This window comes from Tenrec ecaudatus, chromosome 7 (genome assembly GCF_050624435.1).
Source record: "Tenrec ecaudatus isolate mTenEca1 chromosome 7, mTenEca1.hap1, whole genome shotgun sequence".
Lineage (NCBI taxonomy): Eukaryota > Metazoa > Chordata > Mammalia > Afrosoricida > Tenrecidae > Tenrec > Tenrec ecaudatus.
Window position 1 is genome coordinate 203,333 of NC_134536.1, and position 142,423 is coordinate 345,755.

General features: G+C 50.9%; 3 protein-coding genes and 2 pseudogenes across 15 annotated transcripts; 4 read left to right on the plus strand and 1 right to left on the minus strand.

Annotated features, from left to right (window-relative positions):
* Window positions 1–12,651: 12,651 nt before the first annotated feature.
* On the plus strand, window positions 12,652–14,541 carry LOC142452609 (E3 ubiquitin-protein ligase RNFT1 pseudogene; annotated as a pseudogene).
* Window positions 14,542–38,349: 23,808 nt separating this feature from the next.
* Window positions 38,350–73,758, minus strand: FAM120B (family with sequence similarity 120 member B). Of its 12 annotated transcripts, none has more exons than XM_075554237.1 (13): window positions 73,677–73,758; window positions 70,531–70,705; window positions 67,574–67,725; window positions 65,021–66,085; window positions 63,571–63,751; window positions 59,802–59,924; window positions 58,842–59,014; window positions 56,782–56,874; window positions 48,425–48,631; window positions 47,469–47,577; window positions 47,038–47,109; window positions 40,476–40,526; window positions 38,350–38,569 (listed from the first exon to the last, which is right to left on the minus strand). In XM_075554237.1, the coding sequence occupies exons 4-13, from the start codon at window positions 66,071–66,073 to the stop codon at window positions 38,547–38,549; spliced, it is 2,085 nt and encodes a 694-aa protein (XP_075410352.1). In that variant the 5' UTR covers window positions 66,074–66,085; window positions 67,574–67,725; window positions 70,531–70,705; window positions 73,677–73,758; the 3' UTR covers window positions 38,350–38,546. The 12 variants fall into 12 exon arrangements, with proteins under 12 accessions (XP_075410352.1, XP_075410350.1, XP_075410353.1 ...); XM_075554235.1 differs by having other exon boundaries at window positions 70,531–70,771; window positions 73,677–73,737; XM_075554238.1 differs by lacking the exon at window positions 70,531–70,705 and having other exon boundaries at window positions 73,677–73,747.
* Window positions 73,759–88,087: 14,329 nt separating this feature from the next.
* LOC142452610 (histone H2A.Z-like) lies at window positions 88,088–88,554 on the plus strand. Of its 2 annotated transcripts, XM_075553852.1 has the most exons (2): window positions 88,088–88,242; window positions 88,351–88,554. In XM_075553852.1, exons 1-2 carry the CDS (start codon window positions 88,156–88,158, stop codon window positions 88,540–88,542), a joined length of 279 nt encoding a protein of 92 aa, XP_075409967.1. In that variant the 5' UTR covers window positions 88,088–88,155; the 3' UTR covers window positions 88,543–88,554. The 2 variants fall into 2 exon arrangements, with proteins under 2 accessions (XP_075409967.1, XP_075409966.1); XM_075553851.1 differs by having other exon boundaries at window positions 88,088–88,554.
* A 1,108-nt stretch (window positions 88,555–89,662) lies between these two features.
* On the plus strand, window positions 89,663–91,231 carry LOC142452611 (tubulin alpha-1A chain-like; annotated as a pseudogene).
* A 17,064-nt stretch (window positions 91,232–108,295) lies between these two features.
* Window positions 108,296–116,671, plus strand: DLL1 (delta like canonical Notch ligand 1). Its single transcript, XM_075553853.1, has 11 exons — window positions 108,296–109,051; window positions 109,359–109,664; window positions 110,150–110,210; window positions 110,305–110,562; window positions 111,954–112,014; window positions 112,322–112,452; window positions 112,563–112,732; window positions 112,846–113,062; window positions 114,337–115,120; window positions 115,336–115,453; window positions 116,138–116,671. The coding sequence occupies exons 1-11, from the start codon at window positions 108,998–109,000 to the stop codon at window positions 116,141–116,143; spliced, it is 2,166 nt and encodes a 721-aa protein (XP_075409968.1). The 5' UTR covers window positions 108,296–108,997; the 3' UTR covers window positions 116,144–116,671.
* The last annotated feature ends 25,752 nt before the right edge of the window (window positions 116,672–142,423 follow it).

Consider the following 142,423-nt stretch of genomic DNA (forward strand, 5'->3'; position numbering starts at 1 on the left):
ATAAACAAAAAGATGCACTGACAATTATCAGTGATTGGGACGCAAACTATGGAGACAAAGAGGAAGAAAAAGTAGTTGGAAAATATAATCTTGGTGATAGAAATGAAGCTGGAGATCATATGATAGAATTTTGCAAGACCAAAGATTTCTTTATCACAAATACTTTTTTTTCACCAACACAAAGCATGACTATACACATGGACTTCCCCAGTTGGAATACATGGAAATCAAAGTGACTACAGTTGCGGGAAGATGCAATGTAGAAGCTCAACATGAGCAGTTCAAACCAGGCCAGGGACCCACTGTGGAATAGACTATCAATTGTTCAGGATAAAGCTGACGAAAATTAAAGCAAGTCCATGAGAGTCAAATTACAGCTCTGCGTTGATCCCACCTCAACTCCAAGAGCATCTCCAGGACAGGTTTGACTCATTGAACGTTCTTGACAGAGGATCAGTGGGGAGGGTATCAAAAATATAACTCATGAAGAAAACAAAGGGTCATTTAAAAAAAGGGCAGGAAAGAAAGAAAGGATCCAAGTGGATGTCAGAAGAGACTCTAACATTTGTTCTTATGCGTAGAGTAGCTGGAGGAAACGAAAGAAATGAAGACATCAAAGAAGTGAATAGGGAAATTCAAAGGGCAGCTGGAGAAGACAAAATAAAAAACATTATAATGAAATGTGGAAAGACCTAGAATTTAAAAAACAAACGGGAAGGACATGCTCGGTACATATGAGCCTGAAAGAACTCAAGAAAAAATTCAAGCATTGAGTTGAAATCTTGAATGATTCTATGAGCGAAATGTTGAATGATGCAGGAAGCATCTAAAGATAGAAAGAATACAGAGCCATTATCTAAAAAGTGCTGTCAACATCCCACCATTTCAGGAGGTCGCTTATAAGCAAGAACCAATCATGCAGAAGGAAGAAGTTCAGGCTGCACTGAAAGCATTGACCACAAACAAGTGTCCGGCAGTTGATGGAATTCCGTCTGAATTGTTTCAATGCTGAGGAAGCACTGACAGCACTTACTCTTAGAAATTTGGCAGACAGTTGCTTGGCCAAGTGACTGGAAGAGATCCATGTTTGTGCCCATTCCAAAAAAAGGTGCCCTAGCAGAATGATCAAATTATATAATCATATAATTGATATCACATGCAAGTACATTTTTGCTGACGACCATCCAACAACGATTGCAGCAGTACATTGACAGGGAGTTGCTAGAGGTTCAGGACGGATTCAGAAGATGATGTGGAGGAAGGAATATCATTGCTGATGTCAGGTAGAGTTTGGCTGAAAGCAGAAAATACTAGAAATATGTTTACTTATATTTTATTGATTATACCAAGGCATTTGACTGTGTGCATCATTAAAATAAAAACAACTATGGAGAGCCTTGAAAAATGGAAATTCCAGAAGACCTCCCTGTGCTCCTGTGGAATTTGTACATGGGTCAAGAGACAGTTGTGTGAACAGAACAAGTGCATTCTGCATAGTTTACAATCAGGAAGGGTTGCATCAGGATTTGGTCTTCTCACCATACTTATTCCATTTGTATGCTGAGCAAATCATCAGAGAAGTGGAATTATATGTGAAAGAATGCGGCATCAGGACTGGAATATGCAAGCTGTGATATGCAGATGACACAACCTTGCTTACTAAAAGTGAGGAAGACTTGAGGCATTTACTGAGAAAGATCAAGGATTGTAGCCTTCAGTATCAAGTACAACTCATTGTAAAGATCAAAATTCTCACAACTGAGCCAACAGATAACATCATAGTAAAGGTTGAAGTTGTCAAAGATTTTGTTTTCCTTGGATCCACAATCAGTGCTCATGGAAGCAGTAGTCAAGAGATCAAGATGCATTGCATTAGGTAAATCTACTGCACAAGCTCTCGTTAGAGTGTTGGATAGCAAGGATACTACCTTGGGCACTAAGGTGCATCTGGCCCAAGCCATTGTGTTCTTTATTGCCTCCTATGCATGTAACAGTTGGACATTGAACAAGGAAGACCGAAGAAGAACCAATGCATTTGAATAGTGGTGCTGGAGAAGAATATTATGGACTGCTAAAGGTAAAAACAGGTCTGCCCTGGAAGAAGTGTGACCAGGATGTTCCTTAGAGACGAGGATGGTGAAACTTCATCTCATGTCCTTATCAGGCAGCAACAGCAAGCAAGCCCCTGACAGATGGGTTAACACACTGGCTGCAGTGTTTTGTTTTGTGAGATTAGGGTCCCTATGGGTCAGGACCAACTTGATGGTATTTAACAACAACCCTAGTAAAAAGCTCTGTCGCAGTCTTGCAAACCCCCAGGAGCAGTTCTACTCTGTCCTGCAGGGTTGTTGTGAGTTGGACTTGACTTGGGTGAGGGTCTACAGATCCCAACAGACTGCCAAATGTGGCAGGGCAAAATACCAGGAACCTCTGAGTTAGTGGTTTATGGAGACAAAAGAGGAGCCTGGTGGCACCATGGATTAAGCACTGGTGGCTTGTGACCCCCCTTGTTGCTGTCCCTTGGGCAGGAGTCTTGAGGCTGTAGCAGTCTTATTTTAAAACAAAGCCAGGCAGAGGTCTTGTTTGGAGTCTTTTTGGAAGTTTCCAGAAAGGTCCGACCTGGCCACACCTAGCCTTTCCACCTGCGCACAGCCCCAAGGCATGGCTGCCTTCTTCAATCACTGTACAGGCCAGGAGGCCCAGAAATGGGGTGAGAAAGTCCACAGACTCAACTGGACACACGATCTAGTTAAGTGGAGGGGGCCATCATGCAGGTGGAACTCCAGTGTGGTGGGGCTTTGTGGGTGGAAAGGGTTGTTGTGGGAGGAGTGCCACATGGGGTGGGGGTCACCAAGGTGGGGATAGGCCATGGTGGGAGGGGCGCAGGGGAAGTGTCTGGCACTGGGGGGCCCTAAGGGGAGTCAGCAGCTCCGCCTGCATCCAATGGTCTGGGGAGGATGGTGTGAGTTTAGTGCCCAGGCACCACGCCTGATGACAGATAGTGTTGTGACCAGGCATCCCATGCTCACTGTAGCACTGGCCACAATGATAAGGGATGAGAATTGTCCCATGCTCAGGGACAGATGGTGGGTCACAAATGTCCTTCCATACACAGGAGCACCCCCAGGCCTGAAGTACTGATACAGGCTATGGTACAGATGATCCTTGAAAACACCATGCTGCGTGAAATAAGACAGGCGGAACGCTGTGGGGTCTGTTGTTCTTAGCTGCTGCTGAGGCAGCAGCCCAGGCTCACATCATCCTCTCAGTTGCTTCTGTTTGTGTCCCTTGTTGCAGTCATCGTGTTTCTCTATCTTGTCCAGGGCCGCCTTCTGTATCACTGCCCGTCCACTCGATAATAAAGTATGATAGTCTACTCCAGAGCCCGGTCTCTCCTGACAATATGTCCAAAGTCCCTAAGAGGAAGTCTCACCGTGCTTACTTGTAAGAAGCCTTCCGGCCACACTTCTACCCAGGACACATTTGTTCTTTCTTCCGTGTTGTTCTTTGTTCAACATTCTCTGTTCACACCCTAATCCAAAGACATCAACTACTCTCCAGTCTTCCTTAGTCAGTGCTGAACTTTTGTTTGCTTTAGAGATGATTGGAAATACCGTGGTTTGGGGGCCAGGCATAGTTAGTCCCCAACGTGACATCTTTGGGTTTTAAAAATATTATATATCTATATAAAACTTAAAGAGGTATTTTGCAACCGATTTGCTCAATGCAATACATTGTTTGATTTCTTGACTTCTTGGCTGCTGTTTCCATATGTGTTGATTGTGGATCCAAGTAAAACGAAATCCTTGATGTCAAATTTTTCTCTATTTATCCCGATGTTGGGCAATTGGTCTAGTAGTGAGCACTCTTGTTTTCTTTATGTTGAGTCATAAGTCATGCTGAAGACTCCAGTCTGGTGCCCATCAGCAAATGCTTCAAGTCCTCACCACTTTCAGCAAGCAAGGTTGTTTTTCGCATAGTGCAGGGTGTTCATAAGCCCTTCTCCACTTCTGATGTCGTTTCTCTTCAGATCACCCAGCTTCCCTGATTATGTCCTCAGCATGCCGACTGAATAAACACGGCGAGAGAATGCAGTTATGATGCACACATTTCTTGATTTTAAACCACGCGGTGTTCTCTTATTCTGTTTGAGCAGCTGCCTCTTGGTTTACTTACTGGTTCTTCATGAGTACAATTAAGTGTTCTGGAATTCTCATTCTTCCCAATGTTATTCATAATTTGTTATGATCCACATAATCAAGCTAAAGGCATTCAGTGTACATGGATCATAACAAATTAAGGATATTTATTATGATCCACAGAGTCAATCAAATGCCTTTATACCCAAACCAAACCAGCTGCCATTGAGTTGGCTCTGAGCATAGCCACCCTGCAGGATGATTTCTGAGGCTGTAAAGATTTATGGGAGCAGACAGCCTCATCTTTCTTCCAAGAGAAGGCTGGAGGGTTTGAACCACCAACCTTGCAGTTAACACCCCAACACAGCACCATCAGATCTAATTTACATAGTTCCTAAAACGCAGGTAAATATCCTTCTGGGATTCTCTGATTGATCAAATATCAGCAATGAGATCTCTCGTTCTACGTCATTGTCTTTATCCAGCTTCAGTTTCTGGTGGCCCCCTTCAATGCGCTGTTGCTGTCATTTTGGAGTTATCTTAAGCAAAATTTTACTTGCATGTGATATGAATGATACTTTTCAACAATTTCCACATTCTGGGGAAGTCACCTTTCTTTGGCACAGTGCTCTGGTGATGTACTGGTTATGCATTGGGCTGCTAACTGCAAGGTCAGCAGTTCAAAACCACTAGCCACTCCTTGGGAGGAAGACAGGCTTCCTAGTTTTTCAAGGAGTCAGAAACTCACAGGGGCAGTTCTAACCTGTCCTGTAGTATCACTGCACATGGGCACGGAGTAGATGACAGGGAGTCTGGCTCTGGTTTTTCTTTGGTAGGGACACACATATGCATCTTCTCCAGTTGGTTGGCCAGGTAGCTGTCTGCCACATTTCTTGCCATAGATGAGTAAGTGCTTCCAGTGCTCTATCAGCTTGTTGAAACATCTTAGCTGGCATTCATTCCATCAATTCCTAAAAGCTGTTTTTTTCTCTAACACCTTCAGTGCAGTTTGGACTTCTTTCATCAACACCATTGGCTCTTGATACCGTGTTATTTCCCCAAATGAATGGACATTGACCAATTCTTTTTACTATGGCGATTCTGTGTATTACTTCCATTTTCTTTAGATGCTTCCTGCATTGTTTATTTACTTATTTATTTTTGCCCATAGAATCCTTCAATGTTTCAGCTTGAGGCTTGAATTGTTTTCTCCATTCTTTCAGCTTGAGATATACTCAGCATGTCCTTTCCCCTTGGCTTTCTTAAAAAAAAAAAATCCCCCCCCCTTGGGGGAATCGTACAACTCTTGCCACAATCCATCCATCGAGCCATTGTGTCAAGCACATTTTACATTTGTTGCCATCATCATTCTCAAAACATTTTCTTCCTACTTGAGCCCTTGGTATCAGCTCCTCATTTTCTCCCCTCCCTCTCCCACCCAACCTCCCTCATGAACACGTGATAATTTATAAATTATTATTGTTTTTTCATGTCTTACACTGACCGATATTTCTCTTCACCCACTTTTCTGTTGTCCATCCTCCTGGGAGGGGGTTATATGCCAGTCCTTGTGATCGGTCCCCCCATCTCCCCCCACCTTCCCCTTCCCCTCCTGGTATGGCTACTCTCAATATTGGTACTGAGGGATTTATCTGTGCTGGTTTCCCTGTGTTTCCAGCTCTTATCTGTACTCATGTACATGCTCTGGTCTAACCAAATTTGTAAGGTAGAATTGGGGTCATGATAGTGGGGAGGGGGAAGCATTAAAGAACTAGAAGAAAGTTGTATGTTTCATCGGTGCTATACTGCACGCTGACTGGCTCATCTCTTCCCCACCACCCTTCTGTATTGGGATGTCCACTTGCCTTCAGATGGGTTTGGGGGTCTCCACTCTGCACACCCCCTCATTCACAATGATATGATTGTTTGTTCAGAGTCTTTGATACCTGATACCTGATCCTAATGACACCTCGTGATCTTACAGGCTGGTGTGCTTCTTCCATGTGGGCTTTGTTGCTTCTCAGCTAGATGGCCTCTTGTTTATTTTCAAGCCATTAAGACCCCAGACGCTATATCTTTTGATAGCTGGGCACCATCAGATTTCTTCATCACATTTGCTTATGTACCCACTTTGTCTTTAGCAATCATGTCAGGAAGGTGAGCCTCATGGAATGTCAGGTTAATAGAACAAAGAGCTCTTGTGTAGAGACCCAATGTCCATCTGCTACCTTAATACTAAATCTATTAATGTATGTGCATAGGTATATTTCCCCATTGTCATATATAAATATATTTACATAAGTACATGCCTGTATTTAGACTTCTATACATGTCCTCTGCCTCCCAGTTCCTTCCTCTATTCCCTTTTACTTTCCTCTTGCCCCATGCTCATGTTCAGCCTTCATTTGGGTTTCAGTAATTCCTCTTGGTTACATTGGTCTTGATCAAACCCTACCAGGCTTCCTACAACCTCCTTGTCATGATTTTAGATCACGTGTTGCCTTGTCCCTGGGTTTGTTAACACCCACTTCTTTCCCCCACCTCCTCCTCCCATGTCCCCCGCTGAAAGGTCAGTCCTGTTGTTTTCTCCTCCAGATTGTTTATCCTACCTATCTTATCTAGATACACCTGCAGAGATAATGATATGCACAAAGACAAGACAGAGAAAAACAAAGCAACAAAAGAAAAGAAAACAACAACAAAAGAAGACAAGACACAAAAAAAGCCTGTAAATAGTTAAAGGTCTGTTTGTTGACCTTTAGGAGTCTGATGGGGTTCCAGGCCCTGACCCCACAGTTTATGTTTGGTATTCCCTGGGGACTTCCTTGCTCTGCTCCCCTTGCTGTTCTGTTGCACACCCTTAGTGTTTCACCTCAGTGTGATGGGGTCAGATCAGGCACAATTCCCACACTGTGTCTCCAGTGTTGTCCCCTGTAGTGCTATGGGTCAGTGAGGACATCATGTTTCATAGTGAGCTGGCCCTATGGTTCTCTCTGTGGACTGGCTGCTCTCAGAAGGGTTATCGTCCTTGGGACTCGGTGGGCCAGGATGTGCTCCACTCTCCCTTCCTCCCACTTCGTTTGCTCCCGTGGGCTCTGATCAGACACGTCCCTCTCCCTGGGCTGTAGCTCGGCGATGTCTCTGTGCTGACCCCACGTGGCATCACACTGCTTTTCTTGGCCGTTCCGAGCTGCCCTTGGGACTCCCAGTCAGCCTTTCATTCCTCTCACCTTAGCTCTCTTATCTACAAGAAGAAATCCCATGGCCTCTTCTGATTGGTCACTTTGATTTTTCCCATGAGAGCCAAAATACAACCTGGAGTCTCTCCCACCTGAATCCAGAGAAGGTCTCAAGAACAGACTTGATTCATTGAACAATAAAGACAGGCGACCTGACAAGCTGTGGGATGACGTCAACAACACGATACACGAAGAAAACCAAAGGTCAGTAAGGGACAGGAGAAGATCCACATGGATGTTGGCAGGCAGTTTGAAACTTGCTCTTGAATGTTGGAAAGCTAAAGTAAATGGAAGAAATGATGGATTAAAGTTGTTGAACAAAAAGTATTATGGACTGACAGAAGAATAAATACATCTGTCTTGGAAGAAGTACAACCAGAATGTTGCGTAAAGATGAAGATGGTGAGACTTTGGAAATGCTATCAGAAAGGACTAGTCCTTGGGAAAAAGCATCATGATTGATGTCAGAGAATGCCTTCTGCACCATCCCTACTGTGGCAGTTACATAATCTCCTGTCAACTTGAGTGAAGGGGAGGAGTCTAGCCTGTCAATCAGGTTTCAGCTTGATGACCTCATTTGGAGGCGCAATGGAGATAAATAGCTCACTGGAGGCCAGACCATCTCTCTATGCCTTCCCTTTCCTGCTGTGAAGACACTCAGAGAGCTGGAGGATCCATGTGGAGACCTGCTCCAGCTTTGAAATGCTTCTACCACGACTGGACCCACAAGACTTTCGATCCACTGGTCTGTGATCTTCCTGCCTTCAGCATCATTGCATGTGCTGTGCACGTCTAAAGAGGAATTTATAGACTGGCAGTGGACATCTGGGCTAATATCGGACTTACGAACTTGATCTGGACTGGGCTAGGTTGTTTTCTCAATATACAATTGCTCTAGTATATAGAGCTTTTTCTTATACACAGATGAGTAGCTATGAATTTGTTTCTCTAGTCTACCCAGACTAACACACCCATAGTTGTTGCAGTTACTGTGCTAACTCATTCATTGCCGATTATTATTGTAGTTCCCAGCATACTGTTGCAAACACTCCCCCATTGCTTTGTGTGTGCTGAGACACACACTATAAAATTCACAATTTTAATCAGTGCCATTAGTCCCGCTCACTTTGTTGTGAAATAATCACCACTATTTGCTTGCTTCCAGAATTTTCATCACTTCAAGCAGAAACTTATCACCCATTAATCAGTAACTCCTCAAATTGAACAATTGTCCTATTAAATGGGTCTTCCTTGTAGGCATGAGGAGATCACCATCAATGACAGTGTTGTGCTTCAGGATAGATCTTTTTATTTTTTTAAAAATCATTTTATTGGGGACTTGTACAACTCTTATCACAACCCATCTATCCATCCATTGTGTAAAGCGCATTTGTACCTTTGTTGCCATTGTCATTCTCAAAAAATTTTCTTTCTACTTGAGCCCTTCGTATCAGCTCCTCATTTTTTCATCCTCCTTCCCTGCCCCCCTGCCTCACGAACCCTTGATAATTTATAAATTATTATTATTTTGTCATGTCTTACATTGACTGATGTTTCCCTTCACCCACTTTTCTGTTGTTCATCCGCCTGGGAGGGGGTTATATGTAGATCCTTGTGATTGGTTCCCCCTTAGTACCCCACCTTCTCCTTACCTTCCTGGTATCTTGTTATTGGTCCTGAGGGGCTTATCTGTCCTGGATTCCCTGCCAGTTCTTATCTGTACCAGTTTACATCCTCTGGTCTAGTTGGATTTGTAAGGTAGAATTGGGGTTATGATAGTGGTGGTGGTGGTGGGGAGCATTAAAGAGCTACAGGAAAGTTGTATGTTCACCGGTGCTATACTACACCTGACTGGCTCATCTCCTTCCCAGGACCCTTCTGTTAGGGAATGTCCACTTGCCTACAGATGGGCTTTGGGTCTCCACTCCGCACTCCCCCTCATTCACAATGATATGATTGTTTGTTCTTTGACGCCTGCTACCTGATCCCATTGACACCTCATGGTCAGGACAGATCTTGAAATGCTCTTTTGGATGGCAAATGAGACAATTAATCTTCAGTTTGTCATTCCTTGAATAACAGATGGCATGGTTGTCCCAATTCAATGGCCAATAAGAGTCCATTTCAGCTCACTAATGTCTTGGATATCAATCATTTTGTATTCCATTCCATTTTCCACAACTTTTACTTTTCCTAGTTTATATATCACACACCCTACATTCTGATTACTAATGGATATGTGAGTCATGCCACATCAGCAAAGGGAGATTCTGTCTTAACCATGCCGATAAGGAGGAGGCAGCCCTTCTTTCATCATATTTTGAGTATCTTCTGACCTGGGGGGCTTGTCTCCTGGCACTGCCTGAGACAAGGTTCACTTGCTGTTCATGGGACAGGTGTGTGTCAGTGTTGTATCTTCTTACCATACTTAGTCAACCTATTTGCTGAGCAAATAAACAGAGAAGTTGGTTTATATGAAGAACACAGCATCATAATTGAAAGAAGACTTGTTAACCACCTGCAGTGTGCACAGGACATGACCTTGCTTGTTTAAAGTGAGAACTTGAAGCAACTGCTGATGAAGAGCAGGGCTTGCAGCTTCTGTATGTATCACAACTCAATGTACAGAAAACCAAAATCCTCCCAGCAGGACCCTTAGGTAACATCATGATGAGTGGAGAAAAGGCTGGAGTTTCCAAGGGGCTCATTTTACTTGGTACCACAATTAATGCTCATGGAAGCATCAGGGAAGAAATTAAACTATGTTATTATTGAAGTTTTTATCTGCATTAGTTATTTTTTTTAGCTTTTTCTCTTTTACTGTTGTTTGTTTTTAAAATGTTTTTCTGTATATGAAATCCAGGAAAGGTCAATCTATAGCGACAGTAACTGGATGAGTGGTCCCTTGCTGGCATGGCAGGGGAAGTTGGTGGGAAAGGGGGAGCTGATAATGATGAACACAAGATTGAAAAAAATGTTCTAAAACTGATGGTGGTGTTGACTGTACAACTCTTCTTGATGTGACTGAACTATTGAGCTATATGATATGTGAAATATATGCCAGTAAACTGGTGGGAAAAAATAAAATTCACAACCACAAAAAAAGAAAAAGAAATCAAACTATACATTGCATTGCATAAACCCATTGCACAAGAATTCTTAAAGTGTTGAAGAGCAAGGATGTCACTTTGGAAAGTAAGGTCTGCTCAATTCATGCCACGGTATTTCCAATGGCGTCTTGTCATTGAAAGTTGGACTTGAGGATTTCCGGGAAGATGACGACGGAGTGACACATACCAGGGGGGCTCCGCAGAATCCAGCCCAGGAGAGTTGCTTAGAGGGAAATTCAACGCTGCTGGATCGCAGGAGGTGCATCATAAAGATAAGTAGGCACAGATCCACAGGGTTTTGATGGGCTAGGGGATTTTGGCTTACCTCAGTGGAAGCTGGCTGGGGCTTGACCTTAGCACAGCCACTGTATCTACCAGAGTCGGGACAATTTGGAGCCCAGTCACTGTATCTACCGGAGCCGGGACCATTTGGAGCCTGTAGCGGGGCTTGGTCTCAACACAGCCACAGTTTACCCCTGCCTGCCTCAGGGCAGGGACAGGACCCTTACAGCTTCACCGGCAGGGATCAAGGTTCAGCTACATTGTTGCTTCTGTTTACATCTCTGCTCTCTATTCCCACACAACCTTGGAAGGCTGCGCCAGAGGCTTTTTCACGGCACAGACACAGCTTGCTGCGCCGTGTTGTCTAAGCAGGGACTAAACCCAAACTCCCACAGCTCCACAGGCAGGGATCAGGGTTCAGCTACAATGCTGCTTCTGTTAACATTTCTGCTCTCTGTCCCTCCACTTCTCTAAGGGCTGCTCAGCGGCTTTCTTGCGACTCTTCTTGCGGTTCAGCTGCAGCCTGCCCCTGGGGCTTGGGGCAAGGAATAAACCCTTGCAGCTCCACAGGCAGGGAGGGAGACTCAGCTACATAGTTGCTTTTGCTTCCCTCTCTTCCCTATACCCCTGCACAGTCTAAACGGTCTTACTTTTTAATTTTTCTCCTCTTTTTCTCTGCCCAGTTCTCACACTCCACTACTGACCTACAGAACACTCCCTTTGCCAGCTAGGTGAGCTCCACCCTGCATAGCTAGCCTAAGGCTAGGGAAAGGCCCACTTTCTCTCCAGGGGATACTCCATCCAACTTCTCACCAGGGAATTCCTGCCTGTGTACCTGGGGGCATAAGGCAGCTCAGCCAACACTTATCAACATTCCAAGCAATTTCAGGAACTTCAGTTCAACCTCTGCAACACTGAGGCAGGCAACCGACCAGCCTTCTGGGGAGCTCCCCTGATAGGGAAGCCTCAGGAGGATAAAGTGGTAGGTTAATCCCATAGTAAAATCAGCTGTAGGCAGTTCAAAGAAGCATTCCTATAAGTCTCCCAGAGAGAGCCTGAAAAATGGCACTTGGTCCCTCTAAAACAACTCAACGCAAACAGCCATCAGCCCCAACGACCTCAACGAAAAAATAGGAGAAGGCAAAGGCAGAATATGTCCTGAACATAACAACATACATAGAAGAAGCAGACATTGAGATGCCACACAAAGAAATTCTCAGAATGCTGCTTAGAGCCATACAGGATATGAGGGAAACAATACAGAAAAAGGATGAAACGACAGAGGAGATAAAAGCCATACACCAAAGGGAAATACAGGAGCTTAGGGGGGAGATAACAAAAAACAGTAGCAGAATCACGATCCTTGAGAATTGATTGGAGGAATCAGAGAACCGCATCAGTGACTTGGAGGACAGCCAAGCAGACTTTAATAAACGTGAACAAAAATCTAATAAGATCATCAGAGAAGCTGAAGAAAACCCAAGAGCTATGTCTGATGCTATGAAGCAGAACAACATTAGAATTATTGGCTTACCGGAGGAAGACACAACAAAGAAGTCATCTGCAACAACAGTGAGAGAATTCTTGGAGGAAAACTTTCCCAGCTTAATGAATGAAAACCAGGCAACCATTCAGGAGGCTGAAAGAACACCAGCAAGATTGAACCCCAAGAAGAAGTAACCAAGGCACATAATAGTTAAACTATCCAACTTTGAGGAAAAGGAGAAAATCATGAGAGCAGCTAGGGAAAAACAAGCAATCACATATAAAGGTTCCCACATAAGAATATGCTCAGACCTATCAGCAGAAACTATGAAAAAGAGGAGAGAGTGGAGTAACATATTCCAAACATTGAAGGAAACAACGCAAAATCCGGAGCTCGATGGCCCGGACGGAGGGGGCTTGGGCGGTGTCGCATCCTGCGCTGGCGGTCGCTGCCCAGGCTTCGGGGCGCTCTTCGTCATGAAAGGAAACAGATTCCTAAAAGAAAGAAATTTGGATCAGAGAAGTGTTCAAGGACCATGCAAGCCAACTGTAGCCAACTGCATAGTCCTCCAGGGACTGCAGGCAACGAGGGTGTCTCAGCCTCCCAATGTGCTCACACAGCAAGAATGACTGGAGAAGGACCATGCCTCCATACCGGAGATGTTCACATCCAGATAAACTCCATACCTAAAGAATATGCTGAAAATTCAAGCTCCAGGAACATAAGGCCAGGTGTCCACAGCTGCACCCATGGATGTGTGCACAGTCACTTACACAGTCACCCACACAATGAAGCAAGGCAACCAGAGGATACTGCTGCCACAGAGTCTGGGGAACATGGTAGCAACTCCTTCTCAGAGTTCTGTTATCTCTTCAGGTGGCTGCAAAAAAGTCTTCCATATATTTTGATTCTGAGTGTCAAACTTGTTATGCAACATATTACAGGAATTTCTCTTGGAATTGGGCTGATAACAACTTTTATGTATGCAAACAAAAGCATTGTAAATCAGGTTTTCCTAAGAGAAAGGTGCTCAAAGATTCGATGTGCTTGGTTATTGGTATTCTTAGCAGGATCGTCTCTTCTTTTGTATTACACCTTTCATTCTCAGTCACTTTATTACAGCTTAATTTTTTAAAAACCTACTTTGGACCATTTGAGCTTCTGGGAAATACTTTGGATTGTTGGGATTACAGATTTCATTCTGAAATTCATGTTCATGGGTTTAAAATGCCTCCTTTTACTAGTGCCTTCTTTCATCATGTCTTTTAAATCCAAGGGATTTTGGTATATGCTTCTGGAAGAATTATGTCAGTATTACCGAACCTTTGTTCCCATACCAGTTTGGTTTCGATACCTTGTAAGCTATGGGGAGTTTAGTAATTTAACTAGATGGAGTCTTGGAATATTGCTGGCTTTGCTCTACCTCATTCTGAAACTTTTGGATTTTTTTAGACACCTGAGAACTTTCAGACAGGTTTTACGAATATTTTTTACACGACCAAGTTATGGTGTGGCTGCCAGCAAGAGACAGTGTTCAGATGTGGATGACATTTGCTCAGTCTGCCAGGCTGAGTTTCAGAAACCGGTTCTTCTCATTTGTCAGCATATATTTTGTGAAGACTGCATTACCTTATGGTTTAACAGAGAAAAAACATGTCCATTGTGCAGAACTGTAATTTCCGACCATATCAACAAATGGAAAGATGGAGCTACTTCTTCACACCTTCAAATATATTAAGTCTTATAAACTCTCAAGGCCACAAAATAGTTTCATCTGGATACAGTAACTATTGGTAAAGGCATGAGAATGGGTTTTCACTACTAAAAGAAAATATTTCCAAATGTTTTTGGACTGTATGATTCAAATGCATAGTATATTTTAGCAGAATGAGTGAATGCACCTTGTGCTCTTAAAAACATACAAGTAACATTCAATCTAACATATATTGAGATATTTAGTTTATTTTGTCTAGCATTTCTTTTAGCCTAATTATCGGACAGGTGATTGCAGTGTTAAAATGTAAATATACTTTCTTGTTAATTTAATCAAAACAGCAATAGACTAACTAGAATTTTGGTTTAGATGAACTCAGGTATTCTTTCCTGACATTATTTTCAAAATAATGACTATTTTTTTATACTATTTTTTAGATGAACCTTACCTGAAACTAGAATTTTCTTTAACATTGACTTTTATAATTCTCATTCTCAAAACTGCTTAAGATTTTCATAAAATTGTTCATTTAAATGGAAGTTCTAAGGGCTGTATTTTACCGGTAACAATCAGATTTTCTAAATGAAGATTGATTAGATTGATTTACTGAGGATGATATATTTTTTAATAGTGTATTTTCTCTATTGTATAAGCAATCAGTGACAATAAAAGATTTAAATGTATACATGCAAAAAAAAAAAACAAACAAAAAAACGCAAAATCCAAGAATACTCTACCCAGTCAAATTATGGATCAAGATCAATGGAGAAGTAAAATTCTTCCCAGACAAGGAAAGACTAAAAAAAATACTTTAGAACAAACCCAGCCTTACAAAATATCCTCGCCGACTCAGTATGGACAGAAGAACAACACTCACCAAGCATAAATAAGAGACCATCTAGGACAACCTCTCCCAGAGGGCAACAAAGAGAAAACAGACCCCAAGACAGCAATGGCTTAAGGATGGAAAGAACTCAAGAATGACACACACACACACACACACACACACACACACACACACACACACACACACACACAACACACACTAATGAGAAAGGAAAGTAGGAAAACTCCCAACACAAAAGGTATAAGATGACATCATAGAGTTCGCAGATGGAGATAATAACCCTGAATATCAATGGCCTGAACTCAGGCATTAAAAGACTGAGACTAGCAGACTGGCTTAGAAAACACAACCCATCAATCTGCTGCCTATAGGAGACACATCTCAGGGCTACAGACAAAAATACGCTGAGAATCAAAGGCTGGAGAAGGATCTACCAAGCAAACAGCAATACAAAAAAAGCAGGGGTTGCAATCCTAATCTCGGATAAAATTGACCTCAAAGTGCAAACCATAAAAAGAGATAAGGAGAGACACTATATAATGCTCAAGGGAATCGTAGACAATGAACCACTAAGCATTGTAAACATATATTCCCCAAATGAGAGACCAGCTCAATACTTCAACCAAACACTCCAAAAGATTAAGAAAGAAATCACAGACTCGACAATTAGAGTGGGTGACTTCAACACACCACTCTCTGAGAAAGATAGATCACAGGGAAAGAAACTCAATAAGGAGACTATAGAGCTAAACTCCATAATTAGACAATTTGACCTGATAGATATTTACAGAGCTTTTCATTCAAATACAAAAAATTTCACATTCTTTTCAAGTCCCCATGGCACATATTCGAAGATAGACCACATGCTGGGGCATAAGGCAAATCTACATAAATTTAAGCACATTGAAATAATACAGACCTCTCTCTCTGACCACTGTTCCATAAGACTGGAAATCAACAAAAGGAAGACAAAGAAAATAAGAGCAAATAACTGGAGGATGAATAACTCTCTACTGCAAAAGTAGTGCGTACTGGCGCAGATCAGAGATGAAATTAGGAAATTTCTAGAAACCAATGAAAATGAGCACACGATGTATCAAAACTTATAGGACACAGCAAAGGAAGTCATCAGAGGAAGTTTCATAGCAGTACATGCACACCTGAGAAAGGAAGAGAGACTCATGATTGTTATGCTGGCACAAAATTTACAAAAACTAGAGCAGAGTCAGCAGGACAATCCTACTAATAGAAAAAGAAAAGAAATAATAAAAATCAGGGTTGAGATCCAAGAGAGGGAAAATAAGAAAACCATGGAAAAAATTAATATAGCTAAAAGTTGGTTCTTTGAAAGGATAAACAGGATTGATAGACCACTGGCAAACCTAACCAAAGAAAGGAGGGAACAAATCTCAATAGCAAGAATAAGGGATGAAAGAGGGGTCATTACAACAGATCCCAATGCAATCAAAAGGATAGTTACACAGTACTATGAAGGATTGTAACCCAATGAATTCAACAATTTGGAAGACATGGACAAATTCCTGGAAAAACAATCCCTCCCTAGACTATCCTCGGTGGACATCAACAGACCATAGCAATAGAAGAAATAGAAAATGGAAGCAATAGAAGAAATAGAAAATGGAAGCAATAGAAGAAATAGAAAATGGAACAGATGGCTACACTGGAGAATTCTACCAAGCATTCAGGGAAGAACTAATACCAATCCTACACAAACTCTTCCAGAACATAGAAAAAGATGGCAAACTCCTGAACTCCTTCTATGAAGCTAGTATAACTCTGATACCCAAACCGGGCAAGGATCCCACAAGAATCAAGAACTAAAGACCAATATGAACATTGATGCAAAAATCCTTAACAAAATACTAGCCAACAGAATACAAAAGTATATAAAACAAATAATTCACCATGACCAAGTGGGATTCATACCAGGGATGCAGGGATGGTTCAATATATGAAAGATCATTAGTATTATTCGTCACATTGACATGAAAAACTATAAGAACCACATGATAATATCAATAGATGCAGAAAAGCTTTTGACAACATCTAACACCAATTCCTGTTTAAGACACTTGCAAAGACAGGAATGGAAGGAAAGTTTCTAAAGACAATACAAGCTATATATGAAAAACCAACAGCCAACATGGTAGTCAATGGAGAAAAGACTAACACAATCCCACTGAAAAAGGGGACCAGACAAGGATACCCCTTATCCCCACTCTTATTTAATATTGTGCTGGAGGTTTTAGCTAACAGCATAAGGCAAAGAAGAGACATCAAAGGTATTTGTCTGGGGAAGGAAGAGGTGAAATTATCGTTATTTGTAGATGATATGATTTTATACATGGAAAATCCCAAAAGTTCCACAAGGGGAGTACTGGAAGCAATAGAGGAGTTTGGCAGAGTGGCAGGATACAAGATCAACAAACAGAAGTCCATCGGAATGTTATACACATCACATAAGACCACAGAAGAAGAGATCAAAAAGGTGGTACCCATCACCAGAGCCAAATACAAATTGAAATATCTAAGGATATACCTGACTGTAAAAACAAAAGATCTATACAGGGAAAACTATAGAACACTATTACAAGAAACCAAGAGCAACCTCAACAAATGGAAGAATATCCCATGCTCTTGGATTGGAAGATTCAATACAGTTAAGATGTCAGTTCTGCCAAAAGCACTATATAAGTTTAATGCCATCCCGATATAATTACCCTCATCTTTCTTCAAAGAAATGGAAAAACTCATTACCAACTTCATATGGAGAGGGAAGAAGCCCAGAATTAGCAGAGAACTCCTCAAGAAGAAGGACACAGTGGGAGGGCTTGCTTTACCTGACTTTGGCACATACTATACAGCCACAGTTCTCAAAACTGCATGGTATTGGTACAATGACAGATGCTCAGACCAATGGAAAAGAACTGAAAACCCAGAAATAAAGTCATCAGCATACAGACAGCTGATCTTTGATAAGGGCTCCAAAAATATCAAATGGGAAACAGATGCCCTCTTTAATAAGTGGTGCTGGAAAAAACGGATATTTACATGCAGAAAAATGAAGCAAGACCCTTATCTTACTCCATGCACAAGAATAAACTCAAGGTGGATCACAGACCTTGAAGTTAAACCCCAAACTATTAGGGCCATCAATGAGGGAATTGGGACCAACTTGAGAACTTTGGCACAGGGAATGCACAGGCTGTCAGAAATAGGGAACGACACACACACACAGAGGAGGCACAAATTGAAAAATGGGATCTACTGAAGATAAAACACTTGTGTACATTGAGAGAATTCACTAAGAGAGTAATAAGAGAGTCCACAGACTGGGAAAACATCTTTAGCACTGACACATCAGACAAAGGCCTTATTACTAAAATCTACAGTACTCTGCTAACTTCCAAAAAGAAAATAAAAACCCTAATAGCCCACTTGAGAGGTGGGCAAAGGACTTGAACAGAAGTTTCACGGGGGCAGAAATCCGAATGGCCAACAAACATATGAGAAATTGCTCCCGATCTTTAGCTATAAGAGAAATGCGAATTAAAACAACAATGAAGTACCACCTGACACCCTCAAAGGTAGCCCAATTCAAAAAATCAGAAAGCAACAAGTGCTGGAGGGGCTGTGGAGAGACAGGAACTCTCATCCACTGCTGGTGGACCTGTAAGTATGTACAGCCACTATGGAAATCAATCTGGCGATACCTAAAACAGATGGAAATAGAGTTACCATATGACCCAGCAATCCCTCTACTGGGCATATACCCAGAAGAGATAAGAAGCAAACCAAGGCCAGACATCTGTGCTCCAATGTTCATTGCGGCACAGTTCACAATTGCAAGGAGCTGGAAGCAACCCAAATTTCCATCAACTGACGATAGGATTAAAAAACTGTGGTATATACGTACAGTGGAGTACTACGCATCACTAAAAAGCAGTGATGAACGTATGAAGCACATAGCGGCATGGGAAGAACTGGAGGAAATCATGCTAAGCGAAGTAAGTCAGGCACAAAAGGACAAGTACAATATAAGCCCGCTGAAGTAAGTATTAAAAAAATGCAAAAAGGGCATAGAGAAAAAGCTACTATATACAAACATTTTGGGGGTGAGGACTGTGTAGTATGGCAGAGACCAGATCAAATCCAGGGATGCACATGGTAGACAACTGGGGAGGAGGTGGGGAAAGGAAAATAAAAGGATGAATGTAAGGAAGAAAAGGGGAGCGGGGGCATGGGACACTAACCCACCCAAGGGGAGGGTATTGTTTATGTCTCCACAGGGAAAGAGGGACCAGACTTCAACCCAGTGCTGCAAGGTGTGAATGCAACATTCTGGCGTGGAGTAGGGAACCAGTGGAGAGGTCTTGGAGTACCAAAAATTAAGTGGATTCCTGCCCCTCCCCCCGGAAGAATTTGTTTCAAAAGACATTGATTCTGCAGCTCCAGGAGAGGGACATATTGGATCAGAGCACACGGGAGCAGATGAAGGGGGAGGAGGAGAGAGTGGAGCACAACCTGGCCCACCAGGCCGTGAGGATGATGTTCCTGATTAGAGAAGCCAGTCCACAGAGAGGACAACATGGCTGGCCCTACTATGAGACATGATGCCCCTCACTGACTCATGGCGCTACAGGGGACAGCACCGGAGACACTGTGGGAATTGTGCCTGACCTGATCCCACCACACCGAGGCAAAGCATGGGGGAGTGCAGCGGAACAGCAAGGGAATGGAGTGGCAAGGTCCCCAGGGAATGCTGAAAGTGGACTTTGGGGCCAGGGTCGGGTGTCCCAACAGACTGGACTGGAAAACACTCCTAAAGGCCAACAAATGATCCTTGAACTAACTACAAGCTTTTCTTTCTTGATGTGCTTTGTTTTGTTCCTGTCAGTGGTTTGTTGTTGTTGTTTTGTTATATACTGTTGCTTTGTTTTGTTTTTGTGCATGTTATTATCTCCACAGGTCTGTCTAAATAAGATAGGCTGGATGAACTATCTGGAGGAAAAACAACGGGACCTACAGTTCCGGGGGGACTTGGGATAGGGGGAGGTGGGGGGTAAGGAAGTGGTGGTAACTAACCCAGGGACAAGGGAACAACATGGGATCCAAATTGGTGGTGAGGGGGGAGTGGCAGGCCTGGTAGGGAATGATCAAGGGTAAGGTAACATAAAGAAGTGGTATGGCCATAACCCAGGTGGGGACGGAGCATGATAGCAGGGCAGAAGGAAAGTCAAGGGATATAGAGGAAAGAGCTTTGAGGTAAAGGGCATTTATAGAGGTCTAGACAAAGACATGTACATGGAAATATATATATGAGGATGGGAAGATAGATCTATGTGTCTATATTTATAGGTTTAGTATTAAGGTGGCGGAAGGACCTTGGGTCTCTACTCAAGCACTCCCTCAATGCATGAATACTTTCTTCTATTAAATTGGCATTCTATGATGCTCACTCTCCCGACACAACCGCTGAAGCCAAAGTGGGTGAACAAGTAAATGTGGTGAAGAAAGCTGATGGTGCCCGGCTATCAAAAGAGATAGCGTCTGGGGTCTTAAAGGATTGAAGATAAACAAGCAGCCATCTAGCTCAGAAGCAACAAAGCCCACATGGAAGAAGCACACCAGCCTGTGCGATCACAAGGTGTCAAAGGGATCCGGTATAAGGCATCATCAAAAAAAACAAAACAAAACCAAAACCCTTACCATAGTGAATGAAGGGGGAAGTGCAGAGTGGAGACCCAAAGCCCATTTGTTGGCCACTGGAGATCCCCTCATAGAGGGGTCTAGGGGAGGAGATGAGTCAGTCAGGGTGCGACACAGCACCGATGAAAAATACAGCTTTCCTCCAGTTCCTAAATGCTTACCCCCCTACCCCCCACTGCCCTGATCCAAATTCTACCTTGCAGGACTGGATAGAGCAGAGGTTGTACACTGGTGCATATGGGAGCTGGAGGCACAGGGAATCCAGGGTGGATGATACCTTCAGAACCAGGGGTGTGAGGGGCGATACTGGGAGAGTAGAGGGTGAGTGGGTTGGAAAGGGGGAACCGATTACAAGGATCCACATGTGACCTCCTCCCTGGGGGACGGACAACAGAAAAGGGGGTGAAGGGAGACGCTGGATAGGGAAACATAGGACAAAATAATAATTAATTAATTATCAAGGGCTCATGAGGAAGGGGATAGCGGGGAGGGAGGGGAAAAAAGAGGACCTGATGCAAAGGGCTTAAGTGGAGAGCGCATGCTTCGAAAATGATTAGATAAAGGGATTTTTAAATAAAGACTGAGAGTTGCCCTCACTGAAAGAAAAAAAGTTGGACTTGAATACGGAAGACTAAAGAAGCATAGATGCATTTGAATTCTACTGGTGAGAATTCTGAAAATACTGAGACCGCCAACAGAGCAGACAGCTCTGTCTTAGAAGGATAGTCAGATGCTCCTGCGACATGAGAATGGTGAGGCTTTGTCTCATGGACTTTGGACTTATTACCAGGAGAGACCAGCCCCTGGAGAGGGACACCATGCTTGGTAATGTAGAGGGGAAGCGAAAGAGATCAAGACCACTGATGAGATGATTGACTCAGTGGCTGATGCAATGATGGGCTTAAACTTTACAATGGTGAGGGTGGTACAGGACAGGTCGGAGCTTTGTGCTATTGCACATGGTGTCACTATGAGTTGGCAGAGATTCCACAGCACCTAACAACAGCAACTTCCCTCTGCACAATATCTTTCAGATTTGTCCACGCCACGAGGGGTTTGACAGTATGTGAGAGGAAGGGTCTCCATCATTGCCTCTAAGCAGCATTCTGACTATATTTCTCCCATGACAGCTTTATCTGCTGTTTTAGCAGTATGGGGTATCTTCAATATTCGTCACCAGCAGCACATTCTTCACCACATCACAATTCAAATGCATCAATTCTTCTTTGCTCTGCCTTGTTCAATGTCCAACTTTCTTTTTTTAAAAAAACATTTTATTAGGGGCTCATACAACTCTTATCACAATCCATGCATGTACATACATCAATTGTATAAAGCACATCTGTACATTCTTTGTCCTAATCATTTTCTTTTTTTTTTTTACATTTTATTAGGGGCTCATACAACTCTTATCACAATCGACACATATACATACATCAATTGTATAAAGCACATCCGTACATTCTTTGCCCTAATCACTCTCAAAGCATTTGCTCTCCACTTAAACCCTTTGCATCAGGTCCTCTTTTTTTTTACTCCTCCCTCCCCACTCCCCCCTCCCTCATGAGCCCTTGATAATCCACAGATTGTTATTTTGTCATATCTTGTCCTATCCAGTCTTCCTCCCCGCCTTCTCTGCCGTCCATCTCCCAGGGAGGAGGTCTCATGTGGATCCTTGTAATCAGTTCCCCTTTTCCAACCCCCTCACCCTCCACTCTCCCAGCATCGCCCCTCACACCCCTGGTTCTGAAGGTATCATCCACCCTGGATTCCCTGTGCCTCCAGCTCCCATATGCACCAGTGTACAACCTCTGCCCTATCCAGTCCTGCAAGGTAGAATTGCAATGTCTAACTTTCACATGCTTAAGAGGCCATTGAAATACCATGGCTTGGATCAGTGACATCCTCATTACAGGACTTTAAAGAAGTCTTGTGAATCATATTTACCAAATGCAATTCATTTTTTTATCTTAACTGATGTTTCCATTGTGGATCCAATAATTGGGCATTGATTGTGGATCCAAGCAAGAAAAAAAATCTCTTTGATATTTTCAATCCTTTCTCCATTTATCATGATGTTACCTATTGGTCCAGTTGTGAGGGTTTTAGTTTTCTTTACATTGAGTCATAATCCACACTGAAGGCTGCAATTCTTTTTTTAAATCATTTTATTAGGGGCTCATACAACTCTTATCACAATCCATACATACATCAATTGTGTAAAGCACATTTGTACGTTCATTGCCGTCATCATTCTCAAAACTTTGCTCTCCATTAAAACCCCTGGCATCAGGTCCTCATTTTCCCCCTCCCTCCCCACTTTCCCCTCCCTCATGAACCCTTGATAATTTATTATTTTGTCATATCTTTCCCTGTCCGACATCTCCATTCACCTACTTTTCTGTTGTCCATCCCCCAGGGAGGAGGTCACATGCAGATCCTTGTAATCGGTTCCCCCTTTCCAACCCACCCTCCCTCTACCTTCCCAGTATCGCCACTCACACCACTGGTCCTGAAGGGATCATCCGCCCTGGATTTTCTGTGCTTCTGGTTCCTATCTGCACCAGTGTAAATCCTCTGGTCTAGCCAGACTTGCAAGGTAAAACTGAGATCATGATAGCGGGGGTGGGGAGGGGGGGCGGGAAGAAGCATATAAGAACTAGGGGAAAGTTGTATTTTTCATCATTGCTACATCACACCCTGTCTGGCTCATCTCCTCTCTGAGACCCCTCTGCAAGGGGATCTCCAGTGGCCTACAAATGGGTTTTGGGTCTCCACTCTGCATTTCCCCCCCATTCACTATGGTAAAATTTTTTGTTCTGATGATGCCAGATGCCTGAGGTCCTTGACACGTCGTGATCATGCAGCCTGGTGTGCTTCTTCCATGTGGGCTTTGTTGCTTCTGAGCTAGATGGCCGTTTGTTTACCTTCAAGGCTTTAAGACCCCAGACACTATATCTTTTGATAGCCAGGCACCATCAGCTTTCTTCGCCACATTTTCTTATGCACCCATTTGTCTTCAGTGATAGTATCATGGAGGTGAGCACACAATGATATGATTTTTTGTTCTGATGATGCCTGATAACTGATCCCTTTGGCACCTCGTGATCACACAGGCTGGTGTGCTTCTTCCATGTGGGCTTTGTTGCTTCTGAGCTAGATGGCCGCTTGTTTACTTTCAAGCCTTTAAGACCCCAGACGCTCTCTCTTTTGATAACCGGACACCATCAGCTTTCTTCACCACATTTGCTTATGCACCTACTTTGTCTTCAGCGGCTGTGTCGGGAAGACACAAAGATTGCCAATTTAATAGAAGAAAGTATTCTTGCATTGAGGTGAAGACTGCAATTCTTGATCTTCATCAGCAAGTGATTCAAGTTCTCCTCATTTTCAGCAAGCAAGGTTGTGTTTTCTGCATATCACAGGTTGTTAATAAGACTTCCTCCAACCCTGATGCCTCACTCTTCTTCATATAATCCAGCTTCCCTGATGATTTACTCAGCATTGAGATGAACTAAGCATGGTGAGATGATACAACCCTGACGACGCACATCTTTCCCGATTTTAAACCTTTTTCTGTTCACACAACTGCCTCTTGAACCATGTACAAGTTCCACAGGAGCACAATAAAGTGTTCTGGAATTCCCATGCTTCTCAAAGTTATCCATAGTTTGCTTTGATTCATGCAGTCAAATGCCTTGGCATGGTCAATAAACCACAAGCAAGCATCTTTCTGGTATTCTCTGCTTTCAGTCAAGATCCACCTGACATCAGTAATGATATCCTTTGTTCCATGTCCTCTTTTGAATCTAGCCTGAACCTCTGGCAGCTCCCTGTCTTTGTGATGCTGCAACCATTGTTGGATGGTCTACAACAGAATTTGGCTTGCATGTTGTGTTAGTCTGGGTACACTAGAGAAACGAATCCACAGAAACTCATATGTATAAGAGAGAGTTTTATATAAAGGTTAAGTGTGCATCAAGAAAACATCCCAACTCAGTGCTGTCCAAGGCCACAAGTCCAATATTAGCCCATATGTCTGACATCAATCCACAAAGTTCTCCTGCATCTCACAAAACACATGCAATGATGCCGACTGCAGGAGGAAAGCTGAGTCAGTGAATGTATAAGCATCTTAGCACTTGCAGGGGTCTCTACAGGCTGCTCCAGCACCCAGGGCTACATCGGGGTAGGTCCGTGTGGCTTCTCCTTAGGGATGTCTTACAGGAAATGAGTCTTGCAAGCTGAAGCAGGAAACTGGCTAAGGCAGCTGCATCCTGGTCTGACCATCAGAAACAAGAGTCCAGAGAACTAGAACTATGAAGCTCACTGGGCAATTTTCCCTCTGCCCTTCAATTAACCCCACATGTGTTTATTGGCCAGGTTGGCACACTAAACTTTAACTACCTCACATGTGATAGCAGAATAAATATCTTTCTGCTATTCGCTGCTTTCAGCCAAGATCTGTGTGACATCAGCAATGATATTCCTCGTTCCATGTCTTCTTCTGTATACAGTCTGAACTTCTGGAAGCTCCCAGTCAATGTACTACTGCAACTGTTGTTGGATGACTTGTAAATATATATAACCCGTATGAAACCAATATGGCAATTTAAAAAGTAACTTGGAATTGAAATCCCACATGATCCAGGAATACCACTATTAGGCATATACCCCAAAGAAATAAGAGACACAATAGGAGTGGATGTATGCTCTCCCATGTTCATAGCAACACAGTTCACAACACCAAGAAGCTGGATTCAGCCCAAATGCCCAACAGTGGAAGAATGGATAAAGATACTATGGTACATACACACAATGGGATATTACACATCTCTAAAAACAGTCATGAAACACCACATGACAGGGAAGGACCTAGACTCCATTATGCTGCGTGATGTGAGTCAATCATAAAAGGACAAATATTGTATCAGTTCACTACTATAAGTAAATACACCAATTAAAGAAATCATAGGGAGTATTCCCCCTACGAGCCATACATCACCCCCTTATATTCACTGCATAGGAATCAGCTTGAAAAAAAAAAGAGCCTCACCTTGGTGGAGGTCCCTCCCTGAAGAAGGGAAACAGGGTGAAGCCCATCCACTGGATGCCACACAACCTTGAGGCAGGTTGTAGCAGACCAACCGGCCCTGCATGGACATCAGAGGAGAACCTATTGGAAAACGTGTGGAGGAAGCATTGCTCTCCTGCAGAAGTATGGTGGGCAAAAGGCGAGGGAGGCTGAGCACTCACTAGGGGACCTAAGGGGACAGCAAGCCTGACTTTATGTTCCTGGGTACACACTGCAAATACGTTTCTAGCCAACCTTCTGTGAACCATCCCATGGACGGAGCATGAAGATGACCTCAGATGCTGGTCTTACAGGGAACATCACGTCTCCCGAGGGCCACACCAGAAGGACTCAATGTGGAAGCCTGACTGAATGAACTGGGCTCTAACTCAAACGGCCTGCACCCTTGGACTTAGCACTGAAATACTCTGATGGGGGAGGGAACAAAGAACGGACACTCGAAAACTCTGGAAATGGCAGCCGTTGGACCTTGGGCTTGACCCCTGGCTTAGTGGGCGCCCAACGAAAGGGGGCCCAAAGCCACCACATATTTAGTGCCTCAGTGCCCCCCTTGCATTAATATGACAGATGTTAATCTGGTAGGCAAGGATCTGCACTTGCAAGAATTGATACAGGAAATAGTCTCCTAGCCCCAAGCCCCACACTCAGTGTAAACAAAGCTCAATCCATTAAGAACTCAGTCTATACAAAGTAGTAACTCATGGACTGCAGCTCCCAGCTGGACTGTACTCACATAAACTCCTCATATCAACACTATCTTAAGTTCTATGTCTTTGGAAAAATTATTGATGTTATCAATGCAATACCCCAGGGGGATGATTGACAATGTTTTCCCCTTTTGTTTGTTTCTCTGCCTTTTGTTTGTTTAGGTTATTTTGGTTGTTGTTATTGTTGTATGTTTTTGTTTGATCGCCAAAGTAAACCAGAGTTGTTCATAGTCTGTGGGAAGCAGATGGATTCTGGACTTCCACTTAACACTAGCTCCAATTGTTCTTATAACATTTCCGTGCTCCATCCTCACCTGCATGAAATGATCACCGAAGGGTGGTCCAGCAAACTGTGGTGAAAACAGCAGTTGGTGCCCGGCTATCAATCAGAACAGTGTCAGAGATCTTAAAGACTTGTATTCAAAGAAGCAGCCGTCTAAGTGAGGCCTCAACTAAGTCCACCGGGAAGAAGCTAACCAGCCTGTGTGATCCAGAGATGACAATCACAAACCCAAATATGACGAAGGGAGAAGTATCAGAGCTTAATTGTGAACGCCCGATTTGTAGAAGGCTAAGGAGGACAGTGGGAGCCCCAAATCCATCTGCAGAGCATCTAGTCAGCTGATCCCCTCTGGCCACAGGTGAGCCACGTAAACTGCCGTACTCTCAGGCAGATTCTTGTAAACGTGATTATTGTGGATGGAACATGGTAAAACATGATACTTGGTCAGTTGACCTCACTCTTGGCCCAGCCTGAATTTGCTCCAGGCTCAAGTATTTCTCGCTTGTTCCACAACAGAAATGTCTTCTCTGGCCTTTTAAATATTGATGGTGGTCTTTTCTTTCTTACTCTTTATTTGTATCTTTATCTTTATATTATTCTTATTTTCTTCTTGTGATTCTGTTTTTGTTTTTTAGTGTTTCTGTTGGGTCGCCCAATTTGTGAAGCACAGAAAGAATGGATGCACAGAGACAATAACTGATGCAATGGTTTATCAGGGACATAGATGGGGGTTGGAGGGTAGGGCGGATGAAGAGATTTGGGGATCAAACAATAAATGTGGGAAGGGGGAGGAAGCACTAGAACTGACTGTGATGATGTCTATACAACTCTTTTAAAAGCAGTTTAACCATGGAAGTGTATGATATGTGAATACTACATCAAGAAAACTACTGAAAAAGAAGCAAAACCTGACCAGTGGTTACCATGGGTGAAGGAGAGCGAGTTGTTGCTCAGGGGCATTGCGCTTATGCTCCTGGTGGTGGAGTGATCTTGAAGAGGACATCACTAATGGCTATGGGACAGGAAGAATACAATAATGGCACCAATTAGGCAGGTAGAAATTGTGGAATTGGCAAATGTTTTGTTGTGTTTATTTTTTGCCACAATTAGAAAAGTAATTACATGGATGAGTACAAGGAAGAAGAAAATGTTCTAGAATGGAATGTGGTGGCAGTGGCACAGCTCTCCTTGAGATGATTGAACTCTGAATTATATGACACGTGGATGAAGTGCTAATAAAACTTAAAACAAATGCTAAAAGAAGTGAAAAAGTAATTTAAAAAAAAGAGTGGTGATAGGGGGCTCCTTGTCTAGTTCCCATTCCGATTTCTCCAGGTTCCCCCTGTTGAATGTGATATTGGCCATTGGGTTTTCATGTATGGCCTGTGTTATGTGGAAGAATTTCCCTTCTATTCTAATTTTATGAATGTTTTATCAGAAATGGGTGTTGGATAGTGTGAAACCATTTTCTTAGTCTGTTGATAGGATCATATTGTTCTTATTCTTTGACCTGCTGATGCAGTGGGTATAGTGGTTGGTTTTCTAATGCTGACCCATCCTCACATCCTTGGTATGGATTCTATGTGGTCATGGTAAGTTATTTTTGTTTTGTTGTTGGGTTTTCTTGGCAATAATTTTGTTGAGAATTTTACATCTATATTCATGAGGGATATTGGTCTGTAACTTTCTGTCTTTGTGTGATCCTGGCCTGGCTTTGACCTCATAGAATGAGTTTGAGTTTATTGCCTCTTTCTATCTTCTGGAAGTGTCTGTGTAGAATTGGTGACAGCTTTTCCCGGACTACTGGGTACAAGTCCCCCTGTGAATCCCTCTGGTCCTGGGCTGTTCTTGATTACCTTCTTTATTTCTTCCCTTGTTAATGTGTATTTTTAGGTATTTTTTCATTTCTTCTGGATTATCAAATTCATTGGACTATAGTCTTTCACAGTAGTGTGTTATTATTTTTAAATTTTCATTTGGATCAATACTAATGTCACTCTTTTAATCTCTAATTCTAGAGATTTTCACCTTCTTTTTCTTTTTCTGTAAGTTTTCCAGTGGTTTACCAATTTTGTGAATCTTTGCAAAGAATCAACTTCTTGTGTAATTGGCTCCCCTCCCCATTATTTTTCTGTTTCCCAGTTCATGTAATTCGGCTCTGGTCTTTGTTTTTCAGTTTTATTGGCATTTCATCCACATATCATACAATTTGATAGTTCATTCACATCAAGAAGGGCTGTGGTCATCACTGCTCCCGAATTTAGGATCCCATTTCTTCTGTTGTTGGGAGGCATGTGCTGTCACCCTTGCTCCAGTTGTTGGGGGGCTTTGTTAGGGTGCTGATTTTGATGATTGGATTCAAAATGGCTGATACCATTCCATTCAGGGCACTGACACCTAGGACAGCAATGTTTGTTTCAATAAATCATTTTACTGGGGGCTCTTACAGCTCTATAGCAATCCCTACATCAATTGAATCAAGCACTTTTGTACATATGTTGCCATCATCGTCTTCCAACATTTTTGCTACTTGAGCCCTTGGTATCAACTCCTCTTTTTCTCCTACCTCTCCAACCTCCCACCTTTGTGACCCCTTGATATATCAAAAATTATTATTATTTTCATAGCTTACATTGTCCACTGTCTCCCTTCCGCCATGGTTCTGTTGTTTCTCCCCCTTGGTTGGGGTGTGTGTGTCATACATCAATCATTGTGATTGATTCCCCTTTTCTCTCCCTTCTCCCCCCACCTTCCCCTTGCCCTCATGGTATCGCTACTCTCATTATTGTTCCTGAGGGTTTTATCTGTCCTGGAATGAGTGGGTCCTGAGCTTTTCTCTGTACCCGTCCGTGTACATGCTCCTGTCTAGCTGGATTTGTAAGGCAGAACTGGGGCCATGATAATGGGGTGTGGGGAGCATTAAAGAACTAGAGGAATATTGTGTGATACATCGATGGTATACTGCACCATGGCTGGCTCCTCCCTTCCTTGTGACCCTTCTGTGAGGGGATATCCAATTGTCTACAGATGGGCTTTAGATCTCCACTCTGACCCTCCTTGTTTGCATCAATATGATTGTTTGTTTTGGGTCTTCTGATGCCTGATACCTGATCCTGTGGACACTTGGTTATCACATAGGCTGGAGTGCTTCTTCCATGTGGGTTTTGTTGCTACCCTATTAGATAGCCACTTCTTTAACTTCAAGCCTTTAAGATTCCAAATGCTATATCTTTAATAGTTGGGCACCATTAGCTTTCTTCAGCACATTTGTTTATGCACCATTTTGTCTTCAGAGATTGTGTCAGGAAGGTGAACAATCTAGGATAACAATCTGTATGTGTTTAACTTTTTTAAAACAATTTTATTGGCACATAATCTACATATCATACAATTCAATAGTTAAATCATATCAAAAAGAATTGTACAATCATTACTCCAATCAACATTAGAACTCGCCCCCCCCCACGGTTAAATCGCTTTTAAAATGAGTTGTGGAATCACCATCAGATCTAGTGCTCACTCCCCCCTCCCACATACATTGTTTGCTTCCCCACCCCAACCTCCCCTATAAATCCTTGCATCAGTTATCTCTATGCATCTTCTCCTCCGTGCTTCACAAACTGGAAAAAAAACATCATTTCATTTGTGAAGACTTGCAATTTTCTTAGATACACACTTTTGTACGTTCAAGTTCCAGTTCTTGATAGATGTCTGCAGCTAGTTCTCATTTGGAGGTGACCCATCTGCAAGTGGAGGTCCTGGAGGCTTTATTCCTAAGGCTCTGTCCCAGCCATGCCATCATGGTTGACTTTTTTGAGAAGGCGGCTCTTTCTCGGTCATATTTTGAGTGGCTGTGATCATATTTTGATCACAGTCATATTCTGAGCTGTGACCCCATGGTTGGTCGTTCAGAACTACCAGTGTCTTCTGAGGAAAAGAGACTGGGTTTTAGACTCCTGTAAACACTTCGTCTCTGGAACCCACAAAGGACTTGTTATGAGTCAGCATGACTTAATGGCAGTGAGCTTTTTCTGTGCTGTTATCGATGGCAGGGGCTCATCTTCTGGCACACTATATCTGACACTGTACCATGGTTATGCTGGAGGGTCTTGGTGGCTCTCTCCTCAGAAGGAGGCAGCCTGCTCCTTTATTGAGTCCGGAAGCTCTGCTGAAATCTGTTGACCTTTGGTGAACCTGCTGGTATTTGAAATGCCAACGACATAGCTTCCAGCATCACAGTAATAAACAAGTCAACAGAGCTCGGCAAACTGACAGACAAATGGTGGGAAATTAAAAAAAGTACTGTGAAAAAAAAAAAAAAATTAAAAAAAAAAAAAAAAGTACTGTATGAGATCACCATTATAAAAGAAATATGGAGGAAAAAATGAGCAGCTGATACCAAGGGCTCAAGCAGAAAGAAAATGTTTGAGAATGATGATGGCAACAAATGTACAAATATGCTTGACACAATGGATGTATATGTGGATTGTGAGAAGAGTTATATGTGCCCCAATAAAATGATTTTAAAAAGAACTATCAAGAAATACAGTTTTCACCCCCAAAGAAGCAGACCTTGATGGTTATGGAGTAAACAGGTGAAGGGAGAAGGGGAAGAAAATAAATAAATAAGATATATAAAATAAGAAAGATGATATGTAGATAATAACTTACATTGCTAGATAGGTACATAGCAGTATTGATAGCTACCTAGCTAAACACATCAGATCTGTGACTCCCTGGGTACCTGAAACCAAGGGGCAAAAAGAAACATTTTGCGGGAGAGTCCAGGTAAATCTGCTGTGGAAAGTGCTTTCCCAAGTCCCTCTGGCTGCCAGGTCGTTTGGCCACTGCTGTGCTGCCTCTGATGGCTCTGGTCCTGCACTCTCTTCAAGGGTCCAGCCCCACCGGCCTCTGGGCCCAACACAGCTCAGGGCTCAGCCCAGTTATCATGACTCTGAATGGAGCTTTTTGTACACGCTCTTCCCCACCTCCCTACCTCCATGGGGTCCACCCTGGACAGGGTTAGTGGAGGCTGGGGTCTGGGAGCCCAGGAAAGGCTGCTCGGGAAGAGGAGCAGGGGCTGGGACAGTGCCTGGATGTCAGGATGTCTGAGAGAATGCTCTGAGTGAGTGGGAAGGGTGGAGGCTCGGATAACTCCGGAGGGCAGAGTAGGTCTCTGGGGCGCCCCAGAGAACCCTCCCGAAAGGCAGTAAGACTTAGGAGGGCGGGCCACTTGGGTGTGAGTCCTTGCCATGGTGCTGTGGTGGCTGAAGAGCCACCTGTGGAGCTGGCATACAGTGTCTCGGTGGTCCTCCTTCCAAACTGAGGCCCTTCACTGACCTCCCCCTCCTATGGCCTGTGTCCACCCAAGGGAAAGGACAGACCACTGTACCGGTCAGCAATCCGAGTCCCTGCGGATGGGACCGGGTCTGGAGGGGGAGGACTGGGAAGGAAGGAAGGAAGGGGCCGAGCAGGGAGGGGGTCAGTCCCTGTGTCCTGGGCATCCCAGAACCCAGGTGAGAAAGACAGACATGTGTTTTGTCAGAGTGGATGGGGCCCAGTGTTGCTATTGAATGGTGATCTCTGCATCGTCCTTTCTCCCATGTGCATCTGTCTCATCTGCTCTTGTTATAACCAAGAAAGGATTAGATGTAGGGTCCAACCCTACTAGCCCATAACACAACAGGGACCTGTAGAAGGGCATTCTGGGCAAAGAAAGTGACCAGAGGCTCATGGACAGAAGAAGGAGTATGGGTCTAAATGAGAATGGGGCACGTGCTGGGCCCTTGTCAGGGGTGAAACCTGTGTGCCTGTCGGGCAGGATTGAGCAGGTCCATCAACCGTGCCTGGCCAAGCAAAGGAAAGGGCCCTGGGGCTCCTGAGCAGGGCCAAGGGTGAGGATGGGCTGCCTGCAAACAGGAAGGTAACTGGTAGATGCAGCGTGTCCCTTCTACGCATCCAGCAGTGGTGGGGACAGTGGCTGTGCACTGTGGTCCTCCGGAGAGACCCCTGCCCAGCCCCCATGACCGAGCAGGCTCTGGGGCCCTGTGTGGGACAGGCCCCTCATGCCCATGTGGAGGCACTGGGTGTACAATGAACATGCTGGTGTCCTAGGCTCCATCTGCTAGTCTCAGGCCTCACAACTTTCGGGGCCTCCTGCACAGCCCTTCCGGCTGGCACTGGCCACAGACAGTGGACATGTCCCCATGTCTCGTTGAGGAGCACAGCCCCCCCTCTTCCAAACTTAGAGGCAGCTTGTCCGGTCTGTGCTGCCCCTCTGCAGCCCGTTCAGCACTCCATCCGCCCACGGTCACCACTGCTTTGTCGGAGTGCCTGTCCCTACACACCTGGGATGAACACAGGCTGGCTTCCTTCTGGAACCTCCGGAACCCCTGCTCCCCCCACCCCACTCCATGATACCCCAGGTCCACCGAACTCATATGACTTAGAGCTGAGTCTCCTGGGCCACAGGGCCCTCTCTGGGGCCACCTGGACACTCAGGCTCCAGGACTTGTCCTCATCTCCTCTGGCATGCAGGGGGCGGGGGAGGTGTGTGCACAGGCACAGCGTCATCTTCACTTGTAGTCACATACTTGTGCACCCACAATAGGGCGTGCACACACACACACACACTCACATGTACTGGTGCACACACATGCCCACACTCCCAGGTGCATGGACATATTTGCACTTCCATACACTCAGCATACATGCACACACACATGCACGTGCACACGACAATCCCACCCCACCTGGCGCCGAACCTGGCTCACATTGGGGCTGTGGGTGAACTCACAGTGGCTGAGACAGACACTGTGCACGCTTGTGATCTGGGCAGGCTTGCCAGTCCTTTCCCTTGAGGTGGGGCCTCCCGACACTCTAAGACAGGCGAGCCCTGCCTCCCTCCCAGCCTGTCTGCTGGCCAGCCTGCCGGGGAGGGGTCCGTGCACCTGTCCTGTCCTGGGTGGAACTGAGCATCGGTGCGGTGCAGGCTCACCCCATCCCCTCCACTCACCGGCTGGGCCTCTGCGCCACAGAGCTGCTCTGCCCCAGAGCTCAGCTGCAAATGCTTCCCACAGACGTCCTGGTGCCTTCTACAAGGATGATGGGCTTGTGTTATATGGAAATCCCCTTGCTCAGTACAATGAAAATCCACTCCCATGGATTCTTCTCGCAGTGTGCTCTTTCCTCTACCGTAATGGCAAGCCCACAACTCCTCTGGGCTCCAATCTGGTGGAGGGCAGCGTCTGTGTCCTGGTTTTTCCAGCTGACCACTCCTTTATCTTACAGACACTGTAGAAAAACCATGCGTCTCCAGATGGTCTCCATGTTTCCCTTATAAAACTGTGAGCATGGATCTGGGGCCTGCTTCTGAAGTTTCCAGTTATTCACTTGCCAAGAGCCTGTAACCTTAAATACCAATTTATCGTACACTTGAATATCTTATGACATCCATTAGTGGTTTGATCAATAGGTGTGCCCTCCATGGCTTGTTCCATGCATAGTTAATGTCCCTTCCCTGCTTCGAAGCCGCCAGCGCTTCCACTGGGGGTGTGCTCTGTGCACAGATGCAACAGGTCGGAGCTGGCGCTTGAGGACGTGAGCCTGACCCCAGCACTCGGCAGGCTTGTCTTCTGCCATCTGAGTCTGTGTAGGCATACATGGGCATAGTGCACAGGCGTGTTTGCAGACAGACAGGGCACTGTGGCGTTCTCTCCACAGTTCTCCCAAGCGCTGTTCCTGCCTGTGTCCTCCCTCAGCCAACGCAGTCTGTCTCGTCAGCTTGCCTCGTGGCTGTCCTTCTTTCTCCATGATTCCTGTCTTCTATTTGTGCACCTGGACAAATTTCCTTAAGGTTGTGTGCATCCACCCCACCCCACCCCCAACCCCTGCCCCATCTCCCAGTTGCTTCTATGGGTTTTCCAAATGGACAATGTTAACCCCTAAGTGAGGGCCAGTTTGCCTTCTCCTCTCTCTCCTACGCTTGTGCTTCGATTTCTCTCTCTCTAAATCCAAGTGCCCGGGCCTTCAGTCCACAGTCCTCTGTGGAGCATCAGAAGGTCCCCAGGGGGCTAGTGTTGCATCAGAGGGTCCCTGGGGCTTGCAGGTGCCCCAGGGAGCTGGCATTTGGGTGTGAAGGAGACCATTTGTCACTGTAGAGCACTGTCCCCGGGTTTCATCTAGGAGCATTTTGAAAAAGTATAGCGTTGGTGTCCCTGTGTTCCGGCTTTGGCCCTCATTCCCAGCCAGCCTATACTGGGGACAGCACTGCACCCTGGCCACACGGAAGGCACTGATGGAGGGGTTCCCCGTGGATGGGCACGCATGAGGCAGACAGCCCTTCTGTTGCCTTCGGATGGCTCCGGTGGCACAGCTTGCCCTTGTGTCTGCAAGGCTGCCAGGCCAGATGTGGGGCCAGAGGGGACCCGCTGAGCAGAGGTGGGGTCCCCCACGCTCCCAAGGAACTTGGCAATAGGTGCGAAGTTGGCTAAGATGTTGGGGTGCTGCCTTGGGTAAACTGTCAAGTTCCCCAGGAACCATTCGCCCGGAACCCCCTTTGGTGCTGACATGCAGGCCGCTGCCTGTGACACTGGGCACAGCTGGGCCCGGATCCCCGATACCATTTTACAGCGCAGCGCAGTGGCAGCCAGGCGTTACACTTGGCAGCAGGAGGGCCCCACGGTGAAGGGGGCCCCTGAGGAACCTGAGGGGGGTAATGGTGGGGTGGAGTGGCTGGTCCATGTGGGCAGCACCGAGCAGCCGCATGGTGGGAGTGGCGCGGGGACTCAGCCGCTGTTAACCCGCGGAGTAGCCCTGCCTGGGATGACGCCTGCACGAGGTCCGCTCAGGAGCCATCCCAGGGGTCCTGTCAGAGGCCGAGTCTCGCCCCGCAGGGACCACGGTTTGTCCACCTGCGCGTCCTTTCGCCACGGCCCTCTGGCCCCTGAGGAAGCGCTCAGGGGGGCTGGCCCCGGGCCGTGGCACGCGGGCCTGGCGTGTGTGGACGCACCCCAGACCCTGCGCGGTGCGTGCCCCGTGCCTGAGCCCCGGCCCGCGTGGGTCCCTGCCCCAGGCCAGGATGGTGGAGGTGGGGACTGATGAGGTCACAGGAGCCAGACCTCGGGTCCCGCTCTCGGTCAGGGAGGCCCGGCCAAGAGCTCCCTACGCAGCCCGGTGCCCAGAGGCCGGCGGTCCAGCCTCCAGGCGGCGGTCTGGGTCCTGAGCACGTGTGAACGGGACCCGGAGCTGCTTCCGCGGCCTCTCGCCATCCCCCAGCCGCCGCGTCTTCATAATGGCCGCTTGTCTCCAGCCGGCCAGCTGTGCTGACAGCACGGGGCACAGATGTTCCCCGCGGAGCCGCCCGGCCAGCTGGCGATCCGCTGGCGCCCGCGCCCCTGGGGGGCCAGGCGGGGCGGCGCACGGAAGGCCGGGCGGAGGCTCGCGGCGTCCTGGGCCCGGCGCCGGGGTGCTGGGCCCCGGGTGGGGGACCGGCGCCCCTCCAGCGCAGGCAGCGGAAGCCCAGCCCCCGCGCGCCCGCCTCCCGTTGCCACGGCGACCGGGACCCCGGCCTGCCGGGAACAGATGGCGAATGAGCAACAGGCGGCACCTGTCCCCGCACCGACGCGAGCACAGATGGAGTGTGGGCCGCGGCTGGCGCGCCACACGCCCGCGTTTCCTTCCCGTCAGGGCGCGTCTCGCCGCAGAGATTAGGGCCCCGAGTGCCCACGAGGTGGCCGGCTTCCGACGTCCCCGCGCAGAACCCAGAACACCCTCCTCCCCTCCCCTCCCCGCTGAAGAGCCTCTGGGTATGAACACTGCAGCCCAGGGTTTGGGGACAAACCCGGACCTCTGCTGCAGCTAGAAGCCCCCGCCCCAGCTGTGGAGGAGCCTGTCCACATAGGAGGCTGCTCACTGGTGCCCCTCAGCCCCAAAGCTGTAAGGCTAGGGAGGCCCACTATGCCAGGGCTACTGGACGCCTCACGCCTGAAAGTCAGAACCCCAGGCAGCGGGAAACCTTCTGACTCCACAGGTGACACTTAGCGGCTGGCTCTGAGGTCAGTACTTCAAGCCCCCAGCCACTCAGTGGGAGGAACAAGGCTGCCGGCTGGCAGTCTGAGATGCCCACAGGGGTGAGTGATTCCACCTATTGGTGGCAAAAGGACGCAGAGTGAAGGGCAAGAGCCAGGTTTAGAGCACTCCATAGTGGGCAGGACCCCTGGGGTTCATGAGCCTGCAGGGCCTCATGACTTTGGGACGTCGGTGCCTACTGGCTGACCTGGGCCACTGTGGCAGGCTGACGGGAACCCTCAGCTTGGGCAAGGGCCACAGATGTGAGAAAGCCAGACGCTACCCTGTGGGCACCACTCACCTGGAGTGGACTAGCTGTGCTGGAGCAAGGCTGGCCACCTGCCAGCTTTTCAAGCTTCCCCATTGGAACCCCCTCCAGACCCTTCTCTCCTGTGACCTGTGTGCCCTCTGCTCCAGCTGGGACTCTAGGCTGTTCTTTTGAGCACCTGGGCTGAGGTGGGGTGCATGTGGTGAGGGTTCCCAGGGTGAGTGCCATAGGCCCTCCAGGATGCAGATCTCACCATCCCCTCAAGGTGGCCCCCTCCCCACCGAAGGTCAGAGTCTCTTGGGGGCCAAAGAGCACTCTTCCACTCAGGGAAGTTCTGGGTTAGCTTGTTAAAACAAATACAACCACCTGTAGTGTACCCTTGGGCCCCAGGCCTGGGCCCAGAAGGCAGTCCGGGCAGAAGGGGACCTGGGGGGCATCTGTCCTGCAAGTCTGATCCCTGCCCAGTATGTGTGTGTGTGGGCGGGCAGGCCCTCAATCCCAAAGCAGAGGCTGTTCACCCCAACTGGCCTCTGACTGCCCATAGCTTGAAAATTCACCAAGGACAGTAGCCAGCTTGCCTACAGAGGCAGTCTGTGGGGCAGGTGCAGGGCGGTCACACGAGGGACACTGCCCACACGAGGGACTCTTATGTATGTGGACTGATGCTGCCATGATCCCCACCATCCCATGACAGTCTCTCTCTTACACACACACTTCATCTACACCCCTTCTCTTTCCTCCCCTGGATACACACTCTCTTACACACATACACCACCTCTACCCCCATCCCTCTGGCCCCTGCTCTCCCCCTGGGGGCATCCCCTAGTCCTGGCTTTCTGGGGTTGGTGTGTATGTGTGCTCACAGCCCCCCCTCTCCACAGGGGGCTTAGTCTGGGAGCTTGCATGCATAGGTGGCTTCTGGTCAGTCTTATACACATGGTCAGGAAAAGCACCTGTCTGTCTATCCACCAGGACCTGTGGGGTCTGTGGGTGTAGGACCATCTCAGCTCTGTGCAAGCCCTGAGGTCACTCTGACCCCACCTGTGGGTGTTGTCCTCTTGGTCACCCATTCTGATGTTGGCCTACGGTTCCAGGCCAGTGTGAAGGGCAGCTGGATGGAGCACTGTACACATCTAGAGGCCTGGTCCCCAACACTGGCCGCACTACCACCCAGCGCCCCGAGGGAGGACAGAACGCCATCAGTGAAGAGCTTGCAGGGTGCTGCTCAGTCCAGCTGACCACTGGGTCCCACAACCTGCAGGCAATGGAATCGAGGAAGGGGGCGGGGGCAGGGCCAGGACTCGTGAACACGTGAACTCACATGCTGGAGACGCTGTGCATACACAGGACGTGCCCCAGGGCAGCAGTGGGGTTGCACACAGGACAACGGAGCTCTGCTTTATTACCACCCCAGCATCCTGCCGCAATTCGCACATGGTGGCCATCCAGGGACACAGCCCTGAGGCTACAGGGTGGGGCTACCCCTTGGTACAGTGGTGCTCAGAGACGCTGGGTGCTGGCTGCTGACACCACGGTGAGCAGGTGCTTTCTCTTCCGTAGAGGCTCTGTGAGTCCTGCTCACTGCGGATCACTTGGACGCCCTGGAACAGAACAAGCTCGTGACTCTCCTGAGCAGGGCTATCACCTCAGTCAGCTTCTCCCATCCCTCGGACAGGAGGCCCTGTGTAGAGGGCGCTGGAGTGCAGGATCAGGGTGTGGAGGTGTTGAAGTGACTGTTGGGGCAGGGCCTGGCCGCCCATGCTGCTTCCCTGCCTCTCCAGCCCTGGGTCTCAGCATCACCAATGACAGCATTGGTCGGGACAGCCGACACTTCAAGAGAGGGGTCTTGATTCTGACGAAGCGGGTGGGGGTGGACAGGAGGAATGCCAGGGGACTGAGACCGCAGATAGCCACAGCAGCACTTCCAGAACCTTTCCCCAGCAGGAAGTGCTCTTTCAGCGCCACCTGAGGGGGCCTCTGACCTGCAAGCAGCTCAGCTTCTGCTCAGCGAAGCCCCATCCGTGCCCACAGCAGGCCTGACATGGCTGTGTGCTTCTGCGCACGCTCACACGTGCAAACACTCACGATGGCACTAACACTTGTACACACACATTCTTATGCAAGCTCACACGTTACACTCATGCACATTTGCCTGAACATATATGTTCACTCAGACACGCACTCATGTGCACACGTGTTCAGTCATACAGGACACGTATGCTCACATATGCATGCCCACGCTCACACACATGGACACTTTTATGTATGCACACTCATAAGTATAAACACTCATGCAGACACGGTGTACAAACATACCCATACACACTAATATAAGTGTACCATGTGCTCATGCACACTTACACCCATGCCCACCCTCACACTTGTGTGCATGAACATACAAGTCACATACTCATGCACACACTCGTGCAGGCACCAGTACGCACTCACGTTTGCACCTGTGCTTATGCACATGTGCTCACACACATACACACGTGTTTAGCACATACACTCGTGTGCACACACGGCCCCTCCACATGGCTGCACTGGGTGGAGTATTCCTTACTGTGCTGGCTAACCCAGGAAGTTTGAAAAGGCTGTCTCTCCTGGAGTTATTCTGAACTCCTCTTCATTGTAACTGACTAGCATTTGGGGGTTTACTGTAATCATGTATGATAGTAAGAAACAATAGCAGAAAGACAATTATACAGATGTGATTTGTTTCTGTCTGCCGCTCCCAAGCTAAACAACAACAAAACCAACAACCACACACTTACCTCACTGCCTTCGAGTGGGTTCCGACTCACAGTGACCTTGCAGGACAAGGCACAACTGCCCCCTGGGTTTCTGAGACAATTCTTAGCCGAGCAGGCAGCCTCATTTTTCTCCTGACGAGTGGCTAGTGGATTTGAACATCTGGCCTTGTAGTGAGCAAGACCAGTGTGGACCCCACTTCACCACCAGGCCTCCCCTCCCACCTCTGCAGCGGCCAACACTGAAGCACTTCACTTCAAACAGCTGGAAATCATGATGGCCTGCCTATCCTGCAGATCAATTGAAGGCACCCAATGAGGCCAGCGAGGCCAAGGTGCCTGGAAGACCCCTCTCAGATGTGCCACTCCCCCTTTCCTGTTGGGCTGCCTTCCGGGGTGGGGGGTAGGGGTGGGGATGCTGGCAGGGAGTTTGGGTAATTAAAGCAACTTATGGTGCCAGGTTGATGCCAATTCCTTCAAAATCATTTCAGTTCAGTTACAACACAAGGCTTTAGGACAGCTGCACTGATATTCATTCCAGAGACAAAGCCTGAGCGTGTTCCTAAGGCACCCAAAGTAGGTGGGTGGTGGGGCACCGGGAGACCTGTGTCTGGGTTCCCAGAGGGCTGACTGCTTCCCCTTCTGCTTGGCTTGGCCCGGGCCCAGTGCCTGATACCAGGTGTCTCCAGGGTGACAACAGACACCAGGGTCCAGGGTGTCTCCTCTCTGGGGAGTAGACCCCGGAGGAGGCACTTACCCAGAGGCCGCGAGTACTTTCTCCGCTGCTCATGTGCGTACTGTCGGCTACCTGGTTAGACAAGAGAAACAAAGTAAGACCACGTTACACCTCGAGCCACTCAAGCCTGGCTCCAAGTGTGCTTCCCAGCAGCAGGCTCTGCTGTCCTCTGGGACAGGGCCTATTCTGCTTTTTATTCGGCCACCCAGCGCCGAGATAGTCATCTTAACTAGTCTATTCAAGTGGGAACCCTGATGCCTTCAGGACAGAGCTGCCCTCTCCACGCCCAGTGGTCTATGATGGATGGGTGTCCTCCCTCAACTGAGCCCAGAGTGCCTCGGCCGCTTGTGCGCAGTGGTGCCTCTGTGCCTTCCTGGGAGACAAAGGCATGGCAAGGCTCAGAGGAGGGTGCCTGGCCCACATCTGGACGGGAAAAGCTCGGAGAAGCTCTGCTGGCTCCCGTCTTCTGGGCCAGGCTGAAGCTTCCTGGCCCATCACCCACCTGCTCTCCCCAGTCCTCCTCCAGTCCCTCTGCCCCACTCTTTCCCTGGTCCTGCTGTGTCCACCCCCTCCGCCCCACCCCCTGCCCTCCCCTGGCCCTCACACTTCCACCAGAAAGAGTTCTGGTGATGGGGCCCCAGGTGCAGCACGGTCAGACTTGCTTTACAGCGCCCAGGGAGTGAGGACCCAGCAGCTCCAGCTGTGTGATTTCACAGGTCCTTCCTGTCCACCCCAGGAGGCAGAGGCCATTTCTCACCCAGCTGCCCTTTGTTCTCCATAGCATCTTGGGCATCTCACAAACTCCTGTGCTTTTAAGTTTGCCACCTTGGCCAGGGGAGGTTCACACCTCCACCTCAGACAAAGCTGGGGGTGAGGAAGGGAACTAAGAGGCCCGGGGTGTGTGTGTGTGGGGGGAGTGGTGGTTTGGGGGCTCTCCCTCTCTGGATAGGGAGCAGTTCCGGCTTCCAGCCTGTGGGCAATTGTGAGGTTTCTAGCAGTTTTATCAGCACAAAGAATTTGCCTGTGAATTCTGTTGCAAACCACTGGGACTTCCCACCTGGTCTGCGGCTACCTGCCTGGGGAATGAATGGCAGCAGGAGCTGCCACCCTAGAGACCCAGTCACAGCAGGAAGCCTACACACCAGGAAGCTTTGGACTCTTCCACTCTGTGCCCCTTTATCTGCCTGACTCTGGCTGTCACCTCCTAGCTGAAGGCCTCCTCCCGAAGCTTCCCCCCAGCAGGACAGCTCCTGGAGAACAGGAGCCGTGGGCGCACAGTTAGCTGCTGACCACGAGATCAGTGGTTCAAGCCAAGTGGCTACGACGAGGCTGTGTGCTCTGTGGAGTGACTGTCTCAGAAACCCTCTCTGTCCTGTAGTTCCCTATGATGTCAGAGTTCTCTGGGGGCAGCTCCCACCTGCCACTGACTCTCCAGTAAGAACGGCTCTTGCCTAGCAACGGCAACAACGAGAGCAAGCAGACACTTGCTTACTGGCCCGAGTGTTACTCATCTACGAAGCTTCTTCGTGCTGTTTCCCTGCGGCCTCGGAGGCCTGCTTACCCCTCTTACCCACGCGGCAGGGGTGTCCTACAGCAAGGCAGGTCGGTGGTCAGAGGTCCACAGAGCATCAGGGAGTCCCCAGACCGTGGTCAGTGTGCACACGCGCTGAGGAAAGCTGGTGCCCAGTCAGCCTGGCCACAGCGTCTATTGGGGTCTGCCCGATGGGAGCGGAGGACTGGCTGCGGCATCATCCTAGGTCCTGGGACCACCCTGAACCCTGGGGAACAGCGTGAGACCATCACGTCCCTGTGCTGGGTCAGCACTCAGCTGTGGGGGGTCTGACGGGGCCCCAAGCACAGGGGCGCACTCAGGCCTTGAGGGCTGCAGGACAAACCACCGAAGGGCTCGGGAAGCCCAGAGGAAGCCAACCTCGAAGAGCTACGAACTGTGTCCTTGATTCTTCACTGAGTCTTTCAAATACTCCCAAGAGGCCCACGGACCACTGCTGTAAGCAGGAGGAGCACACAGAAGCCCACAGACAGTCCAGGGACCCCAAGAAACCCTGCAGGTGCGTCCCCATGAGTAAGCAGAGCCCCTGCTGTGTCGACCTTCACCCCACCAAGCCCCCAAGCAACAACCTTCACCTCCACCAGCCAAGGGGAAGCTCCTCCCCTCCTAGCCCTGTACCTTTCACAGTTCTCAGAACAACAGCCTTCACCCCTCAGCCGTATCTCGGACCATTCCTGAGCACTGCTCCTATCTGATGCACCCAGGTCTATGGAGCTTCCATCCTGCCCTCCAGCTTCAGCCTGTCTGTACCTGGAGCCAGTGGGGCTGTGTCTGTTCCCCTTTCCCTCTGCTTTCGCTCTGTACCTGTGCCACCAGCCACTCTTCTCAGCCCCACCAGCTCCTGCTCTGAGACCACCTCCCTGGAGTGCCATCTACACCACTCCCTGCCCGATTTCCATGTGCCATGGCACCACACACCCACAGGACAGGACAAGGGCAGGGTCGCCTGGGCACTACTCGACAACTGAGACATTGGCATTGAGTTAGAAAGACTCCCCAAGTAAGACCGTGCCACCTCTGCAGGTGGGACAGGTGAGGGAGGAATGTCCGCTACCTGCCCCAAGGAAAAGACAGTCTGCTTTGAGACTTGCATTGTCATATGCCATCGAGGTCCTAATTCACCACAAGCCCAGGTGCAACCGAAGGAAACACTTCCTGGTCCTGGGTCGGCCTCACAATGGTGCTACTGGAGCCCACTGCTGCAGCCAGTGTCCATCCTCTTCCATTGCCTTTCTAATGGGCCGAGCCCAAAGCCCTTCCCAGGGACTGGCCTTTCCCGACCTGTGAGATGACGTCTTGCCACCCAACCTGCTCAGGAACACTCTGCTGATTGTTCCTCTGGCCTCTGCGGTGCGTCCTCCATCTTAGTCACCAGCACTGTCCTCCCAATGCATCGGCTCGCCTCCCAATGCGTCGGCTCCTTATCTAACGTCCACTTTTCACATGCATGGGAAGCAACTGGAAATAGCGTGGTTTACATGGGTCAGGACAACTTAGTCCTTGAAATGACATCTTTACGCTTCAACACTTTAAAGAGGCCCATGCAGCGGACTGACCTGAGGCGATGCTCTGTGGGAGTTGGCTGCTGTGTTCATGAGCATTAATGGATTATGGATTCAAGCAATATGAAGCTTTGGCCCCTTCAGTCCTTTCTCCATCTACTAGATGGCCCAGCTGTGAGGACTGGGGTCTTCTTGACATGAGCTGTCATCCACATGAAGGCTGCAGTCCTTGATCTTCATCAGCAAGTGCTTCAGGTCCTCCTCACTGTCAGCAAGCAAGGTTGTATCACCTGCAGATCTGAGGTTGTTAAACCTTTCTCCAATCCTGATGCCACATTCTGTTTTATATAATGTAGCTTCTCTGATGATGTGTTCAGCATGCTGATAAAGTATAGTGAGAGGCTGCAACTCTGACACACACCTTTCCTGCTTTGTAACCATGCAGTATTCCCTTGTTCTATTTGCACAACCACTGCTTCCGCATGAACATACTGAAGCATTCTGGGATTCCCAGTCTATTCAAGGTTATCCAGTTTGTTAAGATCCATACAGTAAAATGCCTTTGTGTAGTCAATAAAATACAGGTAATTCCCCCCGCCCCCCTGGTATTCTCTGTATTCAGCAAAAACCTATCTGACGTCAGCAATGTTATCCCTCGTTCTATGTCCTCTTCTGAGTCTGGCTTGAGTTTCTGGCAGCTCCGTTGATGCACTGCTGCAACCACTTTCTGAATAATCCTCATCTAGATTTTACTTCCATGCGATATGAATGATGTTCTATAATTTGCTCCTTCTGTTGGGTCACCCTTCTTTGGAATGGATACAAATATGCATTTTTCAGGTGGTTGGCCAGGTAGCTGTCTTCCACATTTCTTCACATAGAGTGCTTCCAGTGCCTCAACTTGCTAAACCTCTTCATTGGCATTCCGTCAATTCCTGAAGCCTGTATTTTGCGAGCTCCTACAATGCAGTTTGGACTTCTTTTCCTTCGACCGCTTCTTGATCATCTGCTACACCTCTTGATGTGGTGGCTGTCTATTAGATGCTTTTGGGATCCTTCAGTATTCTATCTCCTTGGCGCCTTCTGTCTTGCCCAGGCCGCTGCAGCTGGGCACCATCAGGTTGGTCCTGGCTCAGAGAGACCCTCTGTACAACAAGACAGTCCCTGGCCTGACGCACCCTCACAGTGGATACACCTGACCACCGTGGCAGCCCCCGTGCCATCTCATGGAGGGCTTTCTTCTCAATGACCTCCCACTCTACCCAGCATGGTGTCCACAGAAACTTCCTGTAGTCCAACTCAAGGCTTGGATTTTTTTTTTTTTAGTTCTTTCAGCTTAAGATAAGTTGAGCGTGGCCTTCCCTCTTGGGCACATTTTGTTATAATACTTTGTCTTTTTGAGCTGCCCTTTGACATCTTCTGTTTAGCTCATTGGCTTCCATCATTTCTTGTACTTGCTTTAACTATGCTAAGGTCAAGAGCAAGTTTAAGAGTCCCTTGTGACATCTACTTTGATCCTCTCTTTCCTTGTGTCTGATGTTCTTAATGTTATCCCATAGCTCATCAGGTCTGCTGTCATTGGTGTTGATGCTTCAAATCTACTTGAGATGCTCTCGAAATTCAGGGGGATACACTCAAGGTTGTGTTTTGTCTCCTGTGGATTTGTTTCAATTTTCTTCAATTCCAGTTGAATGAGCAACTGAAGGTCTGTTCCACAGAACGCACTTGGCCTGTGCGGGTTGCGAAATGGAGCTTCTCCACTCTCTGCCTGCAGCTACAGTCTTTGATTCCTGTGTGTCCCACGGGGCGAGGCCTGTGTGCAGTCACCGCTGGTGGTGCTGGAAACTGTTACTTGTGCTTAGGAAGTTACTGGTCCTGCAAAATTCCTTCAGGCAGTCTCCAGCCTGGCTGTTATCACCAAGGCCGTGTGTGTTTCCAACTGCTGTTTGGAAGTTGTTTTGGACTTTTGCATTCCAGTCGTCCACGATCTTCAGTGCATCTTCATTATGTGTTTGATCCACTGCAGACAGAAGGAGTTGGCAGAGTTCTTCACTGCCTCCATCGCTAGTTCTAGAGGTGGTGCGCAACTCTGAGCTGCAGTAGTGTTAAACAGACCGCCTTCTGTGCTATAGCCACTGCCTGGCACAGATAGTACTGTACTCAGAGACGATCTTGAGATGTTCTTTCTGATGATGAATGCGAGTATGTGGGCATGACAGCATTCCGTCCCCACCCACTGCAGGGCGTCTACACAGGAGACTGTGTGTGTGCACAGAGCTGGAACCATGCTCCAGGGCTTCTCAGCCAGTCACTGCACGATTTTAGCTCCTGAACCTAGGGGGAGGGCAGGGCCATGGGTGTGGCTGGGAGGGGTCGAGTTAGAGGACACAGGAGCCTGGACAGAAGCTGGAAGTGAGTGGCAATGGTATGCACACCTGCCATCCCTCTAAGGGTGGGAGAGGCCTTGGAGGGTTGGGAGACGACAAGAAATGGCACCTGATTTGGAGAATGTACTCAAGTCAAGTGAAGAGCTGGTAAAAGGGTATGACTTGGCAAAGGGCCTTTTGGATTCGAGAGCTTGACACCAAACCCATATGCTCACACTTCATGACCTCCTTCCTCATGTACGGCCACTCACTTATCCATTAAGCAAGCATTTACCGTGTTCCAGAAAGCCTGCCGGCTTTCTCAACAGCTCTCTGTGCTCTTGCTGCACTAGGAGGGCCACTCTGCCCTTCTCTCCCTCACAAAACCTCAAACTTACTGACAGCCAGGTGTTCCAACGGAAAGACCTTACAGAATAAGGCAGAACTGCTTCTGTGGGTTTCTAAGGCTGTCTACAAGAGTTGAAAGCCATCTTTGTCCTGAGAGCAGCTGGACTCCCAACTGCTGACCTCGTAGTCAGCAGTCCAACATGTAACTCACTGTGTTACCAAAGACCCCCCTCCTCTGCCATCTTGAATAGGGCAGATCCACTGTGCTAGTTCAGCACAGATGCCCGAGGGCGGGCCTTCCGGGCCAGGACAATCTGCTGGCCAGGTCTGGGCTTTGATTTCTGATGTCAGTTACCAAGCGGTGAGAAGCCTGTCTGTCCACCCAGGGGGAATCCTCTCTGACTACAGGCTCGTGCCATCAAAATGTTTCGTGAGGCTTCAGCAAGACAGGTGGTGTGACAGAGGTACGTGCAATCAGGGTGTGAGAGGCTTTGTCAGACTGTTAGCCACAAATGTCAGTCTCACTGTCCGTCAGTCTGCCGTCCTCTGTGATGCTAGAAGCGATGCCACTGGTATTTCAAATGCCAGCAGGCCACCCACAGTGAACAGGTTTCAGCGGAGCTTCCAGACTACAAAGAAATAAGATGTCCACTTCTGAGGAATTAGCCATTGAAGATCTTAGGTACAGCAGCCAAGCACTGTCAGATACTGGAAGCCTTATGGCAGCAGGGCACACTGTCAGAGACAGTGGCCAAAGATGAGTCCTGCGGGTCAGAAGGCGCTGCCTTCAGACTCACCTGGTCCCTGCTCCCTCCACGGCTGTCCCTGGGGGCCACATCCAGAACTTGTCTGCTGTCTTGCCCTCGGCCCTGTGGAACACAGTGAACACGTCACTGGGCTGTCACAGGCTCATCCTGAGAGCCAGTCAAGGTGGGCGGGAGACTGCACTGGTTCCCCCACAGTGCAGATGGGGCCACTCTGCAGGGAACAAGGAAGCTGCAGACTGAGGAGGGGACATGCACACTGCTGCACCCACACAGCAGCTCAGGGGCACCTTCCTGACCTATATCCAGAGCAACCAGTGGTCCGGCTGCTCCTGGAGCCCGCCACACCCAGTTCATGCCTCCCGTGCCCCTCACCCTGGATGGGACCCCTACCCTGCCCACCCATTTGCCATGGACTCTGTGCACCCTGCTCCTCTGCCTGATGAGCCATGGGACCTGCCCACCTGTATGGGGCACACCCCAGGGCTGCCGGCTCCCAATGCGTCTGCTCTCCTTCAGGCAGGCCTTGACCACCGCTACCTTGAGGCTCAGGAAACATGCCAGCCAGGCTCTCTGTAAGCACAGGGCAGGGCTCAGTGCCACAGGGAGCTCAGCCTGCACCAGGCAGGGACCCTGGGGGCAGACCGACTGCAGGCTGGACCCGGGGTATGTGGGCATGGGAGATCCTGGGGGCAGTGCAGGTTGGGAGACCCTGACAGTGGGCATGATCCTAGGTGCAATGTGGGTGTGGGGGACCCCAACCTTAGTCTGTATATGGACGGGCTGTCAGCAGTGCTGCCCACCATGACGTGCGGGCCCGGCTCCTGGGGGTATGAAGAGTGCCCATGTGCCCTCTTGGTCATGGCAGCCCTGCTCTTGCCTCTGGACACGAGAGCCCGATAGTCCCTGCAGTGATTCCCCTCACTCAGCAGGCCCAAGTGCAGTCAGAAGCCCCTGAGCTGGCCACCTTGGGGGTACACTTGCAAGGAGTGAGCCCTGACCACACAGCTTGTCATCAGGCCTGTGGCTGCATCAGCTGTTAGAGAGGCAAAGAATGTAGAAAGTTGGAAATTAGAGCTGGGTGGGGGACTGGCTCTGGAGCAGAAGCTGTGAAACCTCCTGCAGCTTTGACGTGACACCATCTCAGCCTGGGCCCACCAGGGAGAGGGCTGCCGTCTTGGGGTCATCCCAGATGTGTCTACCTGCAGGGTTGCAGGACAGAGCATGTAGGTCAGGTGCTTGCTGGGCACCAGCAGGGTGCTTTTGGACCTCGTTTCACACCTGTGACTAGGACTAACAGCTGGGAGCAGGTCTAATGGTGGTGACTCCGCATGGCTGTGTCCAACTGTCTCGACCAAGCCTGACTTTGTGACCCATGTGACTGTGACTATGCATGGCCACACCCCACACATGCACTCACGTTCTGCTCCAGAAGGGCCTCCACCGCATACCCTCTTTCAGACTGCAGGTACTTCTGATGAAAGAGCTTCCCATCAAAGATATTCCAGGGCATGAAGTCATTCACATCCAGGGGGAAACCACACGCACTGTTGACAAACACCAGCGTGGTGAGGCCACGGAGGAGCAGGGAGGCCAGCTGCACGGCCCTGGGGTCGATGTGCTCGAGCTGTGGGGGCAGAGTCACGGGCTTCAGCAGGCTTCCTGAGGGGGCCCACTCAGGGATCTGAGCTGGCCTCCAACCCCCATGTACACCCTGGCTGCCACACCCCACCGGTGCAGACAGAAAACTACCTGGCACGCAGGCCACAGCAATGCCCCCCTGGAACTGCCCAAGTAAGCAAACTGACCAGTCACAAGGTGTCAAATACTGTAGTTTCTGTTGGACCACAAGGTAAGGACAAGTGGTTCGCTAGCAGTCAGCAGGGCTCGGTGTGCCTGGCCTGAGCCATAGCATTTCCAATTGCCTGTGCGAGTTGGACGTCCAATAAAGAATACTGGAAGTACCAAGGACAGGTAAGAGGAGAAGCAAGTCTGTGTTGGAAGAAGTATGGCCAGGGTGCTCCCTAGAGGCCAGGATGGTGAGACTTCATCTCCTGTACTTTGGCCATGTTGTCGGGAGCGACCAGTCCCTGGAGAAGGACATCATGCTTGGTCGAGGGGCAGTGAAACAGAGGAAGCCCTTCAGAGATGAACGGACACAGTGGTTGCAACAAGGGGTTCAGTCACAGGAACCCTGGTGAGGATGGCGCAGGACCAGTAAGGGTTCCGTTCTGCTGGCCAGGGTTGCTGTGGGCGGCACCAACTCGACGGCCCCTCACAGCACCATGGGCTGGGAGGGGAGGCAGGGCATCAGCAATGGGAACCTGGGCAGATCAAGGAGAGCACTGTACAGCCAGTTACTGTAACTGCTGTCAACAAGCTGTATCCCTAGACAGAGTTTAACCGGCAACACTGTGTGACGGTTATCTTTACAATGAGTAGCTGGCTACCTCGGTTGGAGGTTTAAGGTCATGGTTTTGTGCGACCCTAGTTGACCAGCCTATCTCTATGGCTTCGGTTCTGTCTCTCTGCACAGCCTGGGGCCTGAAGAGCTGGCCAGAGGCACGCCAGGCTTACCTCGGGTCCTGTCCACGTGGACAGCAGGGTCCGAACTGGAGGGCTCAGATGGGCGGCTGATGGCCCCCATGAACAATGCATCAGAATGGGGCAGTTCCTGGCTACCATCACTGGACATTTGGATCAGATTACAGAACAATCTTGAAAAAGCGGGGTGGGGTGGAGATGAAGACAAGAACTGCAGATTCTCATGCATGCCACACTTCCTCAGTCATGGACGTGGGTGAACCCCTAAAACTACTGCCCTAAGATCACCCTAAACTTTACATCAAAAACACCTTCTGGGGTCTGTGTGACTCCCAGCAGTCATGGAAATGGCTGCCGCCTTCGAGGGCAGCAGTGGACATGAAGAGCGAGGAGCACCTCAGAGGGGGAGGGGCATAACTCGAAGGATGTGCTTTGCAGCACCCCGTCAGTCAGGACGGCTGCTGGCTGGGTCACAGTTGGCTCAGACCCACGGCCTGGCCTCAGCAGACCTGGCCTGCAGCACAGGTTCTCCCTCATGCCCTGGCCTCATGCTCCCGCCTTGACCACCTCCCCCGGGTTCCCTGATCTATGGTTTTCTGAAGGGTGCAGCTGACTGGCCTCAGACGGCTGGTCAGCACCCCACCTGCTGAGGAGTCACACGGCATCTGCCAACCCGCCCGACTCAGTGTGCACAAAGCCATTTCAAAGTGTGATCCTTTTTGTACCCCTTCTGCTGCCCTGAAGACTGAGCGCCGGGCCTGGGCAGGGGAGTTGGTCACCCCTCACGATGACCTGGTGGACAGAGCTGAGCTGCTCTTGTGGCTGCTCAGGTGTGACAGGAGCGGAAAGCGGCTAACCGGGGATCACTGATTCCAGCTTGCACCTAGGCAGTGAGTTTGGTTTCAGAGCCCGTGGGGCACTATGGGTTAAGCGCTGGATGGCTAACCAACCACAAGGTTAGCAGTTGAAACTCACCAGTCACTCAGAGGCGAGTACACCGAGGCTGGGGACCTACTTCCAAAGATCTGTGCCAACACCCCATCTCACAGAGTGTTTTGAATGCCTTGCCGGAGGACGCTGCGGACGCTGCGCTGGTGAAGCAGTGGGATCCTGCTATGGCAGCACCTGTCTTGCCTTTTACAGCCAGTTAGTGTGTTGGCTCCGGGGGCCTGGTCTGGGGTCTCCTCTGTGCAGACGCGTGTCCGCCCAGCTGATCCCGCCCAGGGGAGGGCTGGGCTCTCTGCAGGGAGGTGGGACAGCAGCAGTGTACGCTTGCCATACTCAAGTCCCAAGTACGAGCACGCCAACTCTCCATCAATGAGCATGTCACCTAGACAGTGCAGGGCCGTCACCAAGACTGGTATGAGTACATGCCCTCCCTGCTCGACTGGTGGGTGGGCCTTGCTGGCCTGGCAAGACCCTGACTGGGTGGTATGTTTGTAATGCAGCCTGGGAACAAACACTGCAGCGTCACCCCGATCCCTAGCAGCCCCTTGGGAGCTAGAGTCCTGGCCACCTCACCTGTCCACAGAGCTGATTCCCAGGCACCCTGGCCCCATCTACCTGACCAAGTGCTGTGCAGTGTTGACGGAGCATTCCCTGCCCTCACGGCAGACAGAATGACGGGCCTAGGCCCTGCTGAGGGGAAGGGCCCGCTCCTCGGGTGGCGGTGACAGCCTCCAGAGCCGAGGGCAGTTGTCCTGGCAGATAGACATGTCTCAACATGAGGCTTGTTCTGCGTGGTCTAGTCAGACACAACCTCAGGCACCCACCTGTTTATACCCAGGGATCACAGCCCCAGGAGGGGGCACCTCAGTTTATACCCAGGGAGGGGGGGGCTGGTTTTGCTCCTTGGGGTCAAGGAGACAGAACAAGTTGCTTTCAACAGGCTCGGCCCATAAACCCTCACTTCCCAGAATGCATTTTGCGACTTGATGTAAGGTTAAGGCTAAACCACACTGCTCTCCATGGTCTGTTAAGAAGGGTGCAGCTCACCTTGGCTGAGAAGCACTGGATACAGCAGGGTGAAAATGGGGGCTTGGAGAGTCTGGGCTTGTACAGCAGGGAACCTCTCCCCTCCTGGGTCACGTGAAAGACCACTCATCTCCCTACACTCCCCAGGGCTCTGCCCAGGCAGCAGGAGTGAAATCTTGTGTTCCACTTTCTCCTAGGAGGCGCCTGTTTCTGGACGCCCTGAGCTACGCCCCTGCACGGGGTGGTGAGGGACAGTGTCCTCTGGGGAGCCAGGGTCTTGCTTCCATCAAGCACAAGTAGGGGCTGCTTGGGAAACATGCCAGAGGTGTTCTGGGTGGCTCCTGGAGGAGAGAAGCTGCTGGAAGAACCAGTCTTGAGGATGGCTGTTTATGAGTAAACAGCACAGCAGGGTGTATGTACAGGGGCTCACTCCCTGAGGTCTCTTAGCACTTACTGAAATGACACTTTGCGGAACCCACACCAGGTCAATCCAGACCAAATGCAGTTGCTGGAAGCTCCGTGTTTAACTGTCAACATGATGACAAGCAACAGCCTCTGGCCAGAAGGGGCCATACGAGATTCTATCCATTCATGAACAATCAATCTCCTGATTGCCAGGCAGCGTCTACACTGACACAGCTGACCTCTCACCTGAGGCAGCTTCCCGGGCACTGAGCAGTGCTTGGTCCTCACCGAGGTCTGGATGCTAGAAATAACTTGGAGAGCAGATGCCAAACACCACTAGGTTGACGTGGGTAACTGCATTTCGAGCTCCCTCCCAGCCCACCCCTCCCTGGTGGTCCCTCTGTGAGAGCCCTCTCCCCATGGCTCTACGCCCTTCCTTCCAGAGAAACACTGGTGGGCTGCAGCCCTGCTGCAGGCTCACTGACCTCTCCTGAGTGTTCAGGTAGCCAGCACCTTCTCACGCAAACCTGGGGCCTCAACCTCCTGGCAGCACTGGGGCTTGGGACTGACACACAGAGTGCAGCTGACCCCCCACCCCAGAAGGACCCCGAGTGGAGGGAGCCCTTGTGAGCAGAGAGTTCGCAGCCAGGCTGCCTTTCCACCTCAGGCCTGACTGCCAAGAGCTGTCTCACCACCAGCTCCCAACCACAGCATGTGTGAGGGGTGGCTGCACCAACCCCATCAGCCGCTCTGGTCAGTGGAAATGCAGTCATGAAGCTACTGATGAGCACCAGGCCCTGCACAGTCTTTCCCTTTGCCCCGTGCCCCCGCCAGCCTTCCCAGCCCTCAGCCAAGACGCTCTGCTCAGTCCAGAACTCTCCACGCTCCCATATTCAACCACCATCAACACACTGAAGGCCCATCCCCACAACACCAAACAACCAGACAAGCAATGAGGCCCTGCCAACTGCTCTGGAAGCCTCTGGCTGCCCCCTAAGCAGCCGTGTAGGCACAGGCACAAGCCACCCAGGGGGCGTGTAGCCGAGGCCTCCTAACAGGCCCAGGGGTGTCAAAGGAACAGTGGGCACTGGGACCCCAAAGGCCAGGCCACCAGTTCCAGCTTCGGGCCTCCTGCTGTTTGGTTGGGAACTGGGGCAGTTGGTAAGAAGTCTGACTCCAGGGCAGATGCTCATTTATCCACATACAGAGACACACACATCCCACATACATGCACGTGTGCATGCACATACCCCCCCCCACACATGTATATATACACCAGACATGCACATGCATATACATGTGCACAGAAACCACACATACCCTACTGCACACACACGCACACCTATGCACACACTCTGAACCACACGCCACCCGTGTGTGTACCGACTATACACTGCACGCACCTCTTCCCATTGATTCTGCGTGTCAGAGCCGCAGCCCCAGACGTGCGGTGCAGCTGGTGGCTCTCTTTGGCCCTCAGCACCTGCACCACACAGGGACCTTGCTGGTCACTTTTTTCTGGGCACGCCGCAGCCCAGCCCTCTGGCTGAGAGCTCCTGGCACAGATGCAGCAGGGGTATGTTAGGGGTGGGCAGAGTCCATTCCCGGGGCTTGACGCTTCAGCTCGGGAAAGGTGCTGAGCCCAGACAGGGCGGCGTGTACTCCTGCTCAGGTGCATACGGTATCCTAGCCTTAAAGCGCCTGCGGGCTCCTCGTTCTGCAAGGCGGCGACATCAGCAGAGCCTCCGCAGAGGCCGGCGTAGCAGTGGCTTGGCCGGCCGCGTCGTTCAGGTCCTGTTCCTCTACAGCCCACCTCTCTGGCTTCCAGTTCACCCAGAACAGCGAGTGCTGCCTGGCACCTGCGGTGACTAGAAGCTTCTCCAGCACTTCAAGTGCTCATTTCTGGAAAACTTGCTTTTTGCCTTCTGCATCTTGAGGTGGAGACTTGCTCTCCACACTATCCTTTCATGCCCCTTGTTCTGGCAGAGGACTCTTTAAAAAGAGAGGCTTTTCTGAACAGCTGAGGAGCAGCGATGTCCCAGGTATGTACAAAAGTCTTGGCACAGACGCTGCACATGCTCACAGTGGCTGCAGAGGGATGGACCACGCCCGCCGAGGGTAGTGCCATTCCCAAGACTGCGATCTGAGCCACCTCACCGGCCCTCTCCGTTAGCACACACGGCATCTTCTGTACAACTGCTCCTACCTGCAGCTGTGTCCGCGGGTGAGCAGGCTTCTCCAGGCCACTCTGAGGGGTTTCTGCTTTCCTTAGAACACCTGAACACATCCCCGTCTCTCCAACAGTACAGCCTGAATGCATCAATTTCCCTTTCCCACCTTGCTTCGGGACAGTTTGCTGAGATACACACAGTCTGGGGCTCCGACTGCAACATGCTCGTGGAAATGGCGAATTGCAAGATGGGCTTTGTCCACGAGTGTTGGAGGCTTCTGGCTTGCATAATTGTCACCCGAACCTGCTGCCACAGAAAGGCTGGCTCAGGTAGGCTGGGGGTGGGAGGTGAGAGCAAGGGGAGTGCATTGGGAGCCCCTCCCGGTGGGCAGCTGGAGATCAATCTGGTCTGGAGGGCCTTGAAGGGCCAGGCTGGGGATGTGACCTCTACACGGACATCTCGGAGGCTGGCGAGACATTCTACACGTGGGGTACTGAGCCTAACCAAGCAGAGTGGAGACTCTGAGGCCAGAAGTCGGTGCCACTGTGGCTTGCTCTGTGACCTGTGTGTCCCGAGGAAGCACCCTGCCTGGGTGTAGACGTGACATGCACACCAAACCCGTGCAGCTGAGTCCATTCTAGTCTAGAGCCCAGAGAACAGCTTCACAGCGCGCCTCGATGTGGACAGACTGCACCCCCTTCTCCATCAGACGAACGCCTGGGTGTGAACCACCTGCCTCCAGTCGGCGGCCTAGTGCTGTGAGCAGGGTGCCACACGGGCGCTCGGAAAGGCTCTGCTCGGGTCGTGCTCTGGCCTTTCCAGTCTCCGGGCTAGGCAGGGCTGTTTGGTTGGGAACTGGCACTTCTGGGTGACATGCCCCACGTTCCCCGCTCAGAGACCAATGCTCATCTCACCCCAGAGGCCTCTGCGATCCACCACAACTGGCCCCGCTCTCCCCAGCAGCTGGAGCCCGAGCCCGAGCGGAACTTCCTATGAAGCCACAAGACGTGGAGGAGGGAACAGAGGGCCTGTTGGTACAAATGGCAGCCACACAGCACCGCCTGAACAGTCATGGAGGAGGTCAGTTGGGCATCAAGCACTCACCTGCCCCTTCTTCCTAGAACTATCTGTCCACAGCTGCTCTCTAATCCCCTCCGTCCTTCTTGACCACTTCTTTGTTCTGGCCCCGGCCGTTCTCTAACAATCACAACGCTCCTGTCCAGATGGCCTTTCTCGTCTGACCGCGCACAGTCCTGCTTGTCCACGTCTCCGCTCTCCCACCTTTAGTCAGTGTCGCCTACACTTTCGCAAGGCGCTGTTCCCCGATTCTGGCATGGGCAGGGCACTGAAATCTGCTTTGGCTCACGGAGGAAGAGGAAAAGCACACACTCAACAGATGGCCATGACTGTGATGGTCACAGGAGGGAAGGAGAGAGAGAGAGAGAGAGAGAGACGCCACATGTTCCAGGGCAGACGGGGCTCTCTTGAGTGAACCATGGGGAAGATGGCATCCCCAAGGAGAAGATAAATCAAGGGTGTGGGCAGCTTGGGGGAGCTACAGTGTGTGTGTGTGTGGGTGTGTGGAGGGGGGGAAGGTTGATAAGCAGTTTAAGTTGTTGAATAAAGTTGATAACCTTTAATGTAATAAACCCCTACCTGGTTTACAAGAATTTTTTTTTAAAAGTTTGTTTCAAAATGCTAACAACACAGCAAATGTTCAGGCATCGTTCACCGACTTTCGAACAGTTAGAGACTTAGTTTATGAATTAAATCCAATATGTAAGCGGTCTGAGGTTCAGCTAAACTTAGTGTGGTATATGACAAAATAATAATAATTTATAAATTATCAAGGGTTCATGAGGGAGGGGAGAAAATGAGGAGCTGATACCAAGGGCTCAAGTGGAGAGCAAATTTTTGAGAATTATGAGGGAGACAAATGTACAAATGTGCTTGACACAATGGATGTATGTATGTATGGATTTTGATAAGATGTGTATAAGTCCCCAATAAAATGATAAGAAAAAAAATCACCCGATCAATAAAGCCAGGGATACACTTGTGACCACAGGAAGTGTGTACAGAGCAAACCCAGAGCACCCTTCATGCCAGAGTCTGCCTGGGTGCTCCATCCATCAGCCAGAGAGGGCGGGCAGCTGTGCTGGGTCCCTGGGTGAAGTTAGCAGCAGAGCCCAAATGGCCACGAGCGACACTGTCCACACACACCTGTCTGGACAGAAGTGGCAGGATGCAGCCTCGAGGGAGACGTCTCTCAGAGGTGAGCTGCTGAGCCGCCTCTGGGGAGTCAATGGCTGGCCTACTGGTCCCCAGTGCAGAAGAGACAGGGCAGACACCGTGGGCTGGGCAGCATGTGGGCAGGCTACTTCCCAAGCCCAGGAGGGGCGTGTTGTCCTGAAGGCAGGAAGGACCGTGCGAGCCCTTCTCTGTACATCTGGACAGTGCTGAGACGCACGTGCCAGAAGCTGATTGGGTGCCATTAGGAGATGGGAGATGGACTGGCACCACTGTCAGCCATGACTTCTGTGGCCTCACAAGGTCCCAACACCTGAACATTGACCCCAGGACATCAGCCCCACCCCCTGTACTCCTCCTTCCCTGTGAAAGGCCAACAGCCCAGGAATGGAATGGAAAGAGCAGGGAGGTGGGAAGACTCCACTGTCCATACCTGCAAGTCCACCAGCTGGGCCGTGGACTTCCCTTGAAGGCACAGCGCCTGTGCAATCAGAGCGTGCAAGTCCTCCAGGCAGAGGGTGTCCACCTAGGCCGAGAGGGGAACACAGCTTTAGGCTGAGGCAGCAGACCCCAATTACCAAATGAGTCAGGCGTGCTGGGTCCACTTAGATCTTCAGGTAACAAGAGACAAAACCCAAACCAAACTCACTACCTGGTGACCCCAGAGGACAGGGCAGAGCTGCCCCGTGGGCTCCTGAGACTGAAACTCTTTACAGGAGTAGAAAGCCCCATCGTCTCCCAAGGAGTGGTTGATGGATGGTTTTGAACTGCTGACCTTTCGGGTTGCAGCCCAACACATAACCACTAGCAACTGGGTCTCCTCCACAAAAGACAGGTGCAGGAGATGCGGAGGGAGGCGGACAACCTTCCCACGATGCACAGCGTCTCAGGCTCCCAGCAGACTGGCTCTCTCTATCCTCTCCCCAGAATGTGTGTCATCGCGATGGCCAGCCAAGGCTGGTGTTGTAGAAAGTGCCCTGCCAGAGCTGACTCTGCAGCAAAGGCTCTCTGTGAGTAGGTCTCAATGACAGGGCGGGCCTGGTGATGAGGGAGCGACAAAGCTTTCCCACATCCCCGGTGAGACATGTCCTCGGTCCCCAGAGCATACGCCTCCTTGTGGGGTCCCTCTGTGGGGTCTGAGCAGAGCAAGGGGTGAGGGGCAAAGGAGCGCGCCAGAGGAGGCCGTGGCCACTGGCAGTGCTGCTCGCAGGGGAGTGGGTGGAATCTCAGCAGGTCAAACAGACTACAGGAACTCAGAGCAGGAGGAGGGTAAGGCAGGCTGCTGGAGAGGGGGTTTCAACACAGGGCAGAGTGATTCAGAGAACAGAGAATGGACAAGGGGAGGGGGAGTACCCCAAGAGCGCAGAGCAGAGGACAGGGCTGGGGCAGGGGGACCACAGAGGATGGACAGAAATGGGAAAAAGACATGAACAGATAATTTACCCAAAATGACGTACAAATGGCTAACAAGCACATGAAAAATGCTCACGATCACAAGCCACCAGGGAGATGCAAATTAAAACCTCAATGAAATAACACTACACCCACAATGCTAGCCCATATAAAAAAACAAAAACCAAGCTAACAGAAAACAACAAATGTTGGAGAGGATGAGGAGAGATTGGAACTCATATACACTGTTGGTGGGCTTGTAAATGCACACAGTCATTGTGGAAAATGACACGTTGATATTTAAAGCGACTGGGAATTGCAATTCCACTATTAGGCACATCACATACCCTAGAGAAACAGGAGACACAACACGAGCAGGTGCGTGCTCTCCCATGTTCACAGAAAGCAGTCCTGGTGCCCAGCAGCTGGGATAGAGACTCCACTGCAGTGGCCACAGGCCACACTCAGCCTGGGTAAGCGGGGTGGGATGCTGCAGGTGGCAGTCAGAACCAGTCTGGAGGCAGCACGTGATCACACGGGGGTCTAAGAGGTTCCCAGAGTGGGCAGCACTCCCTTCTTCCAGCTGAGCCCAGCCCTTAGCAGCAGCTCCCTCCACTAGGTGTTCCTGTTTCATTAGGTCTCGGACGGTTTAAGCACGGGGCCTCATGTCGTTCCTCTTGATTCCAGCTGATCCCTTAACTGCTTTGGCCCTTGACACATGCCAGTCTTTGTCAGATAGGAGGCAGGGCCTCCATCATCAGACCACGGTCAAGCTAAATCAACTACCAGGGCATGGGGCATGCCAATCAACTCAGATCTTGTGCAAAAGTGGTGGCAGAGACTGGCTTCTGCCCTGGGAAAGATGCCCTGTTTTCTTGGGGAAGGAAACCACTTAGGAACCCCAGAGCTGTTTTTCCAAAGAGCTGGTATAGCGCATCTGACCTCTGCCCCCAGGAACCAGCCAGCCCGCTGCTCATGACTCAGGTCCCTCCCATTTCTGTTTCCGATCACTAAGCCACAGCAAGCAGCACTGCTCACGCTTGGTTCACCAAGACCCCCCTGGGCTGTGGCCCCAGACACAGTCCTCCTCGCTGACGGCACCTGCAAGAAGAGGTAGACGAGGAGGCAGCAGAGAGCCCTGAAGGGGCCCTCCACGGCCCGCAGGTCTTCCTGCGTGGAGGAGAGGTTGAAGCAGGCCAGGAGCACTTCCAAGCGCAAGGCTTGCACGCCGGGCTCCTGGGTCAGCCACAGAGTCTTCAAGCTGGGCACGCCTCCTTGGGGAGAGCAGAAGGAGCTCTGAGGGGAAAAGTAAATGGACACAAGTCCCTCCCATACAGCCCAGCTTCCAGCCTCAAAACTGAAGGAACCTATCAATGCCTGTTTAAAAAAACAAAACAAAAGAAGCAAAGTCCCAGCAGCGCCAGGTTGCACGTCTCCTGTGCATGGGCGTGGGGGGCTGGTCCCTGTGCTGCTTGTGGTTACCTTGCTCACAGAGTCTGGGCTTTCTAGGGTGCAGGTCACAGGGCCACTCTGCAGGCACCATTCCCGACCTCCCCTCCTTCCTTCCTTCCTCCCTCCCTCCCTCCGGCATGGGAGACAGAGGGCAGGAGCGTCCTGGGCACTCCCAGGAAGAGGCTGCTCTGCATCTCCCTCCCACAGTCATTGAGGGTACACTTGGTGTTCCTGACCCCCTTTTCTATGCTGTCAGTCACCGACGTGAAAATGAAACTCTTTTCCAGTTAAAATTTCCCCAAATCCTGAACTTGTCATCATGCTCTTTCAGGGCCCAATTCTGGTTCACACAGCCTGTCTACCCGGCTGAGTAGGTCCCTTGGAGTCCCGAGCCCTGTCCTAGGCACAGCCCGTGCTCTCCCCTCCCCACACCGGCGTTCTGGCTTTGGTGGGGGCAGAAGTAACATAGCATGGCACCCGGGGAAGCAGCCAGCACCTAACCCTGCTTCCTGGGGCACCCTGGGCAGCACCCGCTGCTGCTGCTGTCACCGAGGCTGAAACAGATGAGTGGGTGTGTCGGGGCCAGCTCAGGACACACGGGCACGGTACCTGGGATGTTCACTGGCAACGGCCTGACCAGGTCTGGGTCCTTCAGGGGGTTCCCAGCATACACGAACCACTCCTTCACCTCTTTAGCCCCGCTGCCATCCGTGGCCAGGTCCCAGGCACTACCTGTGAGGACAGAGTGTGAAGGCTGAGTGTCCTGCCACTGGCCAGGGGCCCAGCCAGCTCCAGAGACACCAGTAGGGGGTTCTCACGTCCAAATCAATCTCCATCTACACTGTGGCAAGTTCCAGGTGGCAAACCAAACCAAACTCACTGCCATCAGTTGATGCTGTCTCATAGGGACAACCGCCCCCCCCCACCCCGCAACGTAACTTTTTACGGGAGTAGATGACACAAATGCAGAAATTCCCCTGGGTGTGGAGAACACTCACAGAATCTGGGGAAGATGTTGATTTGCTATGACTATGCAGGGTAGAGAGAGAGAATGAGGAAGAGCTGTGTCGCTGGAACTCCCTAATTATCGGGGCTCCACAACTTAGCAATCCCCTAGTCCTTGACAAAATGCATTGTTCACCAGGTGAGCATTGGACGGCTGGCTGCAAGGTTGGAGGTTCCACCCGACCAGCCCTTCCTGGGGAGGAAGATGAGGCTGCCTGCTCCTGGGAAGACTGACAGTCTCACAATCCCGAGGCAGGGTCGCTGTGAGCTGGAACTAAGCGGATGCCCGTGCGTTTGGCTGTGTGGTTCTGTCATCTCTTGGTGCTCGCTGGGAGGGTGGCGCAGTCTGATGTCCTCTGCCCGACAGCGAACCCGCCTGGTGCCGCACCACTCTCACTGTCGCCAGGCTGGGGCCCATCGTTGCAGCCACTGCGTCAGCCCCGCTGGTGAAGGGCCTCCCTCTCTGCCTGCCCTCCCACTTTACGAAGGAGGACGCTCTTCAGGAACTTGAAGGAGCCTCCTCTGCCCCTGAGGTGGGCACCACAGGCCAACTGCCCACACTGGCCGGTGACCGAGGAGGATGAGGGAAAGAAGATGCAAAAGAAGAAACGCGCACAACACAGCACCGGATAGTACTCCACAGGACAGGCCAACGGCAGAGCGGACGCGGTGGGAGGAGAAACTACCCGAGGGGCACCACGAAAGGAGGGTAAAACCCCTCACCCACTGAGGGGGCTACCACACTTCCAGACAAAGCTGGAGTGGCTGCGACAGAGACGTGGAATCAGCAGTGCTCAGGGCTTTCTCCCAGGAGCCCCCAGGCAAGGCCTCTGCAGGGCACATCTTAGTCACCATGCCAAAAACCAGGCAAAGAAACATTTTAGAAACAGTAAGAGGACCCATTCCATGTGGACACCAAGAGACCATGTCAGCTCGTCAGAAACACGCCAAACTGAAAGGCAACCAATCCTTAGCGTGCTGCAAGAAGAAGGAAAACAAAACAATCAAAAATCTATATCCTACAAAGCTACATCAAAACCCAACCCAACCCAACCTGGTGTAAAACCAACATATTACTACCAGTGTTCGGTGCTGGGGTGCTGGTTCCCATCACACGGGTCTTATGTACAGAGAAGGAGACCGTGCCAAGGTCTGCACCATCCTCACATCGATCTCTTTGGGCCCCTTGCTGCAGCCACTGTGCCAATTCGCCTTGCGAATGGTCTTCCTCTTTTCCACGGACCCTCTCTAGCAAGCATGCTGCTTTCCAAAGGGGGTGAGGCCAAGTGTCCCCATTCTCACTGTCAAGGAGCACTATGGCTGTCCTGTCTCCACAGCAGACTTGTTTGTTCCTTTGGCAGCCCAAGGTCCATCCAATATCCTTCACTGACCCTGTAACTCGAATACGTCTGTTCTTCTTCAGTCTTCCTTGACCCTTGTCCAATTTTCACACGCACATGTGACTGACAAGACCACCATGCAGGTCTTCAAGGTGATCTCGTAGCTTTTCAGCAGCGGGCTTGGGAAGTGCCTTGCCTCCTCTCTTATTTCTTCCTTCAGCGCCTTCTTGCTTCTGTCTGAAACACTTCTGTGGACGTGGCTGTTTAAAGCTACACCTCTCCTTCCATTTCAAGGCATGGCCCTCCCATCAGGGCCATGAACTGACCAATCAATCCCCTCTCAAGAGGCTACTGACACTTCATTGGCACAGCCCAAAGTCACTTCATTTGCATGGTACATAACCATGACTGGGCAGGCCGTAGCCCAGGGTCAGGCAAAAAGTCCCACAGCACCATTGTTTAGCACTTGCCCAGCCTGCCAGGAAATGCCAACCCAGACTGAAGTCACTAAGGAGGGGCGAAAGAAAGCTTGAACCCTAGAGGAAAAGCCCCTCAGATGTTTTCCGAAGAACCGAGGCAGAAGGCCACATAAAGGCCTTCAACTCAAGTGGCACCTAAGGACAGATTCCAAAACACCTGAAGTGAAAACGGATCGTAAATCAAGAAGTAAACTCCCCCAGCAGCAGCTGGAAGTGCCTGTGCTCTTGTCTGCAATCTGCATGGTCAGCAGTTCAAAACCACCAGCAGCTCCTTGGGAGAAAGACTGGGCTTTCTACTCCCATAAACAACTAGTCTTGGACACCCCTGAGGAGGGGGCGGTGTGGGGTGTTTGTGATGAGTCAGCACTGATTCTTGGCAGTGAGTTTGGCTGTGGCTTTATAATGTAAAACTAGATGGAAAAAGCCATAAAGTAGAAAAAAATCTATGAAGACAAGTTTAATGTGATTTTTTGTGCTTATGCAGTTCTCTGATAACTACACAATGAGTAAATTACATTAAAATATATTCAAGAGTTAATCAACTCTAAAAGCCATACATTTTCATCTCATTTAATAAACTACTCTGAAAGCAATTCCAGGCAAACGCAGTTCTACAATGTGAAAGTCACAGAGATGCCCTTTATTCTCATCACTGGTCAACCTGCACTCACGCATGGCACCCACACACCGGAGACACAGATAGGCAGCCACTGCACAAACACATTGGCCTGGCGCTTGGGCTCGTCCCTAACAGCCCCGAGCCTCTCGCACCCTTCCCAGGCCTCATCGGAGAGGCAGCCGTCTGTGCCAGGTGGTGCTGGGCACCAAATGGAAACTGGATTTGAGCCCCACCCTGAAAAAGGACAAGAAACTTAGCCAGACAACTGACAACTGCCATTAAGTGACGCAGACTCACAGCGACCCCACCAAGGAGACCAGGACTAGCCCTGTGGGTTTCGGAGACTGTAACTCTTTACAGAGCAGACAGACTCACCTTTCTCCTAAGGAGCAACTGGTGCTTTTGATCTGCTGACCCTGAGGTTAGCAACCCAATGCATATCCCACTGTGATACCAGGACTCCCTAACTTTCTGGAACAGTAGGGTGAGGTTCATCATCATACTGGTATTCGACAACAGTTTCTACTGCTCTTATAGATAGCTCTTGGTACCAGCTAGCTAGGCCAGGAGCTTGTCTGAGTGAGCAAGGGCACGCCCCCGGCTCAGCTCCAGGCCTACTGCCCCAGCCCCTGGCTGTGTGAGCAACAGGCCTGAAGCCACTTCCCCCACTGGGGAGCAATGCAATTCTGGGTGAGGTAAATGTACACTCAGGAGAGATGTGTTCACCTTCAAAATACAATGTACCAGGTCATGGGAAATGATTCATGGGGCCCCCAGACAATGCTCTTTGCTAATAAACAACACCCCTGCAGGCCATTAGGAAGAGCGCACCCACATTCCTTAAACACAAGTGGTTCACAGAACTCACGCAGAGGACCGACTGCCTGCTAACTGGTCCTGGCTGTCCCCAGCGCTTCTCTGTGAGTGGCACTCACCTTCCCCGGCCCCGAGAAGGAGGGCGTACACACGCTGGCGCACCGGGCGGTACACGAAGGCCTGGCTGGGTAGGGCCTGGTCCAGCTCATCCTCCAAGGTGTTGCTGCACTCGATCTCCCCGCTGCGCATGATGTTGTATACCAGGTAGCACTCGCCCTGGACATGGTGCGCTCTAGCCACCTGTTCCAAAGGCAAACACATACCAATGACCGCGCCTCGGACACACAGGTTTTCCTCGCTGCATCTACGGGAGCCAAGTAGCGGGCCTTTTCTCCTGTCGGGGACCTCCTGTGACCCCCCAAATGGCCACAGCCACAGCTCCTCCCTGTCCACTCAGTAAAGGCCACGACAGGCAACTCTCTCCCTCGGCTTCCAGGCTCACAGTACTGCCACCTTCCTCTGCTTTGTCCTACTACACGTCCGCCATGGGCCTCATCACCTGTCCACTCGGCCCCTCCCCACCCCAGGATGACTGCTGTCTGTGCCAAGCACCCCCACAGCTCTGCTCCAGGCCAACTACTACCCTCCTCAGAGCAAGTGACCACGCAGGCAAGCTCTTCCCTGACCCTCAGGCCCAGGACAGGCTTCACCAGCATCAAAACCTGCCACCTGTCACACAAGGCCAGCTCCACTGACTCTGAAGCACCCTCAGCCCCCACCTGCTCCTTCAGGGCCTCTAGTGCTCTCCCTATCCCCCGAGTCCCCCTCTCTTTCTCACCCTCTCCTGTTCCCCCAGCATCATGAACTGAGGTCAGGGTCAGAGCTATAGTCCAGTCACTCCATGCTGTGCTCCTGGTGGTTCCTGAGCAAGGCCTGGAGGCCAGGTCCCTCCACCAGCACAGGCAGGGGCCAAACCAGCTAGACTTCTTCCCGTTAAACCAGCAGCCAGGCCAGACGGCCTACAGTGGCCCCCGCAGCGTCAGTCCCCATGAAGAGCTCTGGCCATGGTGGGGTAAACCTCTGCCTCGGGCACCTCTGAAGACGCGGGTCCGCTAGGTCTTCATCTCTGCCCCGTTCCTCGCTGAGTAGCTGCAGCATAGTGCTGCCCCCTGGACCACTGTGGGGTTCCTGAGCTGGGCCTGTTGGCCCAGTCCATGTGACTGATCCGCACAGCTGCTCTTCTCTGGGACCTGCCAGCCCCAGGGATTCCCTCACAGATCAAATGTCCCCAAGCAAATGGCCGGTTAGCTGGGCAGCTTCAAGGGGGTCGAGGCTAAGGTGTTCTGAGTCACAGAGTACAGGCGGGCACCCCAACTGCTGCCCTCAGACACAAAGCCAACAAGAGGCCCAGACACCCCGATCTAGAGCGCTCTCCTTCAGACCCCCACATGCCGTCAGACTACTACCCCCACTTACCCTCTGCCTGCCCCTGCGCACAGACTACTGGGTGCCCATGGCATGACTGGCATGCAGAACAGCCGCCTGGCAGGGCTCAGCCCATCTGCCTACCTGCAGGGCTTCAGGGTCTGAAACCAGGGGTGCTCCATGCTGGGGCTGAAGGTCTGTAGGCACAGGCGTGGTTTGCTTGTCCAGAGTGACTACAGTTTGGGGTGTAGGGGAAAGCCAGGGTGACGTCTGTCCTGGCAGAAGGTAGGAGGCCACTCCTTTATAAAACAGAGCTGTGTGTGGCCCCAAAGGCAGCAGCTCTTCAAGAGCCTTCTTGCCCTGATGCACGCGGAGGATCTGCGCTATGTGGTCTGCCACGGCCAGGACGGTGCCGCCCCTCCTACGCAGCTCCTTGCTCGTGGCACTATGGGCAGACAGGCACTGGTACCGGAAGCTCTCGAACAAGCTCTCGGGGACGATGTCGTTCCCCAGCAGGCAGGCCAGCAGGGGCAGGTCGGCCACGGCGAGCCGCAGGCTCTCACACAGCTTCTCCCGGCTCAGCTGGACCGTGTCCAGCGTGTCTAGGCAGAGCTCCCGGATGGAAAGGTAGGGGCAGGTGTTGTAGATCAGGTAGTCAGTGTCCTCACCTAGGATGCCCAGGCAGTCGTCCCAGAGGCCTCGCTCCGCCACCTCGTAGTCGGCCTCCTGCAGGGAGCAGTGGGTCTCCTGGCCCAGGGCCTTCAGGGCCAGTCGGGTGAACACGGCCAGCCCGGTCGGGATGAAGAACATGTGGCGGCTGGGCTGCTGGCCGTGGGACTTGAGGTGGTGGAAGATCCTGGCCACGTCCCTGCTGTTCTTGTGCCTGCGCTTCACCCACTCACTGCGCTTGTCCCGCTCCACCATGCCGTCGAAGAAGAACACCAGCCGGATGCCGGCCTCCTCAAACGCCTGGACAAAGGCGCGCAGGGCGTCCATGTACTCCCGCCACTGGCCCCCACAGACCCAGGACTCGGGAGTGTACCAGTAGCGCAGGCAGCACATGGCGTCGACCACGACGGTTGGGGGGCTGCCGGGGTGCTGGCTCCGGTGGCACTCAGCCATCTCTCTGAGGTTGACCACGGTGCAGATGTGTGGGCAGAAGCTGCCCACGAAGCCCTGCAGACCACGCACTCCCATGGCGAGGAGGACCTGCAGGGGACAGAGGAGGGTGGGGTCAGGTTGCTGACAGGAGGCTGGGCACTAGGCACCCTTGAGGGAGCCAGGGCTCAGCAGGGCTTCCAGACAAGGAGAAAGGCCTTGTGGCCTTCGTGGACAAAAGCCTTAAGCATGACAAGCAACTATTAGCAACTATGGGCTTTCTGTCCTGGGAACGGTTCCGGTCTTGGAGACCCCAGTGGTTGCTCTGAGTCAGCACCAACTTGACGGCAAGGAGTCTGGGTTTGGTTGCTACCCAATAAAGTGCTGGAAGATGCACCCTAGGGTGGCAGCACTGCATCGTAAGGTGCCCAACAGTGGACATGAGCTCCCCAAGGGCCATGACGAGGACACAGGGTTGGGTCACAAGAGTGGAGCTGACAGGGCAGTGACAGGCAGCATCAACATCAACTCTGAGTTGCCAGGCTGGCCTCTCAGCTGCACCTAACTGAAGGTGAAGTGTGGGCCTGGACAGTCCCGGGGGCCAACCTGGCAGCCATCTAGCCCTCACCTCCCATCCTGTTTTCAAAGAACGATGCCACTGCATCAATGCATTGGAAGTTATTTGTAAAACCCTGAAACACGATTGGCCAAGCAACGTGGGTGATTCCCAAGTGTCTCTGCTGAGTGGGAAGGGGTCAACAGGTGACTCCATTTCTACCAAACTTGACCAGCAGCAGAGAGGTGGTCAGTTTGTCTGGTACTGGGTGGATGGGGGTTGGGTGGCGGGGTGTGTGGGGTTGGCTGCTGACTGCTCACCACCAGTAGGGGATATCACATGTATGCACACCCAACATGTTTCATTACGTTGTACACATTCAATATGTGCAATTTATCGATGTTAAGTATGCCTCAATGAAGCTGTTTGTAAACACGTGTGATAGTTTTATGTCAACTTGACTGGGCCTGGATCCTGTGTGGTGGGCAGTTAAGACTTTGTAATCCCTCCTAAGGGGACGGAACATAACAGAATCCCCTTCCATAAAGGGGTCTAGTGTCAGAGGCCATGCCCTCACTCAGGTCACGGTTCTGACTCGATCCATTGAAGGGAAGCTTTCAATTGAAGTGGATGCTGTGGAGAGGCTCCTCTGGATTTTGCTGGGGCTGAACCTTGCATCTGGCTTATCAACCTCTGGCTCTTTGGTCTTGACCCAGCAGCCTGCCATTCGACACACTGACCCACACTGATTTGCCTCTGTGGCCACAAGCTTGACCTGCTGACTCTGGTTCCACTCACTCTGCTGCACCAGCCTTGAAGTCATCAGTCCCCGCAGTGGCGAAAGTCAGGCGAAGCCTCCCGCCAAGCAACTGACCCTCAGACGTGGAACCTGCTCAGACTTGGACTTGGCCCTTCCACATTTTCTTAACACACAACACACACGCCGTACGTATCATGGAAAACTGCTCATTTTAAAACTTAGAACAGGTGTAAAGTATGCAGGGAGTATACCACCGAATTGTGGGACAGACAGAAACACCTACCTGATGAGATGGGCTGACACGGTGGCAGCAACAATGGCTCCAACGTAACAGTTTTGAGACCGGGGAGTGTCCTTCTGTTGTGCATGGGTTGCTCTGCTTTAGAACCGACCTGCCAGCACCCGAGAGTGAAAGCTACAACGGCAGGAATCTGCCTAAGAAGGAAGAAGTAGACATTCCCCACTAGCAGTGAGGGGCTGCCAAGTGCAGGGCTGTACCCTGTCCCAGGCAGGAAACTCACCAGACCAGTTGGGTTCTGGAAAACACCACTCCCTCTTCCATCATTTGTTGCTACGACCTCACAAAACCCAGGGCCCACACCAAAGGTTCTAGAGTTCATTAGGGAAGCACAGCTTACAATTCAGGGTCAGGTCAGCTTGGAAAAACTTGGGATGCCCTTGTCTGACCAGGCCAACAGGGCCCTCACCCTCAGCCTGGGGCAGGAAACCTGCTCCTTCAGGAAGTGTGCAGCAGGAAGCCAGGAGAGACCTTCCCCAGGGTCTGCACTCTTAGTCCCCCCGTCCCCTGCTTTTGCTGCTGCCCGCCTCGCACTAACCCCGCACCAACCCAAGGCTAGAGGTCCTCAGCGCAGAGACCCAGGTGTCAAAGATGTGATATCCTCCAGGCTCTTCCTCCTGAAGGGACAATGTCCCTCCTGCAACCTCTGGGATAGGATCCTTGTGCATCTAGCACATGGCAGAGCCGACCAATCCCATCTATGGTTCCACACACCTTTCTGCAGGATCCCAGGCAATCAAGTTGTGGGGTTACAAGACCCACATTCTTCAAGAAACCCTCAGAGGCAATCACTAGCTCACCAAAGGGTCATCCATAGCTAGCCAAGGGACACAAGCCCACTGCCTCGTAGGCAGCGGTTCTTAGCTCAGGGTCTATGTAGCTCACCCAGGCCCTCTGTCACAGTCACCAGGGCTCAGGGAGACCCGAAGCACTCAAGACAGCCAAACAACCCCTCCCTTCAGCCAGGATCGAAAGCGCACCCCCGTGCCTCCGGCTCAGACTGCAGGAATCAGCAGGCCGCGCTGAGGCGCTGCTCTATCCACAGCAGCCACCTGAGTTCATGGCCAAGCGGAGGGACAGCTGTCTGGGGGCTCCTGCAGAACTCACCCCTAGGAGGGGCACTGCTCCAAAGGGTGGAAGCAGGGCTGTGTCCACCAGATGCCAACAGCACATTACTGAACCTGGTGGAAAACATACAACCCCCACACTGGCCACTAAGTCCGCCCATCACAGTCCCTACCCAGGGGCAGGAAGGAGTTTGGATTTGTGGAGCCAGCCAGCTTTCCTCACACCATCTTTAGGTGGCAGGGAAAGAGCAGCTTGGCTTGGGGAAGGGCAGGCAAAAACAAACCCCCCAACCACATAGATCTAGGCGGCCCAGGGTGCCTGCAGCTCTGAGCTCAGTCAAAGGGGACCTTCCAGATGCAAAGCTTGGCTCAACCTGCCAGCCCCACAGGCCCTAGGCATGGAAGCCTGCTCAATCCTGAGGGATGAGCCCACCCCAAAAGCAGGGAGCACCCACAACTCCTGCCAGAGGGTGGGGGATTCAAGCAATGCCTTTCTCCATCAATAAAGGGGCTATTTCTACTGAAGTGACACCAAGCTTCTCAAAGCAGCCTCCCATCAGACTGCAAGAGGCCAGGCCCGGCCCTCAGCTTTGATTTTATTCAAAGGTCTTTTCTTCTCTCCCATCCCAGGTGTGAAAACCTCCCCATTCTAATTACCAGGCACTGTTTTCCTGCCTCTCAGCCAGACTTCTCAGTTTTAAGCCATAAATTCCCTCCCTCCAGGTAGGTGGCTCTTTCTCACACCCAGAGGTTGGGGGCAGAGGTGCCTCCCAGGATCTCAGCACCTCCAAGGTGTTAAGCATTCTGGCCTCCCCAGCACCCGGGTAGGGAAGGGAGCTGGTGTGTGTGTGTGGGGGGGGAGGGGTTCCGCCTTTGACTGCTGATAGCAGCCCCTGTCCGCAGCAGATACACAGCACAGGCAGGTCCAGTCCCACCTGCCACACACCCCAGCCTTCCTCCCCTCCACTCAGGTCCGTGTGCTGTGTGGTTCCGATTGAGAGTACCGTTACGACTCTCATCACATGTGCACTGGCAGGTGCCCGAAGCCCAGATTTGTAAGGACAGTGACCATAAGAGGCAGTACTAGCACATCTTAAAAGGGAGAGAGCTTTGACCCACATGAGGACAGTCCTATAGGGTTGGAACATGCAGCATGAATGGCATGTGCGTGCTTTTCCCCATGTTCCTACTTACAGATGACTCACTGCTGCCCTGGCACCAGCACTAGGCTGGGCACGGCACGAGGGGGGCTCAGTAGCTATCTGTGAGCAGGTGGGTGAGGGGTCAAGACCGGAAAGCCCACCAACCCCAACATGGGCAACACTGCCCCCGCCCGCCTGCTGGGAAAGTGGGGCAAAAACAGGCCCCAGCAACATTTGGACCCCTCACCGTGCATACAGTTCCTCATCCGGCAGCTGCCGGCAGTTTAGCACCCAGTACAACTCGAGTTCGGAAAGACCTCAAATGTCACACAAAGCCACACACATTTTAGTCCCGTTTTACTGTGTGTATGCTGTTTATAAATGAGGCTTTTCAAATAGCAGGATTTATTTAAAAATTTAAAGATATTTCCTGATTAAACAAAGGAACTGTATTCAAAGTAAAAAGAACAAAGAAAGAACCCTACCCACACCATCCCTTGTCCAGCTCCTGGCCACAGGCACCCAGAGCCCATATAGGGCAGGCTGGTCCTTGCAGAGCCTGTCCACAGCCAGTCTGCACCTGCCCACTCATCTTCTGGACCAGAAGGCATCTCCAGTCAGGCCCATCCAGTGGCTGCCCAACATGGAGGTCACGTCCAACATGGAGCCCTGTCACAGGAGGGAGCACCACACCCTGCAGACAAACCCTTGGCTTTCCCATGGGCTGATGCACCGGTTCGCAGAGGGTGGGCCGGATAGGTAGCCTCTCTGCAGCAAGCCATCCGTAACTCCTGGGGCGCAGTGCTCAGCGGGACCGTGTGAAAGTCTGGGAAATAAGCTTGTTCCCTGATTCATCCAGCCACTCTGGGTCAGGCACGATCACAGCGAGGTCCTTTGTTGGGCTTGCCCTGTGGAGTGGGGGGTTCCAGCAGCCCAGCCAGGACACCAGTGCAGGCAGAGATCACCTTAGTCCACTGGGAGGACAAGAAGTGTTGCTTGTTTGCTCACTCACGCAAGTGCGTGTGTGTGTACTCATGGGTCCTGCCCTGTCCCCACCACCCAGCCCTGTGCTTCAGCCAAGGCCATTTCTGAGGCCCTGCTCTTCAGAGAGAGGCAAAAACTCAGGTTCACTTAGGGAGGGAGAACACAGAGCAGAGGTCGCTGGGGTGCAGAGGGGTTCATTAGCGATCTCCAAGTAGCATGCAGCATGCTTCATGTCCAACTCCCCATGACCCACAGCCCAGCCCCGCTGGCAGCAGCTGTATCACTGGCCCGCTCACGTGAGGGTCAATGGGGAGGCTAGTCCTGGTTGTCTTGACATTGTCCTGGGAAACAGGCTCAAGTGGCCTGCCAAGGGTCCAGAGAGCAGTCTGGTGACTCCTGGCTCTGAGCACTGCCCCTGCCTGGAGCCACACTTGCACAGAGCTTTTCTCAGCTGCCCTGCAGTGTGCCCTGCCTGCCCGGGAGGTCCCCCGGGAAAGCAGTAGTCACCACGCATTGTGCTCCACAGGGTCTCAAGGTTGTCATCAGGTGGGGAACCCAATCCAGCAGCAGCCTTCCATCCTGAGGGACAGAGGGCACACAGGGTGCTACCTTCCCATCCAGGAAGCACACCAGCCTGCCCATACCTCGGCAGCCATATAGTAAGAGACCAAGCTGGTGATGGCAGCTCAGGCCCTTTCCTGGTGAGAGATGCCCAGTCATGCTGTTCCCTCCCAGCCTGAAGACGGGTTCCAGGCCTCGGCAGCTGCTGACAGGAAGAACAGAAACAACTAGAAAGGGGCTGGCAGCAGACATGGGGCGCAGAGGGGAAGAACCACTAGGGCTTCCAGCTGCCCCAAGGGCAGTCCTGTTCACATGGCCACAGGCAACAAATGAGGGTGACATGGCTTCTTCCCCCATGACTGGCAGGCAAGGTTCCTTTAAAATTGGCACCTGCTGCCCGAGACAACCCCCGTTTGAAGAGGGACAAGTGTCCGAGGCTGCCCAGACACTCTGCCCATGGCAGAAGCCTTCCACACCCATACACCCACCATGCTGTCGACTGTCACCTACATGCTCCTCTTACCGCCCAAGAGCTGTCCCCTCGCGCTGAGGCAGAGGGACTGCAGGGCCTGGCACCTGACTGAAGGTAGAACACATGACAACGATTCCCCATGAGGTGATGGCTGTGTGCTCCCATTTGGTGAGTTTAAGCAGCTGCTGGAAAGCCCTTCAGAAGTGCCCATGTGTTTCTGCAGAAGTGAAGACGGTTTGCAGCAGAACACCTGACAGAGGGCCAGGTGTCTAAACCAAAGGAGCTAAAGGTGCTGGACATATCCTGTCAGTTTTGAGATGACAACATCAGGTGGTCCCAGTGAATTCTTCTAAGGGGTTCCCAGCCTTAACCCTAGTTTCCATGGCATTAAGAGTTGCTTTTAAACTCTGTTAGGCCGCCTTTTCCAGAAGGAGGTGGTGCCGGCAGTGAAGCAGAGAGCACCTTCAACATCGGTGTCACCCTCACCCCAGGGCAGATGGAGGGCTGGCACCAGTCAGTTCCATGCGCTCTGCCTCCAAGTGAGGGGAGTCATAGGGGTAAGGAAGGTGCCCTGAAGGAGGCCAGAGTACCCAAGCAGCAGAGGCCAGGGCCACCATGCAAGGGCCTGGAGCTATAGGAGGCCAGCCGCTCTAGATGGTCCTATTGGGACAAGGCAGGAGAGCACCGCAGAGCCAGAGACAAAGTGAATCTGTCCCTGTGAGTGGCTCACAGGTTCAGACTCAGCAGTGCCCTCTGTGCTCACCACAGTGGTCTGTTACACATTAACAGGGGCAATGAGGTGAGGGCAGCCTACCTGCAGGAAGGGGGACAGGAAGGGGAGTCCCAGAGGGCTCAGATGGCAGAGGGAGAGGCGCCTACAGAGAGGGGGCTGAGATTGCAAAGGTGGGGACTGGGGCCCCAGAGAAAGCGTGCAGGCTGGACTGGGCATGTCCTGGCAGTGGTGTTGATGATGCCCAGGAGTAACGTGAAAGAAAGCTGGGAGAGTGACTGAGGCTGGGTGGATGGGAACAGACACTGGGGGGCACTCAAAGCTTGCGGAACCCTGGTTCCCCCTCACAGGACCAGCATCCTCACACCTGGTCCAATGCTCACATCAAGACAGCGATCACCTCCCTGCTCCACGTGCCTCCCAGTGGTACTGTGTAGGCAAACCGGGCTGGCCTCCCTCTCCAGCAGCGTATCCAAGACCCAGCGCCAAGTCTCCGCGCCTGCAAAGAGCCTGACTTCCACCTCTGCGCCCGAGAACCCAGAGCCTGGTAGAGGCTGGGGCCAGGCATGGGCAGCCCAGAGAGCGGAGGTGCCCAGCACTCTGAGCTGTGGGGGCAACCAGTGGGCAAAGGATAGCCTGGTCCAACTTAGAGAATGCCGGGCCAGCGCCCATCTCTGCAGTAAAGGCCATCTGACCAGAGGGCCCACTGGTCGAGAGGCCATGGGGGGTATGGCAGGGATGTGACTTCACAGTTCAAATAGAGGGTGGACACTGACGCCACAGCTGGGAGTCAGGATGGGGTATGATGTCACTGCTAGTGATCTGGTTGGCGATGTGGCCTCACCACTGGAGTACGGTGGTAATGTTAGATCACAGCTAGAAAGGATAAAAGTGTGACTCACAAGTGAGGCTGGGACGGAGGTGGGACGTCACCGCTGGGATATGGGTGCAGAGGTGATGTCACGGTCGCGGGAGAGGACCGAAAAGAGGTGACCATAGGCCCCGGCTAGGATGGCGCAGCCCAGACAGCCAGCTCCACGCCAGGGGAGCGGCCACCACCCACAGCAGGTGCCAAGGCAGCCACGTGCGAGGGGAGAGCAGCGCGGACGCAAGGACAGAAGGCCGGCCCTACCTAGAGACGCAGCCACAGCCGGGACTCGCGCACCCGCCTCCGCCGCCGCCACACAGCGCGCCTCGGCTTCCGTTTCCGCACGAATGGGCGGGAGACCCTGGGTGCGCAGGCGCGGGGCTGCCCCTGCGGCGCCTGTTATGCGCAGGCGCAGGCCGGCTCCAGCAGCGCAGCTCGGCAGGTCTTCTGTGCGCAGGCGCCTCGGTCCGGTTGCCTAGCAACCTGGCGCTGCTTGACGCACAAGTTAGTGAAGAATGAATGTGATACCCGGCTCGCCCAAGAATAGAAAGATAGTCCTAACTGCAAGTGGGCAGGCTCTGGCTGGCTGAAAGGCATAAGCCCAGCTGAGGGAGCCGCTGCATCTGTCCCCACGCACAGCTTGTGCAGGGGGAGGGGGACGGGAAACGGGGTGGCGGCGCTGGGGGGCCCAAAGGTGAGAGGACCATGACCTTCTGAATCCAGGCTTTATGAGAAACAGGAGAGGGCTGCCTTCAAGTGGACCCATAAGAAACAGACGGGCTCTTGCGACCACCTTCACTGGAGGAAGCAGGTGCTCGGTGTCCTGCTCTCCAGCCTCTTCGTGGGGCAGCAGGTAGGTTCCTTGGCGGCTGAGTGATGGACCGCGGCGCTTCTGGGAGTTGGCTCGCGTCCCAAAGCCAACCCACTTCGCGCTGTGGGGTCTCTGGGGTTGTACATCTTTGCCGGAGCAACGGGCTGTTTCTCTTACTGTTCGCAGCCCGACGGGGAACTCACGAGGCTACAGTGCTCCTAAGCTGGCCCATTAAAAACAAACCAACCCTGCCATGGAGTCGATGCTGACTCATAGCGACCCCCTATGTGTTTTTGAGACTGTCACTGTTTACAGGAGCAGAAAGCCCAGTTATTTTCTCACGGAAGCTGCTCGTGGTTTTGAATGGTGACCGTGGTGATCACAGTTCAACGCATCACCACTGCCCACCAGGACTCCTAGCTGGCCCATGGACAGCACGTAATAAATAATCATCATCTGCTGCTACTACTACTGCAACTTGTTAGTGGGCCCTGAGTTGCTTTTGTCCACAGCAGAGTAACACAGTGCCTGACACAGTCGGGATGGTTGGTGTGCACTTGTGCCAGATTGCAGTCACTGTGTAGTCTGAGCACCTTGTAATGACAGTAAGAGCTTCAGACTCCAGGGGTGATTGGAAATGGGTACACAGAAAAATCAACAGGCAAATTACGTTGTTATCAGGTGCCATTGAGTCGGTTCAGACCCATAGCGACCCGACACCAAACAAAAGGAAGCGCTGCTCAGTCTTGCACTGTGGGGGTGATGGCTGTGGAGTCAAATGCATACAGGAGGAAAAGCGTAGAAAGCGCAGAATGCTGCTTTGCCTTCTCGAGCGGGCCTGAGGAGTGGCGTACCATTTCTGTATTAAAATGGCTCCCAGCACACTGGCAATACAAAATGACCCCGAGACAAGTCAGCTCTGTAAGCTTCCGAATTCCTCTGCTTGCTCTCACCCCACGGCAAAAGCCTGCCTCTTCCTCATTAGCGCAATTTTATAACTTTATAAGGATAAGTTCTAAGAACAAGGAAGTAAGCGCAGCAACAATTGATTGGCTTATGCGCCCTATATAAACGGTGTAAAGACAATAATAAAATAGATCTGCACCATCAGAGCCTGGTCTCCAGAGTCTGTGCGCGCGCGCCTTGGTTGGTTACCCAGTCTCTTACTCGCCTGCGTGCTGGACCTGTTCCCACACTGCACCACCCTCAAAATTGTCCTTATGGCTGAGTCCGTTGTTGCAGCCACGTGTTACCCAATCTGTTTGGGGCATCCTCGTTTTCACTGCCCTTGCACTTCCAAGAAAGATGCCCTTCTCTGGTACCTGGTTTCCCTAACAACATGTCCAAAGGATGCATGACAAAACCTTCCCAAGCTTGCCAGAGGCTCTAGAAAATTCTCTCAGGCAATCATCAGACACTGAAGAGAAAACGTTGGCTAAGAAAAGGAATGGAATCACAGCATGTTATTCAGCTGTGAATACCAATTCCATAACTTTAATAGAGATTAAATAATGAAATTGTATCTAAAAAATCCTCCAGTTATTAAAAACAAAACAAAATTAGGCCCTGTGTATGGTTAACCAAAAGTCAGAAGACACTCTGAAACTTGCTCTTAATCATCATCATGAAAGAAATGAAGTTAAAGAGCTGAACAGAAAATTTCAAAAGGCAGCTTGAAAAACAAGTAAAAATATTATAATGAAATGTACATGGGCCTAGTATTAGAAAATCAAAAATGAAGAACATGGTCAGCATATCTTAAACTGAAAGAACTCAAGAAAAAATTCAAGCCTCCCCATATGATCACTGAAGACAAATGGGTGCATAAGCAAATGTGATGAAGAAAGCCGAGGGTGCCCAGCTGTCAAAAGATATAGCATCTGAGGACTTAAAGGCTTGAAGGTAAACAAGCGGTCATCGAGCTAAGAAGCAACAAAGCTCACAGGGAAGAAGCACACCAGCCTGTGCGACCACGAGGTATCAAAGAGATTAGGTATCAGGCATTAACAAACCAAAAATCATATCATTATAAATGAGGGGAAGTGCAGATTGGGGACCCAAAGCCCATCTGTAGGTAATGGGACATCCCCTTACGGAAGGGTCTCATGGAGAAGACGAGCCAGTCAGAGTGTATTGTAGCAACAATGAAACATACAACTTTCCTCTAGTTCTTAAATGCGTCCCCCACCACCACTATCATGATCCCAATTCCACCTTACAAATCTGGCTAGACCAGAGGATGTGCACTGGTACAGATAGGAACCAGAAACACAGGGAATCCAGGACAGATGATCCCTTCAGGACCAGTGCTGAGAGTGACAATACCAGGAGAATGGCGGGAAGGTGGGTAGAAAGGGGCAACTGATTATAGGGATCTGCATATAACCTCCTCCCTGGGGGATGGACAATGGAAAAGTGGGTGAAGAAAGGGAGATGTCAGACAGTGTAAGACATGACAAAATAATTTATAAATTATCAAGGGTTCATGAGGGAAGGGGAAGCGGGGAGGGAGGAGTGGAAATGAGGAGCTGATGCCAGGGGCTTAAGTGGAGAGCAAATGTGATTTAGTTAAAGTTTACTGTGCCAGCCTGGCCGATAAACACCTGCGGGGTAAATTGAAGAGCGGAGAGATAAATGGCTCAGTGAGCCTCGCCTTCCTAGTTCTTGGATCTCTTGCTTTGTGATGGTCGGACCACGGTGCAGCTGCCTTAGCCAGTTCCCGGATTCAGCTGGCAAAGCTCACTTCCTGCAAGACATCCCTGAGGAGAAACCACATGGACCTACCCCAGTGCAGCCCTGGGTGCTGAAGCAGCCGCGTGGAGACCCCTGCTGGCACTGAGATGCTTACAAGTTCACTGATTCAGCTTTCCTCCTACAGTTGGCATCACTGCGTGTGTTTTGTGAGATGGAGGAGGACTTTGTGGATTGGTGTCAGACATATTGGTTAATGTTGAACTTGTGGGCTTGGGCAGCACTGGGTTTGGATGTTTTCTTGATGTGCGCTTAACCTTTATATAAAACTCTCTCTTATATGTGAGTTTCTGTGGATTTGTTTCTCTAAAGTACCCAGACTAACACAAAATGTTTTGAGAATTATGAGGGCAATGAATGTACACATGTACTTAACACAATGGATGTATTTATGGATTGTGATAAGAGTTGTATGAGCCCCCAATAAAATGATTTTTAAAAAGCAGAAAAAATTCAAGCATTGAGTTGTGATATTGAAAGATTGTATGGGAAAAATACTGAATGATTCAGAAAGCATCAAAAGAAGATGGGAAAATACACAGTCATCATAATAAGAAAAACTAGTTGATGCTGAACTATATTTAGAGAGGTGGTACATGATCAAGAACCAATGGTGCTGAAGGAAGAAGTCTAATCTGCACGGAAAGCATTAGCCAAAAACGAAGCTTCAGGAATTGAGGGAATTCCAATTTAAATGTTTCCACAAGCTGATGAAGCACTGGAAGTACACACTTTTATATACTCGGAAGACAGCTACTTGACCAACTGACTGCAAGAGATCCATTTTTGTGCTCATCCCAAAGAAAATGACCCAGATAGAAAGGCAAGTAAGATTTTGCTGAAGATCATCCAACAACTGCAGCAGGACATTGGTAGTGTTGCCAGAATTTCAGACCGGATTCACATGAGGAGGTGGAACAAAGGAAACCTTTGCAGATGTGAGATGGATGTTGGCTGAAAGCAGTTACAAAAATGCTGTTTGTGATTGGTGTTGTTAGGTGCCATCGAGTCAGTTCTGACCCATAGTTACCCTGTGCACACAGAACAAAACACTGCCCTGTCCTGCACCACCTGCACAATATTGTCTACTCTTGAGCCCAGTGTTGCAGCCATGGTGTCAATCAATCTCCTGGAGTCCTTCCCCTCCTTTGCTGCCCCTCAACTTTGCCAAACACGATGCCCTTCTCTGGGCACTGGTCTCTCCTAACACCATGTCCAAAGTGTAAGACAAAGTCTCACCATCCTTGCCTCTAAGGAGCAATCTTTTTTAAAAAAACAAAACAGTATTATTGGTGCTTAATCCACATATCACACAATTCAATATTTCAGTCATATCCAGAAGAGTTGTACATTCACCACCACAGTCAATTTTTAGAATATTTTCACCCCACCCTCCATGCTTAAATCGATTTTCAAATGTTGTGTAATCACCATCAGTTCTAGTGCTCCCGTCCCACTCCCACATACGTGTTTGCTCCTCTATCCTCCTCACCCTCCTTGAAACCCCCTTGGAAACCTTGCAACGGTTCTTATCTCTATGCTTCTACTCCTTCTGTGCTTCACAAAGTGCAAAACAAGAGACAATAAAACAAAACACAAAGTGGTAAGGATAAACAATAATACAGAGATAAAATTACAAATAATGAGTAAGAAAGAAAAGACCACCATGAATATTTAAAGACCAGGGAGGAAAATTTTTGTCACAGAGCAAAGAAAATATACTTGCACCTAGAACAATTTCAGGTTGGGTCAAGAGGGAGATCAACTGACCCAGCATCCAGGTTTTGAAGCAGTATAATCATGATTACGGTGAGCTCTAGCTGATAGTAAAGCTGTTTGAGACCCTGCCTGTGGCTAGAGGAGATCTGCCAGAGGCTTCATCTGACCAGATACTCTGCAGATGGGTTTGGGTTACCACTGTCCTCCATAGCCTTCTACAAATTGGGTGTTCATAATTTGGCCTTATACTTTTTCCTTGGTAATATTTGAATTTTCTCATCATCTTTGGATCACAAAAGCTGGCGAGATTCTTTCGTGTGGACTTAGTTGATGCCTCGCTTAGATGGTTGCTAGTCTGAATACAAGCTTTTAAGACACTGAACACTGATCCTGTTGACAGTGGACACCTTCTGCTCTCTTCACCACACTTTGTTGAAGCACCTTTATCTTCAGTGATTCCAGGAGGGTGAGTTTTGAGCAAGGCCATGTTATCAGAACTAACTGTTCTTGGATTGGGGTTAGAGTCAAATGGGGGCCTAGAATTCATACACTTGGCCCTGGGATATGCAAAATAAACTCCAGTTTATTTTGGCAGTCAGCCTGTGGCAAATTAAAAACCCCTCAAGGCCAACTACCCCCACCCCAACCCCACCAAACCAACTATCAAACAACAAAAGATAAACACAAAGACAGGAAAACAAAACCCCATAAAAACAGAAAAGTATGACACTGTCAATCATTCCCTCTGGGGTAGAAGGCAGTTGCACTTGTAACATCATCCATTTTTCCAGTGACCCATGTAGGCAGGAGGAGTCGATGTCAGCGAAAGCCAACCATGAATCGCAGTCCATGAATTGTTGCTCCACACGGTTCCCTCTCCTGTTCCAGTGAGCTCTGTCTACCCCAAGCATGGTGTGTGAGTCCGGGTACATGAGAAACAAATCCACAGAAACTGAGTTTTATATAAAGGGTAAGCATACATTAAGAAAGCATCCCAAGCCAGTGCTGTCCAAGCCCGTAAGTCTGACACCGATCGATAAAGTTCTCCTCCATCTCACAAAACACACGCAATGATGCTGACTGCAGAAGGAAAGCTGAGTCAGTATAAGCATCTCAGCACTGGCAGGGGTCTCCACACGGCTGCTCCAGCACCCAGGGCTGCATCCATGTGCAGGGAAGGTCCATGTGGCTTCTCCTCAGGGATGCCTCACAGGAAGTGAGTCTTGCCAGCTAAGGCAGCCGCACCCTCGTCTGACCATCAGAGAACGAGAGACCAAAGAACAAGAAAGGCAAGGCTCACCGAGCCATTTATCTCTCTGCCCTTCAATTAATCCCACATGTGTTTATTGGCCAAGTTGACAAGATAAGCCTTAATTATCATACATGGGGATTGGTACCAGGAGGAATCTTCCTGGATCAATACTTTCAAGTTCAAATCCCTACTCAACAGATCAACCCTGTCATATTGCTGCGAGAGGGGACATCAAAGTACTAAATATATGGTGATTCTGGGTCTCTTTCTATTGGACTCCCACCAAACTAGGGGTTTCCCTCAACGGTCCAACGACCATCACTTGCACAGGTCTGTGGTGGCCACTCTGTTCTCCTATATGAGTACACCAGGCCTCAGTTCAAGGGTGCAGGCAGCTTTGAGGCAGGGCTCAGTTCATTCTGCCAGGCCTCTATGGCAAGTGCTTCCGGTGTAGGCTCTAGGTTATGCCAGGCTGGCTGTAAGGTCAGTGTTCAAGGTCATCTTGGTGTTTAGTCCACGTCTTATTTCATTGAGGCTTGGGTATAAATGTATTTATAGTGTCTACCCAGGAACATAAAATCTGGAACGCTGCCCCGATAGGTTGCCTATAATCAATTTTTAGTACCGCTTCCTGATGTGAGATTACTTCTCCCCAGTCACCCACCATACTCACCAACAGAACGACCAGTGTCTCCTCCAAAATGTAGATGCTCCTCGACCCTGGTCTTGATTTCCTGGCAAGGTCTTCCTTTCTTTCCAGGGCGGCGGGGGCAGGGGGGGGGAAATCATTGATTTGCCCAGTCTTGTCTCGGTGTTATATAGCATCAAGTGGATGGTCTTCTCCCATACCCCATCTTGGAGGAGTGACAGTGTAAAGTCTCCTCCTTTAGAATGGCTCTTGTGAGGTGCGCAAGAGGGAGGTGATGTGTAGTTCGGTGTCAGTAGGTATCCTTCTCCCCTTTTATCTAGGAATTGGTCCCTAAGATTGGTTTAATTGGTGTTTCTGCTTATAGTAGTGGAGTCATACAATACTTGTCCTTTTGTGATGGACTGACTTCACTCGGCATAATGGTTTCCAGGTCCTTCCATGTCATGTGGTGTGTGTCATGCTTTCATCACTGTTTTTTAGAGATGCATCGTATTCCATTGTGTGCATATAACATAGTTTCTTTATCCATTCTTCCACTCTTGGGTATTTGGGCTGCTTCCTGTTTCTTGCTGTGTTGCTAAAAAACATGGGAGCGCATGCCTCCACTTGTGTTGTGTCTTCTTTCCTCAGAGTATATGCCTAGTAGTGGCATTGCTGGAGCACATGGGGTTTCAATCCTCAGTTGTTTTCAGTGTTGCCACGATGTTTTCCACAGGAGCTGTGTGCATTTACAAGTCCACCAACAGTGTACACAAAGTCCAATCTCTCCACTTCCTCTCCAACATTTGCTGTTTCTTTCCATTCTTTTTTAATTTGGGCTAGCATTGTGGGTGTCAAGTGGAACCTCATTGTGGTTTTAATTTGTATCACTCTGATGGCTCATGATCATGGTCATTTATTCATGTGTTTGTTAGCCATTTGTATTTTAAGGAGCAACCTTGCTGCACTTCGTCCAAGACAAATAGGTTTTTCCTTTTAGGAGTGCACAGGACTTTCAGTCTCCCACACCCGCGCCACACTTCAAATGCGTTGGTTCTTTTCAGGTCTTCTTTTATTCAGTATCCATCTTTCACGTGCATATGAAGCAATGGAAAATACCATGGCTTAGATGAGGTGCATCTTAATTCTTAAAGTAACATCCTTGCTTTTCAATACTATAAAGATGTTGTGCAGCAGATTTATCTAATGCAATTCACCCTTTGATCTCCTGACTGCTTGCTGTTCACAACTCAATGTTAAGAAAAACCCCAATCCTCACAATTAGACCAGTAGTTGAGGTAATGATAAACAGAGAAAAGGTTGAAGTGGTCAGGATTTCATCTTGCTTGGATCTACAATCAATGCTCATGGAAGCAGCAATCAAGAGATCAAATAATTCATCGCATTTCGTAAATCTGCTGCAGAAGACCTCTTTATAATGTTGGAAAGCAAGGAGGTTACTTTGAGGACGACGATTTGGATGACCCAAGCCATGATATTTTCAATGGCCTCATACGCAAGTGGAAATTGGACAGTGAATAAGGGAGACTGGAGAAGAATGACTGCATTTGAATCATGGTGCAGACAAAGACTAGTGAGAGTACTATGGACTGCCAAAAGAACAAACAGGTCTGTCTTGGAAGAAATATAACCAGAATGCTCCTTAGAACCAAGGATGGCAAGACTTTATCTCACATATACTTTGGACACATTGATCGGGAGGAGCCAGTCCCTGGAGAAGGACAGTATGCTCGTTAAAGTAGAAGGGCAGTGAAAAAGAGGAAGGTCCTCGACAAGATGGTTTGACACATGACTGCAACAATGAGTGCCAACATACGAACAGTTGTGAGGATGTGGTAGGACTGACGGGTTGTTTGTTCTGTTGCACAAAGAGTTGCAGTGGGTTGGAACCTAACTGGTAGCAGCTAACAACAACAACAACAACAACCATATGTTTGTGTGCCTGTTGAATAAGGATGGGGAAGTTATGTCTTTATCTTCCAGAGTTCAGAAGTCCACGAACAATTTTAAATACCTAGAAAATTAAGATATAGTGTTAGAAACTGTCTTTAAAAATGAGCATAAATTCCAAAGCTCCCTGTCATCAAGTACATTCTGATTTATAGTGACTCTACATAGATTTTCAAGACTGTACCTCTTTCTTTCCCAGGGCAGACAACCTCATCTTTCTCCCAAAGAGCAGCTGATGGATTTGAACCGTCGGCCATGTGGTTGGTAGTACAAGGCTAACCCAACAGCAGCACCAACCCACCAATTACACACACACACACACACACACACGTTTACTGTGCCAACCTGGTCGATAAACACATGTGGGGTTAATTGAAGGGCATAGGGATAAACGGCTCAGTGAGCTTCACCTTTCTAGTTCTTGGATCTCTTGCTTTGTGATGGTTGGACCAGGGTGCAGCTGCCTTAGCAAGGTCCTGTTTCAGCTGGCAAGGCTCACTTCCTGCAAGACATCCCTGAGGAGAAGCCACATGGACCTACCCCGATGCAGCCCTGGGTGCTGGAGCCAGCTCTGAGATGCATACACGTTCACTGATTTGCCTTTCCTCCTGCAGTTGGTATCAGTGCGTGTGTTTTGTGAGATGGAGGAGGATTTTGTGGATTGGTGCTGGACATATTGGTTAATGTTGAACTTGTGGGCTTGGGCAGCACTGAGTTTGGATGTTTTCTTGATGTACCTTAATAAAAACTCTCTCTTATACATGAGTTTCTGTGGATTTGTTTCTCTAAAGTACCCAGACTAACATATTATGGTACCAGGAGTGGGGTACTGGAGAAACAAGTCATGAGATAGAGAGTAGATGTTTGTTTGACCTCTCCCTCGTGGTAGCTTTTCTTCTTTGTCTAGCCAGAGGTCAGATAAAGCCACATTTTACTCAGTTGTTTTCTGGGGAAAATATGAGAAGTAGGAAAATAGAAAGTTTGTAAGCCCACTTGCTTTCAGCCATTAAAATTTGATCTTCAGATGGGTTTAGGCTATGCCTGCAAAGAAAGCTTTGAAAATATATGCCCCACCCAGTGCTTTGTTTGAGGACTCAGGAACCAGTGTTTTTTGTCAGAAGCTGGAAAAAATCTGGAACCATGAAGAAAACTCCCCTCTAGGACTGAGTTAAATGGAACCTGAGAGCAGGCTAAAATGCTTGCTAGGTGACCACCTGGATCTATTTGTTGAGTGGAAGTGGGAGAACTGTAGCAATAAAGAGATGGGTGGAGTTTGGCCACTGACACCTATGGACTTGGTTTACAGGAACAAAGGAGAAGAGGAGAGTGGTTGACTGGTCTAAAGTTCATGACCTAGCCCTAGGCTTGTTGAGCATTGGTGAGAGCCCATGGTCTAAAGGCAAGGCGACCAATGGGCACCCTGTGGAGGCTGAGTGAGGCAGCCCACATTGAGTTGACCAGAACCCAACCAGATGGAGATTTTTGTGAACTGGTGCATATTGTTGCTGACTTTATGGATGGCCTGCCCAGATTTGACTTTGCTTATGGATGCAGACTTCACGAGGTTCCAACTGGAATGAAGATTCTTCATGTCGGAAAATGATAGTCTCCTCAAAGCACTGGGATGATGTAAGTGGGCAGCATATAAATTGGATATAAAAGCATGAAGTGGTTGGCTTACAAACTTGAATAGGTGGGGGAACATATTCACAGGATTATAGGGTTAAGGTGTAGGTGTTACTTAATTGCAATCGTGAGGCTAAAGAATTATGTACACGTGCCAGCCTGACAAGGGGTAGATTGAGATAGTTAAAGTTTTTTTGTGCCAACCTGGTCGATAAACACATGTGGGGTTAATTGAAGGGCGGAGAGATAAATGGCTTGGTGAACCTCGCCTTTCTAGTTCTAGGGTCTCTTGCATTTTGATGGTTGGACCACGGTGCAGCTGCCTTAGCTAGTTCCCTGCTTCAGCTGGCAAGGCTCACTTCCTGCAAGACATCCCTGAGGAGAAGCCACATGGACCTATCCCGATGCAGCCCTGGGTTCTGGAGCAGCTGTATGGAGACCCTTATTAGTGCTGAGATGCTTATATGTTCACTGACTCGGCCTTCTTCCTGCAGTCAGCATCATAGTGTGTGTTTTGTGAGATGGAGGAGGACTTTGTGGATTGGTGTTGGATAGATGAGTTAATGTTGGACTTGTGGGTTGGGCAGCACTGGATTTGGATGCTTTCCTGATGTGCACTTGACCTTTATATAAAACTCTTTCTTATACATGAGTTTCTATGGATTTGTTTCTCTACAGTACCCAGAATAACAGCCCCCCCCATATTACTTACACAAAAAAACAAAAATGTAATTGAAAATGTAAAAAATAGGAAGCAGTAGTAAAAAAGAACAACAGCAGCAGATGCTAAAGACAGTCTAAGAATTAGGTGGTACACTAGCAAGAGGAAAACCTCCATCATCTCTTAGGCATTCCAGAACAGGAAGAAACAAGCAAGCAAATGACAGAGAATATGGCTCAAGAGCTTCTGGAAGAAAACTTTCCTAACAATGACACAGAAGAAACTAACCATTCGAGAAGTTCAAAGAATCCTGAACAGGATTGACCCTAAAAGAAAATCATCCCCCTCCCCCCAGAAAATTTATTTCAAAGGACGACATTGAATCTGCAGCTCCGGGAGAGAGACATATCTGATCTGATCAGAGGACACGGGAACAGATGAAGGGGGAGTAGGAGAGAGTGGAGCACATCCTGGCCCACCAGGCCCTGAGGATGATGACCCCAACTAGAGCAGCCAGTCCACAGAGAGGACCACATGGCCAGCCCCTCTATGAGCTATGACATCCCTCACTGACCCATTCCCCTGCAGGGGACAGCACTGGAGACACAGTGTGGAAATTGCTCCCGACTTGATCCCACCACACCAAGGCAAAGCACTGGGGGGAGTGCAGCAGAACAGCAAGGGAATGGAGTGGCAAGGTCCCCAGGGAATGCTGAAGGTGGACTGTGGGGCCAGGGCGTGGTGCCCCAACAAACTGGACTGGAAAACACTCCTAAAGGCCAACAAACGATCCTGGAACTAACTACAAGCTTTTTTTTCTTGTTGTGTTTTGTTTTGGTTTGTTCGTTGTCAGTGGTTTTTTGTTGTTGTTTTGCTGTATACTGTTGCTTGGTTTTGCTCTGTCTTGTTTTTGTGCATGTTATTATCTCTGCAGGTCTGTCTAAATAAGATAGGCTGGATGAACTATCTGGAGAAAAAACAATGGGACTGACAGTTCTGAGGGAACATGTGATCGGGAGAGGTAGGGGTTAAGGAAGTGGTGTTAATAAACCCAGGGGCAAGGGAACAACAAGTGATCCAAATTGGTGGTGAGGTGGGAGTGGCAGACCTGGTAGTGAATGATCAAGGGTAATGTAAGGAAGAGGTATAGCTGAAACTCAGGTGGGGACGGAGCATGATAGTGGGACAGGAGGAAAGTCAAGGGAAATAGAGGAAAGAGCTAGGAGGCAACGGGCATTTATAGAGGTCTAGATAAAGACACGTACATATTCAAATATATATATATGAGGATGGGGAAATAGATCTATGTGCCTATATTTATAGGTTTAGTATTACGGTGGCGGAAGGACATTGGGCCTCTACTCAAGTACTCCCTCAATGCATGAATACTTTCTTCTATTAAATTGGCATTCTATGATGCTCACCCTCCCGACACAACTGCTGAAGACAAAGTGGGTGAACAAGCAAATGTGGTGAAGAAAGCTAATGGTGCCCGGCTATCAAAAGATATAGCGTCTGGGTCTTAAAGGCTCGAAGATTAACAAGCGGCCAGCTAGCTCAGAAGCAACAAAGCCCACATGGAAGAAGCACACCAGTCTGTGTGATCACGTAGTTCCGAAGGGATCAGTTATCAGTCATCAAAGAACAAAAAAATCATATCATTGGCTGCACACCTCCATGATATGATCGCTGAGGACAAATGGATGCATAAGCAAATGTGGTGAAGAAAGCTGATGGTGCCCAGCTATCAAAAGAGAGAGTGTCTGGGGTCTTAAAGGCTTGAAGGTGGACAAGTGGCCATCTAGCTCAGAAGCAGCAAAGCCCACATGGAAGAAGCACACCAGCCTGTGCAATCACGAGGTATCCAAGGGATCAGGTAAAAGGCATCATCAGGAAAAAATTTTTTTTACCATAGTGAATGAGGGGGGAATGCAGAGTGGAGACCCAAAGCCCATTTGTCGGCCACTGGAGATCCCCTTGCAGAGGGGTCTAGGGGAGGAGATGAGTCAATCAGGGTGCGATGTAGCACCGATGAAGAATACAGCTTTCCTCCAGTTCCTAAATGCTTCCTCCCCATCAACTATCATGATCTGCATTCTATCTTGCAAGTCTGGATAGAGCAGAGGATGTACACTGGTGCAGATAGGAGCTGGAGGCACAGGGAATCTAAGGCAGATGATACCTTCAGGATCAGGGGTGTGAGTGGCGATACTGGGAGGGTAGAGGATGAGTGGGTTGGAAAGAGGGAACCGATTACAAGGATCTACATGTGACCTCCTCCCTGGGGGACGGACAACAGAAAAGGGGGTGAGGGAAACATCAGACAGGGCAAGATACAACAAAATAATAAATTATAAATTATCAAGGGCTTATGAGGATGTGGGGAGTGGGGAGGGAGTGGAAAAAATAAGAGGACCTGATGCAAAGGGCTTGGGTGGAGAGCAAATGCTTTGAAAATGATGAGGGCAAAGAATGTACAGACGTGCTTTACACAATTGATGTATATGTGGATTGTGATAAGAGTTGCATGAGTCCCTAATAAAATGTTAAAAAAAAAAAAGAAAATCATCATGATATATCATCAAAGCTTCCAATATCAAAAGACAAGGAAAGAAGGGGGGGACAACCAAGAATCTTATGTACAGCAACATTGTGCCTCAAATTTGAGATATAAGGGCATTTCCATAACCAGAAAAAATAAAAGAACTTATAAAAACAAGACAAACCATACAAAAGCTATTAAGTGGAGTTCGTTGGACAGAGTATCAACAAAAACCAGCAGACATCAACCTGAGATGATCATACAAGCCAACACCACCCAGAAGTCAACACAATTATTGTACTAATCAAAGAAAAACTCATAAGACTGAAATGGGGAACCAGATATATGAATCTGCAATTAAGATGTTATAAGTAAATCCTTTATTTATAGAAGCCAGAAAACATTTAATGTAGATATAAAAAACATTTGAATAAAGAGGAAGTCAAGTCGACTTCGAGAGAGACTAGATTAGATGGTCTTCAGCTTGATAAGAGAGTAATGGATAACAAGGTAACTTTAAAGGATATGGATACACTTCATCAAAATAAAACACAGGAAAACCATAAAGACCTAGTCAACAAAAGCAAAGCGAGTGTGTGTAGGGGGGGGGGGGCTCGGACAAGAACACCAACAAACAAAATTAACTCAGTATAGAAAGTTATTTAAGAACAAAGAAACCGGCAGTTTGAATCGCCGTGCGATGGAGTAGCTGTGGGGAGCTCGCTAGGTGTTGGACTAGCCCTTTCTCTGCCTTGCTTGTTTGAGATTCAGCAGGATTCGGAATGGCTGGCGGTAAGGCTGGGAAGGACTCCGGAAAGGCCAAGACAAAGGCGGTTTCCCGCTCACAGAGAGCCGGCTTGCAGTTCCCAGTGGGCCGTATTCATCGACACCTGAAATCTAGGACGACCAGCCACGGACGTGTGGACGCGACTGCCGCTGTGTCCAGCGCTGCCAGCCTGGAGTACCTCACCGCAGAGGTACTTGAACTGGCAGGGAATGCATCAAAAGACTTGCCGGTAAAGCGCATAACCCCTCGTCACTTGCACCTTGCTATTCGAGGCAATGAAGAGTTGGACTGGCTCATCAAGGCGACCATTGCTGGTGGTGGAGTCATTCCACACATCCACAAATCTCTGATTGGGAAGAAAGGACAACAGAAGACTGTCTAAAGGATGCCTGGATTCCTTATGATCTCAGGACTCTAAATACTCTAACAGCTGTGGGTGATTCCAGTGGACTGTATCTCTGTGAAAAAACACAATTTTGCCTTTTTGTAATTTTTTTAGACAGCTTTATTAACAACTTTTTGCCTTTTTGTAATTCTATTTGAGCAAGTTGGGAGTTTAATTAACTTCCCAATCAACCAAATTTCTGCATTCGAGTCTTAACCATATTTAAGTGTTACTGTGACTTCAAAGAAGTTATTGATTCTGAAGTAGTGGGTTTTGATTGAGTTGACTGTTTTAAAAAAACTGTTTTGGTTTTAATTGTTATGCAGAAGTTATAGTAACAAACATTTGGTTTTGTACAGACATTATTTCCACTCTGGTGGATAAGCTCAATAAAGGTCGTATCCCCCCCCCCAAAAAAAACAAAAAAAACCTCAAAGAAACCAACATCACTACAAGAAAGCACACATAATAATAGCAATAAATTCATACATATTAATAATGACAATATAAATGGATGAAATATGTAAGTCTAGAAACAAAGAGTAGCAGAATAAATAAGGAAGTCATGCCTATCAATGTCCTGCTTACAAGACACACTTTGGATACCAAGACAAATATAGACTAAATATTTTAAAATGTGAAAATATAGGGCACAGAGGGGGTGGCAGGCTGAAGGGGTGATGATGTCAAGGGGTTCACAGAGAAAAAGAATGTTTGGAAACTGATTGTGGTAGCAAATGTACAGAACTGCTGGACATGATTGAACTATGGAGTGATTTGACATATGTGTTGATCCCAGTGAATAAAAAATAAAAATGGAAAAATATATCAAGACACTGGCAATATTCACTTCTGATAAAGTAGAATGCAAGGCAAAATCCACCAAGACAGATAAATACAGTACATGTGATCAAAGGGACCATTGAACAAGAAGATGTAACCATAATCCAAATTCATCGATTCGTCTACAGTTTTCCTTATTCAGTGCCCAACTTTTACATGCATAGGAGGCCATTGAAAATACCGTGGTTTCGGCAGGCTCTCTTACATCAACCGCCTAAGAGTCGCGCTGTAAGAAGCAACAACCTCCCTCTCCTCTCCTCCGCCATCCGCCCGGAGCTGCCAAGCAGCAGCCATGCGTGAGTGTACCTCCATCCACGTCGGCCAGGCTGGTGTCCAGATCGGCAATGCCTGCTGGGAGCTCTACTGTCTGGAACACGGCATCCAACCCGATGGCCAGATGCCCAGTGACAAGACCATTGGGGGAGGGGATGACTCCTTCAACACCTTCTTCAGTGAGACTGGCGCTGGCAACATGTGCCCAGGGCAGGGTTTGTAGACCCGGAGCCCACAGTCACTGAGGAAGTTCGCACTGGCACCACCGCCAGCTCTTCCACCCTGAGCAGCTCATCACAGGCAAGGAGGATGCTGCCAACAACGATGCCCGTGGGCACTACACCATCGACCTGGATCGGATTAGAAAACTGGCTGACCAGTGCACAGGTCTCCAGGGCTTCTTGGTTTTCCACAGCTTCGGTGGGGGCACCGGTTCACATCCCTGCTGATGGAACGCCTCTCAGTTGATTATGGCAAGAAATCCAAGCTGGAGTTCTCCATCTACCCTGCCCCCCAGGTGTCCACAGCTGTAGTTGAGCCCTACAACTCCATCCTCACCACCCACACCACCCTGGAGCACTCAGATTGTGCCTTCATGGTAGACAATGAAGCCATCTACGACATCTGTCGCAGGAACCTCGATATCGAGCGTCCAACCTACACCAACCTGAATAGATTGATAGGTCAAATTGTGTCTTCTATCACTGCTTCCCTCAGATTTGATGGTGCCCTGAATGTAGATCTGACAGAATTCCAGACCAACCTGGTGCCTTACCCCTGCATCCACTTCCCTCTGGCCACATACGCCCCTGTCATCTCTGCTGAGAAAGCTTACCATGAACAGCTTTCTATAGCAGAGATCACCAATGCTTGCTTTGAGCCAGCTAACCAGATGGTGAAATGTGACCCCTGCCATGGGAAATACATGGCCTGCTGCCTGTTGTACCGTGGTGACGTGGTTCGCAAAGATGTCAATGCTGCCATTGCCACCATCAAGACCAAGCGCAGCATCCAGTTTGTGGATTGGTGTCCCACTGGCCACAAGGTTGGCATGAATTACCAGCCTCCCATTGTGGTCCCTGGTGGAGACCTGGCCAAGGTGCAGCGAGCTGTGTGCATGCTGAGCAACACCACAGCTATTGCTGAAGCCTGGGCTTGCCTGGACCACAAGTTTGACCTGATGTACGCCAAGCGTGCCTTTGTCCACTGGTACGTGGGTGAGGGGATGGAGGAAGGAGAGTTCTCTGAGGCCCGGGAGGACATGGCTGCCCTGGAGAAGGACTATGAGGAGGTGGTGGTGGATTCTGTTGAAGGAGAGGGTGGGGAGGAAGGAGAGGAGTACTAAAGTTGTCACAAAGGTGCTGCTCTGACAGGGAAACGTACTGTTCTAAACATTGAAAAGTTATGGGCTGATCGGTTAATGTGTATGTTCCAATGTAAACGTCCATGAACAATTACTGACCTGTGCTTTAAAACATGAACGCTTTGTCATAGACCCAAGCTGTTCATTTCTCTGATGGGTTTTGAATAAAGTATTCCCTGTCTTAAATTAAAAAAAAAAAAAAGAAAATACCATGGTTTTGGTCAAGTACATATTAGTGCTCAGAGCAACCTCCCTATATTCCAAAACTCAAAATAAGCTGAGTGCAGCAGATAGACCCAATGTGATGCATTTTTTTTAATCTCTTGACTGCTGCTTCTATGAGCATTGTTTGTGAATCCAAGCAAGATGAAATCCTTGACCTCAATCTTTTCTCCATTTGGATGGTGGTACCTGTTGGTCCAGTTGTAAGGATTTCGGTCTCCTTGGCTTTGAATGGTCGTCCATACTAAAGGCTGCAATCCTTGATTCTTGTCACCAGGTGCTTTCAGTCCTCATTTTCGGCAAAGTTTTGCCCTCTGCATATTCAAGGTTATTCAAGCCTTCCTCCAATTGTGATGCTGCATTCTTCTTCATATAACCTAGCTTCTCTGATGACTTGCTCAGCATACAGATTAAAAAAGTATAAGAGGATATAACCCTGACAAATACCTTTCTTGATTTTAAATCATGTGTTATTCCCTTGTTCCATTTGCACACTCGTCTCTTGATCCATGTACAAGTTTCTCATGAGCACAATGAAGTGTTCTGGAATTGCCATTCTTCTCAAGGTTGTCTATAGTCTTTTTATAATCCACATAGCTGAATGACTTGGCATAGGCTAAAAACACCCCAAAACAAGTAAACACCTTTCACCTCTTCTGATTCTGGCCTGAACCTCTGGCAGTTCCCTGTCAATGTCCTACTGCAACTGTTATTGGAGGATCTTCAGCAAAATTTTACTTTTGTGTGATATTAATGATAATTTGAGCATTCTTTTGGGCTGCCTTTCTTTGGAATGGGTACAAATATGGATGTCTTCCTGTCAGTTGGCCAAGTCGCTGTCTTCCAAATTTCCTGGCACAGAGTAGTGAGTGCTTTCACTGTTTCATCAGCTGGTTGAAACATTTCAATTGGTATTCCATTGATGCCTAGAACCTTGTTGTTGGCTAATACTTTCGGGGCACTACCATTGGTTCTTTTTCATATGCTACCTTCTGAAATGGTGGAATGTGGACTCTGTGTATTCCTTCCATCTGCTTTTTGAATCATTCAATATTTTGCTCATAGAATCCTTCAATCTTAAATCTCAAGGCTTGAATTTTTTTCTTGTTATTTTAGTTTCAGATATGTTGTGTGTGTTCTTCCTTTTTGGTTTCCTAATTGTAGTTCTTTGTACATTTCACTACAGTGTTTTACTCTGCTTTTCAAGATGCCCTATTCAGCTCTTTGATTTAATAATTTCTTCCACATGCCGTAGCTACTCTGTGATTAAGAATAAGTTTCAAGACTATCTTCTGACATTCATTTGAATATTTTCTTAATTTCCTGCCTTTTTGAAGACCTTTAGGCTTCGTGAACGATGTTCTTAATGTCATCCCAAAGCTCATCAGGCCTTTGTCGTTAGTGTTCAGTGTGGCAAATTGTTCTTAGATATTCTCAAACTTCAGGTGGGGTAAACTCAAGGTTATATTTTGGTTCATGTGGACTTGTTTTAATTTTCTTCAGTTTCAAGCTATACTTAGATATGATCAATTGGTGCTCTGTTGCATAGTCCATCCCTTGCCTGTTTTTAGGTGTGAATAGTGAGCTTCTGTGTTGTCTCTTCTCACAGATAGAGTCAGTGTAGTTTCTATTTATTCCATCTGGAGAAATTCAGGTGTGTAGTTGCCATTTCTGAGATATGTGTATATATATATATATATATATATATACTTTCAACAAGTTGTTGGTCTTGCAAAATTCTATCATGTAATCTCCAGCTTCATTTCTATGATCAAGGCCATATTTTCCAACTACTGTTCCTTCCTCTTTGTTTCCAACATTTGCATCTCAATCACCAATAATTATCAATGCATCTTCATTGCATGTTTGGCCAATTACAGATTAAAGACATTGGTAGAATTCTTCAATTTCTTCATCACCAGCTCTCATGATTGGTGCATAAATCTGAGTAATTGTTGTCTTGATTGGATTTCCTTGAATGTGGATAATCATATTGCAGACAGCATTTTTAAAAAGTCATTTTTATTAGGGGCTCGTACAACTCTTATCACAATCCATCCATCCATTCATTGTGTCCAGCACATTTGTACCTTTGTTGTCATCATCATTTTCAAAATACTTTCTTTCTACTTGAGCCCTTGGTATCAGCTTCTCATTTTCCCCCTCCTTCCCTCACTCTCCCTCCCTCATGAACCCTTAATAATTTATAATTTTTTTTCATGTTTTACACTGGCCTATGTTTTCCTTCACCCACTTTACTGTTGTCTGCCCCCCTGGGAAGGGGTTATAGATAGATTATTGTGATCAGTTCCCCTTTTCTCCCCCCACCTTCCTCTTCCCCTCCTGGTATCATTACTCTCAATATTGATCCTGAGGGGTTTATCTGTCCTGGATTCCCTGTATTTCCAGCTCTTATCTGTACCCATGTACATGCTCTAGTTTAGCCAAATTTATAAGGTAGAATTGGGGTCATGATAGTGGGGGAGAGGAGGCATTAAAGAGCTAGAGGAAAGTTGTATGTTTCGTCGGTACTATACTGCATCCTGACTAGCTCATCTCTTCCTTGTGATCCTTCTGTAAGGGGATGTCCAATAGCCTACAGATGGGCTTTGGGTCTCCACTCTGTACTCCCTCTCATTCACAATGATGTGATTTATTTGTTCTGGGTCTTTGATACCTGATCTCATCTACACCTCATGATCACACAGGCTGGTGTGCTTCTTCCATGTGGACTTTGTTGCTTCTCAGCTAGATGGCCACTTGTCTATCTTCAAGCCTTCAATAGCTCAGATACTATATCTTTTGATAGCCGGGCACCATCATCTTTCTTCACTACATTTTCTTTTACACCCACGTTGTCTTCAGCAATCCTGTCGGGGCAGTGAGCATCATGGAATATCAGGTTATTAGAACAAAGTGTTCTTGCATTGAGGGAGTACTTCAGTAGAGACCCAATGTCTATCTACTACCTTAATACTAAATTTATAAAGATATGTACATTACATATGTACATGCCTATATTTAGACTTCTATACATTCTCTTTGTCTCCTAGTTCTTTCCTCTATTTCCTTTTAGTTTCCTCTTGTCCCCCTATCATGTTCAGCCTTCATTTGGGTTTCAGTAATTCCTCTCAGTTACATTGACCTTGATCAAACCCTACCAGGCCTCCTACACCCTCCTCACTATTGATTTTAGATCACTTGTTGTTTCCTTGTTCCTGGGTTTGTTAACATCCACTTCCTTTTCCCTGCCTCCCTATCTCCCATGCTCCCCACCCCAACCACCCGTGAGCTGTCAGTCCTGTTGTTTTCTCCTCCAGATTGTTTATCCTGCCTATCCTATCTAGATAGACATGTAGAGACAATAATAAGCACAAAACCAATATAGAGCAAAAGAAAACAAAGCAATGACAAACATTAAAAAACCAATGACATAAAAAGGAAAAGCCTATAAATAGTTCAGGGTTTGTTAACTTTTAGGAGTATTTTCTGTTTGAGTCTGATGGGGTGCCATGCCCTAGCCCCACAGTCTATTTTAGGTTTTTCCTGGGGACTATGTCTCCAGTGCTGCCCCCCCTAACACTATGGGTCAGTGAGGGACACTGTGTCTCGTGGTGGGGCCAGTCTTATAGTCCTCTCTGTGAATTGGCTGCTCTGAGCAGGAATATCATCCTCAGGGCTTGGTGGGCCAGGATGTGCTCCACTCTCTCTCCCTCCCACTTTGTTGGCTCCTGTGTGCTCTGATCAGACATGTCCCTCTCCCTGAGCTGTAGCTTCAGTGCTGTCCTCTGAAGTGAATTCTTCTGGGGGAGGGGTGTCCATGTAGTTGGGATTGGGGCCGGCCTCTCTACAGACAGCATTGTACTTCAATGTAGATCGTGAAACTTCCTTTTTTAACAAGTGCAAGGTCATTCCTCTTGATTGTGTCATTCCCACCATGGTAAACCATGTGATTTTTAACATTCAAAATGGCAAATACCAGTATATTTCCGCTCACTAACGCCTATGATACTGATCTTTATGCATTTAATTTTTGATGACTTCCAATTTTCCTTGATTCATACTTCATGTATTCCAAGTTCTGAGCATTAGTGGATTTTGCAGCTACTTCTTTACTTTTTTATTGTGCTCCCACAGCAAATTAAGATACGGAAGGCTTTATTCTCACAGGCTTTTCTCATTCAAGGCATTATGGTGGTGGACTTTACTTTGAGAAGGCATCAAGTCCAGTCATATTTTAAGTGCCTATTGACTGGAGGGACTCAGCCTCTGGTGCTATATGTGACCATTTCTGCTTCTGTTTATTAGGCTTTCAATATCTGACAATGTTTTGATGCTATGCAGATAGTTTTCAATGATTAATTTCTCAAAAGTGAATTATTTTTTCATAGTCTGTTCTTAGTCTGGAAGCTCTGTTGACACCTGTTCACTTTCAGTGATCTTGCTGGAATTTGAAATACTAGTGACATTGCATCCAGTATCAAAGCAACACATAGTCACCACAGATAAGAGGTGATCATCAATAAGAGTAGGAGATTTCAATACACCTCTTTTGAGGGAGAACAGAACAACTAGAAACACTTAACAAAGACACAGAAGAACTAAAGAACATAGTAATCAACTTGACCTCTTAGACATATACAGAGCACTTCACTCCACAGCAGGACACTATACATTGCTTCCCAGTGCACATGGAACACTCTCCAAAATAGACCATATGTTAGGCTACATAACAAACCTTAATACATTTTAAAACATGGATATTACAAACCACCTCCTAAAATTGGAAATCAATAATAAGAAGATTAAGGGGGAAAATTAAATACCTGGGAATTTTGCAACACCTTGTTTAAAAGTTACTGGTTAATTGAAGGAGTATGTGATGACTTTTCAAATTCATTGAAACAAATTAACATGAAAATACATAACAAACACCTTTGCTAATGTCACATTCAGAAGACAATTTACAGCAATAGACATAGATAAAAAAAGAAAGAGCCAGAGCAAACACATTAATCCAACATTTTCAATAACTAAAACAAGAGCAGCAAAATAAACCCTCATGCACTAGAAGTAAAGACCTAATGAAGATTAGAGCAGAAATAAACAAATTGGAAGACAGAAAACAATAGAAAGAAGTAAGACAAGAAACTGGTTCCTTGAAAGGATTAGGAAAATTGATAAACCACTAGTAAATTTCACAAATGAAAATTTTAAAAAGGCACGCCTATTGTGAATATAGAGTCGCTCTGAGTTGGCATTAACTCAATGGCAGTGAGATTTGTTTGTTTTAGTTTATTGTGACTAAGAAAAGGGGCAACATCACAACAGAACCAACTAAAATAAAAAATAGGAGGGACTATACTCCGACCTGTTAGTTTTCTTGGATGGGAAGACTTTACATTGTGAAAATATCAATACTACCCAAAGTGGTTTATAAATACAATGCAAGTCCAGCCCCAATCCCAGCAACATTCTTTAAAATTTTTTTTGTAATTATGTGGGGTTTACCTTTCAGATCATCATTTTGTATTCAACAATGTAACTAACTTATCAAACCTCCAATATCTTGCCTTGTCACCTCCCACCCTTAGTAACCATCAAAATCAGTTTCTTTTGGTATGAAAAACTCTTATCTTGATTTTTTTTCTTTTCTAATGGTAGTCTTATACAATATTTGTCCTTTAGTGATTGACTAACTTCACTCAGCACAATGCCCTCCAAATCCATCCATGTTTGCTTGTAGGACTGTGAAACAGTGCAGTACAACCACAATGGAAAGTGGTAAGGGGCTTCCCCAAACAATTGAGAATAGAAATATCATATGACCCAGCAATAGTGCTACTTGTTATATACCCTACAGGAATACAAGACACAGAATGAAAAGATATATATGCATACCCATGTTTGTCAAAGGACTATTAATAATGGCAAGAAGATAGAGATATCTAAATGACCATTAGTGGAAGGATGGATAAAAAATGGGCACAGACATTCAATAGACTATGGCACATCATTAAAGAATAAACACTAGTTGTGAATCACCACATAACATGCATGGTTTTAAAGGAGTATGCTGAGTGCAGTCAGTCAAACAGAAAAGGGTAAATATTGTATGAGATCACTGTTCATTTAAAAAATCAGGAAAACATTTCATACCAGAAGAGATCACCCTTGATGGTTACTAGGGGAGTAAGGGGCAGGGAAGGTGCACTCAGCTATAGGCTGAGGGCAATGAGTGTTCAAGTGTGTGCTTGGGCTAAGTGGAAGAGGAGGCAGTATAAGAGGGAGATCCAAGTAAGGAGGTGGGGAGTTAGTGGGGTGAGCAATTGGGGAGGTTTAATGAGTTGCTCAAGTTGTTGAATGAAAAAATGATGACCTGATATGTAAACCCCACCTAATTTGCAATAAAAAGTTAAAAAGGAAAAAACTGTCTTCAGATATTGCCAAATGTTCCTTGGAGGGCAAAACTACACTCAGTGGAGAATCACTGCTCCTGGTCCATCTTTGAAAACCAAGCCAAGTCCCCACAAAGGATCGGCTGGCTCCTCTATACATAACTCAAAGGCCAGTGAACCTCAGCAACTTGTGGGGAAATAGCAAGCATTTTAACATGTAAATGGAGTCTTAGAAGTTGGATATAGCTAATTGTGGAGATAAAAATAAACAATGAAAAGTTCTCAATCCAAAACCACAGATAAAAAGGCTCAAACTCACTGCTATAAAGACAATTCTGACTCATAGCAAGGAAGAAAATGGATATGTTCATTTCCTATTGTTGCTGTAACAAAGTGCCATAAATTTATTGCCTTAAAATAATGGAAGCAAAAAAAATAATAATGGAAGCTTAATATCTCACATTTCTGAAAACAATCCGATGTCCAACGAATCAGAGAGGACCGGACCAGACAGCATGTTGTCTGGTTGCAGCAGCTAGCACGAGTGGCAGGACATCAGAACCCTAACATCAGTCTCAGTGGTGTTAGCAGGACGGATTCCTTTTAGAAAGCGAGTGGAGCATCTGTTTCTTGCCTTTCCAGCTGCTAGAAGATACCTGCCTTCCTTGGTTCATTGTGCTTTGCCCATCTTCAACCTCTGCCGTTACCATATTTCCTCCATGACTCAGGCCCACCAGCTCCCTCTTAAAAGGACAATGGGTGCACTCTGATAATCCAGGATAATCTACCTATCTCAAGATCCTTAACTTAATCACACCTGCAAAATCCCTTTTGCCACATAAGGTGGCATATTCCTAGATTAGGCTGTGTACATCTCTAGAAGGCCTTTATTCTGCCTATTGATGGGGTGGGGGCAAGAGTGGGGGTAATAAAGAACAGATGGGACAAATAGAAACCAAGCGGTAATAAGAACATTTCACCATGTCAACAATGATATTAAATATAAATGGTCTATAAAGTTGGTAATTAAAAGACAGAGATTGGCCAATGAGATGAAAGAAAAAGAGCCAAACCCAACGTTGCTGTATATAAAACAAAAACACAAATATATTCAATTGATTTTGTAAAAAAAGTTCAAAAGCAATTTAAAGATGAGGGAGTTTTTTTTTTTTACAAGAAATTATGCTGCAATAATTGGACACAGAAGGGGGGAAAAAACCCAGCAAAATCCCAACCCAAACAAACCTATCTCAGTCCAAGTCTCACACCTTATGTAATAACAAAATGGGTGAGCAGCTTAAATGTAAATCACAACAAAACATTTATAAAAAGGTATAGGAAAAATTGTTCAGGGTCTAGGGCTGGGCAAACAATTCTTAGACTTGATACTCAAAGCATAATTCCTAAGAGGAAAAATGAATGCATTTGACTTTACAGAAAACAAACATGGCTGCTCTGTAAGAGGGTAAACATTGTAGAGGGAGGGACAAGACTTGCAGACTACCTATCCAGGGACAAACAACAACTAGCTACTAGAGTGTTTAAGGCATTCTCAAAACTTTTTTGTTGTTGAAGAAACACAAATAGTATTTCTTTATTAATAACTTCAAAATCTCTAAATTTTATTCATCTTTAGGGAAATATAGTTTAGATACTTTTCTCAAAGCAAAAGGAAAAAGTCAAGAATAGAAAGGCTCATAAGATGGGCTAATTACCATATTTTTGCATACAGCATGTCTATGTATATAAAGCACATAGGAAACTAGTATGTGAGGTGGCTAAGCATGTTACAAACACCACATAAAGGTCATGCTGTTTGTGTTAATCGATGGTAGTCTTTTCTTTATTCCCCTTTTTTTATTAATAAATCTTTTTATTGGGGCTCATACAACTCTTATCACAATCCATACATACATCAATTGAGCAAAGCACCCTTATACATTCGTTGCACTCGTCATTCTCAAAATTCACCTTCCACTTGGGTTCCTGGAATCAGCTCGGTTTCCCTTCCCCCCCCCCCTTCTCCTCCCTCCCCGCTCCCCCATTCCCCCTGGTCCCTTAATAGTTTATAAATAATTATATCTTATCTTACACTGCCCGGCGTCTCCCCTCACCCACCTTCCCATTGCCCATCTCCCAGAGAAGAGGTTACACATAGATCTCCCAGATCGGTTCTCCCGCATTCTCAAAACTTAACAACAAACAGTCTCCAGGGAGAGCACAGTCAAAAGATATGGTTGGATTGAAACACACAAACCACACGCACTGGCACCAAGCTGCTTCCAACTCATAGCAACCCTGTAGGACTTGGTGGCAACCCAGGGGTTTCTGGGACTGTAATCTTTAGCTGAATAACAAGCTTCATAGTTCCTTCACAGCTGGTGGTTTCAAATCGCTGACCTTCTTAGCAGCTCAATGAGTAACCCTCTGGCCACCAGAACTCCTAAAGGACAAATAAATACATGAAAAGATGTTCAACATTATTAGATACCACTGTGTAATTCTCAAACGAGCCATTACAAATACTCACAGAAAAGAGGGTGTTGTTGGGTTCTAGGATGTTGCCAATGGAGGAAACTGAGTGAAGAATTCATGGAGTCTCCCTGTGTTGTTTCTTACAATTGCATGTAAATCTGGGATTTTCTTGGAATAAAAAGTCTATTTAAAAAAATTAAACCTCACAGAACTATGAAGAGAAGTGGATACATGCATGACTATCACAGGAGATTGTGACACTCCGTCAGCCATGGAGAAACCTAGTGGCCAGGGGCAGTAGAATACACAGCCTTCTCAAGAGCCTATGAAACTTTCTCAAGCAGACTGCATGCTGGGGCAGCAACCATGTCTCTCAACACATGAAGACAAGTGACTATCACAATCCACAGGGTTTTGACCACAAGAGGATTAGACTCCATTTAAATTAGATACCAGCAGCAAAAACATAGTTGGTAAATATGTAGACACTGAAAACACATTTCAAGAACTCCTCAGGTCAAAGGTGAAACACAAAGGAGTTACAAAAGCCATTTTGGATGGCATTACAGTGGAAACAGGACATACTCACATTTGTGGAAGGCAACTACAGTTGTACTAGAGCAGAAATGGGTGCCTGAACACTTACTTAGAGGAGAAAAGTCCAAAACTAATGAGACAAACCTTTGAAAGCTAAAAATATTAGAGCAAATGAAGAACGAAGAAACGCATGAAAACGAGAAACTGATGAGATAGAAAATAAACAATCACTGAGAAAATCAATGCGGAAGCAAGTTGGTTCATTGTTGTAAGCCAAAAAATTGATAATCCCACCCTACAGTGACCGCTGAAGCAAAGTAAGGAGACAAACTGCCCAGACCAGGAACAAAAAGCAGGCCTCCCCAGAGGGGCCAGCTAGGATGTTACGGACACCATTGGATGAAAGGGGAGCTCTCAAATGATCAAACCTGACCAAAGAGAAATGAGGGCAACTGAATAGCCCTGCGTTTATTAAAAGGAGTGAATTTGTACGGAAAAACCTCCCACAAAGAAAATTCCCTGTCCAGATGGCTTCGCTGGTGAATTCTATCAAACAATAAGGAAGAATTAATATTAATCCTACACAAAAACAACTGACAAAATGGGGAAGTAGGGGGACATCCTGACCGACACTTTGCAGGAAGGCGGGAGGCTTGCTTCACAGGGGTCCCCTGTCATTGGTCTAAAAGAATTAAAAGGAGTCCAATTCTTGCACTGCCCTCAGCTCAGGGCAGGTTGGGCTAACCTTACCCTGTGAGGTGTGGGGGTTCTGGGCTAAGCGGGTCTGTGGGTGATGGAGACCTGAACCCTGAGGGCAGGAGTGGGGACAGAGGTTCAACCTTCTGCATTCCCTGAGTCAGCCTGTCTGCTACTTGAATATGAATAGATCCAGGTGCCACTACAAAAACTGTAGTGTGAGATTCTTCCCCAAATACATACCCATGGGTGCCACCAACGAAGTTAATTACATTATGGTTCTCTAAGGGAACCCAGGCTCAGCCGCTCTGTAGAGGGGGACCAGGACTCTCTCCCTGATCATCACTCACCGGCACCCCGCCCAGCCCCCACTTCCTCAGGGCTGCAGCCTTGCCTAACCAGTCTTGGTGAGAAGCCATCCGTTTTTTCCCTGTGGAATAGTGCTAGGGTAGGGATGTGATTGATGAGATGGAAGGAAGAGTGGGAAGCAGGAAGAGGAATACTAAGAATACATTTTACTTCCTGGGATTTAGAAATGTGTCGATTTAAGGTAGGGGGTAAAAAAAACCTTGCCTAATTCTGTACCCTCTTTTCCCTTCTCCTCCAATGCTTGGCCTGTTTATTGGGGTCCCTTTCTCTGAGGCCATTGATTGGAGCAGGCTTTCAAAGCGGTTCCCTAGCAGCAGAATGCAGAAGGCCCATTGATGTCACAATGGCCGAAAGGAGAGAAAGCGTGGTTTGTTTTAACTGCTCCTGTCTCCATGCACCGCCTGATGCCTCTCCGCATTGTGACACCCACAATGGTACTGAAGGACTCATTGTGGCCGAAAACAAATCCAGACAGAATGGGAAACGCTGAGATGAAAGAGCCATGCCTTAAAATTGCTTAAAAATCCCAGCCTTACATCAGAGATTGATGTTACCTTTTGGCCGTGTGGCCTGTTGACCGCTGTAGGCAGTAACCACTGGAGTTTAATCAACAAAACAAGAGGTGGGACTTGATGTGCGTTTTGGAAAGCGCACGCTGAGGGCGGACATCCGGGGCCGCTTCGGAAGCTGTTTAATGATTATTGTTCCTTGTTTGCACAACATTTGGGCGCCACACTCGCACTTGTGTTGGTTTTCCTTCCGATAAACATGTCCCAGCGATGCCCACGTGGCCCCAGCCCAGGCGTCCCCCCCACCCGCCCACTACTCGCCCAGTCCGCCCCCTGCCCGAACCGTCACGAGAGGCTGCCCACGCCCAAGCCCGATTCCGCAGACAACAGGTGGGAGGTTGAATAACTTCACACGTTTTCTGGAGAGGGGGTGGGGAGGGAGAGGGGGAGAGAAAGAGAGGGGCGGGGGCCAGCTTGGGAGCCGATTTAAGGATTAGATCAGATGTTATTGCTAGTGAAAAATTAAACAGCCCGGTGCTCTGGGGGACACAGATTACTATCTTCAGGGCCCGCGGGCTCACAAAGGCCGCGCATTGTGCCGCGTCTGAGCGCCTGTGAATGGGATGAAACATTTGCAGCGGGTCCGCAGGTGCCCACATCTGTTCTCCGGCAGATGCTCGCAGAAAGAGGCGGGGGCGCGAGGGGGCGGGGCGGGGCGGTCCGCCAAGGCCGCTTGGGAGCTGCTGGCCTCCGCCGGGCTCAGTCCAGGAGGGACCGGGCCAGAGGTTCCACGCCAGGGCCAGCGAGAGGACCCCACTGCACGTGCCCCGAGACACCCTAGACGCCGTTTAGGGCGGGGGTGGTGGTGTTTGGGCATTTTCCGGAGGGTGGAGGAGTGGCCAGACTGGTACCTCCCTTCCCCTGAGCACCAGCTCCTGCCAGCTGCGCCCTTCGGTACTATGGCGTCCGGCGCTCGGACTATGGCCTGCGCCGGACGCAGCATGCGGCCCCGCGTCTCGGTCCAGCAGAGAGCGGACAGCTCTTAGTCCTCAGGTCCCGGAGCCCAGCCTTGGGGCAGTGAGAGGGGGAGGGACTGCAGGCGGGTACAGGGCGCAGGTCTGGAATTTAGGGCTCACCCGGGGACAGTGGGGCCAGCGTTCCCGCACCTCGCTTCCGCCGCTGCGTTTGTCTGGTCCCGGCCACTACTAACCCCGGAGGCCGCCCCCGACCAGACCCCTTCCTCCCGCTTCAATGTAGCTCAGGGGCTTCCTCTAGCTTCCTTCTAGAGAGTGGGAAAAAAAATTCCAGGGTTGGCGGAGGAAGCTGCGCGCCTACGCCGATTCCCAGTCACCCTCGCTGCAACTCAAGAGACTCTGGGGTCCCGGCTGCGCCACCTCGACACCCGACCACCTACAGGACTGCTTTTCTCCCGGGGCCCCAGCCCCTGTCCCGCTGCACAAGACGGGGTGGGGAGCAAGGAGCACTCTCAGTCCGAGTTCCTCCCTCTCCCGGCAGCCAGGGACCATCTAGATGTTGGTTCAGAGCTGGGGAGGTGCCAAGAATGCAGCGGCTGGTGGGGAACCCGCGACATCCCCACGTCCTGCGCGCTCCCGAGTGGCCTGAGGCGGGAGGCGGCGCGGCCCGACTTGCTTCCAAGCCACCGCCTCCGGGAAGCCCTCCAGAACGCCCGGCCCCGCAAGGGTCGCGGGACCCGCCCCAGCATGCTGAAAACCAACCCGCTGGCGACAATAGGCTGCCCCTCCGGCCCCCGCCGCGCGCGTCCACCGGGAGCAGAACGGAGGGACCACGGAGCAGCTGGCCGCTGTAATCTGATCTGTAGACAAAGGCGGCCGCCGAGGCCGGGCTCACAGGTAAACACGCGCGCTTTGTCATGGAGATGAGGCGCTGGGGCGCAGGAGCAGACGACCTGCGCGGCCGGCCTGGGGCAGAGGGCTGGCCGGCCAGCTGAGCCACGCGACTCGCCCTTTCTCATTAAAATTAGCACATGCCTTTGCAAACCTGCGGCTGCACCCCACGTCTCCATCCACTCCACGAGCAGGATGAGGTGGTCCGTGTGTCCCCGCCCGCGGTCCGGGGACTCAGACTCCTCCGCCGATTCCACACACCCCCGTCCTGCCCCACCACGTGGGCCTGGAACATTCCTTCCTCCTCTAGGCCTAGGTTTCCATGAGAGAGGAGAAAAGGTGGTTACACGCTGGTGACCCTGTCCCTTGGGGGAAGTTAGGGCGTCCTGGGAGAAGCACCAGGTTGCAGCCATTCGATCTCGCGCTCCCAACCGGCAACAAATTAGTCAGCTGGGCTCCTCCACTGTTGGGTCCACACAACCGGCTGCCGCTCCCTGCGCCCCAGCCGTCAGTCGCCGCTGGGAGCGCGCCGGGCAACAGCGAACGCGCTGCACTGGCTCCTTGGAGCAAGGCACCCTCCTTTCCCAGCCACCGCACGGAGCGATGGCTCTGCTCCACTGTGCCGTCCACCGGTACCAGCTAGCAGACCTGGGCCGGCACTGCTGGTCAGAGGAGAGGCTCAGGGAGGAGGGGCAGAGGTCAAGGAGGCCTGTGTTCCCAAGTCCCTGGGGTGCCAGCCTTCAGAAACAAGTGTATGCACAATAGCGAGACACAGACACACACACACACACACACACACACACACACACACACACACACACACACACACACACCGAAGCACGAAGGCCAGTCCCTCTGGAGTATTCACTGCTGTACAAGCTTGGCGGGGTGAAGAATGAGCAGAGAGGATGTTGGTGTGAGATGTGATGTTAATGCTAATTAATAAACACACTTTAAGACCCTTTCTCCGTCTCCAGTAAGCTGGCATGTTTGATCAACACCAGATTTGCTTCCTGGAAGTTTTTTTATCTTGTTGTTCAGAACAAGGCCCCTGATTCTTTGCAGGCATGAGAGACGCTCTCTGTTGGGTATACAGTGTTCAGTTGGCCTGAGAAAACACACAAACCCACTCAAGCCTCCAGACTTGTTTACACAGAAAGCTGAACCTCAGCGTCTGCAGCCGGTTCTGGGGGCACCGGTGGCTGCAATGTGCCCCCCGCTCGCCCCCTTCCACACCTTCAGAATAGAACCTCTCTGTGGATGGACAGAGAGGGGTGGAATGGGACTGCATGACCACAGCAATGAGGCTGGAGCTGGAAACAGTGTGATGGGGCAGTGACTGCTCAGGGCTTGGCTCCCAGGTGGCCTAGTGACATACATGGTGGAGAGACTGGCCAGGCCGCAGGAACTAGAGACCAAGATGCCAGGTGGGGCACAAGCTGCTATGGCTAAGACCTGCTTGCCACACGGCCTGAGCCCACTTCACTCAGACACCCCCAGACATCAGACCCTGCCCCCCACCCTGGCCTCTGATGTATTGGGAGCCTCTTAAACCCTCATGACCCTCACTTTGTACAGTGCATTTCCGTAGACATCAAAAAGTATTTAAAAGAAAGTTTCCGAGTTTTCCTAATGAGCAAGGTGAGGATTTATGGTGTGTGGACAGGAGGGAGTCTATTTAACATACTCTAACTCAAGCACCCTCCTGCATTTGGGCTCAGAGTATAGAGACATGCAGTTTGGAGTGAAAAAACGCCATTTGGTTCTGAGCAGATGGCTGGCTAGGGGGCTGATGGCGTCTAAAGGCGTGTCATCCCCCTTCAGCTTGAGTCCCTAAGGGCTCCCCTTGTCTTCCCAATCAATGAAAATTAAAGTGCAAAGAAAGGATGAATAGTTGGACCTCGCGTCTCTCCTTTGTTCCCCGCAGCTACTGGTGCGCAGGAGTTAAACTACAACAGGCTCCTATAGAAACACGGGAGTTAAACAGTCCCCTGGTTAGCTAGCTGGCGTTTGAAAGAGGGACCGGGACAGGGCAGACTTGGGAGGAGAGAAAAAGAAACAACAACAACAAGAAGAAGAAGGAAGAGAAGAAAAGTGCTTTCTGCTCGATTTCCCGGGGACAGACTGGAGCGGCATAAATTAAGCTGGGAAAGAATGGGCGCTTTGGGCAGGGTTTCGGGTGGGCTTTACGACGTCTTTCAGTCCCGCTTTGCCGCGGTGGTGGGGAAATGTGTGTCGCTTCAGCTTAACAAATGCTTGACGCTGAGGGGTTTGTTAAAGATCTCAGGCAAATCCCCCCTCCCCCTTCCCAGGTTTAAACTCTTACGCGTGGAACTTTTTATCTCCGGGTTTCTAAACGCATTCAAGGGAACCTGCACCCACTTCCATCTTGGAATGAAAAGATTCCTGAAATTTCATTCCCCCCCCCCAGCATTTAGGCTCTGGGACTCCCCCCCCTCCACCTCACTACGTACCCCCCACACCGTCCCAGGCACTCGGCACTCAGTATGGCCTCCGGACAGTAGGAAGCACGGTTCTCTGAAATTCACTGAAGGCGGAAGCCTCATCCTACTGAAAAAGGATGCAGACACTAGGTGGCAAAATTAACTTAGGATTTGCGCTGGCCCAGCCTGTGGAGACTGCAGCGAGAGCCCCCGCGCCGCAGAGGGTGGCCAAAGCGAGAGTCCTAAGGGACACCCCCACCACCTGTACACAGCCTCCTCTGGTCCCTCTGCCTCGCCTGGGGGCAGCTGCAGGGACCTGACGGTGAAGAATTTTCGGATCCTGCTGAGACTTCGCGGGTGACTGGAGGAGGATCGCAGGGCCCAGCTGGGAGGCCGAAGCAGAGCTCTGGAATTCCGGCCCCAGGAGGGACAACGGGCGTCTTCGAGGCCCTCGCCCGTGCTTTTCCTTGGTGTGGGAGCATCCCCGCCCCTTTCCACGAGGGATTCAAGAACTCAGGTTGAAGACAGCTGCTTAAGGGCAGTCAATGCTCATTTCTGGAGACGCCCGTGCGCGCCCCCGACTGGGGCTCAGACTCCAGGTTCGATGGCGGGCCACGCATGCAGCCCAGCCGCCGCACTCGCGGCTTGGCTGGGACTGTAGTGTCCCCCATCGTGGAAGGCGACTTGTTCTCGGACCTGGCTTCTCCACGGAGCTACCCGGGGTGGTGGGTGGCTGGGAGCTAAGGGAGGCGGGGTGCTGAAGGAGTCTGCCTGTGCACGCTCAAAATGAGGGGTCCCTGCACCAACCTTCCGGCTCACCTCCGCCCTGGAAGCTTGGCAGCAATTTGGGGGACGCATTGTGCGATGCGTGTGTGCTCCGGCCTCCCCATAAACTAATTTCCCATAAAAAAAAACATCAAAACAAAAGTTGCCGCGTCGGCGGGCGGGCGGAGAAGTGGGCGGGCGCACATGGTGGTGGGGCGCGGCGGGCGCGGAGGGGCGCTCTTTCTCCGCGCGCATTGTGCGGGAGCAGGTGCTGGCCGCATTACCATACAGCTGAGCGCACAAAGGCCCACTGATTCAGCCCGCGCACAATAACAAACTGCCTAATGACAGCCACGCGAGCGACACACACCAAACTCACTTTTACCAAGCGGAGGGAGGCCAAGGGGGGAAGGTGCCCCGGGAGAGGGAGGCCGAGGACGGAGGGGCGCGGCTGGGCGCGGTGGGGACCAAGCCAGGGAGGCGGCCAGGAGGGACGCGGGCCGCTCCCGGTGCAGGCTCTCCAGTCTGGAGCGGCGCGGGGACCTAGGGCGCCGCGGCGCCCTCCGGGGCGCGGGGTGGCCCTTGGGCCGGGCGGAGGGCTGCCGGGACCCGCGTTCCGAACTTGTGGCCGGGCCGCGGCTGGGGGGCCGGCGACTCACGGTGGGCAGGCCCGCCCGGGTAGGGAGCGGCGGGCCGGTGAGGAGCGGGGCCCCGGCGCGCGGGCCAGGTCGGGGCGCGGGTTCGCTGCAATGTAAATGAACGCGCGGGGCGGGGCGGGGGGGCGGGGCGGGGTTGCACATTTTACAGCTCACTGACCATTTGGCGAGCCATTGAGAGGAGGGCTTGGAAAAGTGGCTCCTTTGTGACAGCTCTCGCCAGATTGGGGGGCTGCTCATTTGCATCTCATTAGCCATGCGGTCGGCCGGCATCATATAAGGGCGGCGGGCGCCGGCGGGACGCAGATCTGCGACGCTCGCTCTCCGAGACTAGGCTGGCCTCTCCGTGACCGCCCGAAGCCTCGCCGCGCCCCATACCCGGCCTCCAGGCCCGCTCTCCGAGCCCGCGCACTCCCGGGGGCCCTCGGTGAGCGGACGCGTGCCTCTGAGTAACCCGGCATAGGCGGCCCGAAGCGCTATCGGAACGACCGCGCGGCCGAGGGGAGACGGGGGCGCGATCCGCAAGACGCGCCCGCCCGCGCACCCCGAAATAGCGCCAGCCACCGGCCGCTGCGCCCGCCGCCCGGGCGCCGGGATTATCGCCTGGCCGGCAGGGATTTCCAGTAGCCGCGTCCTAATCGGCCGGGGAGGCCGCCGGCCACGCCTGGGACTTAAGCAGGGGACCGACCCGCTGGCTCCGGGTCCCTCGGCCGTGCCCCCTGAGAAGAGCACGGGCCAGAACCAGGAAGAGGCGCAGACTGGGAGAGACGGAAGAAAACCGAAAGTTGCGCTCCACGAGCGCGCCCCCCCTCCTCCGGAGAGCTGCCGCTGGCCAGGACTGGCCGCCGGGAGGCGACTCCTCCGGGACTGGGTGATAGGACAATCGACGACAGCAGTCCGACGATCCCGGCCGCGGGCAAGACCCCAGCGTTTCCTCTCTGCGTCTCGGGGAGCCCCCTCCAGCCTCCATTAGCGGCCTGTCCTTTTAAGAAGAAAAGCCGGGAGGAAGCCGGGAACGCGGCGAGCCGGAGCCCGCCATGGGCCGCCCGTGTGCGCTGGCTCTCGCTGTGGTCTCGGCCCTATTGTGCCAGGTGGGTCCTTGGGCTGCTATTCTGATGGGGAGACCTGGGCCCTGTGGTGTCAGCTGGGATGTCTCAAACGTGCAGTGTGTGTGTCCCGTGACCGTGTCCAGGGCCTGCGGTGTCAGGGGGTACCCTGCAGTTCAGGTGTTTCCCCCAGAGCTTGCTATGCCAGGTGGGGTTCCCGGGGCGCGGGCGCCTTGTATGAGCTTGGAGGTGGGAAGGGGCGGGCACCCGAAGGCCACGCACACTGTCGGTATGAGAGGCGATCTGCAGGGGCCTCCCCTGACCCGGCGCCCGTGGCCTTTCTGCCTCGCAGGTCTGGAGCTCCGGGGTATTCGAGTTGAAGCTTCAGGAGTTCGTCAACAAGAAGGGCCCGCTGGGGAACCGCAACTGCTGCAGCGGAGCGGCTGGGGCCGCGGGCCAGCCGCAGTGCGAGTGTCGAACCTACTTCCGTGTGTGCCTCAAGCACTACCAGGCCAGCGTGTCCCCCGAGCCGCCCTGCACCTACGGCAGTGCCGTCACGCCGGTCCTCGGCGTGGACTCCTTCAGCCTGCCAGATGGCGCGGATGTCGGCCACGCGTTCAGCAACCCCATCCGCTTTCCCTTCGGCTTCACCTGGCCGGTGAGTGCCTGCCCTGGGGGCTGAGGAGGTCTGAGGACGTGGGAAGACTGTGGGATGGGCGGTGCAAAGTCTGAGGGCCAGGCCCGTGAAACCCCAGGGCAGGTCCACGCTACCCGGTATGGAGCCTTAGAACTGGCCGTCTCGCCCTTGCCCCTTGGCGGAGCTGGTGGTCTAGGGCCGAGGCCCAGGGGACTGGGCCATTCTCAGCCGCCTGCCAGGCTAGCGTTTTATACTTAGAAGACAGAGGGCTGCCCCTCTGGCTCCTCCCGATCTTCAGCTTTTACAAAGCAATATCCTGTGTAACACAAAAACCAGGGCAGGAAACGGCTCTTTTAAAAAGTTTTCCCATTTCCTTGAGGAAAGTGAAAACAGTCCAAAGATACACATGGGCTCTCCTGGGGCCACACGCTCAGGCGCCTGGGACCGAGAGGCTGTGGCCTCAGGATTTGGGGGACACTTCTGGTCTTACGCCCCTCCCCTTCCAGGGCACCTTCTCTCTGATCATTGAAGCCTTGCACACGGACTCCCCAGACGACCTAACCACAGGTAAAGGAAGGACCTGGCGCCTGGCCTTCTACATTGGAGGCAGAGGGGTGCTGGAGAGCCCCAGGCCCACCCCGTGCCTCTCCTCCATTTCCAGAGAACCCCGAGAGGCTCATCAGCCGCCTGGCCACGCAGCGGCACCTGACAGTCGGCGAGGAGTGGTCGCAAGACCTCCACAGCAGCGGCCGCACCGACCTCAAGTACGCCTACCGCTTCGTGTGTGACGAGCACTATTACGGCGAGGGTTGCTCCGTCTTCTGCCGGCCCCGTGACGACGCCTTCGGCCACTTCAGCTGCGGCGAGCGCGGGGAGAAGGCCTGCAACCCCGGCTGGAAGGGCCCATACTGCACAGAGCGTGAGTCTGTGGGGAGCAGTGGCCTGGCCTCCGCTGGGGGAGGGGTGTGAGGGTGGGGTTGGGGCAGAGTGGCAAGCCCACTAGGGCGGTTCTAGCCTCCCCACCCCCACCCCCCCAGCGCTTATCAGCCCCCCATTCTGCCCGCCTTACCAGGGAGAGTTGGGGCCAGGCCTGCAGCCGGTGGGGGTAGAAGGAAGGAAGGACAGTGCTGTGGGGCCAGTGGAAACCAGGCCTGCTGTCACAGCGCTCGCTCACTGGGTATTGCGTTGGTTCTCCGAGTTGGGGTGCTAATGGTCCCCAAATCTCTTGGGTGGCACGCACCTGTGTTTGCGTGTCGCCGTGGGAATTCAGGGGGTTGTGTGATCTTGTTCAGGGGGCGGGAGGGCGCACACAATGCTGCAGAGGCATTTTGGTGCTCTGACAGTGAAAGCGGGTTCGGATTACTAGGTACCCAGTGGTCATGGCTCCAGGGATAGGGCGGGCTCTACAGGCGGGGCTGGGGCTGGGGACCAGCCGGAGCCTCTCCTGGGCCAGGCTGCAGAGGCCTTCTATCTACCCCGGGGGCCCGGGGACGGTGGGCCCCCGAGTTCTCCTGGAAGCCCAGTTGGGAAGTCGGTGGGCCTGTGCCTGGTCTGGCTCCGCCCGGGAGGGGCGGCCTGCCCCTTCCGCAGGCACCTTCCCTTCCGCACGCCCTAAGTGTGTCCCCTGTCTCCGGCAGGGCTTTGTCGTATTAAACACTTGGCCCGTGACTTAACGCACCCATAACCAGGCGAGGGAAGTAGCTCGCCTGGCCCGGCGCCGCCCCTCGCCGGCCCGGCCTTGCCCACCCAGTCCTTCGCCTGCAGCCGTAAAGTTCCACTTTTCCTTCTTATTCAAATCCTCGGGCCGCGCCGCCGCCCGCGCGCGTGCCGCAGATTAGCTCGCCCGCCGCGCTGGCCGGCGGGGCCGCGGGGGCGCGCGCGCGTGTGCGCACGCGGGGCACACGGAGGGGGCCGGGGGAGGGGAGGCCGCATTGTGGCCCCGGGGCAGCTGCTGGGAGAGCGCAGACAATGGAGCAGCTGTCCCGCCCGGCACCCTGCACACCAGCTGTCCACTCTTATCCACACACGTTCTGGGAGATGAAGAGGTGGAGCTTTGTGCGAAGAATTGGGAAGTGGGGGAGGGGCGGAGGGGGAAGGACTTCTGACCCTCCGAGAAGAAAAGGGGTGGGGTGGGGTGGGGGCTTTTGAGTCCCTTTTGTCCGTGTGCAACTGTATTAAGAAGAATGCTGCTCCGGGGCTGAGTGGCGTATGGCAGATCAATACCCACCAGGCTAGGGAGCTTAACTCAGCTGGGACTCTGCTGGCCGGGCCTCACCCTGCTCTTCCCCCCTCTCTCCTTCCCTTCCGCAGCGATCTGCCTGCCAGGCTGTGACGAGCAGCACGGGGTCTGCGACAGGCCAGGAGAGTGCAAGTGAGTTCTTGGGGTTCCCGTCCTCCAGCCTGTGTGCCTCACTGAACCCCAGGTGGGGCGGGCTAGGGCTGGGTCTGCGCCTGCAACCGGAAGTGTAGGCATAAGGTCACTCAAGGCCCCTCCCCGTCTTTGGGGGTCACGGGTATCGGTTCCAAAGGCGGCCTGGAGCTCCACAGGTCTGAGGCCCGCTGCCCAGAGGGACTCCCAGCCCCAGGGATGGGGCAGGCCTGGGGCCGTGGCTGCCTCTATACCGAGGCGCTGCTGCTGCAGCGGCCCTGTCCTGAGCCTGGTGCTTCCTGTCCTGCAGGTGCAGGGTCGGCTGGCAGGGCCGGTACTGCGACCAGTGCATTCGGTACCCCGGCTGCCTCCACGGCACTTGCCAACAGCCATGGCAGTGCAACTGCCAGGAGGGCTGGGGCGGCCTCTTCTGCAACCAGGGTGAGCGTCCTGCCTGAGCCCACCTGCCTTCCTTCCCAAGGGGCCGGTCCCTCGCGTGGTGGCCACAGCGGCCAGCCCCCTGACCTGATGTCCGCCCTGCTCGCCCACAGATCTCAACTACTGCACCCATCACAAGCCCTGTGAGAATGGCGCGGCCTGCACCAACACTGGCCAGGGCAGCTACACCTGCTCCTGCAGGCCTGGATACACTGGCACCAACTGTGAGATCGAGGTCAACGAGTGTGATGCCGGCCCTTGTCAGAACGGAGGAAGCTGCACGGTATGTCGTGGCAGGGCTGCTTGGACCTGTCTCCAGGCTGGGGCCTGTCCCTGGGGTGAGTGGAGCCCTGTGCCCAGATACCCACAGAAGTCAGCTTTACCTTTGTTCTCTAGGATCTAGAGAATGGCTACTCCTGTGCCTGCCCCCCAGGCTTCTATGGGCAGCATTGTGAGCTGAGCGCCATGACATGTGCTGACGGCCCCTGTTTCAACGGGGGCCGCTGCTCGGACAACCCAGACGGGGGCTACACCTGCCACTGCCCCAGAGGCTACTCCGGCTTTAACTGTGAAAAGAAAGTGGACCACTGTGGCTCTTCACCATGCTCCAACGGTAAGAGGCTGGCAGATGCGCTGCAGGCCTGCTGACCAGAAGCTGCCTGCTCGGCCTGCCCAGGGTGCCTCAGAAGAAAGGCCTGGGCTCTACTCGGAACAGGTCTGCCACTGGAAGCCCCAGGGATTTTGGTTCAGAGGGTGGTTCCCAGTGGCCTGTAGTCTCCGGGGAAGCGTCACTCCTGAGTCCTTAGTGCCTTCACGCTCCGGGCACAGTGGAAACCTGACAGGCACCGAAGCAGGCACTGGCCGACATAGCCGCCTGGAGTGTGGTGGCCTGTGTGCATGCATGAGTGCATGTGAATGTGTGTCTGTGTATGGTGTGTGTTATATGTGTTGTATGTATGTTATATGTATTGGGTGTACTGTGTGTTATGTATGTATGTGTATGTTATATGTGTTATATGTATGTGGTATGTATGTTATGTATATGTGGTGTGTGTGTCTGTGTGTATAAGCTCAGCTCTGGCCCCTCCTTTTCAAGTTCAGTGGCCTGGTGTGGGGTGTAGTTACCTGGGGCCAGTGTGGTCTGCTGGACAGGTGTGGGGACAGGCTCAGCCTAGAGTGGGGTGTGAGCATGGGGGGGTTGTCAGTGTGACCCCCTGGGCAGGCACATAGTGGATGCACTGGATGAGCTCAGCCTGGTGTGGGGCATGGGAACCAGGCGAGCTGTTATAGTTCTGGGTGGACATGTTCAGCCTGGTGCTTGGTGACTCCCATTAGGCACCATGATCAAAGGGAGCTGTCAGTGGAAAAAGTGTTCGGCTGCTTTCTGTGTTTCGTCTCACGGCTCCGGAGGGCCTCTGGGCCAACTGGTGTGTGCCAACACTCCCACTCCCTAAACCAGCATGGCCCAAGAAAGTATGCTCCAGAGGCGGGGTGTCCAGGAAGCTGGGCGGAAGGAGAGGCGGTCCCTGCCTCCGCACCCCCTTCTGCACCTCCTTCAGGCTCTCAGCCCTGCTCTGCTGGCTCCTCCCTGTGTGGCTGCAGGCAGGAGCCTGCCCCCTGCAGAGTACGTTGCCTCGCCTGTCCCCTAGCCTGTGCAGGCAGCCTGTGGACAAACTTGCTCCAGACACAGCCCAGTAGGCAGGGTGTGAGCCCAGACTCTGTAGCGGGTTAATGATTGCGGGCCGGGCACGCTGCCCGCTTGCCCCGCCAAGGCCAAAGGCTGTCTCTCCTTTGGCTTTGTGTCTCTGTGCCTGGTGCCAGGCACGTGGGAGGCGTGTGAGCAGGTGCCAGCAAGGTGAGTGATGCACCCTTCCCCCCATGTTCCAGGAGCACAGTGTGTGGACCTGGGCGCTTCCTACCTGTGTCGTTGTCTGGCGGGCTTCTCCGGAAGGCACTGTGACGGCAACGTGGACGACTGTGCCTCCCTGCCCTGCGCCAACGGCGGCACCTGCCAGGACCACGTCAACGACTACTCCTGCACCTGTCCCCCAGGCTACACGGGCAAGAACTGCAGCGCCCCTGTCAGCCGGTGTGAGCACGGCCCATGCCACAACGGGGCCACCTGCCATGAGAGGGACCGCCGCTACATGTGCGAGTGCGCACGCGGCTATGGTGGCTCCAACTGCCAGTTCCTGCTTCCAGACCCCATGGTGGTGGACCTGACTGGGCGCTACTTGGAGACTCGGGGCGGCCCGTTCCCCTGGGTGGCTGTCTGCGCCGGCGCAGTGCTGGTCCTGCTGCTGCTGCTGGGCTGCGCGGCTGCCGGCGTCTGCATGCGTCTGAAGGCGCAGAAGAGGCGGCTGCTCGGCGAGGCGGGTCGGGCAGAGGTGGAGACCATGAACAACGTCGCCAGCTGCCAGCGCGAGAAGGACGTGGCGGTCAGCGTCATTGGGGCCCCGCAGATCAAGAACACCAACAAGAAGGCAGACGTGCACGGCGACCACAGTGGCGACAAGGGCAGCTTCAAGGCGCGGTACCCGGCTGTGGACTACAACCTGGTGCAGGGTCTCAGGAACGAGGACCCCGCCAGGGATGCCCACGGCAAGCTCGAGGCCAGGCCCGAGCCACATGGCTGTTCCAGCGTGGATCGGGGCTCTGTGGCGCCCAGGGGGTGCGTGAGGCCCGGGGGTGGTGGTCATAAGCCAAGGAGCTCTTGGTGGGAGGGGGAGGGAATGGGGGACGGAAGAGGGGACGTGAGCCAAGGGGCCTGGGGCGCTGGGTGGGAAGCTGGTGGGCGTGGACCAAGGGGGTGGTGGATACCCGGCTCCCTCGGGTGGGGTGCTGCTCTTGTGTGCTCACTGCACCCTCCTGCCCTGCCCTGTCCAGTGGGGAAGCGTCTGAGCGGAGAAGGCGGGACTCGACGAGCGGCATGTCCAAGGACACCAAGTACCAGTCGGTGTTTGTCATCTCTGAGGAGAAGGACGAGTGCGTCATCGCCACTGAGGTCTGTGTGGGGCTCCCCTTGGGTCCCTGCGCTCAGGAGTGGGTGGGGTAGGGTGCTGGGCTTGGGTGGGGCACTGGGTTGAGGACTGGCGCTCTGGTCAGGGTGCTGGCCTTCACCCAGACATAGGGGTTCAAGGTAGTTCATCTGGTGTTGGGGCTTAGGGTTGCAGTTTGACATTCAAGCATGGAGGCTCAGGGGTGGAGCTCCATGTAGGGGCACAGGGCTCAATTTTGAGTTTGGCATTGGGGCATAGGTCAGAGCTTAGGGCGTTGGGGCTCTGTGCATGGGTATAGGGGCTTGGTGTGGTGGTATTGGGGTTTGGTGTTAGGGTATCAGGGTTGAGGGGTGGGGCTCCACATGGGGGCACAGGGGTTCTGGGCATCAGGACTCAGTTTTGGGGCTTGATGTTGTGACATTGGGGCTGGGATTTCTTGTGGGCCCACAGGAGCTCGGGGCTGGAGTTTGATGAGGGGGCATCAGGGGCTCAGTATTGAGGTTAGGTATCAGGCCTGAGGCTCTGTGAGGGGGCATTGGGGTGGGACATGGTACTCTGCACTAGCCCATCATGTGGTGTGGGCCAGCCATGTGGTGTCAGGCTGGGCACTCGGAGGGAGGGAGTAGAGCAGGCTGAGAACCATAGCCCCCATCCTTAACTCATCTTTCTCTCTCTTGTGCTCTCCTCAGGTGTAAAAGGGAAATGATATGGCACCCCCAGCCCCCGTTTCTCCTAAAACACATAGAATTCCAAGGATATATGCCCCAACGGATGCTGCTGTATGAGGAGGGAGGCCCGGCTGCTGCTGGGATAAATTCAGACTGAGCTGGCTCTCTTCCTGAAGTTAGTGGGCGCCTGCTTGTGGCCCAGGCCGGCGGGCATCGTGGGCACCCGCTGCATGGCCTCTGACTCCCGTTGCACTATGGACAGTTGCTCTTAAAGATTTATATTTAACGGACAGACGGACTGACTGACGGCAGAGACTGTGTGCTGCCTCATGTGTGTGTTTGCTACCCTCCGAGCCAGTCTTTTCTTGAGTTAAACACAAACACTGCCTGTTTGTCCTCTTTGGATACTGAAATGTGTTTTTTTCTAGGTGGAAAAAAATGTGTGTTATTTTTTGGATTTGTAAAAATATTTTCATGATATCTGTAAAGCTTGAGTATTTTCGTGATGTTCTTTTTTTATAATTTAAATTTTCTGGTAAATATGTACAAAGGCACTTCGGGTCTCTGTGACTATATTTTTTGTATATAAATGTATTTATGGAATATTGTGCAAATGTTATTTGAGTTTTTTACAGTTTTGTTAATGAAGAAATTCCTTTTTAAAATATTTTTCCAAAATAAATACTATGAATGACACCAGAGTGGTCTGCACATCTTGCCCTGGGATTGCTCACGGGTAAGGGGGATGCAGGTCCACATCCTGCCTTGGGAGAGCGGCTCCGTGGTGAGTTGAGGGAAGCATGGGGACTTCACTGAGCCCTTGCTCTGACTCATGAGGGTCGCCTGGAGTTAGGCGCAACTTGATGGCAGCTTTTTCTTCAGTTGCCTTGTTGGGGTGAATAATGGCTTTCCATGGGGTGATTGGGTTTGGTTTGGAGGTCTGTTTGTGATGCTCAGTGAGTCTCAGGCCTGTGTGTCTGTGATACTGAGCGAGGTTCAGCCTGTGTGTCTGTGATATTGAGCGAGTTTCAGCCTGTGTCTGTGATACTGAGCAAGGTTCAACCTGTGTGTCTGTGATGTTGAGCAAGGTTCAGCCTGTGTGTCTATGATATTCGACGAGGTCAGCCTGTGTGTCTGTGATATTGAACTAGGTTCAGCTTGACTTTCTGTGATATTGAGCAAGGTACAGGTCTGTGTGTCTGTGATATTGAGCGAGGTTCAGCCTGTGTCTGTGATATTGAGCGAGGTTCAGCCTGTGTGTCTGTGATGTTGAGCGAGTTTCAGCCTGTGTGTCTGTTATACTGAACGAGGTTCAGCATGCCTGTCTGTGATATTCAGCGAGGTTCAGCCTGTGTGTCTGTGATACTGAGCGAGGTTCAGCCTGTGTGTCTGTGTTACTGAGCGAGGTTCAGCCTGTGTGTCTGTGATACTGAGCGAGGTTCAGCTTGTGTGTCTGTGATATTGAGCGAGGTTCAGCCTGTGTCTGTGATATTGAGCGAGGTTCAGCCTGTGTGTCTGTGATGTTGAGCGAGTTTCAGCCTGTGTGTCTGTTATACTGAACGAGGTTCAGCATGCCTGTCTGTGATATTCAGCGAGGTTCAGCCTGTGTGTCTGTGATACTGAGCGAGGTTCAGCCTGTGTGTCTGTGTTACTGAGCGAGGTTCAGCCTGTGTGTCTGTGATACTGAGCGAGGTTCAGCTTGTGTGTCTGTGATATTGAGCGAGGTTCAGCCTGTGTCTGTGATATTGAGCTAGGTTCAGCCTGTGTGTCTGTGATGTTGAGCGAGTTTCAGCCTGTGTGTCTGTTATACTGAACAAGGTTCAGCATGCCTGTCTGTGATATTCAGCGAGGTTCAGCCTGTGTGTCTGTGATACTGAGCAAGGTTCAGCCTGTGTGTCTGTGTTACTGAGCGAGGTTCAGCCTGTGTGTCTGTGATACTGAGCGAGGTTCAGCTTGTGTGTCTGTGATATTGAGCGAGGTTCAGCCTGTGTGTCTGTGATATTGAGCGAGGTTCAGCCTGTGTGTCTGTGATGTTGAGCGAGGTTCAGCCTGTGTGTCTGTGATATTGAGCGAGTTTCAGCCTGTGTGTCTGTTATACTGAGCGAGGTTCAGCCTGTGTGTCTGTGATGTTGAGCAAGTTTCAGCCTGTGTCTGTGATACTGAGCGAGGTTCAGCCTGTATATCTGTGATATTCAGCGAAGTTTAGTCTGTGTGTCTGTGATACTGAGCGAGGTTCAGCCTGTGTGTCTGTGATGTTGAGCGAGGTTCAGTCTGTGTGTCTGTGATACTGAGCGAGTTTCAGCCTGTATATCTATGATATTCAGCGAGGTTCAGCCTCTGTGTCTGTGATATTGAGCGAGGTTCAGCTTGTGTGTCTGATACTGAGCGAGGTTCAGCCTGTGTCTGTGATACTGAGCAAGGTTCAACCTGTGTGTCTGTGATGTTGAGCAAGGTTCAGCCTGTGTATCTGTTATATGGAGCGAGGTTCAGCCTGTGTTTCTGTGATATTGATCGAGGTTCAGCCTGTGTGTCTATGATATTCGACGAGGTCAGCCTTTGTGTCTGTGATATTGAACTAGGTTCAGCTTGACTGTGATATTGAGCAAGGTACAGGTCTGTGTGTCTGTGATATTGAGCGAGGTTCAGCCTGTGTCTGTGATATTGAGCGAGGTTCAGCCTGTGTGTCTGTGATGTTGAGCGAGTTTCAGCCTGTGTGTCTGTTATACTGAACGAGGTTCAGCATGCCTGTCTGTGATATTCAGCGAGGTTCAGCCTGTGTGTCTGTGATACTGAGCGAGGTTCAGCCTGTGTGTCTGTGTTACTGAGCGAGGTTCAGCCTGTGTGTCTGTGATACTGAGCGAGGTTCAGCTTGTGTGTCTGTGATATTGAGCGAGGTTCAGCCTGTGTGTCTGTGATATTGAGTGAGGTTCAGCCTGTGTCTGTGATATTGAGCGAGGTTCAGCCTGTGTGTCTGTGATGTTGAGCAAGTTTCAGCCTGTGTCTGTGATACTGAGCGAGGTTCAGCTGTGTGTCTGATACTGAGCGAGGTTCAGCCTGTGTGTCTGTGATACTGAGCGAGGTTCAGCTGTGTGTCTGATACTGAGCGAGGTTCAGCCTGTGTGTCTGTGATACTGAGCGAGGTTCAGCCTGTGTGTCTGAGATGTTGAGCGAGTTTCAGCCTGTGTGTCTGTGATATTGAACGAGGTTCAGCCTGTGTGTCTGATATTGAGCAAGGTTCAACCTGTGTGTCTGTGATGTTGAGCAAGGTTCAGCCTGTGTATCTGTTATATGGAGCGAGGTTCAGCCTGTGTGTCTGTGATGTTGAGCGAGGTTCAGTCTGTGTGTCTGTGATACTGAGCGAGTTTCAGCCTGTATATCTATGATATTCAGCGAGGTTCAGCCTCTGTGTCTGTGATATTGAGCGAGGTTCAGCTTGTGTGTCTGATACTGAGCGAGGTTCAGCCTGTGTGTCTGTGATACTGAGCGAGGTTCAGCCTGTGTGTCTGTGATATTGAGTGAGGTTCAGCCAGTGTGTCTGTGATACTGAGCGAGGTTCAGCCTGTGTGTCTGAGATGTTGAGCGAGGTTCAGCCTGTGTGTCTGTTATACTGAACGAGGTTCAGCATGCCTGTCTGTGATATTGAGCGAGGTTCAGCCTGTGTGTCTGTGATATTGAGCGAGGTTCAGCCTGTGTGTCTGTGATATTGAGCGAGGTTCAGCCTGTGTGTCTGTGATATTGAACTAGGTTCAGCTTGTCTGTCTGTGATATTGAGCGAGGTACAGGTCTGTGTGTCTGTGATATTGAGCGAGGTTCAGCCTGTGTCTGTGATATTGAGCGAGGTTCAGCCTGTGTGTCTGTGATGTTGAGCGAGTTTCAGCCTGTGTGTCTGTTATACTGAACGAGGTTCAGCATGCCTGTCTGTGATATTCAGCGAGGTTCAGCCTGTGTGTCTGTGATACTGAGCGAGGTTCAGCCTGTGTGTCTGAGATGTTGAGCGAGGTTCAGCCTGTGTGTCTGTGATATTGAGCGAGGTTCAGCCTGTGTGTCTGTGATACTGAGCGAGGTTCAGCCTGTGTGTCTGATATTGAGGGAAGTTCAGCCTGTGTGTCTGTTATACTGAGCGAGGTTCAGCCTACGTGTCTGATACTGAGCGAGGTTCAGCCTGTGTGTCTGTGATACTGAGCGAGGTTCAGCCTGTGTGTCTGTGATATTGAGCAAGGTTCAGCCTGTGTATCTGTTATATGGAGCGAGGTTCAGCCTGTGTGTCTGTGATGTTGACCGAGGTTCAGTCTGTTTGTCTGTGATATTGAGCGAGGTTCAGCCTGTGTGTCTGAGATATTGAACGAGGTTTAGCCTGTCTGTCTTTGATATTGAGCAAGGTACAGATCTGTGTGTGTGTGATATTGAGCGAGGTTCAGCCAGTGTGTCTGTGATACTGAGTGAGGTTAAGCATGTCTGTCTGTGATGTGGTTCAGCCTGTGTGTCTGTGATATTGAGCGAGGTTCACTCTGTGTGTCTGATATTGAGCGAGGTTCAGCCTGCGTGTCTGTGATACTGAGCGAGGTTCAGCCTGTGTGTCTGATACTGAGCGAGGTTCAGCCTGTGTGTCTGTGATATTGAGCGATGTGCAGGCCTGTGTGTCTGTGATATTTAGTGAGGTGCAAGCCGGTGTGTCTGTGATGTTGAGCGAGGTTCAGACCTGTGTGTCTATAATGCTCAGTAAAGTTCAGGCCTGTGTCCCTGTGATCCTCAGTGAGATTCAGAGGCGCCTTTAACTGATCTTGGGGATTTGTTTCTGCACAGCAGTCCTGGACATAACAGGGACCCATGTGGGTCACCTCAGTGCTGCTGGCAGCACCCCTTGCCCGCATGCACCCTTCACATGCAGCTGGGACCTGAAACAGAATGACCAGAGTGCCTTTGGAGTCTGCACCCAGCTTCCCTGCACGCTTCTCCCTTCTGCCCCACCGTACCCTCATGAGGGTGGTCACACAGTCACTTAATGAGACTTGCTGATAGCTGGCGTGACGGCCAGCTCCGGGGCCTTCTTGTGGCTGCACCACAGGGGGCCTCTCTAACTTTGGGCTGGTGGGGCGCACCATATGGTGCCAGTTCACCCTCAACAACCAGACACCCTTGGTCTCATCTCATGGAGGGTAGCCGCACAATCCAGCACTGAGGGTCCGGTCTGCCTACCTCCTCCTTCCGTCCTCAGACACTGACCTGGCCAGTGTGTATCTTAGGGGTGCCCTGCCCCCTAGGCCTCTGTGGCCATAGGGGACAGGACTCTGGAGCGTGAGGTCAGTTTGAGGTCTTGGGGCCAGCGTCTATCCAAGCGGGAAGCCCAGCATCCTTGTGACTCTGAGTGTATTCGGCTCTCTTCTCCGTGCCCTCCGGGACTCTGTATGGTCCCCGTGGCCCCATTTCCATGCGGAGCTCCCTTCTCACCAGAGGGTCCTTGTGAGGCAGAGGTGTAAGGGCAGGAGCAGGAGCCATAGGGCCTTTGAGGATCCCTCAGCCTCACAAGCTGGCCATACTCCCTGCCACCTTCTCCTGTGTTGTCTGTCCACTTCTCTGCTTGGCAGCACTCTTGACGGGCCTGGAGTTATGGACTCCTCCCAGCCTTGTGACTTCCTCCACTCCCTATCCCCACCCTACCCCAGTCCTCCTCTTCAGGGAGCCCCTCCAATGGCTTGAAGCTCCTCCCCCTTCCCTCTGCCCCAAATCCTTCCTTGCCCCTTCCAGACTCCACGGGTCTTGTGACTATTGGTTTGTGCAGCCCCTGCCTCCGAGCCTGTGCATCCAGCAGACTAGAGCCTGGCCTCGCTCCCTGCCCCTGCTGGGTCCTGGGGAAGTGGGGCCTGCTGCTCTTGCTCACCAGTATAGGGGGTGGCGCAGAAGCAAGGGCTATGGCTCTCACTCCCTAGCTGGCCTCCACAGCGATGTGCTCAGCAACTCTCCCAGCGCCCAGGAAGAAAGGCCTGGTGCTCTCTCCTGATGGGCCACAGTCGTGGGAATGGTACAAGGCTCATGAGCTCTGCCCACATGCACCAGGGTGGGATTCCTGGCCACTGGTCAGGCAGAGCCCACAGGGCTCTCAGGAGTCTGTTGGTGGCCTGTGAATGTCCCAGGAAGGGTGTGGGGACTTTAGCTGCTTCCTAAGTAGCAACCTAGGGTCTTAGAAAGGGGCATTCTAAATGAAGTCATGAATGTGACAGGCCAGCGTCCAGACACAAGAGATGGTGGCATCTCCAAGAACTCCCCATGCTGCACCTGAGGGGACCTGGGAGCTGCAGGTGCCTGCCCTTGCAAGTCACCCATGGGGACAGGCTTAAAGGGGACAGACACCACTGCCTGGAGTTCACGTCCGTGCCCCGCCCGCGCTCCCTCAGTGCAACCTTGATTGACATTCATTTGTTCAAATCTATGCATTTTCCCTTTTGGAGGACCCCAATCAGAGTCACCTCCAAAGTGCGTGACAGAGGTGGCCTGGATTAAGCTGAGAATTGAAGCCCTTGAGTTGTGGTGCTGTGAAGGGTGCCTGGCGCGGAGCGAGGATGTATCTCAGAGCAGGAGTAGTCAGCCGCTCCCTCGGAGCGAGGATGGGGAGAATTCTGCTCACTGTGGACACGGGAAGGACGGCTGCTGGCGATGCAGGCTGGGGGCCCAAGGGAATCCTCCCTGAGATGGACTGGCACAGGGTCACGGTGGACCGGGCACACCATGGGCACCAGGACTGTGCTGTCACAACAACCATCACACCAGCCGAATGAGGTCTGATGGCAGAGGAAGCGGGGAGGCCTTCGGGACCCCTTCTCCTCTGGGCGAGCTCTCTCTGCACAGGAGTGTACTGTGGTCTCGTCTCAGCTTTTTCAGTTCCGGTGGGATGGCCCCCAGTTCCAGGGATGCAGCCTGCCTCACATCCACGTGCTGCCCGAGGACCTGGCCGACAGCCATGCTCTTCTCAGAGGGGCTCTCCTGAGACTCAGACGAGTCGGAGGGGTTCTCTGCACCAGGCTCTGGCTGCCGTGGTTGCTCCTTCTTTGGGACTCAGAAGCCTTTTGCGACCAGAGAAGGTGACTTCCACCCCTGTTGCTATCCAGGGCACCACAGTGCTGGACAAAGAGGCCGTTAGATGGGTGTGCTGAGGAGGTGGGGCCAGGGGGCAGAGCTCAGCCTTCCTTCCTATCCTAGTGGGGACACTCCCCACAGGGTCTGGAGGGGACATTGCTTGTCTGCAGGTGGTAGGAGAGACCGGGAATTCATATCTCAGGCCACCCGAGGGAGTCAGTGTAGAGTGGGGGCTGGCGTTGTACTTCAACCGACAAAAACACTCCTCGCAAACTATGGTTTCTGCCGAACGCAGCCAGGTGTCGTTTGAACAATCTGTCATGTAATTTGAAAAGATTAAAAAAAAAGAAAGAAAAGATTTAAAACCTTTTGGCACCTAAACTCAGTCTGATGGTGCAAACCGTCTGAGGGAGGACACAGGTGGGTGGGGGGGTAACCTGTGTATTTTTTAATAAACTCTTCTTTAGAGCTACCCCGCCCCCTGTGTGGCAGCATGTCCACCACGTGTCCACAGTGCCCACATCCTGAGCAGGAGTGGTGTCAGGGACACAGGTGGGTCAGGCGTAAGCCTGGCATGGGAAAGGGAGGCCAGCACTGGGGGCAGCAGCCAGCCACCTTGCCATCTGCATTGGCTGTGCCACTCCCACTTTCAGGAGTCTCAGAGGACTCCTCCACAACCAAGCCCCAGATGCCCTCTTCCCCCAGACGGGCCTCATCCAGCAAGATGCGGAGAGAGGACCCATGCCCCAGGCCGAGGGACTCTGTGCTCACAGCTCAGGGAGCCACGGACTCTGCGGCTGGATTGAAGCTCATGGTCACAGCTGACAGGTATTCACACTCCCCACCCCCGGTGGTGTGGCTGCCTGGCAGTCAGGCTGCATCCTCCCAAAGTTGCTGCAGGACACGAGGCTAATTATCTCTGATCCAGGAACCTCAGATTTGCAGCCAGGCAGACAAGACTTCCATAGATCAGGGAGGACAGAGGTTCCAGGACAAAGAGGTGGCTCACAGAAGGCATGACCAGTGACTTTGAAGGCAACTGCTATCCAACCATCTGCTTTGGAAAGCCTGCTAGTGCCCTGTTGGACTGGTTTAAAACTTCCACTTGGAACTAAGGGTTGGACTACTTGTGCCTAAATTGTGGGAGAGGTGTTGATGAGGGACTTGAACTGTTGAATGCAGAATTGATGTAGTGAAATTCCATCTAAGTCCCCTACTTAATTTACAATAAAAATTCATTTATTAAAAATAAAAATTTAAAAACGTGATTTTACAGAGGAATCTTGATCCAAAGTGGGGAAATATGGAACAAAATTCATATTCTCAAAGACTCCAGACTTTCTGGAGTCAGGGAGGCTGAGTGAAGAGCTGAAACTATTGTCCTGAGATAATTTTTCAATTCTATCTAAAAATATTTCCTGACATCTTCTTACAACCAAACAGTCATTTAGCTTCTCTGGTAAAAAGTTTCTCCTCTGGCGTTACGCTCTTTCGAGAGTCTCCACATGGGTCAAATTGATCACAGTGACTGCAAGCTTTTCCAGGAAACTTGGGGACACTGAGCTTCAATCAACTGCGAGAAGGAGGGCGAGAGGAGTCACAGCTCAGAGAGCGTCACCCATGTCCCTCAAACGTTGTCCAGAAACAGTTGGATTGCTGTCTGTTCTGCTGTGTGTATTCTCAACAATACCCCACTCCCCGTCTATCTGATTGGTGGAAATCAGGGTCTCTCACTTCCTTCCCCCAGAGCCACGTCGGCAACAGCACCTCGCATGGTGACTGCCGTGTCCCAATCTGCCCTGTCCAAAGTGGCAGCTTCTGGCCAGTGTGACCAGTGAGGCTGAGGGTTGAGTTTCAGATTGTTTTTAATCATTGGAGCGGAAATAGCTACCTGTGGCTCATGCCCACTACCCCAAAACCACGTCTACTGGGACACGGTCAGCGTGGCACCCAGCAACAGCCACTATCTTCCTCTTCTGTCTGCTCTAGGTGACCGTCCGTGAAGACCTGGCTCTCTAAGTGCTGATGATGATGGGGGGTGGTGTACATGGGTGCTCAGATGGTCTGTGTTTGAATCCTAACTGTACTTCCTGTGTCCCTGTGCGTCATTCATAATTTTGTGTCAACTTGAAGATATAAAGTGTAGAGGAGTCTAGCCTGTCAATCAGGTCACAGCCGGATGGTAACTCCTTGTAGGTGTGACCTTCTCATAAGGAGGAACCTGGGGACCTCTCCTCTCTCTCTGCCTTCACGTTCCTGCTGGCAAGCCACTCAGAGACCTGCCAGACCCCTGGAGATGCATTCAAAGCCATTGGATCCACAGGACTCTGCACTCACTGACCTGTGATCTTGCACTCTGCATCATTGCATGTGGCTGCGTGAGTCTGAAGAGGGACTTAGGGACTAGTATTGGACTTGTAGACTTGAGTGGGACTGGACTGGGATTTTCTCTTAATATATAGTTACCCCTTGATATAAAGCCTTTCTTATACATATTTGAGGCTCTCTGGACTCATTTCTCTAACACAGCCCTACAAAGTGATTTGTGTGGGTCCTAACCCTGGGAAGTTGGGGAGACACACTGGGTGGCTAACCTCAAGGTCAGCAGTTCCTCCTCAGAACTATCAGCCCCTCCATGGGAGAAAGAGGAGGCCTTTACTACCATCAAGGGTTACAGTCTTGGAAACCCACAGGGGCCCCTATGAGTCAATAGACTTGATGGCAGTGAGAACCCCTAATTCCTATAAACAGGAATGAGACTCTCTGCAAACGTTATGAGCCCTGGTGAGTCTATGTTGAAGTCTTCTGTGGTCCAGAACTGTGTAGTTCAAGCACAACAGCATGAAGCACCACACAGGCCTGTGGCCACCCCATAAGCAGGAGCTCCAAGGCCTAACTCCTTAATGACCTTTAGGCTTCACTGGCTGATGGGTGGTGGCATCCTTGAGGTGTGTGGCCTGGAGCCCAACCTGGGTCTCCCACATGGCAGGTGAGAAGTCTACCCCAGAGTTACTACTGCCTCCACACTGGAGTAGCCTGGAGAGAAACGATGGAGAACTTCACTGTCAGTCAGGACAAGGTCCAGGGTCAACTGCAGATCAAACCATCAATTGCTCATATGCTAGTTCAAGTTGGAGCTAAAGAAAATTAGAATAAGAATATGACAGCCAAAATAGATGCCACCTGCATTTTGACCATCTCAAGAATAGATTTAGCACACCGAGCACTAACGTGCATGGCACCCAAGACATCGCACGCAAGGAGGACACAGGCCATGAGAAAGGACGAGAAGACCAGATGGATGCCAGAAGAGAGCCCGGAACTTGCCCTTTGGTGTAGAAGCCCCTGCTATGGAGTTGATTCTGACTTGGGGTACCACTGTACAGGGCTTCTGAGGCCATGGTCTTTCCAAGGACTGAGAGCCTCATTTTCCTTCCTTGGAGCCACCAGGCTGAATGTCTGATCTTTCTGTTAGCTGTCCACGCTCACCTGGTACTGCGCCTTTGAGTGCAGACTAGTGAGAGCAGAATAAATACATGATACAGCAGAAGCGCTAAACAGAGGGTTTCAAGAGCAAGGTTAGAAAGCCAAGTAAAGTACTATAATGAAATGTGAAGAGACCTAGAGTTAGCAACCCAAAAGGGGAGAACAAGCTCAGAATTTCTCAAATGGAAAGAACTGGAGAGAGTTCAAGCTTTGAGTTGCATTGTTGAAGAATTCTCGGGGCAAAACTTGAAGCCTGAAAGGCGTATCAAAAGAAGATGAAAGAAATAAAGAGAGCCACTGTCCCCAAAGAACTGACTGACGGCAAGCATTTCAGGAGGTAGTGTAGGACCGAGATCTGGTGTTGCCGAAGGCGCTGGTCCAGGAGCTGGTGGCAGGCCAGTGGGAACCCAATGCTGGAAGGACACACCGGTCTCTGTTGGGATCTTTGGGGGCATAGGAGAGGTGAATGGGAGGGGGAATGTTGGGTCTGGTGCACAGGGAGGAGGGCATGGGTCAGAGGATGAGGATGTTGGGCAGAGGGAGGGAAGGGACATGGGGAGGGATGCAGGGAGCAGGGGGGTGTGGAGAAGAGGGTGGGGCATGGTGGGAGCATGCATGAGGGATGAAGGCGTGGGGAGGGGCATAGAGTAGGGGCAGGGGCGTCATGGGGGCTGTGCTGCATGGGGACTGGCTGCTTCACAGGGCCCCTTGGTGTCTGTGCAGAACCAGGGTACTCCTGGGGAAGCACACAGCTCTTTCCATAGTCATGGGGTCCGTGCATGACAGGCCGCACTGGCAGGTGTGGGCACAGCTGGCCCTGATTCACCAGTGGTCTCCTTTAAGCACGCGTTCTGTGGGGACCGGGGCCTTGCTGAGCCGTTCTGCTCAGAAAAATTCAAGGAATGTTTTCTGATCTCCCTCATTACAGCAGCAGACTTGGTGCTTATTAGCTGAGTCATGGGGGCTGTGGCCAATCTGGGTGCTGACGTGTGGGTGGGGGGATGAGCTATATGTCTGGGCCTCACGGCTGCTATGAGTGAGCTACTGGCTCCCCACTGGTGTCCTTGGGGCACTGCTTTTTGCAGCCTAGGTTGGGGCAGGCTCAGAGATGGAAAGAGCTGCACAGAGTCTCGGGTGAGCCATCCACAGTGACGGGCTACCATGACTTTGGGAGAGCACATGCGTGTGTGCATGTCTTGCGAACACACCAGGATGCCGGGAGCCCTGGGGGCTTCCCGCAGCACTATGTGGCTGTATCTCTCACTGACAAATATTTGCAGAGAGATTCTGCGCCCCATACTACATGAGCAAAGCACCAAGCATCCTGTGCTTTCCGCAGCACAACGAGGGCTCCGGTGCCAGTCAGGGAGGGCATGCTCCTGTGTGAGTGAGAAATCAGGGCCCACTCTGGGCACCTGGACTCGGTTCCAGCAGGGTCCCTTGGGCTCCGTGGCTCCCTGCCAGACTTGCAGCCCAGTCATGTATGCAGTGTGTGCCGGGGTCGACGCAGATGCTGTGGCACTCTGTTGGAGCAGCTCTCTGTGCTCCAGTTTGTGTGGTCTAGTGTCACTGGGCTCAATGATAGTGTGTCACTCTGGGGGACCAGAGAAACAAATGTCAAAGACATATGTGTATAAGAAGGAGTTTTATATAAGGAGTAATTGCATATAAGGAAATATCCCAGCCCACTCCAGATCAAGTCCATAAGTCTGATATTAGCCCATAGGTCTGATGCCAGTCTGTAAATACCTCTTTAGACTCACTAAACACATGCAATGATGTTGAATGCAGGAAGATCACAGGCCAGTGGGTGGAAAGTCTTGTGGATCCAGTGGTGGTAGAAGCATCTCAGTGCTGGCATGGGTCTCCTTGTGGCTCCTCCAGTTCCAGGGCTCTGGCTCATCAGTGTAGCTCCATGTGGCTTGTCAACAGGAATGTGTAGCAGAGAGAGCATGTCTAGGCTCCAGGGAATTATTTATCTTCATTGTGCCTCCAAATGAGGTCATCAAGCTGTGACCTGACTGACAGGTTAACTTCCACCCCTTCACTCTTAATAGTCTCAAGTTGATAGCAGATTATGTAATGACCACAGATAGCAACAGGTGTTTTCAGACGAGAAAGAATGTCTTCCCCCCTCCCCCAGTAAAGAGGTTGTTCATCCCTGATGCCACCACATCTTGGAATACAATTCTGTCCTCTCTCCCATCAGACCTGGCACTTGGCTGGTGTCACCCAGGCACTTCCGGCTCACAGCAGCTTCTCCAGTGTGCAGGGCAGGGCTAATCTGGCCTCCTGTGCCATCCGAACAACTGAGCCCATTGTCCCAGGCAGTCTCAGTGCTAATTCAGCTCATTTAGGTACTGTCCTCTACTCTACCAAGCATGAGGTCCTCCTTCAGGAGCTGGTCCCCTCTGATAACGTGTCCAACATGTATGAGATGGAGTCTCGCCATCCTTATTCCAAGGAGCATTCCGGCTGTGTTTCTTCCAAGACAGATTTGTTCTTTCTGCTGGTAGTCCACAGCATACTCAACATTCTTCACCATCGTTCAGAGTTCAAATGAATCCACTCATCTCTGGTCTTTCTGATTCGTTTGTCCACCACTGTACGCATCAGAGGAGATTGGCCTCCAAGTGACATCCTTGCTCTCAAACACTTTCAAGAAGGTCTTGGGCATCAGATTTGATCAGTCATTTGCTGTACTGACTGCTGCTTCCATGAACATTGATCACAAATCCAAGTAAAAAGAAATCCTTAACAAGTTAGATTTTTTTTTACATTTATCATACTATTTTTATTAGTCGGTTGTGAAAATTAAAAAAAAATATGTTGAAGTGCAACCTGTCCTGAAAGCTATAGTCTTCAATTTTCATCAGCAAATGCTTCTAAGTCCTCTTCACTTTCAGCAGCAAGACTGTGTCCTCTGCACATCACAGGTTGTTAATGAGAACCCCGCCAATCCTGGTGCCCCACTCTTCTTTATCTAGTCTAGTTTTTTGGAATATTTGCTCAGCATGCAGATTGAATAAGTTCAGGCAAACGCTGAAGGCAGTCTGTGAGTGGGGTCCTGATCAGGGTGGAAGGAGCCATGCCTGGAGTCCTCAGACATGCCCACATTGTGAGGGCCACATTGTGAGGGCCAGTAGATGGTAACCAGTAGAGTCCTTCCCAGGAGAGGCTGCAGTTCTGTCAGCTATGAAACCAGGAGCTCAACACCAGAGGGTTGTGTCCACAGTCAGAAACCCACCGCCCAGGGGGCTGAGCCCACCAACCAGATAAAGCAACGGCTCTTAGAATAGCCCTACTCACTGTGGCCTGGTCTGTCTGAGTGAGTGGCTGATTATGGGGAGCCAGGCCATCCTTCAAAGCACCTCTGGTGGCTTAGAAAGGTCAACTCTTAGATCAGCAGCCGAGTCTACAATGGGAGCCCTCCCCAAGTCAGAGGAGGATGCAGGTAGCAGGGAAGAAGAGAACCGCCTCTCTCGTGCTCTGGAAAAATCCATTCCACAGTTTCACCACCCCTCTCTAGCGAGTCCGGTTTGAAATCCCTTTATCTGGAGACAAACAGAAAGTGTGTGCTTGTGGAGAATAATTTGAGCTGATATTCTTGCCAGCTGTTAAAGGACACATGCAAAAAAAAAAACCCAAGTTGGTGACATCTGGTCGGCATCGATGCTTTTTAACAGAAGCTCCTTTTCCTCGGGGGTGGGGGTGGGGTTCCAAGAAGACACACCTCAGAATGCAGTCCCCTTGTCCTCAGTCCCCGCAACTCCCACATAGCCTTTGACTGGGCGGGGTGGGGGGAGCCAGGGAGGGAGGACAGGAGCGAGAGACCACTGACCACAGCAGCTGTGAGGAGTCACTGCTGAAGCACAGCTGGGCACCGTGGTGAGAGAGGAGCCCCAATGGACAGAGGCCGTGCAGCCGCCCTCCTGGGCAAGCCTTCACCCCGAGCCCCCCAAGTCCCTGTCTGCTGAGATGTACAGTCTTTGGGGACAGGGAGCCCCCTGCTCTCTCCACCGACCCAGGTGGCTCTTTGTGCACATCTCTCTCTCTCTCTCTGAGGACTTGCATTTGAGGGATGGAGGCACTAACCCTTGTTGTCACAGGCAACTCAAGTCAGGGAAGCAGCCCGGCTGGCTCTGAGGAGGGTTTCTCTGCCGGCTCTGCAGAGGTCCTTTAAAGGGAAATGCCCTTGGCGATCGTCCTACGCCTCACCCGCAAAGAGGAGGGGCTCCCTTAGAAGGGCACAAGGTACCCTCTAACCCATAGCGGCCAAAGACAGACTCAAACAGGCCAATGACCATAAGGGTATTGCTGGACTGGGCGGTGCCTCCCCCATCCCTGGACATGGGGATGGTGCTGGACTGGGCAGTGCTTCCACCCTTGGACATGCGACATTAGCCGAGCTGACAATAACAACCGCAGGACCCAAATGCAGTTCTCTGGCCGGAACGACCTGCCTCGCTAACCGTCAGTACTGACTGTGATGATGGTGTCGGAACTCGTGGGAGCTGACCCCTCTGGGGAGGAGGCATTTTGAGCTGAGGTGGCAGGCAGCTATGTTGGGTGGACCTTCCCACGTTTCCTGAGTCACCTCTTAGCACCCATGGAGAAACCACGACCCTGCTGTGGAAAGCAACGTGTTTCCAGTGATGCTCCAGGAAGTTCGGAGAAGGAAACCCCTCAGCTCTGTGTCCTCAGCCACGCTAATTGCTGTTTCTCTGTGCATCTCCCCCTCCCGGGTGCCTTTCTCGCTGTGCTGTCACCCCAGAGAGAGCCAGGCACATCTTGCCTGGATAATGGCTCCTGCATGGCTGGCAGTCTCCTCTACCACCGATCCTGTGCAATCCTTAACTACTTATCGGGCACTTGTACCTGTTTTGACATGGTGACCTGCCACGCTCACACAGCACCCACCTTCCCCCCCCCCCCCAGGTTGGCTACAGGGTCAGAGGGCGTGGGCGTGTTTCCTTGGACCAAGTTGGCACATTTGCTCCTGAGAAGCTGGGGGCACTGCAGAGCCACCAACACAGGAGACGCCCTGCTGCCCACCGCTCTCCCGGCATTCGTAAGGTGAGAGGTGAACACTGTTTCCACGGGTGGCACTTAGCAGTTCCCCATGAAAGGGGCACCGCTTCTTCACCCTCATCTAATGGGGCCCACTCAGCTTCCTGTCAGTCAGTTGGAGCAGGCCTCATGCTAAGCAGCCCCTCCCAGGGCCACTTCGGCCCCAGGAGGCTCTCCGGCTGTGTCAGGCCACCTCTCCATCATCAGAGACTCTCTGGCCATCTTTCCCTGGACCCATGTGGAGTTTTACTTTAATCTCTTTGACCACTTTGTGGATCAAAGGGGTTTCTGTTGCCAAAGCAAGCAGCTGCCCCGTGTTGGGTGACCGGTGTGCAGGCCCCGGGCCGACTGCAGCCCCACGGAGACACGTGTGCTGTTCATCTGTGCAGCCTTGGCAGGCGAACTGTGGGGACTCTCGCCTGCCCTGCCTCTGAAAAGCTGGATGAATCATAGGATTCCAGGACAGCCCGCTCTCCCTGGGGCCCAGCCATGCTGGAGGTCGGTGGGGGTGTGTTCTGGGGTGGGGCTGGCTTGCGCTGTCTACAGTGCAGACTTCCCCAGGGTGGCGGATGGCACCGAGAAGGGGATGGCTCTGTTCTCTCTAGCTTCGTGGGTCACAACGCAGCAGTCCCTACTGCCACTGGGCAGAGGTGGGCAGTGGCTCTGTTAGGGAGGTGGCCCGTGGGCAGGGAGAGCTGGGGGAGGGGTCCTTCCCCTTTCCCCCAAGAAGGCAGGCTCTGGGGGACCTGCAAGACTAGAGGAGAGCGCTACACCTTGCTGTCACTGAGGGCATGGCAGTGCCGGGTTGGAGAGGCCACCGGGATGGGTGTGCTGGGAGGACAAAGAGGACAGAGCTCAATGAGCCCAGGCACTCCACTGTCCTTCCTTCCTAGCACCGACAGACACACAGGAGGCACCCCCGCCCCCCAGGCCTATGCACTCAGAGGTACAGAGACAGGGCCCCTAAGTGGGTGATCCAAACCCGCCAGCCGCCTCTGGGGAGAGAGAAAAGGCAGTCAGTTTCCATGACGACTGACTACTGGGGCGCTGTGGAATGGACCTGCTCTGCCCTGTAGCAGCCCCATGAGTTGGGTTTGGAGCCAAGTTATTAAAACTACCCAGTTGGTTGGTACAAACCCTGGTTTGTGGTGGCAGCCGAGTAGGTGCCTAACCATCGAGCCATTGGGCTTCCTGTGTACAGCTCTCAGAGCCTTCCAGGCTGCCCCGCCCACTCACGGGTCCCTCCTGAGCACCAGCCACCTCTGCCCACATCACACAGGGAGGCTGCACCTCATGGGGCCCTCCATGTCGCCCATGGCCGTCTCTCCTGGGTGACACCGTTTGCCATGTGCGTTTGCAGCTTGAGTGCAGACTTGCCGAGGGGGACCTGCGGAGGCTTCAGAAAGTCCAACTCAGCATCAGCTTGTGCAGCAGACATGTTCGCAGGGACCTGCCACCACTGCCATCTCCTCAAGTGGCCACCTCCAGAAGGTGCTGGCCACAGTGATCCAGCCGGGGGAGGAGCCCAGGACTGGTCGGCAGTGCTGGAAGGGCTGGGGGCCTGGAGTGTCCTGGGGAGGCCAGGCCAGCGGAGACTGAGATCTCTGCTCCTGGGTATGACAGCGACAGGCCAAACAAAGGAAGTCTATTTTGACTTGGTCATTTGCCGGCATGAGGTTTTATTTTTGCCCTGCGGTGGGGACCCGCTCTGTGGCGGTGCTGACCACAGCCCACTGAAGGCTCGTGTGGAGCGGCTGGCCTGAGCAGACAGGAGCAGCTGGTGGTACAGGGGCAGGGCTCCCGTGTCCAGCTGCATGAAGTCACTGCAGACAAGCATAGCCCTGGCTCCTGTTTGTCATGGAAACGGCAGTGACTTTCAAAGGCAGCTTCAGGGAAACAGTGGTCTCCACTATGTTGTCATAAACTTCCCGACGAGGGGCTGCCGTGCCTTGCTGCCTATCTCCCCCCAGGAAGAAACCAAGGGCGAAGAAAGGGCTGCTGAGGGGAAAGGGGGAGAAAGGGGACAGAGCAGAAGTCTGGGCCACGACTGATCTCTGACCTCCCTCCTTGGACTCCCTCCTTGGAAGCCAGTGTCCCCGCTGGGCATGCCCTGGGGGGCAGGGCTTAGTGATGGGGACAGCTCATGCCAGAGTGAAGTGCTCCTCGTGGCTGTCAGCTGCACCGAACTTTCCTCTCAACATGTGGAAAGCCACTTCACAACGAGTCCCAGAGCCTGGTGATACTGTCCTGGGAGGGACACGGTTGTCTGAAAGATGCACTTTTGTGACAGGGAACACCCAGGGCATGTCCCCAGATCAGAATCAGAGACAGAAGGAGAATCAGTGGTCTGAGCACACCTCTCTAGTCAGCCCAGAGCCCCTTCCCATCTCTCGCGTCTCAGTGGTTGTGCGGCTTTGAGCTGGGCCGTCATTACCCGACTCACTAGAAGCAACACGATTTGTCTCTCTCTCAGAAAGACATGAACAGCACGCCCTGTAGAATTTTGGTGGCTAAATTCAGCACCACAGAAAAGATTTCATTAGAAATACGTGTGTATCTCTCTTTGGGTTAGAGTTTATCTTCTCCCTGTGGCTCAGCTTGTGAGAAATTCTCCTCTCGCCAGGCAACAGCAATAGCAGCATCTTTATTATCATCAGTCACTGCCACCCCATAACTCCGTCACTACCTCCACCACTAACTTCACCACCACCCTGATCACCACCACCACTAAAACCACCACCTCCCTACACCCACCACCATCATGATCACCACCACCCCAGCCACTTCAGTCACCACCTGTATACCATCACCACCACGACCACCACCACCCCAGCCACTTCAGCCACCACCTCTATACCACCACCATCACCACCACGATCACCACCACGTCAGCCACTTCAGCCACCACCTCTATACATCACCATCACTACCACCACCACCCCAGCCACTTCAACCACAACCTCTATACCATCACCATCACCACCACTCAGCCACTTCAGCCACCAACTCTATACCATCACCACCACTATCACCACCACCCAGCCACTTTAGCCACCACCTCTATACATCACCGTCACCACCACCACCCCAGCCACTTCAACCACAACCTCTATACCATCACCACCACTATCACCACCACCCCAGCCACTTCAGCCACCACCTCTATACATCACCATCACCACCACCACCACCATTACCCCAGCCACGTCAGCCACCACCTCTATACCATCACCATCACCACTACCACCACCACCCCAGCCACTTCAACCACCACCTCTATACCATCACCATCACCACCACCATTACCCCAGCCACTTCAACCACAACCTCTATACCATCACCACCACTACCACCACCACCCAGCCACTTCAGCCACCACCTCTATACCATCACCACCACCCAGCCACTTCAGCCACCACCTCTATACCATCACCACCACTACCACCATTACCCCAGCCACTTCAACCACAACCTCTATACCATCACCACCACTACCACCACCACCCAGCCACTTCAGCCACCACCTCTATACCACCACCACCATGATCACCACCACCCAGCCACTTCAGCCACCACCTCTATACCATCACCACCACGACCACCACCACCCCAGCCACTTCAACCACCACCTCTATACCACCACCACCACCACCCCAGCCACCACTGGCACCATTCCGGCAGGCTCCATGACCTCAGCTATCACCTCTGTTACCACCATCAGATCCCCGCCCCACCATTTCTACAGCTGCACCCTCATCACCTCAACACTGCCACTACTACCACCGTCATTAGTACCCCCAGCACCATCAACAGCACCATCTCTTCCCCCACCGTCACTAACACCAACACCATCTCTGTTACCACCTTGACTGGCTTCACCATCACTATAATCACCCACATCACTACCGCCACCACCTTCACCATCCCTCCCACCACCAATACCATCAGCACCCCCATCACTTCCACCATGACTGCCACCACCACCACCACTGCGTCCCCACTCCCACCGCTACTATCATCATCGCCTCCATCAGCACCCCACCTCCATTCCCACCAAGTTTGCACTTTTAGGGCAAAAACATCTGATGAGATCACATCTGAACAAACAAAATTTGATGTGGACAAAAGTGTGTTCATCAGCTGAGTAGAAAGAATACAAAGGAGAGACCCAGGGGTTAGTTTGGATGGACTGATCTTACAAGAGAAGAGAGTGTGGAAATGGAGACATTGTTCTCGACTCTAAGTCTCATCTTTTGGTCAGGACAGAGTGTGCATGTTAGGGGGTGGAGTGCGCATGAGCTCCCAGAAGAACAGACACGGCTCTTCATGGCTCCTGGGTGCTGCAGCCACCGGAGAGTGAGTCCTGTGGGTGCTGATGTTGTGAGCTGCTCTTGAGCCAGGCCCGGTTTGGGGGAACTCAGCAAAATGGAACGAGAGGCTGCCTGCCCGTGCACCTCTCCTCGAGTGGTGGCAAATCCACCCCTGTGGTCCCTGGGGCTTCCTCTGGCTGAGGTCCTGAAGTAGACCTGAGACCTTTCTTCCTAGTCCACCCTCATCTGGAAGCCCCACAGGAAATGGCTCAGCATCATAGCCACGCAATGGACGTCACCCCACTGGCAGATGGCAGTGGCTGCGTAGCAAGTGCCTGGGCCCCCATGTGGATGCCAAGGACCCCACATGGCACCACTGCTGCCTTCAGCAATCTTGGTCGTAAAAACAAAATCCATTCTTGACATGTTACCAAGGCAGGCTCCAGAGCTCAGTTTCCTAGTGGAAATGACTATCACAGACTCCTGGCCACGTCTGTCTACCGAGGCCCAAAGTCCGCAGTGGAGTAGTGTGCTTCAGAGTGCTGGACCCTCTGAAGGGACTGCCCATGGGCCTGAGTCAGAGCATCGCTCTGTGCGTCCAGTGAGGTCACAGACCGGCTGCTGGCTAGTTCGTTGTTCTTTTTACTCACATGCATTTTCATATGGGTGACAGGTTTTCTCTGTTGCTCACATGTAGATTATAGATTCCAGAGAGAAGCATTTGCTGCTGAAGAGCAAAGATTGCAGCCTTCAGTCTGGAAGACAATACAGTGTAAAGACGACCCAAACCCTAATGAATGGGCCAGCACCACGACAAAGGGAGCTGTCCAGGGTTTCCTCTTGCCTGGGTCCACAGTCAATGCTCACGGAAGCATCAGCTAAGACATAAAACAACGCATTGCGTTCGGCAAATCTGCTGCGCACAACCCCTTCGAGTGTTGAAAAGCAAGGCTGTCACTTTGAGGACTAAGGTGCACCTGACCCAAGCCATGGTAATATATTTTTTAGATCATTTTATTGGGGGCTCTTACAACTCTTGTTACAATCCATACATCACTTGCATCCGACATATTAGTACACAAATTCTATTTGTTCTTTTCTAAACATTTACTTTCCATGGAGCCCCTAGGATCAGCTCCTCTTCGCCCCACCCCACCCCCGACCCTCGTGGTCCCTTGATAGATCACACATTGTTAATTATTTTCAAATCTACACTGACCGCTGTCTCCCTTCCCCTCTGGTGTTGTTCTTCCCCGTGGATGGGGCTGGTGGTTCTGTGCCATTCATTCCAATCGGTGGCCCCCTCTCTCTCCACCTCCCCCCTTTCCCCTTCCCTTTGGTATCTCTATTGCCATTCCTGTTCCTGGGTTCCATGTGCTGTGAGTTTTCTCTCTTGCCTACACCTATGTACTTGCTCCCGTCTAGTCCAGAGTGGCAAGCGGCACTGGGGTCATGATAGCTGGGGGTGGGATGGGGGTGGAGGTGAGGGGGCCTCAAGGGATCAGAGGTATATTGTGTGATCCATTAGTGCTCTGCTGTACCCTGATCGACTCATTCCCTCCCTGTGACCCCTCTGTGAGGGGATGCTTCATTGTCTACAGATCGGCTCTGAGTCTCCGCCTCAACCCCCCTCCATTCTCACCAATGCATTTTTGTTTGTTTGTTTTGAATCTTCTGATGCCTGCTGCCAGTCTCGATCGCAACTCATGATTGCACCGGTGGGTGTGCTTCTTCCATGTGGGCTTGTTGCTTCACTGTTGGATGGCTACTTGTTTAACTTCAAGCCTTTAAGACTCCAGACACTATATCTTTTAATAGCCGGGTACCATCCTCTGTATTCACCACATCTGCTTATGAAACCATTTTGTCTTCAGTGATCCTGTGTGCGGGAGTGGGGTGGGGGCGGGGGGGAAGGGCGGTGAGCATCACAGAGTGCCAATTTATTAGGACAAAGTGTTCTTGTATTGAGGGAAGGTATGCGCTGAGGCCCAAGGCCCGTCTGCGGCCTCAGTGCATTGCCTTATAAATATATGTACATAGTCCAATATCTCTATCGTTATGGATTGATGTACTTAGATAAGCGCACACCTCTGTTGATCTCCCTATCCATGCCTTTCTTCCTAGAGCTTGCCTCTGCTTCCTTTCGCCTCCTCCTGCCCCGCCATCACTTTCCCCCTTCTTCCACCTCTCAGTGCTTCCTCTCCACTAGCTTGGTGTTGCTCGAATGCTCTCAGGATCTCTGCCCTCTCCTGGATGCTGGTTCCGCTTCCCTACTTGTTCCCCTGTCCATGATGCTGTCCGCTCACCACACCCTTCTCCCCACCTCCTTCTTCCCCCTCTACCTTCCCGGGCCATTGGCCCCATTTCTTTCTCCTCGGGCTTCCCTCCCATGTTCAACCCATATAATTAGGCAACCCATCCATGTCCTAGTCCTAACAATAAGAAAACATATGATTGAAGAAAGACAAGTAGAGAGAAAAAGACAGGAGAAAAACAAAAAGAAAGAAAGAAAAGCCCTACATAGGTCCAGGTCTGTTTGTTGGCCCCCACGAGCCCCTTCCCCCTGGTCCTGAGGGAGATCTGGGGGCCGTCCCTCCTCACCTGAACACCATTCTTGGGGCTTCTCAGGGGCTCTGTGCTCGGCTTTACACCAATTACTGATCTGTTAGGCTCCATTTCCCCACTGTCTCTCTGCCATGTGTCCCCATTACTGTCCCCTGTCACCATATGCTCCAGCGAGGGGACATGTCTTGAGTTGCCGGTAGTCCCACAGTCCTCTCTGTACCCCAGCAGCTCCATGCAGGGACCTCCTCCTCCGGGTTTGGTGTGCCCATAGGGAGTCTAGGCCGACTGTCCTTTCTCTTTTTCCTTCTTGGTTTGCTTCCGTCTGGGTATGGTAAGTTGGTTCCCCTTCCCCACCTGAAGGTCTAGTGTCGCTCTCTGTGGCACACACTTCCAGGGTGGGGGTCAGGCTGGTTCTGGTTGGGCCCGGCCCTGTAGTCCCGTCTTTTCATGGATTCCTCCACGTGTTATGTTGCCCTCCCGGTTTGGGCCCGTCATGGTGGGGTCTGTATGCACATTCCAATTCTGTGGGGACACAACCAGTACTCTCCTCCTGGGTGGGTTAGTGCCCTATTCCCCCATGCCATCATCTCAGTTTCTCCCGACCCACATCCTCCGTCTGCCTTCCCCCCTTTCCCCTCCTTTATGTCGGATTCGCATGTGTCTTCATGGGTTTGGTCTGGCCTCCCCTGACTGCCTGTCCTTCCACCCATAGATTGCAAGAGAAGTGTCTGTTCTTCTATTCCAAGTCATGGTGTTTTCAATCACCTCACAGGCCTCTGGGTAAAGATCAAAGAAGAGTCGCTGCATTTGAACTGTGCTGCTGGAGACCAATATTGAAAATACCAGGGACAGCTAAAAGGACAGACCTGTCTATCTGGGAAGAAGTACACCCAGAGGGCTCCTTAGAGGCAAGGATGGCAAGACTTTGTCTCACGTGCTTTGTGCTGGTTGTCAGGAGAGAGCAGTCCCTGGACAAGGACGTAATGCTGGGTGAAGCGGAGGGGCGGTGAGAGCGAGGAAGGCCCTCGATGAGCTGGATAGACACCCTGGCTGCAACACTGGGCTCAGGCACGGGGACAGTTGTGAGGATGGCGCAGGACCGGTCTGGGTTTTGTTGTGCTGTGTATAGGGTCACTGTGGGTCAGAACCAACTCCATGGCACCTACTGACAGCAACAACCATAGAGGTACTGCCATCTCCGACAGAAGAGGGTTCCTGCAGATCCCCCTATAGCCTGATGTCTGTGCCAGATGGGTCACTGACCCACAGTTTGGAGCTTGAAGTGCTTCCAGAGGCACCTTGCGGTGAGTGTGCCTCAGGAAGTTGTGCGTGGAAAGACCCAGGAGCGCAGCTCTCGCTGCCCCGTGGGCCTTTACGAGCAGAAGCCAGCTCCCCACAGCTGCTTTGAGGGCTTTGGTTCCATAGCTTTAAACCAGGACTTTCTAAACCATAAAAGCAAGTCCACGGGACATGGCCATGACTGAGTGCCCCATGGCTGGAACGGTGCTGGGTCCTGCTGCCCCAGGCACAGGAAAGAGCCTGAGAAGACCACGCATTGTAGGAGGGCAACCGCTTGCTCACAAGTGGCCTGGCCTTGGGGCACAGGCAGTGTGTGGCCTGGACAAGCTGCTCGCACTGCGTTGGGATACACAAAGCCACCGGTGGCCAGCGTCTGCTGGGTCTCAGAGAAGCCTCTCCCACACTTGGGGACGATACACGGCCTCCTTCACACCCTACAGAAATCCCTCTCATCTGGGGAGCTGGTCGGGCGGCAGCTGCAGGGCCTCAGGCAGTCTGATGTCACCGGGCAGCTGACCCTTCAGCAGCTCCGCTGGCGGCCCGCCTCCTGCAATGGTGTTTGGTGGGGCCATTGCAATGTAGGCCATACATCTGCTTAGCTCCACTCTGCCACCCTGCAAGTGACAGAGAGTGACGTTTGCGGAAGGCCGGTGGGTGACAATGGCTAGAGACAGAGGGCAGGAGTCCCAGTAGTGCAGCCTGCTAAGCACTGCTGCACACTGCCAGGTGGGGCTCCAGCAGCTCCCTGCAGGAGGAGGACGAGGCCGTCTGCTCCCACACAGATGTGCACTCTCTGTCCTCATGAGCCAGTGGGTTGTTTGGGGGTTCAGGGACAGAGGGACCCTAGGAGGTCCCTGTCACCTCCGCGTCCCCAGGCAGGAGCCAGAGTTGAGGAGAACAGATGTTGGAAGCCGTTGGGGCCAGACTGCCAGATACAGGCTGCTCGAAGTCGAATCTCAGGCAACAACAGATGGCTGTCAGGGCCACCAAGAAAGCCCCGCCCCCCACCCTGGAGCCCACTCTGCTTCTCCCTCCACCAGGAAGGGGTCTTCAAGGGCTTCACAGGAACTATAGCCTCGCCTTTCCCTGGCCAAGTGGCTGGTGGGTTTGAACCACTGACCTTGTGGTGAGGAGCCCGAGGTCCCCCCACAGGGCTACCAAGATGTCCTGAATAGCACAGAGGCATGCCTCCTAAAATAAATGTCACAGTCCTTCTGAAATCCAAATTCAGCGGGGCGGGCGTTCTGTATTTTCATGGAGCTAAATTTGGGACAGGCCATGAAGGTATGTTCCATGTCTCCATGCTCTACAGGCACAGGGAGGGCCCAGCGGGAGGGACTCAGGGGGTCTGGCATACAGTAACACAAGGTAAGATATTTTCGGCATCTGCGATGAACTCGGGTTTAACCTGCACTCCAGTCGCTCCTTCTCTCTGAGCAGCTGGTCTGAGGGCAGGGAGTGACTTCCCCACTGGGCAGGCAGGGGGAGGCAGGGATTCTCCTCTGGGTGAGGGCTGTGGAAAGGCCTAGCCTTGGCCAGGACGAATTTCTGAGAGCCCTGCAGTCAGCTGTGCTGGGTGGGAAGCCCTGATGGGAAGCAGCGGTCAGGGAGGGAGGGAGGATGCCCAGGTCTGGCCCCATGCAGGAGACTGCAGGCAGGGCCTTAGAGGGTGACTGCTCAAACCCACAACCTCTCCCCTCCATGGGAGAAAGACGTGGCAGCCAGAGAGCTAACACTCTCAGATAAAAATAACCACGCTTACTGCCATTGAGTCAATTGTAACTCAGAGTGACCCTAGCGGACAGGTTAGAACTGCCCCATGGGTTTGCGAGGCTGTAAATCTTTATGGGAGGAGAAAGCCTCGTTTATCTCCTGATGAGCTGCTGCTGGCTTAGAACTACTCATCTTGTGGTTAGTAGGTCAGCACATAACCCTAAGCCGCCAGGCTTCCATAGTCACCCTCCAGGGTCATCATAGTGACCCTCTGGGGGAAGTTCCAGTCTGTCCTGTAGGGTGGCTGTGCTACTCTGCAGGGTTGTTAGGCAGGGGACCGGAGCCTCCTACAGGCATTCACCTTGTTCTACCGCAGTGCTGGAGGCACCCGAAGGGAACAGCTTTCAGCGGAGCTTCCATGCTAAAGAGAGACAACAGAGAAGGAACAGGCTGTCCACTTCTGAGGGATTAGCCACTGAAAGCCTCGTGGATAGGATTGGAACATTGTCAGATACTGGGCACCTCATGAACAGAAGCAGAACATGTCAGAGACGCTGCCGGAAGCTGAGCCCCACAGGTAGGGAGGCTCTCAACTTATGACTGAGGACGAGCTGGCTTCTCAGAGTGGAGCCAACCCTAAGGAGCTGGGTGGAGTCAAGCCTGCGGGAGCAAGGCCTTCTGGACCTCCATCTGCTGATGGGGCACGACTCAAGGCACACGTCTATGAGTAATTGGAACCTAGAATGCATGAAGTATAATTCTAAGAAAATTGGGAATGGTAAAACAATGAAAT

Coding starts and splice junctions, on each gene's coding strand:
- FAM120B (XM_075554237.1), bottom strand. CDS start 66,073: ATGGGAGTGCGTGGTCTGCAGGGCTTCGTGGGCAGCTTCTGCCCACAC. Junction 63,752..65,020: donor CAGACCCTGAAGCCCTGCAG/GTAGGCAGATGG, acceptor CCTTTGGAACAG/GTGGCTAGAGCGCACCATGT. Junction 59,015..59,801: donor GTTGCCAGTGAACATCCCAG/GTACCGTGCCCG, acceptor GCTCTCCCCAAG/GAGGCGTGCCCAGCTTGAAG.
- LOC142452610 (XM_075553851.1), top strand. CDS start 88,156: ATGGCTGGCGGTAAGGCTGGGAAGGACTCCGGAAAGGCCAAGACAAAG.
- DLL1 (XM_075553853.1), top strand. CDS start 108,998: ATGGGCCGCCCGTGTGCGCTGGCTCTCGCTGTGGTCTCGGCCCTATTG. Junction 110,211..110,304: donor CCCAGACGACCTAACCACAG/GTAAAGGAAGGA, acceptor CTCCATTTCCAG/AGAACCCCGAGAGGCTCATC. Junction 112,453..112,562: donor CGGCCTCTTCTGCAACCAGG/GTGAGCGTCCTG, acceptor GCTCGCCCACAG/ATCTCAACTACTGCACCCAT.